General features: G+C 36.2%; 6 protein-coding genes and 2 pseudogenes across 6 annotated transcripts; 5 read left to right on the top strand and 3 right to left on the bottom strand.

The window, feature by feature from the left end:
* Positions 1-25,108: 25,108 nt before the first annotated feature.
* On the bottom strand, positions 25,109-25,504 carry LOC143541613 (uncharacterized). The gene has a single exon (XM_077034388.1). It carries the CDS (start codon positions 25,502-25,504, stop codon positions 25,109-25,111), a length of 396 nt encoding a protein of 131 aa, XP_076890503.1.
* A 2,141-nt stretch (positions 25,505-27,645) lies between these two features.
* LOC143541626 (mediator of RNA polymerase II transcription subunit 33A-like) lies at positions 27,646-35,717 on the top strand. Its single transcript, XM_077034399.1, has 12 exons — positions 27,646-27,967; positions 29,326-29,436; positions 29,520-29,864; positions 29,968-30,284; positions 30,363-30,454; positions 31,069-31,429; positions 31,853-32,063; positions 32,311-32,425; positions 32,612-32,773; positions 32,901-33,540; positions 34,161-34,367; positions 34,442-35,717. Exons 1-12 carry the CDS (start codon positions 27,687-27,689, stop codon positions 35,560-35,562), a joined length of 3,963 nt encoding a protein of 1,320 aa, XP_076890514.1. The 5' UTR covers positions 27,646-27,686; the 3' UTR covers positions 35,563-35,717.
* A 6,187-nt stretch (positions 35,718-41,904) lies between these two features.
* LOC143541593 (EID1-like F-box protein 3 pseudogene) lies at positions 41,905-42,707 on the top strand (annotated as a pseudogene).
* Positions 42,708-45,444: 2,737 nt separating this feature from the next.
* On the top strand, positions 45,445-46,206 carry LOC143541614 (uncharacterized). The gene has a single exon (XM_077034389.1). The coding sequence runs from the start codon at positions 45,445-45,447 to the stop codon at positions 46,204-46,206; it is 762 nt and encodes a 253-aa protein (XP_076890504.1).
* A 4,876-nt stretch (positions 46,207-51,082) lies between these two features.
* Positions 51,083-52,324, top strand: LOC143541594 (putative sarcosine oxidase). The gene has a single exon (XM_077034378.1). It carries the CDS (start codon positions 51,083-51,085, stop codon positions 52,322-52,324), a length of 1,242 nt encoding a protein of 413 aa, XP_076890493.1.
* A 3,742-nt stretch (positions 52,325-56,066) lies between these two features.
* LOC143541627 (protein HUA2-LIKE 3-like) lies at positions 56,067-69,659 on the bottom strand. Its single transcript, XM_077034400.1, has 11 exons — positions 69,537-69,659; positions 68,037-68,113; positions 62,501-64,155; positions 61,037-61,902; positions 60,802-60,910; positions 60,542-60,654; positions 60,207-60,394; positions 59,564-60,113; positions 58,501-58,840; positions 58,223-58,399; positions 56,067-56,318 (listed from the first exon to the last, which is right to left on the bottom strand). The coding sequence occupies exons 1-11, from the start codon at positions 69,657-69,659 to the stop codon at positions 56,293-56,295; spliced, it is 4,224 nt and encodes a 1,407-aa protein (XP_076890515.1). The 3' UTR covers positions 56,067-56,292.
* A 6,129-nt stretch (positions 69,660-75,788) lies between these two features.
* On the top strand, positions 75,789-78,619 carry LOC143541595 (putative glutathione peroxidase 4). The gene is made up of 6 exons (XM_077034379.1): positions 75,789-75,845; positions 75,933-76,009; positions 76,448-76,509; positions 77,155-77,273; positions 77,404-77,571; positions 78,569-78,619. Exons 1-6 carry the CDS (start codon positions 75,789-75,791, stop codon positions 78,617-78,619), a joined length of 534 nt encoding a protein of 177 aa, XP_076890494.1.
* A 40,510-nt stretch (positions 78,620-119,129) lies between these two features.
* LOC143541596 (adenylate isopentenyltransferase 3, chloroplastic pseudogene) lies at positions 119,130-120,132 on the bottom strand (annotated as a pseudogene).
* Positions 120,133-144,179: the final 24,047 nt, after the last annotated feature.

The raw sequence follows: 144,179 nt of genomic DNA on the forward strand, positions 1-144,179 counted from the left end.
TTTGTTACCAAAAAGCGTTTATTTGCTTAATCGGTAAATATGTGCTGAGGTGTACCTTGTTTTGGCTCAAATGTCACAGATAACTACACGGTTCTTCAGGTCGACTTGCCGTAGCAACGTCCGGGACCGACAACTTTCAGGTTTTACCGACCTTTTTGTTTAGTTTCGGTACCGTCACAAATGTAATCGAAACCGACCGAATTAACATAGACTTACCGGGTTTTGTTTTAGTTCCAATACCGTAACGAAAACCGGCCGGATGCCAATTTTATTATAGTTATGGTATCGTAACAAACGTGACGGAAACCAACCGAACTTGCATAAACTCACCACCTCAACGCTCGAAATTGACAATGGTCAGTTTTATCAGCACTCGAGTTTTACCGACCGACGCCACCTTCATTGGTCCGTCTTAGTTTATATATATATATATATATATATATATATATATATATATATATATATATATATATTTGTTTTATACCGTACGTAACAGAAACCGACTGAATTCGCATCAACGTATCACTTCAGCGCTTGAGATCGACAACGCTTGAGTTTTACTACCGTCTGGGATTTACCGACCTGCGTCGGGTAAAGCACTAGCTGTTCTTAAAGCTAGTAAAAAATAGCCAAAAAGAAAAGGAAAAACATAGAAAGTAGCTTTCCTTCTTCGTTCTCTTCTCCCATATTTTTATGGGAAAATCATTCAAACCGTCAAATTTGCTTATCACTAATCATCCCCGTATCTAATTTTAATTATTTTTTTTATGAACGGATGTGAGTGAGTGAGAGAGAGAACGAATAATTAAAAAAATATATATTTATTAAAGGATTACTCAATAAAATAGTAATCAAGTTTTGAATTGTTTCAATTAGGTAATTCATAAAATATTTTGTTTCAATCAGGTCACTAAAGTTTAATTTTATTCCAATCCTAGATATTTTATATGGATAGTAGTTTGTCTAGGTTTTTATTAATTTTTAAATAGTTTGACATTGCATAATATTTTTATTAAAAATTTAAAAATTAATTTTTAAATTGTGAAAATGGCAAAATAAAATAAAATAAAATAAGTTATAATTTTTTTATAAGAAACCATCATTTTTTTAGAAAAAAATTCAAAAAGATAGTTAGTTGATATTAAAATATTTAATAATAAAATTATTAATTGATTCGATACAAAAAAAATATAGGAACATATTAATTATATTTAATTTTTCATAATATTTTAGATTTTTCGCAATTTTTCAGGGTTTTTTTTATTATTTTTCACATATTAAAAATTATCTTTCTCGATTTTTTTTAAAAAAATATTATGCAATGTCAAACTATATATAAAAGAAAAATTAGAAATAAATAATCTCACCTTTTGTGTATTTGCTGATAATAATCACACATTTAAAAATCACTACCAACAGTCCGGCCTTTCAACTATTTTTGTCTTAATGGTCATCCGTTAAAAAATACTTAACGCCGTTACATTTTTTCCGAGTTTCAAACCGATGTTTTGGGGCTTTTGATCAAAGATACGAGTCAATTGATATAAAACTTATCTTAAAACGGTGATCCAAACGGTGAAGCAGTGTTTCAATTCGGGTGTTTGAATTTCCTATTAACAAAAATCAATCCATTTGATACATTATTTCGAGACAAGTTTTACATCAGTTAACTCATATCATTCTTCCGATTAAAAGCTCTAAAACATCAGTTTGAAACTCGGAAAATAGCATAACGGCGTTAAGTATTTTTTAACGGGGGACCATTGAGACAAAAATAGTTGAAATGTTGGACCATTGGTAGTGATTTTTAAAAGTGGGATTATTATCGCTAATACACAAAAGGTGAGATTCTTTATTTCCAATTTGCGTTTATAGAAAACCTAGATAACCTGCTATACAGGTAAAATATTTAGGATTTGAATAAAAATAAAACTTTAGTGAATTGATTGGAACAAAATATTTTATAAGTGACTTGAATAAAACAATTTCAAAACTTGGTTACTATTTTATCGAGTAATCATTTAATTAAATAAAGATAAACATAAGGAATGGAATGTAGGATTTTTTTCAAAGGAAAATCTCATAGAATAGTAATCAACTTTTAAAGGTGTTCCAGTTAGGTCACTGATGCATATTTTTCCTAAATCGGGTCACTAAATCTTCAAATCAAGTCTCACCGATTTTTATGTGCGTCAAGAAAGAAATGAAGGATAAGATGCAGGGGTCGGAATTTGCAATATATGTAGTTAAATTTTAAAAAAACGTTAATTCTATTAAAATTTAAAAATAAAAAATAAAATTCGCGTCGCCATTTAGCGTCAACTTAAAAAAAAGATAAAAGAATTTCCTATGTGAAACAAAAAAGAAAAAGACTAATAAACATTTTAAAACCTTTAATTTAATCAAACATGAAAGTTAAGTGAATTAATTGGAACACTTTTTAAAGTTTAGTGGCCTAATTAGAACACTTCTAAAAGTTGATTACTATTCTATAAAGTTGCCCTTTCAAATATCTCCTTGATGTTCTGAATTTCCTTTAGCAATTGAAATATTAGCAATTACATAGACATGAAATGTAATTTTCGGCCTCACGCACCATTAATATTATCCGTTTTGCGCATGAAGAGCTCACGGATTTGTTTTTGGTTGTCTGGGTGGAGACTTTCCTGAAGGTAACTTATCATGATACTACTTCCACCCGAGCATGCTTAACTATGGAGCTCTCCTCTCGTTAATTAGCATCAAACCCAAAACGCGTTGGTGATTTAATATGCGGGATATTTACTTATGAATCAAGAATCTCTCATGTCCACGACCGATGTGGGATTCACATGGGGTGTTAAAGAAAACAACTACGAAACATATGAAGCATATCCACGAACCCCACCTTGGAACCCCCGTTCGTAACATCGTAGTAAATTAAAGCAAGTGAACACTCCGCACCTTCTTACTAGTTTAATATAAATTACGATTTACACTGGTCAACAAGTTAATCCAGTTACACTAAAATATCTAACGGTACAAACATGACGTCACATCTAACGTGTAACCTACGTCGACACACACTTAAGCGACATCAGACACGCAACTTGTTTCAATACGCATGTTAAAGCACCATCGGAAGTGAAACCGCCGCCGATACGCGCATCATCGAAAACAATTTTTTTTAAAAAGTGTTATCTTGTTTTGAAATATGTGCAATTGTTTTAATCCAGCCCGTTTAGGACCGGACCCGACCCAACCCGAACCAAAAAAACCCTTTTTTGAATCAACACGTTTTGACTCCGTTTTGACCCATGACACGAACCTGCCCGAATCGACCTGTTTGCACGTCCTAGTTACAACATATAAATCACATAAGTTAATGATATATATGTTTTATCATGTATAGAATGAAAGCCTATTTGAGTTGAAAAACTCATGAAAACTATATGTAACATCAATTTTTTTTTACATATGTAATATATGTTGTTACATTTAATACAAAACATCGAAAAATAAAAAAAAATTGTTTCGTGTTTTTTTTACAATTTTTTTAACTTTTAAACATATTTTTCAGGAGAGAGAATGTATCTTTACTTTTACATTTTTATTAACTTTAATTGTAGACCATATGATTTGAACTTTAATTAAAAACATGTGGTTAAGAATGAGCTTATAAAGTTTTCTTAACTCAAATAAACTTTTATTTTATCCTAACCCTGTTAATGCATAGTTAAGTTTACCATCATTCAAAATATAAAGTCAAGTTAGCACATTCTAAGTTTTTAACCGAGCCCATCCATCTTGCCACCACTACATATCAAGCATTGTCTATAGTTGTTGATCTTTGGGCTGGAGCATCAGCATCAAGAACTCTGCATAACAAAAATAATAGTGGTTTGAGGTTTCAATTCAATGAATCAAATGAACAAAATATGCACATCATATTTATATTGCATACATAGTTGTCACAATGCCACGTGTGATGACGGTAGCCAAACACTAGGATGCCAATAAGCACAAATGTAACAATAATTTTTTATTATTATTATAAAAAGAATTAATTAATATAAAAAAATAGTGTTTATATCAAGAAAGAAGGCAAACAGACAACAAACTGCGCCGATAATTACACAAATAATTAACTTTAACTACCATACATATATGTTATATTATTAAGGTTCAAGTGTAACACTATAAATATATTTAAAACCCATAAACAGCACATAACTACAAAAGTTTCTAACTAAAATCTAGAGCTTATTGCCATAAAAGTTTATGGATAAATTTCTAAATTCAAATTGATGCCGCGCTAAACGACTTGCATATCATGTAACTGGAATGCGCACGTTTGTACACACTAAGTTGTAAAGCATTAGGCCTCTCATTTAAGACTGCTTAAGTTTTAAAATTTAGATTACATTAAATGTTAACCACTTCTATGATTGGTTATCAAATCACAATTATTACATTCCCCTGTTCAACATAAAGCTTTTTAGGCTCTTCACTATGGTGGGGCTTTAAAGCCTCTCCACGTCATCGTCACATAAGAAACAAGGCAACAAGGCATCGAAGCCACTCTCTATAACGCCCTGCTGTGGTTTAAAGCCCCTTTAATGTACATATATATGTATGTGTGTGTATTAGAGGAGGGCCCACTCCCCCCCCCCCCACATGGCGCCGTCTTCGTGAGCCCCCCCCCCTCCCCTGAGTGGCCCATTCAAAGCCGCCCCTCGGCGGTGTTCAAGCCCAAAGGCGCCCCTTAAGTGCCCCCAAGCCGCCCATAGTGAATGGTCTTACAACCATGTAAATTTATTTGAACTACGGCTGTTTAAAAAGTTCATGGCTCGCGACACACTCGAAAATAGGTTGAATCTAAACAAGTCGACCTGGCTCGATTTCTAAACGAATTGAGCTCGAGCCAAGGCTGGCTCGGCTTGTTTAGATTAAACCCTAAATTTTAATATAATAATAATAGCATACCAAAATAAGAAACAATATAAACAATACATATATTATGCCACACGAATACACGATCTTTAAAACATTACAAAAAAAGTTATAAATTCTGTAGTTTATAAATTTTATATAAAATGATGTTAAAAATTATATTCCTGTCTTTTATATATCAATATATGTAAAAAAATAATTAAAAAAAATTAACGAGCTCAAACTCAAATCGAGCTTTAAGGGAGCTGAGTTTGAGCTTGATTTTTCAGCTCGATAAAGTAAACGAGCTGAGATCGAGCCAGCTCATTTAAGTTCGGGCCCAAGCCCGAACTCGTCTCAGTTACAGCCCAAACTTTGAACTATTCACATTATAGATCGTATATGGATGTTTGTTTCAATAAAAGGTGACAACTAAAGCTGAAAAAAGGTGTAATAAAGAACATATTAGAATCAAATAAAAACTACCTTATATTAAAATCCCAGTGAGGATTTATGATTTGAAAAGCAATCAAACAAAAACCAAATGCAGCAAGACCCATTGAAGCATACTTTAACCACCTGAAAAGAGCAACAAGTCAGTAAAAAGGCGGGATTAAAAAGATATATGAACACAACTTCTTCACATGGTTAGGGTTCAAGCATATTATTTATAAAGCAATATGCAAACTAGTATGGTGAACAAATTAAATGCAGTTTAAAGAATTACATAGTCTGTTCCCCTTGATTTGCAATGAGTTTATCGATGGTTTCATGAGCGACATAAAACGGGCCTTCGTCTGGTGGCTGGATCCAAACATCTCCAGATTCATCTCTAAAAGCCTGCATTTTGAGAACAAAACCAAAATAATAATAATAATAATAATAATAATAATAAAATATGAAGTTTTAGACAAAGAACAGAACCAAAATTATTGACATGAAATCTCATAAAAAAGAATTTAAAAACAGTTAGAATCATTATTAACAATAAAGGAGCGGTGGAGTGTTGCCATTAATTCATGACCAATTTTGTTGAATTTTTTTATTTTTTACTTTTGGTTTATTACATAATCCAGCAATGCACTTATGCAAAGATGGTATTGTGTCCTGTTTAGGTTACTAAATATTTTTAAATTGATTTCTTATAGAACTTTTATCACTATACATAAAATTAGGGGCGACAATGGTTGACAGGACTTGAACCCGACACGAAAAAAAGGTTTTGGGCCGACTAACACGACCCGTTTATATTTTTATTTATGTTTTTTCCGTTTCTCATTTTTCTGAAGACACTTGTAATTTCCAATTCATGTTCAAAATTTTTAATAATTTTAAGAAAAATATTCATTTTACTCATATACTCTACTGACTCTAAATTATATCAATTTTATTTATTTTTATTTTTGATAAACGAGTCGTGTTTGGGTCGACCGGAACTTATATATGTACGGGTTAGGGTTGAAATCTTTGACACGAATAATAATATGGGTCGCGTTCGGGTTGCACATTTCAGCCAACCAACCCGACATGATTGACACCCTTACATAAAATTTCAAACAAACAATAACAAAAAGGCTTTCTTTTTAATTAGTTTTTATGGCTAGCGTATATGATAATAACAATAATAGTAGTTGTAGTATACCATGTTATTATTTTGTTAAAAGAAAAAGTGCCTAAAAGTGGGCATAGCATCAGAGAGAAAATGGAATGTTTGAAGAATTAGTAGAAATCTAATGTGACAACTGACATGACGCGTTTATGGGCGTTCAAACTGGATGCATTCGAGATTCTCTTCAAGAATATAATGTACAAACAAACCAAAAAGAAGAGTTTAAACAAGAAGAGTTTCTCACAATTATAAAAACAACATACCTCGCCAACAACAGTTAATCGAGTGCCTATCGGTAGAACAAATTCAACTCGCTTAACTCCAAGAATCTTCATAACAATAAACAAAATTTACATAAGCCATAACTAAAACCATGAATTAATTATTAAGCATATACAATAAGTATATAATGTAATAAATCAACAATACTTACTTGGAGACCTGAATCATGTGATCTTCCTGAATCCTCATACACTGAACTTCCAACATCTAATAGCAACCCTGCGACGCCACTAGCTCCGATGACTTTTACACGAGCAGTTCCATCCTCCTAATGCAAAATTAAGACGCTTTAGTTTTAAATAATTTATAAAATATCTAACACATGGTGCAACCTACAATGCATGTCGAAGAAAGGCAGTATGGTCTTGGAAGCATAAAATCCCATGTGAATTTTCAATTAATTTATCTTTAACTATATATTATTTTTTATTTTAATTTAAAACAAACTCCCCTTCACGATTTTTAAACAACCATAACTTTTTCATATGTTAATATATATTTTTTTTAAAGTTGCACCATAAAACCAAGCATTTTATTCTCTTTAATTTGAGTATGGTATAACTATAGTTTTACTCAATTAAAAAAATAGCATGTTACATATGGTGTTCACAGCCCGGTTTTGACGGTCCATTAGTAACGATTTTTCGTCATCGAATTGAACCGTTGGAAATTGAAACCAAAAGTTAAGAGAAAAATCAACCATGAAACCTAAGACCAGCTTGAATGGTTTTAAGGTCTCAACCTGAACCATGAACACCCATAATAGTTACATGATTACCACAGTCTGTGTTCAAACCCCGCAGCATCGCGTGGGCTACTGTCTGGTATGGCTAAAAAGGAAACAAGTAAAATTTGTCAAACTATTTGAAGGCCCTGACCAAACTAAAATAAAATGTTTAAATCCTCCTAAACTTGCTCTATTCAAATAAAACCAGATCATATTTTGAGCAAGAGCTTGTGTTATCATATTCAAAATATGGTGAAAGAAAAACAATTTTGGCTGATGAAGAATTGCTCACCAAGTACCAGGGGACCGTTTTACGCGTTGATAGCACACCGGTATAGTTTTTATCCCGCAAACGTTGTTCTGTTTTTTCCAACACAAGTTGTTTTACCTGCAAATGGTAACAGATATCAATGATAATAATAATAATAATAATAATAATAACAAATAATAATAATAATAAGACACTCCTTACCTCTTCCTGCACAATTACTCCTTGCAAATCACGATATTTACAGTTAATCGGAGTGTCTGAACCGACTTTACCAGATATCGCCACGACAGAAGGCAACACTTTGTTTGCTGAAATGAACAGAACACATTTTTCATCAATCAAATGCCACAGTTTTTTTTTCACTCTCTTATGATGTTTACAAGCATGCACTTTTGTGTACCTAGTTTATCATTTTGAAATATTAAAAAATAAATAAAAATAAATAAAACTTGTGTACATTGGCTTATTGGCCTACAATGCATGGGAAGCTTTATCATGTAATACTTAAAAGAAAATTAATCAACACAAAAGTGAAAGAAAATGTAAACTTGCCTTAACATATTTCTAACTTTAATCTAGGGTTGTTCAAAACGCTCGCTTAGATTTAGCTCGGAAAAAGCTTAGCTTGATATTTGAAACTGAGCCGAGCCGGCTCGGCTCAGTTAGAAAGAGAGCTTAGCTCAGCTCTGTTCATAACGAGCCACACTGGCTCGGTTTGGCTCGAATTATGTTGCTTTTGATATATTTTAGCTCTGTTTTAAAACTAAGCAAAAACTTTCAGCTTGGTTTTAAAACCGAGCCGAAACTTTCAACTTGCTTTTAAAGCCAAGTCAAGATCGAGCTCAAACTTTCAGCTCGGTTTTAAAACCGAGTCAAGCCTGTGCTCAAGCATTCAGCTCATGAACAGCCCTACTTTAATCTGATTAATATTTTGAACAAAACTAGAAGCAGAATCGAATGACTAACCCAAATCTTGCAGTTTTTCCACTCGGGTTACCGATTTGAGAGCCACTACAGCCCTAAAAACATAAATCAAACAATAACAATAACAAACTACACATACATTTTAACACTAACTTAAAAATGTAACAAGGATTAATAATATTTAATATTACTTTTCATTATTTCTGCCAAGTAAATATAAAGCAGCAGCACCTAAACAACAACTAATTCCACCCACAAGACCTGCCATTGCAAACTTATGTTAATAAGTTAATAAGTTTCATGTAACAACAAAATAAATATAGTGTGTACAGCTTCTCAACTAAGTATTAAAATTCCAACAATAAATTATTCCATGCCTTGGAGAGCAAGGAAAAGGATAATAAATTTGGTCGGTTAAATGTTATTCCATGCTTTAATTTGATGGAAGAAAAGGATGTTAAAACAGTGGTTCATATCAAAACAGTTGTGGTTCGGTTCGCTTATTTTTATGAAAAAAGTAGTTTGATTCGTTTATTTTTGTTAAAAAATACGGTTCGGTTCGTTTATTTTTTTGTTAAAAAAAGTGGTTCGGCTTGTTTATTTTTGTAACAAAAAGTGGTTCGGTTCATTTATTTTTGTTAGAAAAGTCGTTCGGCTCGTTTATTCTTGAAAAAAAAAAAGGAAAGTGGTTCGGCACTTCGGTTCATTTTATTTTTGTTAGAAAATTTTTAATTTTAATTTTAAAATAATTTTAAGCTTGAACCTAATTCCTACAATGATAAATATGAACGCAATTGAAATTTACCACTTAAGCAATCCACATCACTATTTTTGCCACGTCATCATAAAAATAACTGAATTTAACCCAGTTAGTGAAAAGCTTATCAACGGCCAATATGTCCAAACTCGGGACTGTTGCGGTATATTTTTAAAGTTTGGCTTAACGTCATCCAATGGAACAAAGTTTAGATTATTAAAATCCAATATTAAAAATAGGATTTTATAATTATTTTTTAACAAATAATTTAAAAAACTCGTGTCTACAGTATAGAACAGTAGAGCTTGTAATTTTTTTGTTGAAAAAATTTGGCTAAAAATAGCTAACATGGGGCTAGATCTTTTTGTTATTTAATAATCAATTGATTCTTATATCTTTGAGCTAGAAATATTTGAGTATCACTATTTGTTAAATTCTTATAATTTGGTTAAGTTCAAATTGAAAATGAAAAGTTCATAAATTCGGATTCGGTTTTGATATAGTTTTAATTATATGCAAAACTGAAACCAAACTGAAAGTTCGGTTTTTTTATGAAATCATAAAACCAAACCATTGGTGGTTGTTTTGATTCGGTTATTTCAATTTAGTTTCTCGGTTACAAGCCAGTTTTTTTTTTCTTTTTTTTACGGTTTCAACACACCGTGTTTACAAGCATGCATGGCTATTGAGGGCACGCCATCTCTTCCAAAATAGTTTAATTTGAACCTAGGAATTTTAAAATCAAGCATATGCAAAAGTTACTCTATGAAATATATATTAACACACTAGTGTAAATTAGAAAAGATGGGATATGCATCTTATAATATACTAGCAAAAACAAGATGTTGGTCTACTTAAAAGATGAAAAATAACCATGTTCACCGGTAACATCTACGCGATATAAAACGAGTTCAAAAAACAATCAAACAAAACTCAAATACAGCAAAAACCATTGAAGCACAATTGCACCGCCTGAAAACAACGAGAAGTCAGTTAAAAGATGTGAAGATAAAAGTCGATAAACAACTAAGGATGGGTTAGATGGCAGTGCAGACGAAAGCGTGTTAGGTCAGGTTGGGTTGACTTGCAAACATTTTTTTATCGACTATTTATTTGAATGAATCGTGTTGATAGTGATTATAATTTAACTTTTTAAAATAACTTAGGTGGTATATATGTATAAAAATATACATTACCCGGCATGTAACTCGAATCTTTCAATGAGTTGATCTATGGTGTTATGAGTGATATAAAAAGGGCCTTTGCGTGGTCGCTTGATCCGAACATTTCCATTCTTATCTTTAAAAGCCTGCATTTTGAGAAGAAAACACAAAATGCAGTTTTGGACTTTTAGACCAAAATTAGTGACGTCAATTTTAATTATCAATAAAAGAACTACACAGTTAACTTTTTTATGTCTACTTTTCGTTTGGTGACAACACCATCCTTTGATGAGTAGATTAGACCAAAAAAGTAAATGTGCATTCGGAACATATGAAAAGTGTCTACTTATATTTATAAAAGATTGAATAGACAATAGTAGTTAAGTTTAAGGGTGCAAACGGCCGAGTCGAGCTTGAGCTCGACTAGTTTAACTTACACGGAGTTCGAGCTTTATTTTCAAAGCTCAAGCTTAGCTCGTTAACTATTTATTAATTAATTTTTATATATTTATAATTATTTTTATGAATTTTTTTTCTACTATAAGTTTATGTATAAAACAATATATATTATTTAGTTATTTTTTATAACATTATTTTTTATATTATTTAGTTATTTATCAATTTTATATATTATTTTTTTATAACATTATATGTATTAATTAATACTTATTAAATATATATTACATAAATAACAGGCTTCTTTAGGCTCGCGAGCCGGCTCGAGCTCGGTAAGTGAAGCTCGGGCTCGTTTATTAAACGAACTTACTTTTGGGCTCTATCTCGGGCTCTGTTAAGCTCGGCTCGTTTGCACCCCTAGTTGTGCTCTCTTATTGGAGAAAAAAATATGTCTGTTTGAAGGATGAGTGAAAATTTGATGTGACATTTGACGTAGCGCATTTATAGGCATTTAAACATGATGTGTAATAACCAATGTATTAAAAAATAATATATATATATATATATATATATATATAGGGGAGGGATATTTTGATAACCATGTTGAGTTTTAAGAATTTAAAAACTTCATTCTAGGCCAAACATTTAATTAAATGGATTGGAATATATGGTTGAAATTAAATCTGACAAAAAAGTCAAAGTATGAGAGAGAATAAATATGTAAGTGGTTACACTAACTTTTACGTCCGTTACACATGTGTAAAAGTCGACTCGGTGCGTAAAAAATTATGTAATTTTTTTACGTGTATATAACTTACATATATTACGCATGTGTAAAAAAAATTCAAAAAAAAATCGTTACACTGAGTTCTTTCGAGTTCTTAAAACTCAAAAGGGTTCTTAATTGAAATCTCTCCTATACACATATATATATATATATATATAATTGATTTTTAGAGTTAAACGTAATAGCCATAATGCAACTAAAATAAATTTTATATATTTGGTATGTATAACCAGTAACCAAACTTATGAATTTAAATTAAGAATGATTTGTGTATAAAGAGTTTTGTTGGTTTTAATAAGAAGTTGAGTGAAGTTAGTTTTGTTCCTATATAATGAGCTAGTAAAGGTTTAGTGATTCATGATATATTTAAAGGTTAAGGTAGTGTTTGTTATGAAGGAATGGAAGGTGGAATATAATAAGTCATTTCAAAGGAATGAAAAAAAACATTTTTGGTTACCATGCATGAATGGAATGGATCATTCCAAATGAAATGAAACTCCTTCCACTTTTAGGATTTTCATTCCTTTGGGTATGGGTGTTTTTTTTTTCATTCCTCCAATAAATGAAAAAGTCAAAAAGTCAACAATCATTATTACTATTATAAAATTATAATTATATTATTATTATTTTCTAATTATAGTTATTATATTATCATTATATAATTATCATTATCGTTTTGTATATTATAATATAACTATTATTATATTATAACTATTACTACGTTATCAATATATTTTATTTTTAAATTGGATGAGTTAACATTTCACAACGCATATACAGTTTAACGATCTCGTTGCAGCACGAGGTCCAAAAAATACTTATTATGAATATTCATTTATTATTAATAGTATTTTTTTTTATTATTATTACTCATAATAATAATAAAGCGATTAATCATTTCATTATTGCATGGTAACCAAACATGACAATGGAATGGTAATGATCCATTTCATTTCTTTCTCCACTCCATTACCACGTCCATTCCATTCCCTCATCTATTCCATTACCCCGTATCAAACATACCCTAAACGTTTTTGGATAATTACTAAAATGATCTTATGACAATGAGTTTTCAACAATAAATTGTGAATTTTAGAAGGCATATGTCGTGGGCGGAAATCAACGAATCAACCCATGTAAATTAAATTCGTGTATCTAAATAATAAAATTGTAAATAAACCGTAGGTTCTCATAATTGTTGAAGACAAGCCAATTTGTTTACTTTTGCTTAATCATTAAGGTACGGTTTCTGGTTTCTTTCACTCATAGTATTAATTATATACCGTTACTTCGTAGTACGGTTTCTGTTTTCATTCATTTTAGTATTAACTCTATTCCGTTACTTTGTAGTACGGATTTTTGTTATGCGTCAGTTACATCTTGAGTTTAGTTATTATATATAATATATTTGTGTAGCATGCAATAGATTATATATTTTGTACTCTTTGTTGCATGTTCCCGTTTGAATATATTTAATTATATGCTTTTAGTTTTAGTACTCTGTTACTCGAGCATTTCTGACTTGCCGTTGGGGTGTCAACGACATGGCACTTGTCGTGACAGTGCGTAATTAAAGTTCACGGCGTCTCTAACTAGTACTCGTGTAGTATTAGGGCCACTTAGGGGCGTATGGATCGATCATAGTTCTGTTCTGATTTCTGACTTCTGACTTCTAGGGGATGGAACAATGCGTGTACACCACACGTACCATCTTATAGGTGCATGGACTAGCTAGCTGTGTACCCCTCTGTTTTTGGCTCTGGGTGCTTCTGTGTGACACGACTTATTTATTATTATTACATCGCGGTCGTGTAGTTTAGTATCTGTATATGCTTCTGCTTCTGATATGTTTTTATATATATATATATATATATATATATATATATATATGCATCTGATTATGTTATGACCGAGCGTCGAATTATGGTTTTGATTATGTAAAGTATTTGTTTCTGTTTCGGTGTGGATTTCGAGTTTGTGTTCGTATTAGTTTTGGTGTCAATTCAGTCCTTTCTTCAGTTCAGTATATATGGTGTTTTCTGTATGTCCGTCTTTACATTTGCTATTGTTCTTTCCGTTACTGGGCAATTTTTGGCTTAGCCGTATTTTCTTTGTTGTATTTTTCTTATTTGTTGACAGGTGATCTGGGAAATCAAGGGAATTAGTGGTGAGAGAGAGAGTAATAAAGTTCAAGATTTTAGAAGACTATAAATGTTTTCGGTTATGTGATGGAATTAAATTTGACTTAGGCTTTTATGAGTTATGTTTTGATATCTGTAAAGGTTACACATCAGCCCGTTCTGGATTGGGGTGTTACATGATGCATTGGAGATTCTCTTAGTATAAGAACACCATACCTCACCAATAACTGTTAATCGAGTTCCTGTTGGTAGAATACGTTCAGTTCGTTTGAGTCCAAGCATCTTCAAAACAATACAAAAATTTACATAAGCCATATAACTAAAACCATGAATTATTAGCATCATAGCATGCTATAACCTATATGTGTATATGAATGTAATAAATCAACAAGTTCCATACTTAGACCTTGCAGACATTCACATTCTTGTGAATCTCCTGATTCAACAAACACTTCACTTCCAATAGTAAAATTTAATTTGTCATAATCACCACGAGTTCCGGCAACATATACATGAGCACTTCCATCATCCTGATACAAAATGATCAAGAGTTGAGGGAAACGCTCGAGAAAAAAACCAGTTTTGTCGAGACAAGCATGGCTCACCAGGTACCAGGGGACCTCTTTACGCGTTGATGGCATTTGGGCAGAGGCTTTACCCCATGAACCAAATTGTTGTTTCAAAAAATGTTGTTCTGCCTGCAAATGGTAATAAAGTATGTATCATGCCATCAAATTTTGATCTTTAAATGTTAAATGTATAGACTTGTCCCGAGGCGGCTGTGCATAAGAGGGGCACAGAATTTGTCAAAGTATTTGAAGTCATCGTATGTACTGCTAGGTAGTCGTCTTAAACCCGTAAAACAGTCTGGTTTCTCAAGGATCTTATTAAAGAGTTACCTCAATAAAAAAATTTCAATTTTTAAAAAACAAAACAAAACAAAACCAGGCGGCATCTAGAAAAATCTAGTAGGTGTCTAGAAAAAGACACCCACCGCCTGGAACGTTCTTGCGGGCGGGTCAGATAACGAGGTGCCGACGGGAAACTTTCTTGACATGTGTCACTCGATCATTGGGTTAGAAAAAATGGGATGTTTGGTTGGTTTAGAGCTGGACATGATGAAACCGGTGGGATGTGTATGGATATTTTGGAGATTGTCATGGTCAAAATGGACATTTTTGTGATTTTGTATCTTGTCATCAAATTTCACATAAAATGTTAAATAATATAGTGAAAAAAAAAGCAATAATAATAATAATAAAAGTGTATGCAGTCCTAACTTTTCCACCACAATTACTCCTTGTGAATCACTATACTTGCAATTAATGGGAGTATCTGAACCAACTCTACCAAATATTGCTACAACAAAAGGCGAGTTAGGCAACACTTTCTTCGCAGCTTCAAGTAGTTCATTTCCTGAAATGAAAACAACACATTTTTCATCAATTAAATACCACAGCATTTATCACTCCCTCATAGGGGCGCAACTTCCCTGTTTTTTCGCTCAATAGTGTAAATTTACTTGCTTTCGACTAAGATTTTAAGCACCCCAAAATGAGAATGCAAAGCTAGTATAGTGGTAAGACTTTGCTTTTGCTAATTTGGGGAGGGGTGCAGGTTAGAATCTCACCGTTTCCAACTTTATTTTTTCATTTTTTTTCACATCTTATTGGAATGAATGGGAAGTATTTTACTATTTTACCATTGATGATTTTTTTAAAGAAATTAAATCTAATTATTACAAAGTTTTAGTTATTACTTTTTAAACTGAAAAGTAGTGGTTACATAAAAATATAAGGGGAATTGCAAAACTTAATCTTTTAAAAACTAAATTGGCTGAACTTTGAGTCATAACATTTACTATGCATAGCCCGTTGAACTCAGAAAACTAGAAGGGGAATCCGGGAATCGAATAACTAACCCAAATCTTTCAAGTGATTCACTCGAGTTACCGATTTGAGAGCCTCAGCATCCCTAAAAACATCATCAATGAAACAATAACAATGATAAAGAATATACCAACAAATATCAAATATCATTATGCATGCATGCATGCAATAAAAGATTAATAAGATTACCCTCCGCTACTGCGGCCAAGCAGATAAAGAGCAGCAGCAGTTAAACAACAAGTAACTCCAGTTACTCTGAAGAATAATCTTGAATTATCAATAAGTTAAGGGTTTGTTTTGTTAAGTTTTATATTAATATTTGTTTAGTATGGTAAGAATATTATGGATTATTCTAGAATAAGATTGTCTTGTTTAACAAGTTATGTTTGGCTTGGATAGCAAGTTTAGTAGGTCTATAAATAGGGTCTAGATTGTTAGTTTTATGTGAGAGACTTAAGAGAAGTCTCTTCTCCTTGTATGTTCGTGAGGTTATGTTCGTTTGATTATATGAAAAAAGTCGAGGGTTGTCACCCCAAATATCCTGTGTTTGTTTGCTTGTTTGTTCGTTTGATTTGATTGTTTGATCCATCTAGCCCAACAACTCCACCCCAAGGTACCATCAGTGCAGTATCAATCAAAATATATGCAAGAACAAAATATATATATGACAAGAGTGACGTGAACTTCAAGTTACAAATATGAATGATATTTATTGGTATCATAATATATGGTAAGTAATATCTTCATAAACAAACTTAACGTTTACCTTATTGAAAAAGTTAACTTATAACTTATTGAAAAAGTTAAAAAGGTGTTAGGAATTGTTTTATAGGGGACAAAAATGAGAAGGATGAGAAGATTTGTAGGTACACATAAAAACCCTCAAAAAATAAAAAAAATCGTAAATCAAAATTTAATAAAAAAACAAAAAGAGTACAAACATAAAAATGTTTTCACCGTCTTCCTCGTTCTACAAAAAAACATAATGTTGAGGGAAAAAGATCATTGTGTTCTTTTGTTTATCATTGTATTTTGTGTTTATTTTCGTCATTGATTGTGTCTTTTTCCTTGACATTGTGTTTTTTTTCTTGATATTGTGTTATATTACTCAACATTGTGCTATATTTTGCGATCTATTGTGTCTTTTGTTCATTTCGTCATTGTGTCTTTTTTTTTCGGCATTGTGTCTTTTCGGCTTTTTTTAACGGGAATGATGTGAAAACATTTTAGTTTTTAACATTTTTCGGTTTCTATTTATATTTTGAGTTATGATTTTTTTATTATTATTTTTTGAGGGGTTTTTTGCGTGTTCACAAATATTCTCACACTTCTCATTTTTTATCCCTTTGTATTTTAACTTTTCCCTTGTTTTATATGTGAGGATAAAAGTTTATAAGTTACAATATTGTAACTTATAACTTATCCCAAAAATAAGTTAATTTAAGAATGTAAAAATAAGGAGTCCCAAACACTCTCCTAAACGAATGTTGATCTTGCCTCCATCTCAAAACTCTAGATGAAAAATAAGTCTGCAATGGAGGTTTTTGTCCATGAGAATGGTTAAAACGAAAAAAAAAAAATTGGGTCTATAATAAAAGGTGTTATTTTTTTATTGTGTTTAACAATTAAATCTTTAAATAGGCTTATTAGTTATGATTTTGGTTGTGCAAAAAAAATTATAAAAACGTGTTTAAATGAATTGAGTGATTAGGTTAAATTCTTATAAATTACAAAAAAATTTAATTAAAGATGAAAATTCATAATTAGATCTGAATCGGTTTAAAGTATATGCAAAACCGAAACCGAACCAAAAGTTTGGTTCTTTACTAAAGCATAAAATCAAACCGTTGATGTTTGTTTGGGTTCGGTTATTTCAATTTAGTTTTTTCGATTACGATTTACGAGACATATCTTTTTTTTTTTCATTTGTTTCAGAAACACCCCTAGAATTAGGAGTATGTTGGATAAATGTGTGGGCTATTCTGAAAAGGTCATTGATTCCTATTTCCTTGCAAGCTCCAAACTTGAAGTTGACTTATATTAATATTGCTTAAACAATGTGCAGTGGATGGGTTTTCATAACCAAAAAGTACCGCATACGAAGGGGCATTCACTAACTTTTTCATAAAAAACGCATAATGATATAGCCAACAACAGAAGTATTTTATAATGTTTTTTTAATATAGAAAACGGATGGTTGAATGTGATTGGTTGGAAAAATATGTGGCCCCACGTCCGCCATTGTGCTGGCGTCAGTGACCTTGTCGCCCTCCTTGTTGAGGAGTGTAATGGTATTTAACGAATTAACACCTTGAAATTCTAAAATGGACCAGGGCTCACGCCACTATAGATGGTCTTACAAAGCGAAGGTTCACAAGTGTCTCTTTTAAAAAAGTTTGATTTGAATCTAGAAACTTTAAAATCAAGCATTTGCTAAAGTTACTGTGTGAGATATTTACACATTTGGGTAAAGAAAAGATGGGATATAAAACTGCAAATTTACTAGCATAAACTAAATGCTGGTTCTACTTATCATAAAAATGAGCAATAGACAAGTTCACCAGTAACATTTAATGAGAGAAATGAGTGTGATATTAAACATGTTAACCCATGGAACAAAAACCATATATAGCCAAAACCACTGAAGCAAAAATGCACAACCTGAAAAGAGCAAGAAGGTGGTGAAAAGATGTAGCGACAAAACTTGATGCTAAAAAGTAAATAAATGTACACACTCTTTTATTGGTGACCGAAGTTGTAGGTGGTTTGCCATGCAGAACAAATAAAAAATAAAATAGTACTTTTTCCAATAAACAATACAACTTTGTTCAACCGAAGTTCATGCCACGCGTTAAATTTAAACAATTCATTTAAGATATATTTTTATTTTGATTTAATAATTATGATATTTAACCTTTTATAAAAAATTTAGAAACACGGTCTTGTTTAGTTTTTTTTTAATAAACATTTCGATGTAATGTTTATAAAAAAAACGGAGTATTTTCAAGAACATGTATTTTTTAATATGAGTTAGTAAGTTTGTTTTTTTTGTTAAAACTTGTAAATGAATTATTAGGTTCGAAATGAAATTTAACTATTTAGTTTTTTAAATTGATATTGTTTAAAAAAATAAACATTTCTATTATTTATGATAAAATTATAGAATAAACTATATATGTAATATAAAAATTGGTTTGGGTAGGGTTGTGATGTGGGTATATGAAAAACAACTTCACGCGGTTGAAACATATATGGACGGCTCAGGTGACCTGTGTGACTCGCTTCCCTTTTAAGCTAAATAAATAAATTCAGCCCATTTACAAAATACCACACCAAAATCGCCAAACGAGTTGAAATTGCCACACATGTGCATGAAACTGTGATAAACGAATTAAATACACTTTAACTGATCTGGCATCTGCCTTGAGAGTTTCAATGAGTTGATCCATGGTTTGAGAAGTGACATAAAACCTGCCATTACGGGGTGGCTGGATCGAAACAGTTCCAGTGTTATTGTTAATAACAACCTACATTTTGAGAAGAGAACACAAAATGAAGTTGCAGACATGAAACAGAACCAAAAATCTTGACATCAATCCCATTAAAAAGATTTTAATTGTTATTATTATTATTACTACTACTCATATTTTAGATTATCCAACTTTGGAGCCTCTATAATTTATTTTTTTTAATAGCAAAAGCCCATACATCCAGGAATAATTATCAATTATTTTGTGCCACTGTGGGTCACTAAAAGACTGTGTTGCGTCCCGTTTAGGTTAGTTTTCTTTTTAAGTTGTTTAATATAACTTTAATCACTATACATAAAATTAACATTTGTATGTACAAAATTTGACATTTTTTTACACATGATACATAAGGATATAAACAAAAAAAAAGGAAGAGTCTCTCACTAATATAAAAACGTCATACCTAGCCAACAATAGTTAATCGAGTGCCTCTTTTTAAAATACGTTCGGTTTGCTTTAGTCCAAGCATCTTCATAAAAAAATTTAGACAAGCCTTAACTAAAACCATTAATTTATAAGCATCTTTAAGTGTATATGAATGTAATAAATCAATAAATTCCATACCTGGAAACATTTCTTACATGTTAAACAAGCATGTGGCATTTCTGGTTCCTTAAACACTTCACTTCCAACAGTTAATTCCAAATCCTCACCGACGGTTAATCGAGTGCCTTTTGGTAGAATACGTTTAGTTCGCTTTAGTCCATGAATCTTTGTAAAAATAAAATAAAATTAGATAAGCCATAACTAAAACCATTAATTTATGAGCATGCTTAGGTGCATATAAATGAATGTAATAAATCAACAAATTCCATACTTGAAAACCTTCCTGACATGCTACACAAATATGCGGCAATTCCGGTCCCTCGAACACTTCACATCCAACGGTTAATACCAAATGCGCAGCACCACGAGCTCCAAACATATACTCAAGCACTTCCGTCATCCTAATACAAAATGATCAAGAATTGAGGAAAATCCTCCTAAACTTGCTCTGTTTAATAATTTAAACAAACAAGATCATATTTTAAACAAAGAGCTTGTGTTATCTTATTAAGTATATTGATTACTTATAAATATTCAAAAATACTCACCAAGTACCAGTCAACCTCTTTATACTCTGATGGCATCAGTTTACAACTTTTAATCCATTTACCAAAATCATTTTGTTTCAAAAAATGTTTTTCTACCTGCAAATGATAAGTAGAGTAAGTATCATGTCATTAGCTTTCACATAAAACGTCGAAAAATATAATAACAAGTAACAATTGCTGTAAGCCAGTGTATGTACTCCTTACCATTTCCTCCACGATTACCCCTTGCGAATCACTATACTTGCAATCAATTATAGTATCTGAATCAACTCTACCGGATATCGCCACAACAAAGGGCGAGTTAGGCAACACTTTCTTTGCAGCTTTTAGTATGTCATATTCTGAAAAACACACACATTTTTCATCAATCAAGACCACAACTTTTATTAGTCTCTTATGATGTTTACAAGCATCCAGTTTTGGGTAACAAAAACACATAATGTATTTTACATTGATGACTTTTTCTAAAGAAGTTATTATGAAATAATCAACACAAAATTAAGTGAAAGAAAATGTAGCATCTAAAGTAATTATTGTGACTTACCGTTCTGAGCATGGTTTTTGAGTTATAATTCTCTAGTATAATATAGTGTGTTCTGATTATCATTTATTCATTTGTGACCTTGAGACTCGGCCTAGTCGGGGACTCGTCTGCCTAGACTGATTTTTATAACGCTGAGTCTAAAGTAAGAAGACTAGAAGTAGAGTTGTTCAAAACATATAATGCTATTAATTCTCTAGTTTATAAATTTTATATAAAATATATTTTAATTATTATATTTTTGTCTTTTATCAAGATCGAATTGATATAACTCACCAAAACGAAAACGTATTTGGCTAACTCCCAAACACTTTTTTGATCAAGAAAATCATCTCTATTTACTTTCGAGTTGGGCGTCTCACCGGAAGCAACCTTTCTATCCTTAGGGATAGAGGTAAGGTGTGCTTACATCCCACCATCCCCAAACCCTACTTATGATACCTTAGGCTATGTGTGGGAAATACTGGGTATGATTGATTGATTGATTGATTGATTGATATATACACGTTTGATTATAACTAGAACTCAATTAATTAATTCCATGATAATGAGCTAACACATATCCTATCATAAGTTAATTAGAATTTTAAGATAATTATCCTGAAACTAATTAATTATTAATGTTTATTGATTTACTTGCAGACCAAGCAATCAAGTCTCCTAGCCAGTCCATGCTTCTAGCCACAACTGACTAAGGAATTCCCAACATTTTATATATCAATATATGTAAAAATAGTGAATACAAAATTAACGGTCTTGGCCAAGCTCAAGCTTGATTTTTCAGCTCGATAAAGTAAATGAGCCAACTACAACCCTAACTAGAAGGGAAATAGAATGACTAACTCAAATCCTTCAATTGCTTCACCCGGGTTACTGTTTCGAGAAAAATTGCTTCCCTAAAAAACCGATCAAACAATAACAATGACAAACTAAAGAAATGTATACCCGTTAAACTTTATAATTAAATTACAACTTAAGTTATGACTTATGAGATCACCTTGCCAAACCTATGCTACCTAGAAAACAAAGCACGGCAGCACCGAAACAACAATAAGCTTTTCCGTTCGAATGATTAGCCATCATTGTAGCAAACCAATCAGCGAAATTAACAGATTGAGATCCTGCTATCGAGCACATGTACAACTTATGATAAAATACATAATGGCACGTATAGAATACTTATCAATATTAATTTTGACTCGGATCTTTATAAGCAAATTTAATGTTTACCTAAAAGATGTTGAACTTGACTCTAAATGAAAAATATAATTAAGTTTGCAATGGACGTTAGTTGTTATAGAGTTTTTGTCCTATAACTTTTGTCCCAAGTTTAAGTTGTCCTAATAACTTTCTTTCCAAGTTTTTAAGTAACTAAATTATTACGCTCAATATTAATGCATTTTACATCCACATACTTTACAAATTGAGTCCATAGTTTTAATATTTGTGGTTTTATTGTATCTTTTAAGTAAACTGGATTTTAATAATCTCAAACTTTGATGTATTGGCCGAGATTAATACTAACGCAAAAAGTGTTTATAGACGGTGTTAACTTTAAACGAATTTTTCTTTGGTAATTTCATACTAACTAAAAAATAACCCTGTTAGTGTTTTTATGGCCTGACCTGCTTATGTGGGCTCACTTAAATAGGCTTTTTTGCCCGTGTTTAAAGGATAAAAAATTTAATCTACTCTAGGTATTGGAAGTTGATTCTAAGTGACATCATATTGAAAGTAATAATTGGAAAGGATGCATGTGTTGTTGACACTAATGAACAAAATTATTTTTGTAGATCATGTTAGTTGTCAGGCATACCTTGTGTTCGTACTGAAATGATATTAGCCTACATTAATAGGACTTAGAAACTCATGTTAGTAAACACCTTAAAAGGGACATGTTCAATTCAAAGAAGCATATAAACACTCTATCAATCCATGTGAGAAAGTATTCGTTGGTCTAAACCAAATGATATCAAACGTCTAGATCTGAAAGAAAGAAGAAGGCCTGGTAAATTGGGTGTAAAGAAAAAAAACAGAGAGAGATCCTTTCGAGAAAGGGTAAAAGAACCCGAAGGTTAGACTTGGAAACACCTGTAAAAATTTTCAAAGAAGTGAGCATAATGAGACACTGAAAGGTTAACATAAAATATTTGATGCAGCAAGTATGTCGGTGATAAGAATGTTGGTCAAGGCCATTTTTTTATGTTCGGGAGAGTGTTGGTTGTTATTATTAGTTTAAATGAGTCGGATATTGTTTTAGAATGTTGATAAGACTATATGGTATGGATACCTCTTTGCTTCTCATTTTAAATTGTCATGTCAGCGCCACATCATACCCCACTCCACTCCACTCCACTCACTTTCACAATATCAAGGAAATGGTCACCTATTTAACAATTCATTACTTCTCTCATTTTAAATAAAATATTAATATTTACATACATATACCTAAAATTAAATTAAAATTTAACATAACTAAACTAATATCACATAAAATATTACCACTTAAGTCAAATAAAAGCATTGATTTATACTAATAAGTATAAACATTAAATTAAAAAAATAATAATAAGATGAGAAACAGACAAATTTCAACACTGACTATTTAAGTGTTCTTCTCCCTTAAATTAAAAAGGAAAAAAAAATAAAAAACTCTACACTTCGTCTTCTTCTGCACCATATTCCAGACCTAAAAACATCCAACAAAATTGAAAACATTTAACAAATAACTTCCAAACTTGTTCCTCTCCATATAGAATTATCTCTCAGATTTGAGCGGCATTTTAGTTGTGGAAAATTCACCAACGAAATCGCCACTGGGCGGCCCCGATGTGCCTGGGGCGGTGTTCACCGCTGGCACCGCCCGCCAGGTCACCATTTCTGCGGCAAAGCGTGATCCACACCTGATAGTCTAAAAACATTAGTTTACATTTTTTGGTTTTTGTGATGATTGATATGTCGTTTTTTTCTTTTTTGAACAACAAGTTTTTTCCAACCTAAAATCCTTTAATTTTTAAACTTGCAAAGATTTAAACTGACAACCTCATCTTTGTGAGTAGAGACATCATACCACCAAAACAATAAGTTATGGATATTAATATGTGGGTTTACTTTTTATTTCATTAATATATTAATCTTACTTTTTAAATTTTAAGCATAAAACATGCTTAATTATTCAAATATAAAGACTAATTTTTTTTTTCCATATAAATGAAAAAAAAAACTATTTTATACTACAGAATTAAATAACGACTATTTTTAAATTTAAAAAGATAAAAGAAATGAATGATTTTTTTTTTAAATTAAAAGGCCATGTCACTATTTATTTAATCTAAATACACACCATAAAAAAATGTTATATTCTGTCATATCATCATAGATTCATGGTTACCTGGTAGTGAAAAGGTCAATTTTTTTTACCATGGTGTCATATTTTTCGATACTCGGAGTTCCAGAAACCTGACGTCAGAATTTCCAAGTCAGGTCGCATAATGAAAAACGATAGTGATCATGTAATAAAATTAAAAAGGTACATTGTCATTGGAAAAACAAAATAATAATAATAATAATACAGTGCGTCAGTGCCATTTACACTATACAAATACATTTTATAGTTGTTTCCAATGGGTTTTTATATTAGGCTAAGGGTAGTGGGGCTTGATCCAAGCCCAAGTGATCCAATATATTTACGATACGTAGGCGGTGATATGGCACAGGATCAAGCCCCAGAGGGTGTAGTGGTCCAGGTGATCCGGGGCTTGATTGAATTTTTTTTAAATAATTTAAAACATTACATTAATAATAATTTAAAATATTACTAGTCTAATACAAGATTATCGGGTCTTCTATCCCACAAATGCTCAACCAACTCATGCCGAAGGTTGTCGTGTATCTCACGGCTCTTGATGATATTTAAGTTGTCAAGTCGTTGTTTATTGATGATCGTCAATTCTTGTCTTGGAATAACACCTTGGTAGTTTTGACAAATAACGTGACCCTCGTCTTCTAGTATCATGTTATGTAGGATTACACACGTGTAGACGACTTCCGTTATCTTCTCCCTTGTCCAAAATTTTATTGGATTCGTCAATATTGCCCATTTTTCTTTAACACTCCAAACGCCCTTTCAATATCTTTTCTGGCCGATTCTTGTCTCTTCGTGAAGTACTTTCGTTTGTCAGAAAGTGGAGACGCATAAGCTTGAACTAGTGTCCCCCATTCGCTGTAAATACCATCAACGAGGTAGTACCCGTACTTGAAGTGTTCTCCATTTACAGAAAAAGCCTGAGGGGGTTCAACCCCGTCGATAAGGTCATCGAATATCGGTGATTGATCGATAACATTGAGGTCATTATTTGACCCGGCAACCCAAAAGAACGCATGCCAAAACCAAAGATCCTGTGACGCCACTGCCTCAAGCACAATAGTAGGGCCGGGGTTATCACCTCGGCGGAATTGACCTCGCCAAGCAGTAGGACACATAGCCAAACAACATGCATACAATCGAGGCTACCGAGCATCCCGGGGAAACCATGCCTTTCACCGTGCACCTCGTATATGCGTTGGATATCATACATTGTTGGTTTACGTAAGTATCTCCGCTTGTATAGCGATATGACCCCTAAATATAATTATTTAAAATTATATAAATAAATGTAAATAATAAAATTTTAAATAAAACTATATACCTTTACAAAAGTGGTTAAGCAAATCGCGTCCGGTCTTTTTAGCCATTTGTAGATACTCGTCCAACATGTCCGAGCCAACACCATACGCTAGTTGCCGAAGAGCGGCGGTAATTTTTTGAGTAGGCGTGAACCCGGGATAACCTCTAGCGTCATCCCTTTGTTGAAAATACTCAAAGTACTCCGGTGTTCGCGAGCCAGGTGGCCGCGCCGGCCAGCCGCGCCCCCCATCCGCGCCCCACTACCCTTAGCGTTATGACAACTATCCGTTATATCTTCAATTGCAACTTTCGTACATAACTTTTTTTTCATTGTAACAAATGTAATAATCATCCAACAACCAAGCAATAAGCTTTATTCGTTTTTTTTTCACTGCTGCTGATTAACCCGCTCCATTGATTGCTGGTCCGCCTAGTCGCGTGGTTGCACTTTGCAAAAATCCAAAAGACAAAAACGAAGATCATTGGTAGTGTTCAATAATTTCTTTTTCTTTTTTTCTTTTTTGGGGTAGAACTTAAGTCAAAAACAAATGGGGGAATTTGGTTATGGAAAATAACAAAATGGACTTTTTCTTAATTGACAAAAGTTTTTGGATATTTTTATTATAAAACTAGTATTTGATCCCCACGTTGCTGGGTTTTGTAAAATTTTTTATTCGCACATCCAGTTTACTTGAGAAGATGAAGGCTTCCCTATCACTATCGTCCTTGATCACCATCCCTCCCGCACGACAAGTAATTTTCATTAACCATTAAAAAAACCGAATGAAAAGTAGATGTAAAATGTTATACCGTGCATGATGTGTCATATTGACCAATAACATAAAAAAATAATAAATAAGTGCAACACGACATTCTTTATAGACAACAAAGCAAAATAAAAAATAACCCGAAAGAATATAAAAAAACTAAATTTATTATAAACTTACCACCACACCAATTGAATTCTTTGTTAAAAACTCATTTGTGTTTCTCTCTCTCTCTCTCTATATATATATATTAAAATCACTTGTGTTGAAGAAACAATAATAATTAGTTTTAGTAGAGATAATGATGTACAAAAGATGAAGCAAAAATTACAAACACTATGGTACACAACTCTCCTAAAATTATATGTATATAAATAATTGGACTTTTGATAAGAATGTTTTTTTCTAAATAATACTATTCGTCCGAAATCCTCGTGTTAATGTGCATGTCACCCGCGAAAAAGAAGGTACCGATTAAACTTGGCCATCCAAGCAGGTCGGTCAATCTCCCTGCCTCCCCATCCAAGTTGGGCCTCGTTTTTTTGGGACGACGACTTTCTTGTGTGTTAGGCCATGCATTCCGCAATTTTGAAGAGCCCCGTTGCCCCCACTCTGGTTAGACAATGTTGTCTTAACTGTTAACCGGGCTCATGCAGACTTTTAGAGTCTGGCTTTGGCGTTCCCCCAGAAAATCATACAGAAGGCTACCACTTGACAGTCGTTGTGCCACCACAAGAAAAACTCTCTGACATAAGACACGGTGAGACCAAAACCCGAATGACAACCTTTGCACACAAGCTTAGCTCAAATCCTTCATTGCTAGTTTCTAGTATCCACCCAAAATGATACAAGTGAGAATCAAACTTGAGTCTCCACTTAAGAACCCAAGACTCCTATTGCAAGACCACAAGTTAAGAATGAATCAGGCCTTGCTTAAACAAGCCGAGCTCGAGCTCAACATTTCATAAGACAAAAAGAAAAAGAAAAACAAGAAAAAAAAGAGTACACGTTACAACGATCGTACCCATCTTTTCTTATAATTACCCGGCCCGCCTCCATACCGGTGGCCACATCGTGTATTTAATTTTATTATTATTATTATCATTATTATTATTATTACACTCCAACGACCTCATTCATATTCGTCTCTCTGCGATTGTTCATCATTTAAAACTCCTTTAGCCAACAACCTCAAAACCCTACAAACCCTAGCTCCGGTACCGAGCAAACCATGGCGGTTACGGTACCGGCGACCACCAGTCTGTACGACGGAGTGATGGAAATGACCAAATCTGCTCAAAGCAAGGGCGCCGACCCGTTGATGTGGGCCGTTGAGCTCTCTTCGAGCTTGTTATCGGCCGGAGTGTCCATGCCGTCAACGGAGGTGGCTGAATTGCTGGTGGCTCATATCTGTTGGGCGAATAATGTGCCGATTGCGTGGAAGTTTTTGGAGAAGGCGTTGTCGATTAGAGTTGTGCCGCCAATGCTCGTTCTCGCGCTGCTGTCGAACAGGTTTCGTTTGTGGTTATACTGATTTAATTGATTTTGTAACCGTTGATTGGTTTTGGTGTTATTGTTATACTATTGGAGATGTGTAATAGTTGAGATTGTGATATTAGTACTTTGAGAGAATTCTCAATCCGTTCCCTAAAATTATATGAGGGAGACTTACAAATTATATGGTATGGTTATAAATTATATAGTATGGTTGTGAGAGGTTGCAGAGGAGAGAGAAAATTTATATGAGAAAGTTAAATTTGAGGTGTAGATAATTTTTTAATATTTTCATAAAGTAGTTGTGAGTGAAAGAGAAAAAATATAATGATAAATGTATAAAATATATTATTTAATTAAACAGGAGAGAGAAAATATAGTGTTTTTTAGTGTAATTATATGATATATATGGATATAGGATAGGGAACGGGCTGGGAATGCTCTGAGTATATTAATACTACAAGGACAAGTAGGCAATTTAGTAATTTGAATTTTGTAAATTTGTATTGAGATTTAAAAGTGATTTTTTAGGTATTTGGCTAGGTAATGTTTTGGAATAAAACTAGGTGTATGAATAGTTATGAAAGGCGCAAGGCGCTTGAAAAGCAAGGGCCCTAGATATTTTAGTGGGTTGTAGACATATTTTAGGCTCATTTTGGGTTTTAGACATGTTTTAGGCTGATTCAAGGCCATTTTCGGATGTTCCATACCAGTTTGCCTTGAATTTTTAGGATTTTGCCAGAATTTTTAAGATTTGGTTGGAATCTCAGCGGAGACCAAAATCTCGCCTGTAGGTTGCCTGATTGCCTGGAATAATAAATGGCAGCGAGGTGCCTTCTCTACACCTCACATCTCGCAGGGTCTAGGCGTACGCGGAAGGGCTTTTGACAACATAGGGTTTTTTGAAATTGTTTTTGGATGTGCTATTGATGCTTGATGTTGTAATAATCACTTTCGGTGATGATGAGCATACTGCGAATTCTAAAAGGGTGTGCATGCTGCACTAGGCTCCTGTGTTTGTGCAGGGTCCGTGGAGGGGTCGGATCGCTTTGCGATCTGATATACAACATGTGTATATAAATGTTTCTGCTATGCTCATTAATGATCATTTTTATTCTAGCTGATATAAAATTGGGTATTTATGCATAAACAGAAGGCAAAAGTAGGTTATTCAATAGATAACCAGATAGTTAAGTTGAAACGTACATCTTTCTTTCTAGAAGTATAGCTTACTGTCAGTTAAGAGGTAGAGTTTCATAATTGATGGTATTTGTAATGGTCTGTTTACACTATGCATAAGTTGTAGTAAAAGTTTTTGTACAGTTTATTTATTGTTAGTTATTATTGCTTTATTCAAATGTTTTTGGTGATCATAGAGTAATCCCAAGTCGAAGACGCCATCCTGCTGCCTACAGGCTTTATTTGGAGCTCCTTAAAAGACACATTTTTCCATTGGCTTCTGAAATTAACGGTCCAAACTATCACAAGTAAATTCTTGTCTCCATTTGGTTTAGGAGCTTGAAAATATACTTGAACATAGTAAGAAGGACATTCTTTTATGCAATTGCAGGATCATGGAATCTATAGATGACACTCTTCACCTCAACAAGATATTTGGTTTCGAATCCAGTGAACCTGGGCTTGTTTTGGTTGAATTTATATTTTCAGTGGTGTGGGAGCTACTTTACGCCTCACTCGATGATGAAAACTTGCTAGAACTAGTGTCTGAAAAGAAATCCCCATGGCCAATCAAATCAGTGGACATGGATATCGATGATCATAATTATGGAGAGCATAAAATTGATTATCACCAGGGGCTGTACAAGATGAATACCATAACAGCCATTGAGATAATTGGAGAAATTTTTCGTGATAAAGTAACCTCCAGAATTCTGCAATTGGCACGCCGGAATATGTAAGGAACAAGCGCCAAAATTTGTTACTATATTCCATTAGTGTGTGGCTCTTTTCTTGATTACTATATGTTAACGTGAATCACCTCTAATTTATACTTCTAGGCCTGCACACTGGGGATCTTTTATGCATCATTTCAGGCTGCTTGTAGGAAACTCAACAGCTTTAAGAAATTCAAAAGATATTACTCCTGAGGCTCTTTTGCAGTTAACATCAGATAACCGTGTACTAATGTCTAAGGAATGTAAAGCATCATCTCTGCAACAGTTTCATGCGGTAATGGCTTCTGGGTCACTTATATCATCTGCAGGGCCAGGGCAAAGTTATGGTGCTAGCCGTTTGCTTCCACTTGATTTATTTCTTGAAGACACTATGGATGGATATGTAGTGGCTACTACCAGTGCAGCTGAAACTCTTACCGGTACAATTATATTTAAGTTTCACATACATATATTTTATCATTTATAATGTGATTTAAACAAATGGATTTGTATTTCAGATCTCCTGAAAGCTCACCAGGCTATTACCCAGGCCTCTTGGCAGGACACTTTTCTTGGCTTATGGATTGCAGCTTTGCGGCTTGTACAAAGGGTAAAAATGCATAACAGTACATAAGATATCTATCAAGAAGATATATGTATATAATATATGTGGACGTGCGTGTGTTCTGGATCAAATGAGAAACAAAATATTCGTGAGGAGCAAACTGATTTACTATTTTTAACATTGAGTCAAAAGTTTTTATGAATTTCAAATATACACATTTGCAAATTAAAGTTAAATAATTAGCGAATCGGTTTTTTTTCTTCACGTTTTCCATAAATATTTGTTTTTTTTCCTCACTGGATTCTAAGTCTATATACATGTCTTTGTATCTATATGCGTGCACATTTACGTACTGTATACACACATATATAACTCATATTGTGAACTTTATATCTGAGATTTGAGAAAAGGGATGCTCTTGTGTACTGAAATAGCACATGTGTAAAAGGCATTTTACATATTAAGCTACTTTATTTGTTATGCGCTTTTCATTTTTCAACATGACCAATTAACTTGTTCAAGTCATTCTAATAATTTTGCTAGACATCAAAATGTGTAGCTTTTCATTGCCAACCCAACTTACGTAGATGCGCCACACATGTTTTTTCTTTTCCTTTTCCTTTTCCTTTTTTTTAAATTTTTTTATTTTGGTTCTTTAGGAAGGGGAAGCTGCTGAGGGTCCAGTACCTCGCCTTGATACATGTTTATGCCTGCTATTATGCACGACTACTCTTGCAGTTGGTAATATTATTGATGAAGAGGAGAACACTTTGCTCGAGGAAAACGATCATAAACATATGCATCATGGGAATGAAACACAGGTTCCTGGAAACTGTCGCAAAAGCCTAGTTTCTAGTTTACAACAGTTGGGTGATTTTGAAGGTTTATTGACTCCACCGCCATCAGTTATTTCTATAGCAAACCAAGCAGCTGCAAAAGCTATTTTGGTTGCCTCTGGTATATCTGTTGGAAGTGGCTTCCTTGATGGTGTTACCTTAAATGATATGCCAAACACTTGTGGTGAGTAATCTTTCATCAGTATTATTGGTAGCAATTTCCATGCAGTTACTTATGAATGGGTCAATACCAGTTTTGTTTTTTTCCTACCAAATCAAATAGGTAAATATAAAATTAGTCTAAAAGGAAACATGCCGAAATTTATAACTCATAAAATCTTGTAAGTCATTTCAATTAAAAATTACACGCATCGAGGTCTTCTAACTAGTCAAAGGGTTAAAAAGATAGTTTAAAAGGAAATAGATCTAAAGGCCGCATAGATTTTTTTATGTAGTTTTGCTAGACCTTAAATAATTACTTTATTATTATTATTATTATTATTATTATTATTATTATTATTATTATTATATAGTTATGGATTAATATTAGTCGTTTAAGGATTCATTTTAGTAACATTAGTGAGTCAAATGCTTCTTTTATTTGCAGCTGGAAACATGAGACATCTTATCGTAGAAGCTTGTATCGCAAGGAATCTGTTAGACACATCAACATATTTATGGCCCGGGTATGTCAAGGGCCACAGTAACCAAATACCTCGTACCATTTCTGGGCAAACACCTGGCTGGTCAACATTGATGAAGGGGTCTCCTTTGACTTCTCAAATAATGCATGTTTTGGTTTCTACACCAGCTTCAAGGTATGCTCACCCTTTGTTTTGAAAGTATTGATTATATGTTTTAACCCTATGTAATTTTAACTTATGAACGAGATCAATAGTTCTGTTACTTTGTATTCTACTATTTTGTAGCATTGTCATTTGTCAGCAGACAGTATGCATGAGTGTTGACTACCATGTAAATAACTGAACATATAGGCTTGTGTAATATTATCATTTTTAAGTTGTGGTTTAGCTACTGAATTTTAGCTTTTGGATTGAATGGAAGCTTAGCAGAAATTGAGAAAATATACGGAATTGCAATCAATGGTTCAGAAGAAGAGAAGATTTTTGCTGCAACTGTTCTATGTGGAGCATCGCTAACTCGTGGATGGAATATACAGGTGATTATTTCTCACTCATGATTTTTGTTTACTTATAGAGCTGGAAATTCTGTAGTCGTAACACACTTTTGCCACTTGTACATCTTTGTATTTTACACAATCTGCTCGACTTGCCTCTTTTGCTACCTATATTTCTTGAGCCCTGACTTTTTGAAATTCAAACCCTTCTGTTGAAAATGTTTCCAGGAACATACTGGATTTTTCATTATTAAGCTGTTGTCACCTCCAACTCCCGTGGATTATTCAGGAAACGAGAGCCATTTGATCGTTTATGCTCCTCTATTAAACGTTCTTCTAATGGGAATATCATCTATCGACTGTGTTCAGATCTTTTCCTTACATGGTTTGGTAAGTAAACTTTTGTTTTCGCTCTCTTTTATATTCATGTGCTCATTATTCTTGCACTTATATTTGGGTCGGATTTCTCAACGGTATATTGAAAGTAAGCTATCTAATGCATACGTTATTTTTACAGGCTCCACATCTTGCTGGTGTATTAATGCCCATATGTGAGGTGTTTGGCTCATGTTCACCCACCACTGTTTCTTGGACTCTCCCAAACGGGGAACGTTTATCTCCTCTTTCCGTATTCTCAAACGCGTTTATTCTCCTTTTAAAATTATGGAGATTTCACCAGCCACCTCTTGAAAATCTGATTGGTGATGTCACCCCCGTAGGATCTCAACTAAACCCCGAGTTCCTCTTGCTGGCACGCAACAATCCACTTAACAACCAAAAAACCCGAAGAGGACATTTCAGTAGTTTGTCATCCTTGGAACCAGTGTTCTTGGATTCTTTCCCAAAACTAACATTTTGGTACCGACAACACCAAGTGTGTTTGGCTTCAACTTTATCTGATCTTAAACCTGGAACTTCCGTGTACCAGATTTTTGATGCGCTTTTGAGTATGATGTTTAGAAATGTTAATAAAGTCGGTCAGTCGTTGAGTCATTCTGCTTCTGGAAGTAGCGGTTCGTGTGGGTCCATACCTGAGGATTGTTCTAATCGACTTAATCTTCCCGCTTGGGAGATTCTAGAAGCTGTTCCTTTTGTTGTTGATGCTGCTTTGACCGCTTGCGCACATGGAAAATTGTCTCCCCCTGAACTTATTACAGGTTTGTCTTTTTTTAAAGCACCGTATCTTCATTAACACTAGAGAAATTTGCACAAATGGTCCCTGTGGTTTGACCATTTTGCAAGTTTGGTCCCCAGATTTTTAAAAATTGCAAGCTTAGTACAAACTTTTGTGAGAGGGTTGCATTTAGTCCCCACCGTTAATCAGTTTCTAATGGGAAAGTGATGTCATGTACAAAACTCCTAACGCGGACTTCATCACTTTCGGAGTTTCGGTTTTTAAACTGAACATTCGATTTTGCGTTGACCTAAGGTGATGGAGTCAACGTTAGGAGTTTTGTAGTTTGAAAGAGTATTTTATTAGGGTTTTGAATTTTAAAAGATACATTGCCCTCACTTGAATGGTCCATGACAATATGACATCACATTTTTAATAAAAACTAACTAGGATTAACGGATGGACCAAACGTGCAACCCTCTCACAAATGTTTCACTAAATTTGCAATTTTTAAAATTTGCAAAATGGTCAAACCACAGGGACCATTTATGCAATAAATGTAAATATAAATTGTCTAGTTTGAGTTGAAAGTGCATCTATAAGTATATTCTACACCGTAATAGTGTAAACATCTAATCACATTGTTGTGAATAATAATAACAGGACTCAGAGAACTTGCTATTTTCCTACCTGCTTCAATGGCAACTATTGTAAGTTACCTTTCAGCAGAAACAACACGTGGTCTCTGGAAACCAGCATCTATGAACGGGACCGATTGGCCAAGTCCCGCAGCCAATTTAGCCATGGTTGAGAATAACATAAATAAAATATTATCTGCCACTGGAGTCGATGTTCCAAGTCTTTCTGTAGGTATGGCTTTTTACAAAAGTACCCTTTTTTTTGGCTTTTCGAAGTTTATAGTTTTTGATATCTTTTTTTTGCAGTGGGGACCACTCCAACTCTTCCTTTGCCCCTAGCTGCCCTAGTAAGCCTCACAATCACCTACAAAGTTGACCGAGTCTCCGAATCTGTTCTAAACTTAGCTGCCCCGGCTCTAAACACCCTCGGTGCGAGCTGCCCGTGGCCCAGCATGGCCATCATCTCTTCACTGTGGGCCCAAAAAGCCAAACGTTGGACCGATTACCTTGTTTTCTCCGCATCACGAACCGTCTTCCACCACAACAGTAACGCAGTGGTCCAGCTTCTCAGGATGTGTTTCAAATCAGCCATCACTCAACCACCCTCTTTTTTGGGAGGTTGTGTTGGTGGTCTTCTCGGTCATGGGTTCGGGTCCCACAGCTCAGGTGGGATGTCTCCCGCAGCCCCTGGTATTCTCTACTTACGGGTCCACCGTAGTGTTGGAGATGTCATGTTCATGACTGAAGAAATCGTCTCACTGTTAATGCATACGGTTAAAGATATCGTGTCAACCGATGTACCATTTGAAAGACTTAAAAAGTCAAATGGGCTCGTGATGAGATACGGTGAGGTTTCTTTATCTGCAACCATGGCTCGTATCAAACTAGCAGCTTCACTAGGGGCGTCGTTAGTTTGGATAACGGGCCGGTTAAATTTAATACAATCTTTAATTAAAGAAACACTACCCTCGTGGTTCATATCGAGCCATAAATCGGATCAAAGTAAAGGTGATTCTGGCGGGATGATCGGGATGCTAATGGGTTACGCGTTGGCGTATTTCGCGGTTCTCTCCGGGGCGTTTGGTTGGGGTGTGGAGCCCGTTTCTTTGTGTTGTAAAAAACGGCCCGTTATTCTTGGGGCCCACTTGGAGTTCATGGCGAGTGCACTCGACGGGAAGATTTCACTCGGGTGTAATAGAGCCACGTGGAGGGCTTACGTGTCAGGTTTTGTGAGCTTGATGGTGACATGTGCGCCAAAGTGGGCCACGGAGGTTGACGTGACGGTTTTGAAGAGATTAAGCAAGGGTTTAAGGAAGTGGGACGAGGAGGAATTGGCTTTGACACTTCTTGAGATTTCTGGTGCGAATGCGATGGGTTCGGCTGCTGAAATGATTATTGAATCTTCGGGTTATAGTGTCCTTATATAAGTTAATTGGTGATTCGTGCGGTAGGTTTAATATGTGTACATATAAGCGGGCTTCGGCTTTCTGTCACCGGATGCTTGCGGTCAATATGACAACACACCGAACAAATAGTTAGTTAAATTTATTACAAACAGTAAGATCTACATGTTTTTAACTAGTTTCTGAACCGAGCTAGAAACTAAAGCTCGTATGTTGCTTGTATTCTACTTGAGCTTGTAGCTTGTTATTACAAGATAATAAGCTACCTGTAGTGCAAATAATAATACACAAGAAAATTAGTTGGTTTATGAGTCAATGAGCGAGCTACTCAAGTTAACTCAATTCGAGCTTTTATGCAAACAAGCTACCTTCGGCTTGAACTCAACTTGGACATTTATACAAATTGCCGAACGTGAGTCAAATTGGCTTCAATTCTGAACGAGCCAACTTAGATCGTTCCCATTCACAACTCAGCCCTTCTTTATTATAAAATTAATTTTTCACTCTTTCATCTACTCAACTAAATAAAACTTTTCACACTCATTAGCAACCCAAAATACTACCTTTTATTAAATAAATATAATTTATATTTATAATTGTTGTCTTTTTATTAAAAGTGTGTAGAAATATAAAAAAAAATCTTTATTAAAAATAAAGAATATATATTTAATTTTAAACTTTTTTAAAAAAATATTTATATTCATCAAACATACTTAATAATATAGATGAGCAAAATTATAATCGTAGCATGAAATATAAAATTACACTTACAAATGATACAAGTTACATAAGTTTCTACCCAAAAAAACATACGAACCCATATTAAAAATATTATTTTGAAGCAATTCCGTTTTTATAAAACTTATATCGGATTGTTCACAATAAAAAGTTAAGTGTAACTACATATTTATATTTTTTTTAAAGTTAACTTTTACAAGTTATTAACGAAAAATTAAATTATTAGTGAAATTAAATCTTAGAAAGAAATAAAGAATAAAAAAGTAATAAGAACAAATAAGATATGGATACGTGGCTTGTTTAATAATAAACCAATAGGTGAACTATGGGTAAATTGGGCTGATGTAGCAAACAGTCTTTGACTTGGGATTGCAAAAAAATGATTTTCTTATTTCTTTTAAATTCATATGGCAAACCAATCCCAATGTAGTTTACTGATGAGGCTGATCTTATCTAGGCCGATGAATGAGGCAAAAATGACACGAGCAACTTTTAAGGATACTGTGTGGATAAGCACATCTTTTGTCTTTAACAGATGTAATGTTTGAATCTTGCTTCTGTAATCCTTTTTATAGTTTTTTAAACACTACTTACGCAACACAAATTTCGATTTACTAGCATCATCATAAAATTGTGTCGCAAGCTGAAGAAACACAATATGCCAATCGATTATTATCATTATTTTGGTACCCAAGGCTAAGATTTTGATTGTGAAAAGTTAGGTGTATCTTACTATTCTATTTTCTGTGGTCGACTCTTAAAAGCATCCTAGTTTTGGGATTTTAAATACATGTCTTTCATAATATAATCAATATTTTAAAATGCCAAAGTGAAGAAGTTATCGTCATTATGATGGTTACGACTCTTTTTTTTTAGTGAAACTATTATACTATGTATTAAAGAAGAAACAATTAAAGAAGAAACACTGTGTAGACTGTAACAATGTTTTCTATAAAATATAGTGTAATATTGTATATTAGTCCTTAAATTTTAGATTGTTTTAATTTAGTCCCTTTAAGTTTTAAATTGTTTCGGTTTTGATCTATGGTTTTCTTTTTGCTAAACTCTGTTTATCTTTTACTTTAGCATCCCAAAGTTTTCATGATTTTAGTATGTAACTTAACATGTGTTTTCCTTCCCATATAGTTTTTTGTTATTAGTTATACATTTAAGTTATTGATTCTTTGGTAATCTTTAGCATACGATATTTTCAAAACTTTAGTATGCCGTTACGACATGCTCATATTTTTATATGTCATGCCGTTAAAACGAAGTTGTATTCACAACAAGTTATGTAAGTTCCAATGAAAACGGAGTTGTTTTCGCAATAGAATATTTTTTTTATATTGTAACCACATACCGAGTGTCGGTACCACATCAATGCCGTAATAAGTCGAACCAATACCAACCAAATCCTTTTGATAGTTAAATAAACTTTTATTTGCCGAAGTGATATTCGTTACGATGTGTTTGCGGTATTCGCGTTTTAATATGCGGGTCCGTTGTCGAGTTCCCGCGCAAAGCGCGTCGGGAACACTCTAGTTATATCTATAGAAACAATGTTCATAGTATATTAATAAAAAATATATCTATATTATTATATATGATATAGGAGTCATGGGCAAACTAAGTCGATGGATTTTAAGATATTTACTGAAGAGGTATGTACCCGCCTCAACACCGAGCGAGGCGGGTCAACCCACAAGATATAGACAAGAGGCTTGAAATCAAGACATTAAGAAGTCACAAAGCCAAAACCTATGCGCATGGCGCATACCACACATGCTCAGGCATCATATGCCCAGGCACCACACATGCTCAGGCATCATATGCCCAGGCACCACACATGCTCAGGCATCATATGCCCAGGCACACATATGCTCGCGCATCACATATGCTCACGCATATCACATATGCGCGTGGCGCATCAGCGCGCGGCGCATATCACATGCTCGTGCATATCACATCTGCGCATGAAACATCTGCGCGTGAGAATAAAGAGAAGACCTCGCGCATCCTCAGGATTGGCGCATATCACACATGCACATAATCAACCTCGTCCTTATCCAAATCAGGATTAGGGCAACCCTGATTGTGCACGTCAGACAACCTTCCAGAAGGTATCTTTTTAAGGAATAAGAATATGCTGATGTTGACAGCTGCCAAATGAAAGGTGGACAACTCAGCATGACACATGTGCTACCACGTGATTACAACCAATGAGAAAGCACCAGGTGTCCCAGAGGACACGTGGCGCAGAGCAATTGGAGGAGGCCAACAAGGCTGAGCCCAATCAGTGGAAACCCTAGCACTATAAATACAGCATCAACTCCACAAGGAGAGACACTCAATCATTCACAGTTACAGCCAGTAACATCATCATTCATTCACATTCAATCATATTCAATTACATTCAATCACAGACAGTTACATCCAGTAACACAATCACACAGAGTATTCAGCTATTAAGCAATACTCTCCAGATTTCCTTATTGGGTCATTATTATCTTCTCCCACAAAATACTTATTCTCACACCGGAGGGTTACCCCAAAGAGGACCCCTCTGTCCCTTTCTGAGGGGTAAGTTGACGGTGCTGTTCATTTTGTAGGTAGAAGAACCCAGATCCAAGAGAAACCATCGGTGAGATAGCATAATCATACCCGAGTGAAGAAACGTGGATCGACTCACTGGTAGACGATCTACTTTCCTCGGGTATGATTATGCTATCTCACCGATGGTTTCTCTTGGATCTGGGTTCTTCCACCTACAAAATGAACAGCACCGTCAACTTACCCCTCAGAAAGGGACAGAGGGGTCCTCTTTGGGGTAACCCTCCGGTGTGAGAATAAGTATTTTGTGGGAGAAGATAATAATGACCCAATAAGGAAATCTGGAGAGTATTGCTTAATAGCTGAATACTCTGTGTGATTGTGTTACTGGATGTAACTGTCTGTGATTGAATGTAATTGAATATGATTGAATGTGAATGAATGATGATGTTACTGGCTGTAACTGTGAATGATTGAGTGTCTCTCCTTGTAGAGTTGATGCTGTATTTATAGTGCTAGGGTTTCCACTGATTGGGCTCAGCCTTGTTGGCCTCCTCCAATTGCTCTGCGCCACGTGTCCTCTGGGACACCTGGTGCTTTCTCATTGGTTGTAATCACGTGGTAGCACATGTGTCATGCTGAGTTGTCCACCTTTCATTTGGCAGCTGTCAACATCAGCATATTCTTATTCCTTAAAAAGATACCTTCTGGAAGGTTGTCTGACGTGCACAATCAGGGTTGCCTTAATCCTGATTTGGATAAGGACGAGGTTGATTATGTGCATGTGTGATATGCGCCAATCCTGAGGATGCGCGAGGTCTTCTCTTTATTCTCACGCGCAGATGTTTCATGCGCAGATGTGATATGCACGAGCATGTGATATGCGCCGCGCGCTGATGCGCCACGCGCATATGTGATATGCTCTGCATATGTGATGCGCGAGCATATGTGTGCCTGGGCATATGATGCCTGAGCATGTGTGGTGCCTGGGCATATGATGCCTGAGCATGTGTGGTATGCGCCATGCGCATAGGTTTTGGCTTTGTGACTTCTTAATGTCTTGATTTCAAGCCTCTTGTCTATATCTTGTGGGTTGACCCGCCTCGCTCGGTGTTGAGGCGCGTACATACCTCTTCATTTACAATTGTTTAAACACATGGTACAACCTAAAATGAGGGTAAAATGGTCATTCTAGGATTAAATCTCATGTGTTTTTCATTTTTCTCCAAAATAGTTACAACCTTGCTCTCTCAACTGTAATCAACTTTTATAAATTTAAAGAATATTTATAACTTTGGTCCTTTATATTTTAACCATCTATTCTTTATAATTTTATTTTTAACCCAAATACACCCACAATTTTTAAACGATCATAACTTTTTCGTACGTTAATATTTTTTTTTTAAAAATTGAACCATAAAAACGAGCATTTAATTATCTTTATTCAGAGTATGATATTAAAAATATAAAAGTTTACGTATGGGCGTTTGCCGTCCGGTTTTGATGGTTTTAAATTAAACCATGTGCCAAGCTATTATTAACGGTTTTTGGTCACCGAAAACTATAACTAAACCTTTGAAAATTGAAACCTAACAAAACCTAAGCATTAACAATGGTTGGGTTATGTTTTTGTTTGTACTTCGATATTAAATTGAGTTTAAAATAAGAACTATGAATCTACTTATCCCAATAAATGGTTTCACTGTTACAAACGAAACAAAAAAGCACCCATTCTCTGTCGATAATCTCTATATGCAGTATAGGATGGTAATTAAAGGCAACTGGTATAAACAAATATCAACATTTGAATTAAGCCTTATAAGTTGAAGACATAATATGGATGAGCCGTAGGATCTTGAACAATAGTTTATATGAGTCGGACTTAATATACAGAAACCTTTTTTTTTTAAAAAGCTACACCAATGAGTTAAAACATTGGGTGGGCAAAGATCCGCCATGATACCAACTTTAACTCTGTAATTGTATCACCCTAGTCAAATCATACATCAACATATTCGTACCGAACATGCTTTGAACTTTCACTTCAAAAAATAAAAAATAAAAAATCTTATAATATCATATGTAGTGGATGGAGCCTTTACGCCATGTGGTGCCACGTCACCATAGAGGCGCTTTACAAGAAAGTGGTGTAGTGAATGGAGCCCCTTTAAATCATTACCTTATTACTATTTTTTATTTAAAAAAACAAATAAAGAAACTACCAATCATCTTCTACCCCACCCCACCCCCTCCAAAGCATCCCAAGGACGGTGTTTTCGGTTGTTTTGGAGCTTTTTGAATGGGCAAAACGCCCAAGGTCTAATCTATACTATAACAAGTAAATAATAAAAACAATACAACCACCTAGAATTAGAAACAATGAAACATGTCAAACTTAACAAGGTACAACAAATATCTCAACATCCAAACACAAAACAAAACAAAACAAAACACCACCAACCTAATCTCACAAATATCCAACAATCATAATAAAAAAATATTCCTCTCACTTACCTTTTCCATCCCAAGTCACTCCCCATACGTGTCCCAGATATTTATCTCCATCAACCCTCAAAGCCTCCACGTTACCCCTACAAATCTTTTCGAGCAACCAACTTTTACACATCCTATGGGACTCACCACCATTTTTAACTCCACGTGTACCTTCACGTCCAATCGTGTCCATCCACGTTATTAAATATCTGTAACGGAATCGGTTTAACAAATCGGTTGTCTAATTACCACCTGACACGTATGCAACCCCACTATAAGGCGCCTGCACCTATATATACCGTAGTGTAGCCCTTACTCGCCGGAAAAATAACAGAATCAGTTCAAAACCCTAATTCGCAGGAAAAATAACTGAATCCGTTCAAATCAAGCCTCAATTTCGCCGGATATCTGAGAAATCAACGATTCAGCTCAGATTGAACCTCAATTTCGCCGGAGATCAGAAAAATAGCAGAATCGGTTCACACTGATACTCAATTTCGCCGGGGACTTGAGAAATCTACAAAATCCGTTCAAATTGATCGCCAATTTCGCCGGAGATCGGAGAAAACAACAGAACCGGTTCAAATGAGTGCGAATCAGAGAGTAAGACTAAACTCGTCGACCGGCGGTGGCTCCGGTTCAGTTTTCGGTTCACAGGAACCGGATTTCTTCAACGAACGAGTGCTTCTGTTAGTTATGGAGTCAATGAAATGGGACGTGAAAGTGCTCTGCCGTACAGCATCAGTCTGCCGGAGACTTCGCGCCATGGCGAAGCGGTTATTATGGCGGGAACTCTGTTTTATTGTGGCGGTTGTGAATCCAGCCGGAATTTTGTCATGAGCCGGTCTAAACCGGGTCACTTTGTGACCGAGTCCCGGTTCTTGAAAACCTCCGGTCGAAGCTTTTTAATGAAACGGTGTCGTAGCGACTTATTATTCGTTAGCGATCCATGTGAGCATCGGTTAGGTGATCGAGAGGACGATTTGGGGGTGTTCCGAGGGGTATTTCGGGGATTTCGGGGATTTCAGGAGTCGATGACACGTGCGTGTTTGATAGCGAGACAAGTGGCGTTGGAAGAGAATGAGAGGTGTCCTTATTGTGGTGCACGTGTTTGGAGCATGACGTCAGCGGGGTCGTTCCCGAGGAACGCCGCTAAGCGGCTTGGGTCTCATGACGGCGCGTTGGAGTATTTTGTGTGTGTGAATGGGCACCTCCATGGCACGTGTTGGCTTGCGCCGTTGTCGTCGGATGAAGGGGATGGGCGGGGTGAGGAGGTGGGAGTGAACGGTGATGATGATGGGACGGGAAATAGTTCTGACGAGTTTTTTGATGGTCCGACGGGTAGAAATGGTTTCGGAAATGATGGATCAAATGGTCATAACACTTAGATCCGCGAGCAAGGATGGGTATTTGGTACCGAACACTATTACCAGTACCTGTTTTCATACGGGTATTCCGTACCAGCATTTCCAATTTTGGTATTGGTATTTTCGATATTAGTATATTGTGAAAAAGTGGATGCTAAAATGCTATACCATATTATCCGTCAATACCAGTATCCATTACAAAATATTCATCTCTATGTGGCATCGGTGTATTCGATACCATATAGACAAGATGGTCCAGAAAATACTGATACAACATAGAGAAAAAAAATTGTAACTAATTATTGGTGTTGATCGATAGATTCGGTACTATATTTGGTATCCACTTTTTTCGGAAATTCACTACTAGTATTTTCGGTGCTGGCTGGTTAGTACCGATCTCATCCCTATCGACGAGCCAAGCATGAGTTGCGTGCATTATTTTGTTGTACCTTACAAGATAAATTTAGTTGCCTGCGATATTTGGTACCCACTTTTTTTTAGAGATTAACTATAAGTATTTCCGGTACTCGATCTCATCCCTATCGGTGAGCTTGGGTTGCGTGCATTATTTTCTTGTACCCTACAAGATAAATTTAGTTACGTAGTGTTGCATTTGATTTCATTTTGAGTGTGGGTTGTGTTACTATGAGGTATTGACTATTGAGGTTGAGACCAAGGATTGTAATACATCAAACACTTATACTCTTATTCCATTTGTACCATTTGACTTTTATTATGTGTTGTTGACTCTTGTTTTTTCACTTTCTTTTTTATATATGTATGTTTGTATCGTAGCTTCCAGTATGACATGTGGTGTGGCATGGTATATCCGTATATAATTTATTTGAAGTTTATATAGGTAATTAAAATAATACATGAGTTGGCACAAACATTGGAGTTTTTTGAAAAAACTATTTACCATTTTGGTGTTTATTAAAAAGTATTTACCAAACTAGTGTTTTTCATATATTTTTCACTTTATACTTTTAATCAACATATTTATATATTTTTATTTCTTCTATTAGTTAATTAATTATTTATTTTTATTTCATATTTTTTATATATTTTCTTCTGATTAGACCGATGGCTTCTTTTTTATATTTTTAATCAACTTTTTCTTATTTTTTCTAAATCTTTTTTATTATTTTATTTCTTTTCTTATTTGATTTTTTTGTGAATATATTTTCTTGTCCTTTTCTTTTTCTAAAAAAATATATTTTACGGAATTTGTTTTTTGGTTTAGTTCAGGTACTGTAACGTGACTGTAACGTGACGAACCTAATTAATAAAGCTTGAATTCGCATCGAATACTCGCCACAACAAATTTTGTTTTGCCGATTTTTAGTGTTATTTTTATATATGTTAATTTTATGAATTTATTTTTTGCGTTTAGTTCCGGTATCGTGGAATGGAACCTAACCGATACTAACGCGAATTCCATCAGTAACGGTTAAGTTTGCTATAGTATCGGAACTAAACCAAAAAATAATTCGTAAATACCATATTTAAAGAAAAAAGAAAGAAAAAGGCGTTGGTAAAACCCATAAATTGCGGTGACTATTCGACGCGAATTCGTCCAGTATTGGTTAAACATGAAAACTAAATTCGTAAAACGAGCATATTTAATACAAAAATAACAACATAAATTGGTAAAACTCATACATCATGGCTGCTAAATTCGATCGGAATTGGTTATGTTTATTAGAATACCAAAAACAAAAGGACAAAAAGAAGTAGGGGAAGTAATAAAAATAAGTAAAGAAAAATAAAAAAAAAGTTGAATGGGAAATAAAATATACATAAAAAAGAAAAGGATATTGTATTGATCAAATCTACTATTATATAAATTTTTAAGATCCATACATTAACCCTCTCTTTTATTCTTACTTTGACACCTGTCTTCACCAGGATTGAGAACCTAGATTTAGGAGCGGTTGAGTCGAGGTTTTTGTAAAAAGTATAGCTTTCATGAGTTCCAAACTTCCAATTCGTGGAAATTGACGCTGGCCGGTTTGATTTTATTACTGATTTGAGTTCAACATATTTTATTGCAATTCGTATATGCACACGGGGGGAATCGGGAAGCAATACAAACAGTTTTGATTTTGGATTTCAAAATTACATATAGTTGTTGTCGGTTAATGTGATAGATGAAAGAGTAAGCTAAGTCAAGGGACTATTAGAGTAACATTGAAGGCAGTTGGAGTTTGGTATAATAAAGCTAGAATTGGTCATGCACGTGCAGTGGAATTTCCTATTCTTTAGCTAGTTTCTTAGTTTATTATTGCTTTTGTTATTTCCTATTTTCTAGCAAGTAGTTGGTAGTTAACGTTTCTTTGCTTTTGTATTTATAGCCTATGGCTTTATCATTTTGAATCAAGATTTTCGTTCAGTAAATTGCTTCTTTGATATCCAATACAATAATTGGTATTAGAGTGAAAGTCATTCTATTCGTGAGATTGAGAGTTCCACAAATATGAGTGATGAAAAAATGAAAATACCGGTGTTCGACGGTCACTACGAACACTGGAGTGAGATGATGGAGAACTTGCTGCGTGCAAAACAAGTGTGGAACTTAATCGAGCCTGGAATTTTCGAGCCAGCAGTCGGAATTGCTCAAAGTGAGGCCCAGAGAAAGAGATTAGAAGATCTCAGAATAAAAGACGGGCAGGTGAAACACTAGTTGTTTGAAGCCATCGACAGGGTGACTTTCGAACAGATCCTTGATCGTAGCACCTCCAAAGCCATCTGGGAATAGATGAAAAAAAGGTATGCTGGGAATGAACGTGTGAAAAGGTCTATGTTACAAAAGTTGAGACGAGACTTTGAAGTGTTGGAGATGAAGAATAACGAAACCATACTGGAATATTTCGGTAAGGTTTTGTCCATTGCAAACCAGATGAGGAGTAATGGGGAAGTAACGGAAGACGTAAAGGTTGTCGAGAAGATCATGAGAACGTTAAGTGAGAAGTATACTTATGTAGTAGTTTCGATTGAAGAATCGAAAAATGTGGAAGAGATGACCATAGACGAGTTGCAGAGTAGTCTAGTGGTTCACGAACAAAAGTTCAAGAGAGGTGAAAAAGATGAAGAACAAGCCTTGAAAATGGAAGATGGTGAAAGTTTGACCGGTCATGGTCGTAGAAGAGGCAGATCTAGTCCACGAGGTAGGGGGCGTGGACGTGGAAGGGGCTCTTTCAATAAAGAAACGATAGAATGCTACAGGTGTCATAAGTTGGGACATTTCTCTTATGAATGTCCCGGCTCCAAAGAAGCTAATTTCGCAGGTTTCGATGAGGGTGAAGAAGTGATGTTGATGGTTAAGACCGAAAGGAGAGAAGAAACCAGAAACTGCATTTGGTTTTTAGATTCGGGCTGCTCGAATCATATGTGCGGAATAAGGGAAAGGTTCATGAATATGGATAACTCATACTCCACCACTGTTAAGTTGGGAAACAACACAAGGATGGCTGTGTCTGGAAGAGGAAGTATTCGAATGGTGGAGGGGTGTTCGTTGTAAACGATGTTTACTATGTCCCCGATTTGAAAAATTGTTTGTTAAGTATTGGGCAACTTCAACAAAAGGGGTTATCCTTTTTGATTTAGTCGGATGCATGTAAGGTGTATCACCCAGAAAAGGGGTATTTATTTCAAAGCCGAATGAGCTCCAACCGAATGTTCCCTTTGTATGAAGAAACGAGAGGGTCGGGTTCGAATCAAAGGGGTGACGGGTGCAACTATGTAGCCGATGAAGATATTGCAAGGTTATGGCACGAATGAATGGGTCATTTAAGCAAAACGGGGATGGGAAATCTGCAACGAACGGCAATGGTGAGGGATCTTCCACAATTTCGGGTGGATGACTCAGTTTGTGGAAAGTGTTTGATTGGAAAACAAACAAGAGAGGCGATCCCAAATAAAAGTAAATGGCGTGCAACCGAACCTTTGGAGTTGATTCACTCGGATGTATGTGGACCGATCACACCTCAATCCAACATGGGAAAAAGGTACTTGTTAAGTTTTATCGATGATTATAGCCGAAAAGGTTGGGTGTATTTATTGTCTGAAAAGTCGCAAGTGTTAGAGAAGTTTAATGAGTTTAAGAGTAAAGTTGAAGTTGAAAGTGGTAGAGTTATTAAATGTTTAAGGAGTGATAGAGGTGGAGAATACTTGTCAAAAAAATTTGATAACTTTGCTAAAGAATGTGGTATTAAAAGGCAGTTGACTACACGGTTCACGCCACAACAAAATGGTGTGGCGGAACGTAAAAACCGAACCGTGATAGGTATGCTAATCACTCTCTTAGCAGCCAAAAACATGCCTAAAATTTTCTGGGCTGTGGCAGCCGTGTGGTGTTTTTATGTGCTTAATAGAAGCCCAAGTAGAGCCTTATTAAATAAAACACCAGAAGAAGATTGGAGTGGAAATAGGCCATCGGTTGATCATCTTAGAATTTGGGGTTGTTTGGGCCATGTTCACATACCAAAGGAGAAACGCATAAAGCTCGATGACAGAAGCTTTGTATGTATTCTCACGGGTGTGAGTGAGGAATCCAAGGCTTATAGGCTTGTGGATCCTAAGACAATGAAGATCGTGGTTAGTAGAGATGTAGTTTTCGAAGAAAATAAAGAATGGGACTGGAGAAATACAAAGGAGAGAAAGGAGGATGTTGAGAATATATTGGGGAAATTATATTATTGGTGGTGAAGAGTATGATGATGGGGAATCGGATGTAGGAGAAGCCGAAGATTTAGATATGAGTAATGTTCCAAGTACAAGTAATGTTGTTGCTAGGGAGGGTAGAGAAAGAAGAACCCCGAGATGCTTGGAAGATTATGTGACGGGTGATGATTTGTCAGGTGATGATCTAACGGATGAAAAAGAAGTGAATGTGATTGAAGATGTTGTTGATCAAGATCCGATTAAGTATGACGAAGCGGTGAAAGATGAAAAATGGAGAAAGGCCATGGATATTGAGATAGAAGCGATAGAACAAAATGAAACTTGGTCCTTGGTTGAGTTACCTGATGATGCCAAATGTATTGGTGTAAAATGGGTGTTCAAAACTAAGTTGAATGAGAAAGGAGAGATCGACAAACATAAGGCAAGATTGGTAGCACAGGTTTACAGGCAAGAGTATGGTGTTGATTATTTAGAAATCTATGCTCTGGTGGCAAGGATGGATACCATACGAATGATGATAGCAATCGCGGCTCAAAGAGGTTGGAACATATATCAAATGGACGTAAAATCGGCCTTTTTGCATGGAAAGCTTGATGAAGAAGTTTACGTTCAACAACCGATGGGATATGTGGTTAAAGGGGAAGAGATGAAAGTGTATAAATTAAAGAAAGCGTTGTATGGGTTAAAGCAAGCTCTGAGAGCTTGGTTTAACCGAATTGAGAAGTACTTTGTTGATGAAGGTTTTAAAAGAAGCAAATCGGAGCACACATTATTTTTTAAAGAATCCGAAGGGAAGGTGATATATGTGAACGTGTATGTAGATGATTTAATCTATATGGGTAATGATGAGAAGATGTTAATTGAGTTTAAGAACTCAATGAAGAATGAGTTTGAGATGAGTGACTTGGGGAAGATGAGGTATTTTCTTGGAATAGAAGTGGTGCAAACTGTTGCTGGCATTCATATTTCTCAACGGAAGTATGCATTGGAGGTCTTATCTCGGTTCAATATGGGAGAATGTAATGCTATCATTAATCCGATGGTACCGGGAAGAAAGTTGAGTCAAGAAGAAGGTGAGCCCGTAGATGAGACTTTGTTCAAACAAGTGGTTGGAAGCTTAATGTATATTACAACTGCGAGGCCCGATTTGCAGTTCATGGTAAGTTTTATTAGTCGTTTTATGTCCAAACCTACTGACAAACATATGGCAGCGGCTAAAAGAATAATGAGGTATATAAGGGGCACGGTTGATTACGGTATTTGGTATAAAAGAGAAGGAAAGGGTGAGCTGAAAGTGTACACCGATAGTGATTTTGCGGGTGACCAAGATGATAGAAAAAGTACTTCGGGTTACTTAGTTATGTGGGATGGAGCTGCCGTGGCATGGTCTTCAAAGAAACAAAGTGTAGTTGCGTTGTCGTCAACCGAAGCGGAGTATGTAGCAGCAGCAACGTGTGCATGCCAAGTGATGTGGATAAGAGGTTTAATGGAAGAACTTGGAGTTGAACTGCAAGGAAAAACGAGTATCAAATGTGATAATACTTCGGCCATTAAGTTATCTAAAAATCCGGTGTTTCATGGTCAATGTAAGCATATAGGGGTACGGTGTCATTTTCTCAGGGATTTGGTTAAGGAAGGAAAGATTGAGATGGAGTTTTGTGGTACTAATTATCAAGTGGCGGATATTTTTACCAAAGCTCTTAAAAGAGATGTGTTTCTGAAGCTAAGGGAAGAGTTGGGAATGTGCTCTCTCAAAGGCAAACAAACATGAAAACCCTGTCTTGTTTGAGGGAGGGATTGAAAGAGTAAGCTAAGTCAAGGGACTATTAGAGTAACATTGGAGGCAGTTGGAGTTTGGTATAATAAAGCTAGAATTGGTCATGCACGTGCAGTGGAATTTCCTATTTTTTAGCTAGTTTCTTAGTTTGTTATTGCCTATTTTCTAGCAAGTAGTTGATAGTTAACGTTTCTTTGCTTTTGTATTTATAGCCTATGGCTTTATCATTTTGAATCAAGATTTTCGTTCAGTAAATTGCTTCTTTGATATCCAATACAATAATAGAAAGAAATCCATAGTATGTAAATTGGTTTTTCAACTAGATTTAAGACCATCCAACAACTATTTTTTATGACAAAAAAAGTTTCATTTTGATTAGTATCATTCTGGTTAGAGATAATTACACTAAAAAATGGTGCTCTTATCATTACTGGTTATGCTTGGCGTTACTTAATAATAGCCATATTATGCTACCAAAATAATTGTGATCCAACAAGGACAAATAAAAGTTGTTCATACTACAACTCAATTATGCAAAACTTTTATTGAGCTTATGCATTATATTGGGCTATGTCTTATCCTATACATGGAAAATGATCGCTTTAACGGGCCACAACGAGCTTGTTATACGTGGTTTGCGTCAAGGGTCATGACAGGCTCTGCTCAAAACTGGTTGCTTTTATAAAAAGGTCATCTTGATTTGGGCAAATCGAATCGTTTTAAAAATGGTAATTTAAATGATTTAATGCTTACTTGGTTTTGATTGTTAGGTGAATTGAACCCCCAAGCAAACGTACTTTTTCTTCTTTGGTTTATGACTGACAGACATGCAGTCTGCAAAAACAAAGTTTGGAGCATCTTTATGGATACTTGTAGTGGTTTTCTCCTTCCTCTTCCAAATCATGTAAGGGTACATCGATCAGATGGTTGTTCCATACTCTTTGTTTTCGCAGATTGCACGTATAAATTATATGTGAATCAATATAAATTTTTACAATTATGTTGACTTTATAGTTTTGTTTGTTCAGCCCGTGGAGTAAAATTTTTAGTATGTTAGTTATTCGTATCCATCACTTGCATGTAAATATTTCTAAGCAATTAAGAATTTAATTAGTTGTTAGTATGTTGCATCTTTTGGTTAAATAGAGTAGTAGTCTGCTCACGGCTGGAGCAAAAACGGATCAGATTATAACTTCTCGGTTGATAGTCTCACGTCTCGACTTAGAAGTACCCAATGGTATTAAATGGCTTGGTACATATATATATATATATATATATGTCATTTTTATGTTTATTAGATTGCTATTTGTTATGTATGATGGTTTTGAAATTCTTGACTAATTAACAAGAGTTAGAGATTCACCTATGACAACTTTAGCCATATTTTGTGTATTTTTTTACTGCAGGCCCAACATTATTGGTTGATGCTCCAAAGGACAAGAATATAGCAGGGTACAAATTCAACTATGGTTCTTTAATTTAGAGAGAATTAAAAAAAAATATATTTAATAGCCATCAACGTATTGAAGATTTAGAAGGAAATAATATAACGAAGTTATTAAGAAATTAATGTGATTAATATAAAAAAAATATGTGATTAATATAAAATCATAGTTTCAATAAGAATATTAATCTAATTAATATTTATTATATGTGTCTTTATGACGAAAATTCAGTTTTTGTGACAAAAAAATTCCAATAGGAGATATGTAACGGATAAAAAGAAAATCTGTTTTTTAATGTATATAGTTTGATTTCATCAGATCCTAGTCATCAAGACATTAGTAACGACAAAGATCTATCTGTTATTTGTCACCTTATAAAATGCCAAATCTACCCCACTTTATCTCCAGTTTACCTCCATTTTCTATTCAACTTCAACTAAGCAAACAACTCTTCCATTTTGCTTCTTTAACCTTTAAATCAAGTACACAACATGGAGGACTCAATCCAGTTCGATGTAATAATAATTGGAGCCGGCGTGATGGGCAGCTCGGCCGCCTACCAATCCGCTAAGCGCGGCCTAAAAACGTTACTCCTCGAGCAATTCGACTTCCTACACCACCGCGGATCATCCCACGGCGAATCCAGAACAATTCGAGCCACGTACCCCGAATCATACTACCCGCCCATGGTTCTAGAGTCCGAAAAGCTATGGAAACAAGCCGAGTCAGAAATCGGGTATAATGTGTTCTTCAAGTCACAACAACTTGATTTAGGTCCTTCGGATAATCGTTCGCTTGCTTCCGTTATAAGCGCTTGCAAAGTTAATAATATTGGTCACCGGGTTTTGGATTGCCACGAGGCGAAAAGTAGTTTTGGGGTTAATGTTCCAGAGGATTGGGTTGCGGTTGTGACAGAGTTGGGAGGTGTTTTGAAGCCTACGAAGGCGGTTGCGATGTTTCAATCGCTTGCGGTTAAGTATGGAGCTGTGCTTAAGGATAAAATGGAAGTGGTAGATATTAGTATTGATGGGATTAGAGGTGGGGTGTTGGTTAGTAGTAAGTTAGGGGTTAAGTTTTGGGGTAAAAAGTGTGTTGTTACCGCGGGTGCGTGGGTTAGTAAGTTAGTTAAAGCGGTTACGAATGGGGGTGTGATTATGCCTATACAAGCAGTTGAGACAAATGTGTTTTATTGGAGGGTTAATGAAGGAAAAGAGGTTGGTTTTGGGTTAGAGTCCGGTTTTCCATCGTTTGCGAGTTATGGTGAGCCGTATGTATATGGGACGCCAGTGTTGGAGTATCCGGATTTGATCAAAATAGGGGTTCATGGTGGGCGGGAATGTGATCCGGATAAGAGGAGGTGGGGGGTTTCGGTTATGACGGTTATTGAGCAATTGAAGAAATGGATCGGGTTAACGTTTGGGGACCGAATTGATTGGGAAGGCGGGCCGGTGACGAGTCAGTCGTGTTTGTATTCGATGACACCGGATGAGGATTACATAATTGATTTCTTGGGTGGTGAGTTTGGGGAAGATGTGGTGGTTGCGGGTGGGTTTTCGGGTCATGGGTTCAAGATGGCTCCGTTGGTGGGGCGGATGGTGGTGGATTTGGCTATCGAAGGGAAGGCGGCTGTGGTTTATGGAGATGAAGGGTTTAAGTATTTTAGGATTGGGAGATTTGAAGGGAATCCTAGAGGGAATGTTAAAGGTTTTGAAGACCAAGTTCGTCTTCGGTAGGTTAGTGCGGACGGTGTCGATTTTTGGCATCTCACACAAAGGGTCCCCATATCCCGAGCGGGGGCCTCCAAAGAGGAGCTCGCTTGCTCCCTCATTAATCGACACCGTCCACACTAAGAAATAAGAAGTTATCTAGTTATTCTATATTTGAATTGGAATTTATTAATTTAAAGAAAATATTTACAAAGTTCTTTGATTTGATGGATTTATCATTATTTTATTGTAATAATATTCTACTTCTATGATTGTTCTCTATAAATTTTTGTTTCTTTGTAAAAGCTATAGCTTTAATGTAGTTAAAGCATGTAACATGTTTAATACAACCTCGCGGTACCATGGGAGCGCCGCCCTGCTCCTCCGTAGCGTTAAACTAACCAATCTCGTCGAGTGTATGCTTCGGCTATTGGCCAATAGGCCAACAAGTCATCATTTATGACTAGCCCGATCAGTCCATACCCAAACAATTTGATAAAAGGGTCAAAACTCAGGTCCAAAACGATACCGGTAGTTAGAGGTGTACAAAAATCTCGAACCTGAAACCAGAAAAAAAAAAAAAAACCAGAATCGGTTTTTTTATATATGAGTTTTTACTACCCGAACTCAAACCCAAACCACACCCTAGTCCCTACCTGAACCAAGCCCAAGCCAATAAAAACCCGGTTTTTCAATACCCAGAAATAGGGTATTCAAATAAAACCAAAACATATGGTTTTCTCAATACCCGTAAATAGGGTGTCAAATACCCGATTATACCCGGCCCGAACCCGGTGTATAGTATAGGGCTTTTAGAGACAATACCCGACCCAGGCTTTACCAATTCTCGATTTTCCAATACCAGTCAATCCTGAACCCGGTTCCATACCCGGAACCAGACATTAGAAAGCCTGATTTGTGCACTACTACTAGCGGCAGTTTTTCAACATGTAGTGTAACATCCGGCCCCTCGCACCACCAATATTGTCCGCTTTGCCCATGAAGAGCTCACGGATTTGTTTTTGGTTGTCCAGGTGGAGACTTCCCAGGAGGTCACCCATCCTGCTATTACTCCCACCTGAGCACGCTTAACTGTGGAGCTCTCCTCTCGTCCAGTACCATTGTGGTCATTTATTGAAACTCAATTTGAATCTTACTTCAATCACGTTTCCATCCCGGCCATAACGGAGATTTCGAGCATGTAAATCCAATCCATTCTAAACTACTAAACCAATATTGAGGGATATAATTAGTTCAAATACATACAAATTCGTTCATTCCTCTCTGCCGTATTCACGAAACCCACCACCGGTTCTGATTGTGCTTTTGTTTAACCACCGCATCAAACCACCGCCGCCCTGGGAACCGTCACCGGAAAACGGAGACACTCGCCAACCGTTCTATTAGTCTGACTCGGTCACGAAACATCGATCGTCTCCGCTGCTTAGATCGTTTCGACTACTTGTGACCAGCAGCTTCTTTGCCTTCGTTACTGCCACCGTTATGCCATCCAGTTGATTTCGACTTCTATTCAGGTTAGTAGACGAAACCATTATTCCGTTTTAGTAAAATAAATCTTGAATTCGGATTCGTTTTGATTTCCGGTAACGTTGACAGCCACCACCACGCGTCCGTTGTCTCATTCTCGATTTTGTTCCACCTATATATTAATTAAGGTACCAGTTTAGAGTTTGAATATAATTTTGGGTTGTGACTAAAGCTCCATAGAATCTGAATAGTATATATGTATTTGGGAATGATGAACATAATAGTAGTTCATGCAAATAAAAGAAAATAATAATAATAATAATAATAAATTATTCCGTTCGTTTTTCACTTGGTGCTTGCTATAAAGTTCAAGTATGGTTTGCTTTTCGGTTGTTTTCTTTTATGCCACTCAATAAATCATTTAAATCACCGATCTCATGTAACCTACTAAATGCCATAAAGTAAATTAGTTTTGTATAGTTGGAGTAATGGGTGCAATGGACCTATAGCTTGTGTTCCATGACCTTGCATTATAAATTTTCACAATGCAAAATGCTATAGTATACTAAATTGCATGGTATCTTAGAGAATATGTATGGAGATTTAAATAAATAGTAACGTATAAATAAGGTTAATAAATGAATGGTTTATTAAATAAAAGGTTATGGAGATTTCAACACCTATAACTTAAATGTTATTTTGTTTTCAACGAAAGAGATAATAATAGTAGGTTACACCACTAAAAGATAATTCTCCGAGTCGCCGGAGAACCAACAATTTACAAATCCGAATATATGATTTAGGCTGCATGAGGTTGACCGAAATAAAACAAAATGTAGGTGTTAGTACGACTTAAGGCGACTCGACTATTACTTGCTTGCTCAGTGACTATTAAGGTACGGATTCTGTTTTTGTTTCTTCTTAGTATTATTTATATTCCGTTACTTTGTGGTACGGTTTCTGTGTTCGTTTACTCTTAGTATTTATTATATTCCGTTATTTTGTAGTACGGTTTCTGGTTTCTCACTCATAATATTAATTATATTCCGTTAATTTGTAGTACGGTTTCTGTTTTCGTTCACTTTTAGTATTAACTCTTATCCGTTACTTTGTAGTACGGATTTTTGTTAGCGTCAGTTATATTTGAGTTTAGTTATTTATATATAATATATTTTTATAGCATGCAATTGATCATATATTTTGTACTCTTTGTTGCATGTTCCCGTTGAATATATTTAATTATATGCTTTTAGCTTTAGTACTCTGTTATCCGAGCAATTTCTGACTTGTCGTTGGGGCGTCAACGACATGGCACTTGTCGTGACAGTGCGTAATTAAAGTTCACGGCGTCTCTAACTAGTACTTGTGTATTAGGGCCACTTAGGGGCGTATGGATCGATCCTAGTTCTGTTCTGATTTCTGACTTCTGGGGGATGGAACAATGCGTGTACGCCACACGTACCATCTCATAGGTGCATGGACTAGCTAGCTGTGTATCCCTCTGTTTCTGGCTCTGGGTGCTTCTGTGTATACAACTTATTTTTGTTAATATATGATTGTCGTGTAGTTTGATATATGTTTCTGTATCTGTTTCTGCATATGTTTATTATTATAGTTAAGTATCTGATATGGTTTCTGTAGTAATTTGGTTATGTTCTGTATTAGCGTCTGCATCAGTTTTTCTTCAATATCCAAATTATTTTCAATTAGCCTTAGTTATGGTTTTAATGTCAGTTCTATTTCCTTTTGCTTCTCGTAAGTTCGTCTTTACATGTACTATTGTTCTATCCGTTACTGGGCAATTTTTGGCTCAGCCGTGTTTTCTTGTTTATGTTTGTCTTATTTTGTTGGCAGGTAATCCGAGAAATCAGGGAAATCAATGATGAGAGTAAAATGAAGCTCAAAAGTAAAGACTTTTATTTTTTTTCGCATTTAATAAATTGGACTTAGGAATTTCTTTCGTTTTGGTTTAACTCCTTGGTTGCACTTGGATTATTTTTATTCCTCTTAAATGGATTGTGTCTGGTTTATGATATCTGTAATAGTGACACGTCAGCCTGTTCCGGGTTGGGGTGTTACAAAGTAACTATGAAAAAGATATAATAAATACACTTTCACTTATAAACCAACCAACATGTACAGTCAATATCAAGTTTCAAGTAAACACAATTCCCAACAATTGACTAATAAACATCCAACAATTTGGCTAACACATGAATGACAGAGACAACATATTACAAATGACAAAAGAACCACTTGATGATGATGTTACAGTAGCTTTGACTGGCTGCATCCTGAACCGTATGCATTTACAAAGGAATTATGCATCTTGATTTCATGAAAACTTTGGACTGTTTGATGCATGCAATAGGTTTGTTTCTTCTACAAGATTGTACAAGGGTATTTTGTTGTAATAAGCCTGTTGTTGATTTCAAGCGAATATTTGGTCTGTTTATAAAACTGGAAAATATTTCCAAATGAGTATTATATGGCTTGTCCCTTATGTGTCACCTTGGTCTCCAATAGTTGGGACCTGCAACAAAAAAATAAAGTTAAAAAATATACAAATACAGATGCACAGGTTATATTATCTTTATTGCTTAACAATCGGTTGCATTTACGGTTTGTTACGGATTTTGTCCTTTCTGCTAACTGATGTTAATATTTTAGTTGACCTTTTTTGTGAAAATGACTATTTTACCCTTGCGATTCGCAACAGAATGCGCAAATTTCACAGTTTACTTTTTTCGTTCCTTTTCTTCTCTTCACAAAAGAAAGTAACGAAAAGAAAGTATAAAAAGGAATGGTAAAAATTGCACATTTGGTCCTCTATTAATAAGGGCAGAATAGTTATTTCAGAAAAAGTTAACTTATATGCTAACAACAAATAGTTGAAAGAACAAAATCCGTAACAAACCGTAAGCATAAAGGATGATTAGTGTAAGAAATGAACATAAAGGACAAAAGGTGCAACTTTCAATACACCTCAAGTAGGGCTGTAAACGAACCGAACGAACACGAACAAGGCCTCGTTCATGTTCGTTCGTTAAGAAAATAATGTGTTCACAAACGGTTCACGAACACTTACAGAACAAGATTTTATGTTCGTGTTCGTTCAATAAGGAAATTAATGTGTTCACGAATGATTCACGAACATAAATAAAATCGGCAAGAGCCTAGAGATTGAGACCAATGTATTCATCAATGTGAATAATGAAAGCCTGTAAACGAATTGAATGAACACGAACAACGGCATGTTTGTGTTCGTTCATTTAACTTTAAAAGAACATGGACACTTAATCGAACAAATATTTATGTTCATGTTCATTTAGTTAAAAAGGGACATTTGTGTTCATTTGTTTAAAATCTAAACAAACATAACCGAACAAAGATAAACGAACATACATGAACAAATGTAAATGAACACAAACAACATAAACAAACTTAAATAAAAACACTTAAATGAACACAAATTAACCAATATGAAACCTTTAAGCAGATAACCTATCTAGATAATATTTAATTATTTTCTATTAATACATAAACGAACATAAATAAAAAGACATAAACGAACATAAACGAACGCTCATGAACATAAATTAACGAACGGAACATGTGTTCATGTTCATTCGTTTAATTAAACGAACACAAATTTTTTGTTCATGTTCGTTCGTTTATTAAATAAACGAACTTCCCACCGAACGGTTCACGAATAGTTCACCGAGCGTTCGGTTCGTTTACAAGCCTAACCTCAAGGCACAAATATTGTAATTTAGTTTTTGAAAAAACACCAAAAAGATATAAGGTACAACAAATGTTAAACGAAAATTGGAAAAAAAAAAAACAAAACAAAAAACTCGAGTACGCAAAATAAAAAACTTTGTAAAGTCTGGTTCCTTTGTTTGCATTTTGACTATATAATTGTGAAAATTATATCATTAAATAACTAATCTACTTTTTCTAAAGCGGTTAAAGGAGTTTGTAAGCATTTATAATACGCTTGGGATTCACTTCCACCAAACATGTTGTTGGATTATATCATTTTGATGTTTTTGGTTCAACATTTGTTATCAAATTAAGTTGAATTTAATTGTTGGATTATATAATGTCATTCTTTTTTGAATATTTGGTATTAATATTATGGATTATATACCTTGTTAGATTATGTCATTTCGTTTTTTTGTAATAATTGTTACCAAACTTTTAGGCTCAATTACATTGTTTTGGTTACGGTTAACCGACCCATAACCGACTCACTATAACCTACAAAACCGATTAACCAAAACCGCCATAACGTGTCGGTTATGGTTATGGCTATCCATTAACCGACATATCGGTTATGGTTATGGGTTTGACTCAAAACCGCCCCAAACCAACCCATGCACACCCCTACTTTAAACATTACAACAATTTAAAAATAAAGAAAACGAGCAAAACCTCTATTAGCCATATGAACAGATGCTTCGGGGTATGGTCTATGGGGTGCCATATCTCTATGATTTGGAGGTCTTACTGGATAACGCCAGGTATTATTGGGCATTGGAGGCTCACAATGTGGGCCCGCATACATATTCGGAGGATACATGCCTCTCGGGCCATCTGGATGACAAGGTCCTATTATTACACACAAGAAAATTTAATCACAAAAAAAGATTTAAATTATTCTTGAAACAGTAATTGAAAATCTGAACTATGCAAAATCAAGATATATTTACCAGAGAATGGAGGGGGTGGGTACCGCCAGCTGTCATCCTGTGGATGCGCATGCATTCTGTCATGATCACTGTGAAAATTACCACTATCTGTATTATTGACAAAATGGAATCTACCAGGATATGAAGGTGGTGGGATTTCCCGACACGATTGGTCAGATTGAAAATATGAGAACTGAGATGAAGGAGCGGGGTGTGGCGGCCTTAGGTGGACGTTACTGGTGGCTTGAACAGGTGGACGAGGGGCACCGAAAGAGCATGAATTTGATGATTCCGGTACATCAGAAGGATGGTAATGAACTGACATGGCAGCAGTTGATTGATGTGAATCATCATTACCGTTCTGCAGTGCCAGGTGTCAAAATAGATGTCAAATACACAACCATCTAGCCTAAATTTAAAGTGAAGTGAAAGATATGATGACACATTTAAAGTGAGTGTAATGGTTTATAAGCTTCTATATCTTGAAGACACTTTCGAGTTGACCCGAAAATCACCTGCTCTTTTTAGCTTTTATGTAAATACTTGATACTTGATGTCAAATATGCTTGCAAGAACTTAATATTTCACAAATGTTGCTTTTTGAATAAAAAGTTTTAGATGTTACGACTTAAAGGTTAAAAAAAAACATATCCCAAATCAGCCCATCCGTAAGTAATGGTGAGCAATTGTATACAACCCGCGCCAACCTGCAGCCAGCAAATAATAAAATAACATACCCGAGATGAACCAAAATATGAGTATTGAGCCTCTGTCCTTTTGGTTTCAGGGTCCTTGATCTTAGACATTAAACAAAAACTGGCCAATTATTATCCATTCCATAGATAGGTCGGCTTTCATCATTCTAGTCACGCAATATATGAAACTCAAACTGATATAGGTCAGTCTTTGCCTTAAATCTAAGCCCGAGAAACCCAAATCCAACAAGACCAAGATACAATACTCATAACTTGGTCGGGTTTCGGATATCCGAATTGTACTCGACTACTCACCCTATCACAAGTAAAATGATCAAAATCGCAACATACACTTTCAAAGCAACATCGAAAGTAAATATAGAACTTACTTGGGTACCTACATAAACATTGGAATCAGGCAATAGAAGAGGTGGAGGAAGTGCGGCTGAAGGAGGCAGAGGAAGGGTGGCTGGGGGTGGAGTAACTGAAACTGGCAGCGGTGGTGGCGGAAGTAGGGTAACCGGAGGCGGCGGTGGTGGAGGAAGGGTGGCAGGAGGAGGTGGCGGTGGTGGTGGTGGTGGTGGTGGTGGTGGAAGCGCGGCATGAGGTGGAGGAGAATTCGGCAAAGGTGGTGATGAAGGTGGCAAATCACTTGGTAATGGCGGCAAAGGAGCAACTTTTGCCACATCAGCGGTAACTGTAAATTCACCTTCACAAGTAGGAGCTACATCTTCCATTTCAAGCTCACCATCAACATCCTCCAATACATGTGTATGCTTCTCGGCTGAAGGCGTAGGAATCTTATCACCTTCGTCACAAATCTCGGGATCTCGTTCAGGAGTTACCGCCTCAAAACCCTCCTCATCAGAATCACTTTCTTCTTTTTCATCTTTCAACATTGTTGGCATGCAGAAACCAGATAACTGGATGCTCGAGTTGCTAAATTCCATTTAAACGAAACAAAATCAATACTTATTCGATTTATGTAACTACTTAGCAAAGAAGATGTAATAAAAAAAATTAAATTAATACCTTCCGTACTCATCAACTAGCATACCCTCAACTTCCCTAACGGGATCATCAAAGGCCCGTTCATTCCTGAAGGGCCGACGGGAATTACTGATTCTAGAAGATAAGTTGTTGAGGGAATCAAGCTCACGAATATGGTGACGGATCATTGGTTCTGGAAGAATCTTTCTTTCTTGCCACAGCTTTAAAACCTGTCCAACAATACAGATATAAAATTAGAATGTTCTGCAGTACCTGTTGAGGGTCATTTTTAGGTGGTGATCATTTCAGTAAAAATATAGATAACAATAATATGAATATGACTAGTAGACTACAATATTTAAGAAAAAATGACTTGCCTTTAAGCACTGCCTGCGGTTTTCAAGACCACTATTTCCTGGAGGAGCAGCAGCCAACAATAACCGTGGTAGCACCGCCTGGATAGCTGAAGGATACAAACCGCCCACATCACCTGAAACACAAATTATTGAATTACTTTTATAATACAGTGTGCCAAAAAAACAACATTAATATTAAAAGAAAACAACAAAAGGTTTGTTTTTGATTTGTGCAATTTGCCTATAATGAAAGACTATAAATGCAAGTGTAACTAAGTTACCTTTAAGCCCTCGAGAACATTGCGCAATAGAATCCACCAAAAAGAATAAGTCTACCCGTTTATGTAAACTTGATTCAGATTCCAAACTGCGAGCAATAGCCTCCACAACCTACATTCAAAGCAATTGCTTGTAAATTACCAAATACATTATTACTACAGAGTAAGCCAATAACAATCAAAATCTTAACAAAAATCAAATTTTGGCTTAAAACACAAAAATACTGAAGTAAATTACCTTCACAGCAATGCCGAATTTAGCACAGTCGATGGCAATACGGGTAGCCCGGTCAATGCTTTTTTTGGTCCGTGTTAGAGTCCCTAGACTCGCCTCAAATGAAGTCAAAGCAGCATTTGCTTCTGAGATAGTGTTCCATGTGTTGCCAGTTTGTTTCATTTTTTCATGCACATTGGGACTAGAGATGCCACTGTTTTCAAGTAAATTACCATTACATGACATGGATACAGGGTGGGGAATTGAAATATTATTGAGTGGCGAGGCCCGTGACACAACAGTTGAGTCTAACGAGTCAGTTACAAGAGAGGGTGTCCCGGTACCTGACACACTTTTGTGGCTCGTGTCATCTTCAGAAATATGAGTAGAAAGAGGCCGTTCAGGACCCCGGTCACTGTTTTCAAGTGATGTGGATACAGGGTGGCAAATTGAAGCATTATTAGGCAGTGAGGCTCGTGACACGTCTGTTGAGTCTAACGGGTCAGTCGAAAGAGAGGGTGCCACTATACCTGATGCGCTTTTATGGTCAGTACCATCTTCAGAGATATGAGTTGAAAGAGAAGGTTCGGGATCCGGGTCAATGTTTTCAGGTAAATTGCCATTATATGATGTAGATACATGGTGGCAAATTGAGGTATTGAGTGGTGAGGCCTGTGACACATCAGCTGAGTCTAACGGGTCCGTCAGAAGAGGGGGTGTCCCGGTGCGTGATGCACTTTTATGGCCCGTGTCACCTTCAGAAATATGAGTTGAAAGAAGAGCTTCGGGACCCAGGTCAACAGTCAACTCTTTCATAACAGTAAGAGATGGAGGTTCATCTGCTTCCATTATTGACTTATTGATTTCTTCAGCTCTAAAACAAAAGATTGTTCCAGTAACAAAGAGTCAAATATGTATAATTAAAATAAATATACTAAAAATAAAAGGTCAAATTGGCCAAAATGGTTCAAATAGGTGTCCTAAAATCATTTTTAAAACAAAAGATAGTTCCAGTAACAAAGGGTAAAATAGGTATAATTAAAATAAATATACTAAAAATTAAAGGTCAAATTGGCCAAAAAGGTTCAAGCAAAACTATAATATTTTCAGTGCTGTAATTTTCGTAGCCATAATTATCACATTATTTATTTACCACAAAAAAAGAACAATTGTAAATAAGCCCAAACCATCAAGACCCGAAACCGTTATGACATTGTTTCATATAAATGTGTTGACATTAATGAGCAGGTCAAAATTGCCTAAACAATATACAAATGCTTATGGTGCCCTAAGTCATTTATTTCACATAGATGATAAATAGTTTTAAAATAACATTTAATAAATTAAATTTTTATAAAACTCAGAAATATGTTGGTCCGTCGGACCTGTTTTGACCCGTTATTCAACCTGCCAAATTTTAACTCTTTTGACACCTCTTAGCAAATAATTTGATATTAGATGTGTACTATTAACTATTAACTTACATTGCATTATCATTGGCATCATCTTGAATCAAGTGGTCTACAACATTGCACCTTTTTTGAGGAGAAGACTGCACCAAAGTGACATCATCATGCAAAACAACTCCATTATCACTTGATACAAACACATCAGATGTGTCTTTTTTTAGTTCAGGAGTAGACTCCATCTCAACAACATCTGTTGTAGGTTTCGGGCTTTCTGGGCCGGTTACTGTTTCAACCGCTTCAGGTAAAGAATCCAGCATAGCATCATCTTTACAGTCTGCAATTTCAACTGGCTTTTGCCCAGGGCTACTAGTTCTAGAAGGTTGATTGCACGTCTCCATCTCATCAGCCATTTCATTCTGCTCAACTGGTGAAGATACATTACTATTATTCTCCAAAGTACCATTAATAATCGTCTTCATCGCAGATGGCCCGCTACGAGACATTTCAACCGGCTTTTGCTCCGGGCTACTAGTTCTAGAAGGTTGATTGCATGTGTCAATCTCATCAACCATTTCATTCTGCTGAACTGGTGAAGATACATTGCTATTGTTCTCCAAACTGCCATTAATAATCGTCTTCATGGCAGAGGGCCCGCTTTGAGAATCTTGCTTATCTTCCGCCACATTAGCAGACATAGCTTCAAGAGCCCGATGCAGTCGTTTCGACGGTGGTAAAGCAGCTTCATCATCAACAAAATGTTTATTACTATTATTATTAGCTTCCCAAACGGGCGGTTTATTAACACTGCATTTGTGCAATGTAAAACAGTGGTCTAATCCTTCCCGACCCGTATCTTCTGCTCCACTCACAGGCTCTGTGGTTTGACCCATTCGAACCCGAGCCCGTTTCACTAAAGGCAGGTGCTCATCACCATCTTCTTTAGAATACTTTTCAATAGTTTTTTCAATATCAGAGTTCTGAGCGGGTTCGATATTATCATGGAATTCACGTTTTCTGCTTGGCTTTCTTTTCTTCTTATTAATCACGGATTTGTTTTGAAATTCAAGAGTCTGACTCAGCTGCATATCACACTCAACTTCAATAACCTTGTGATAACCAGATTGTACACAATTTCCCTCGTTTAAATTCTTGGTATCAGAATCAACGGTCACAATTTCAGACCCATTTTCTTCTGGACTCACATTTGAACCTGATCCATCAGACGAAGCCGGTGATGTCCTGACCCGTTTTGTCCTCTTTTGTGGCCCGTCTCGTGACACATCTTCTCTTACCGAACTTCTTGACCTTCGAGCAGAAACAACATGAGTACCAGAATGTTTCTTTCTGGAATATGTTGTCGGTAAAGGTGCTTTCTTGGCCGCCAAATTACCATTTTGCCACTCAGATGCTATTTTGTCATCTTGCGCCAGCAAAGCAGCATTTTCACCATTAGGATCTAAAAAATCTGAAGTTTTTGAACACAGGTCAACAGTAGGTGTGACAGCCTCACCCTTTGATGCTGAGCTGGCGACACATTCCTCGTTTGTTGAAGCAGTTTGATCAATTATATTATTAATGTTATTAGCTTGATCTTGTTTTTTTAATTCCTCATAACTATCAACAATTTCCCTCACAGCACGAAGAAAATCAGCACCTTTACCGTGACGTTTATTCAAAAGAGATTCCTTTTTCTCTTCAGTAAAAGCCTCCACATCAGCTGGATTGCAAAAAGCTCTGCAAAGAGAGATAATAGTTATATAATGACAAGCACATCAACAAACCGGGGGGACCCATAAAATGCAAGCAATACCAATCCAGGGGTAAACAAGATAAATGTGACATATTGAGCGGTTTGAGAAACGGTTCACAATGAAATCGGATCGAAAGCACACAAACCTGGCTGACCCAAACAAAACTTTTTTTAAACCTACAAGAGTAAAAGAGAGTGATTACTCGGGGGTTCCACCTTATAACATCTACACAGATAGGGTTATCACCTTTGGTATAGGCGACTTCTGCCCCACCTTTTAAGATTCCATTTTTCTATTTCTTTTTTCCGCTCCACTCACACTTAAATACTTAATTTAGTTTTCTCTAATAACATGTAATATTAAATACTTTTTAAAAATCTAAATATTCAATTTTGTCTTTTTTTGTTGTTTCGATATAAATTTTATTGAAAATCGAGTTGCATCCAAAAAATGTGACCTTACAGTCTCGCAGTATCAAATAATATGTTTATTTCAAATGCAATTCGTGGTTTTCAATAAAACTTATATCCAAGCGTTGAAATAATCAAAACTGTGTGTTTAGATTTTTTAAAATTTTGTTGCATACTAACAGAGAAACAACTAAGTTTAATATGAAATGAATATAAAAGAAAAGAAAAAATAAAAATTAGAAAGGTGAAGGAGATGTCGTCACCCCATCTGATTAAATGTTTCAAGAAGGCACCCCCATGTAAGCACTATCTTTCAACCTTACCCATTTCTATAAGGAATAAGAAAAAGAAAAAAAGAGTTCCCAAAAACATTTTCTCCGAAACTATAAAAATATTTGATGAATAGTTGGTGTCAAGCATGATTGCAAAAAAAATACTATTTTAATAATAATTTAGCTTTTTGAATAAAGTGATGTCAGAAGTTTTAAGCATTATAAATCCGTTCGGAGACCAAATAAAAAAAGGCCGAATTGCCACTTCTCAACAAGATGAAAATGACAAATCAACAGTGCTTACATGAAGCTATAAAAACCCTACACCGGACTCATAGAACAGCTTCACATTCGTAATACACAATAGGCCAAAAACCTGCACATGTTAATAACTGTAGTATGTGACTATATGATACAAAGCTTAGCCATATGTACAGCTTCTGCTAACTATGACTTGTAGCAACAATAATTCGTCTTCAGTGTTTGGATGAACGGATTCTCCTACTCAGTGTATGATGACTTAGTCAATATAGCAACTTTGAATAACCAGTTTCATTCTATACTTGATGTTCGCACAATATTGCATCATGCTTTACGAGGCACGCTTTTCAAAACAAGAATGATATTACCTAATGACCCATCCCTTTAACTTAAAAGACTTCTAACCTTCATCACAAGAACGTCTTTTTTGGTCATTTTATCTATTCACTTCTAATTTTCAAACCCGAAATTGATTGTCATGTTATTAAAACTTCTATTTTCTGGTCATTTTATCCATCCTTTTATCACAAGGCACAAATGGCTCGCCTGTCATGTAGGTGTAGAAAAAGCATACGCATGATACAGAAAAGGCGTACTAATAAAGTAAAAATATATGTATCGAGTAAAAAAAATATCAGTCTCTAAATATAAACAGAAACCTAATATCATTCACAAAAAAAATGTCCAAAGATCAAAGTTTAAAAACCATATTAAGTGTTTAATTCAATACGTTTGAAAAATGATATTGTGAGTGAACCCCACAAAACCAACAAACTATGTTGCATACTATATCTTAGGTTAGTATCCTACCAGAGTACCAGTTTTGTCCACGTGTGATTCCCACAAGCTTCAATAAAATTACTGTGGGTTGGAACTGTTATTATTAGATCTTCGACAATTTTATAAAATTATTAAATTAAATACCCCAAGTTTAACGCATCTTGCCCGCGCGCCATTGCAGCCCCAATTCTATGTTCTTCAGCTTCTAAACTTGAAAGAAAAAGATTTCGACTTACATTGATAGAATCCCCTCTCAAGGTCTCTATCGACTCCTCAAGCTCCAATTGTTTTGAAGCCGTGGCAAATATTATGTTCTTTAAAACTCAACATATTAAAAACCAACGAGGACCCAATTGGAATAATGGGTATGTTGTATTAGTGATGAATTTATTTATGATAAAGTTTAGATTTTGGTTAGTAATTTTGATTGTGTTACCAGACATGTACATGAAAGATCACATTCCATAACCCTAACTCATCACCCATTATAGCGATAAACCGGGAACTCACTATCAAGACCGACAGACCGTTCACAATAGGATCAAACAAAACATAATTTGTCTTTGTTTCTGACGTTTTGTTTTGGAGTTGAGCTCAGAATCTTGCTCAGCTCTGTTGACTTTGTACTATTCCCCAAAATAGTACAAAGTCAACAGCCCAGCAAGAAACCGAGCTCAACCCCAAAAAAAAATGCCAAAAACAAAGACAAGTTATCTTTTGTTGGATTCTATTGTGAAGGGTGTCTTGATAGTGATTTCGCAAAGTGACCCTATGCTCGGGACCCTACGTTTGACAACCTTGAAGTCATGTTCATTAACTATGTTCTGCTCCTTAAATGTTGCACGTGGCATCATATAAACTAAAGATTTGTTATCCTTCTCTTTAAGGACTCATTCATCATTGGCAGGGGCAGCTGGCCCTAAGACCAGCCCATTAAGTGATTTCTTGATGAAGTTATTAACCCTAGATTAGTCTATATATAAGCTATGTACTTGTAATCAAAACTTTCACTCAATAAAGAATAACCCTGGTTTTCCACCCGTGGAGGTAGGTCGGTTACACCGAGCCATGCTAATTCGCGTGTTCTTTACGTTGCTGCAGTTTCCGGTTGCGTGCGCGGGCCTCTGAATTCCTAACAAGAACCATAGGCCTAATTGGTTGCTTCTTATTTACTACAGTTAAAATTACAACTAGTAAGCTAAACATTATATTGATTATCAAATATAAGGAATACAATGAAATAAACATCATGCTCTGATGTTCATAAGACTAGATAGATAATAGATTGTAAATAAAGCAAAACTAAGATGAACAAATAACAAGAAAATATTAAGTGAAGTTTGAGAGGTTGACCAGCTCTGCACTTTACTTTCAAGGGGTAACATTCTAATGATATCAAAATCGCTGATCAAATAATACATAGGTTGAAGAGTATCTCTATCCTAGTGCAGCTCTAGTCCCTAATCTTTAGCTAAAATAAAACAACTTTCTTATATAATGAAAGTTACATAATAGTATATGATATTTAAGACAAACCAAATGAAATATCACTAAATATTATACTTGTCTCCGAATGACCTAAGTTGTATCACATGCTTTATGCAACTATCTCAATGGCATGCTAGTAATCAAAAAACAAAGAAATGTATATATAAAATTTAACATAAAGTATCATATAATACAATAACTCGAGCTCACTTAATAAATTCCTTTATAAAGATAGGATCTTTGTCAAATTATAAATCTTCACTGCTGCACTTGTAAGCATTAAAGTTTATAATAACTTTGAATCTCAAAGCTTATGACTGCCAAAAAGAAATGACAGCATATCAATGATAAGCTAACTGGCCCACTCAAGTCCCTAAACATACCCCTTACCTAAAAAGGAAGTTAGCAAGGATAGCATTCAACAACTTTTAGTGAGCATAGCAATATATCTCTCCACCCAGCCTATTAACTTTATGGTCTACTCTAAGCATCATAAAAATGTTAATTTCACTTTATTTATAAAGCACTCTGTCCGACACTGCTTGGGCTAAAAACAAATTAGATGATCTGAAGTTCTGAACCCAAAAAAGCAGTATCTGACTGATGACTTGTAGTGACAACAATAAAAACTTGTGTTGCAAAGGTATACTCACATTTGTTGTGTTCCAAAGAAGAAGACTAGAACTTTCTTCCAGTCATTAGAGTACCCCCACTTTTCTGGCTCGCTTACCTGCAACCAAACATGCAGAATTACAATAACGGCATGTTTCATATTCTTAAAAGTCCAAAAAGAATTTGTTTTTTAAAGACAAGAAAATACAAGACACCAAGCATATCGAATTACAGATAAATCTACAAACCATGATAATATAAATACCGCCTTCTAGGCCAAAACAACAGAAAGGGTTGATTGCTTATGTCAGCTAACACTACTGCAATTTTTTTGTTGAATCTAAAACAGTTCTTTGACATCCAAATTAACAATTAAAGGCATTATCAGCAACTCATTTGATTAACAGTAACAAAAAAAATCAAAAGCATTAAAAAGTCTTAAACTTTAGTGCTGAGTTTAGTCAACAGCTTATGGATCAGACAGTAAAAACCATATGTAAATGCAAATCAACAAACACCAGCTCTACAAGAGTCCCAAAATAAAGAAACCGGCAAACGCTTATAGTAAACACTTACAATAACCACAAGTTTCATATTCTTTTAGTCCATAAGGATTAAAAACAAGAGATTACAAGACACCGAGCATATGGATTTACAAATAAATCTACAAACCATGCAAATATAACACTCCCTTTGACACCAATACAACCACAGTATTCCTTTGACACCAATACAACCACAGTATGTTTTGTTGAATCTAAAAACAGTTCCTTGATATCCAAAATTAAAATGAATTCAAGAAAGAAGTACAGAAATGTACCAACTACCAATTCCAAATTGCCAATCAAATACATCATCAACCACTCAAATCAATTGGCAGCAACACAGAAACCAAAGACATTAAGAAGCCTTAAACTTTCTTGCAAAATCTATTCAACAACTTATGTATCAGTCAGTCAAAATCCTAACACTAGTACATTACAACAACATAAAGGATTGATGGCTGATGCCAGCTAACGGTACAGCAATTTTCTTTAGATCCAAAACAATTCATTGACATCCAAAGTTAGAATGATTTCAAGAAAAAGTACAAAAAAAATACTAAATTAAAATAAAAAACAACAAAAAATAAAAGAGATTATCAACAATCAACAACTCATTGGATTAACTAACAGCAACAAATAAAACAAAACCATTAAAAAGCCTTAACCTTTAGTACTAAATCTATTCAACAACTTATGTATCAGTCAGTCAAAACCCTAACACCAATACACTACAACAACAGAAAGGATTAACTGCTGATGTCAGCTAATTACACTACTGCAATTATAGCTAGATCCAAAACAGTTCTTTGACATCCAAAATGATTTCAAGAAAGAATTACAAACAAATACTAAATAAATTAAAAAAAAATCAAATTAACAGCAACAAATAAATCAAAAGCATTCAACACCTTACAGATCAATCAATCAATCAGTCAGTCAAAACCTCAAAACCCTAACTAAACAGTATCTATAAAACAAACACCTCAACAAACATACCGTAGCAGGCCACGCCGGAAAGCCTTTGACCTTCGCCAGCACCAGATCGCCGACCTTCCACTTCCGGCACACCGCCGCCGTCGCCGCCGCTTTACCGGCGCCTCTTCTCCGGCTCGGCGCCATACCTATCACTGCTACCTAGGGTTTGCTAACAGCCAAATAACGAAACAGTAGAAACGCATTGAATGACAAATTAAGACTCAATTTGTATCCAATTAGCTGATTTAATAAGATGCCGAGTGTTTAATTGAACAAAAAAGCCCTAATAATTGTGAATTGTGTGACGATATGAATTTGGTGTGGAGAAGGGGTTGACTCTAGCGTGCGCGGGGTGCGTAGGTTTAGGTGTGTATGGATATGGGTGTAAGGAGCACGTGGCCTACCGACTCGTCGTCATTGGTATTTGGTAATGGTAATGATTATGGGCTGCTGATGATAAAGTAAGTGGGCCTGAAGAAGAAGTGTGCTGATTGTGTATATAGGCTTTTTGTTTTTTTTCTTTTCAAACGGAACCGGGTTGTTAGGTTTTGCATGGTCAAAATCAGGTTGGCCTGAACATGTTTGGTTCGGTTTAAATCTGGTTTGAGAAAAAAAAAACGTTTTGATTGTGAAATGAGCGAACCGCTATATATCCGGCGGTTCGGTTTGGTTTGAGAACTGGTTTGGCTGAAACCGGTTTTAGATATGAGCTGGTCGGGTTCGGTTTCTGGTTAACTGATTGCATAACGGTTTTCTTGTACATGTCTACTTGAGGGCACATTTTGAACTAGAACAAAGTAGATAGCCGGATATAGACGTGTGCAAACTAGGTATTTCAATAACTAGAGTTTTCATCGGGTTTCGGGTAGGGTCGATTGGTGGAACCAGTTACAGCAGGTCCGGGTTGGTTCCAGACTTCTAGTTAATTGTTGGATCGTCGGATTGGGTCCGAACCCAGTTTTTGCCCACTTCTAACCAGATATGTAAACGAAGTGGATTTTTGATCGAATTAGATTGGTTTTAAATCAGTTCGGATTGAGTCAAAGAAAGTTAAAATGGAATCGGATTATAAACTAGTTTCTAGATAATTAGAAAGTTAAAATCGGATGATAATAGAAGTCGGTTTAAGGACTTTGGAGGATTGAGTCAAAGAAAGTATGTTTTGATTTAAGTTAATCATCATCAATGATCCTATATTACTTCATAATATTTCTAGGGTGAAGTCTTGACACGAATGCATGTCAAGTCAACCAATGTGACTTATTCAGTTATCTGATATACCATATTTAAAATGGCAAGGAGTTGCAAATAAGGAATCTCAAACATGGCCTTAATACGATTTTATGTCAACACCGACTAAGCGAGTCATAAATGCTTCATTTGAAACTTTAATTAATAAGAATCGACAACCCTTACCCCACACCCAAACACACAAAGATAATTGACATGATTATCTTGAGGGTAGAACCAGTTTTGGAACTTGTCAAACTGATCAAAACCGGCTGTGTGTAGAACTTGTTAAACTGATCAAAACAGGTTTAACGCCGGTGTGAGGAAAAAAACGGTTTGATTATGAAATGAACGAACCACTATACGATCTGGCGGTTCGGTTTGGCTTAAACTATTTTTAGAAATGAATGAGTCCAGTTCGGTTTCTGGTTTAACCGATTGCATGCCGGTTTTTTTGTACATGTCTCTACTTGAGGGCACATTTGGAATTAGAACAAAGTGGATGGTCAGACATAGACGTGCACAAACTAGGTATTTTCAATAAGCAGAACCATTTAGAAACTGGTTTCGGGTATGGTCGATAAAAGTCAAGAATCGGGTCGGGTAGGAACCGATTCCGGATTTTTATCGGGTTTTGATTGGGTATTGGTGGAACCGGTTACAGCGATTCCGTGTCGGTTCCAGTTCCAGGGAACAAACCCAAAACTCAATCTGTATGAGCGAGTCAGGTGGGATCGGGTCAAGTACGAAACCAGTTTCTTTGCCCACCTCTAACCAGATATGTGCATGAAGTGGATTTTGGATCGAATTAGATTGGTTTTAAATCAGTTCGGATCAAGTCAAAGAAAGTCAGAATGGATTGGATTAGAAACTAGTTTCTAGATGATTAGAAAGTTAAAATCGGATGGGAATAGGAATAGAAGTCGGTTTAAGGACTTTGGAGGATTGAGTCAAAGAAAGTACAGTTTGATTTAAGTTCATCAATGATCTTGCATTACTTCATAATATTTCTAGATTAAATTTGTTTTGTAGGTTTAAAATGATCAAAATAATGTATAGCTACTCTGTTAAATGATCAATGTTCACGATTAAAACATTGTAGTTGGCCAACGTTACTCATCGTCCCATAAATAATTTTGGGCAAAAAGTCTCGACATGATTGCATGTCAAATCAACCAACGTGACTTATTCAGTTATTTGATATACCATGGCCTTAATATGATTTTTATGTCAACACCAACTAAGCGAGTCATAAATGCTTCATTTGAAACTTTGATTAATAAGAATCGACAGCCCTTATCCCACGCCTAAACACACAAAGATAATTAACATTTTTTATTTTAAATACATAGATGATTAAGTGAAATCAAATGAATTTTAACAAATATAATGGACATATGACAACATCTGGTTGGCTTAAAATATCGTTGTCGAAACACGAAATGAAATCTGACCTGATCCATGACGATGTTTCCACGGATTTTGAGATGAACGAACCACGTCTTGATCTTCTTCTTCAGCTGCTGGTGACCTGCGATGGCTTTTTGGGAGTGTGGAGGTGACTGCTAAGATATCCTGAGGATTTCTTGTTCACATACACAAAAAGTGGTGGTGGCTCTTATTGAGCATGACCCCTAATAAGGAGGTGGAGACCTCCTTATATAGAGAGTCTCATGGCCACCATCAAGGTACCCTAATGGGCCTAGCCCAATTAGGGTTACCTCCACAAAACCCCCTCAGCCCAATAACATTGTATTAGTCCATATAATAAAATAAGCCAAACATAATAAATTTAGGATCGTAAAACCGGGTTTAGTACCATACCCCTACAAGCCCCCCCAAGTCCAGTGTTGCTCCTGGACGCGCAAGCGTCTAGGTGGAGCGCTGGACTTTATGAGGTGTGTTAGGCTATGAGGCGGTTTTTTCCCTGTTCTTTGGCCTTGCCTTTATTGTCTTTGAGTTTTGGGAGATTTTCTTCATGATGGTGACGAGCTGTAAAAATAATGAAGCCTGCGCGTGAGGCGGCTTACGAGCTATAATAATAGAGCCTGCGCGAGAGAGGCGACTTACGAGCTAAGAATAATAAAGCCCGCGCGCGAGAGGCGTCTTACGAGCTGAGAATGATATAGCCTGCGCGTGAGGCGCCTTACGAGCTATGAGAATAGTAAAGCCTGCGTGTGAGAGGCGTCTTATGAGCTTTGAGAATAATAATTAAGCTGGCGCGCGGGGCGACTTACGAGCTGAGAATAATAAAGCCTGCGCGCGAGGGGCGTCTTACGAGCTGTAGCATAATAAAGCCTGCGCGTGAGGCGTCTTACGAGCTAAGAATAATAAAGCCTGCGCGCGAGAGGCGACTTACGAGCTAAGAATAATAAAGCTTGCGCGCGAGAGGCGTCTTATGAGCTTTGAGAAAAATAATTGAGCTGGCGCGTGAGGCGGCTTACGAGCTGTGAGAGTACTAAAGCTTGCGCGCGAGAGGCGTCTTATGAGCTTTGAGAATAATAATTGAGCTGGCGCGTGAGGCGGCTTACGAGCTGTGAGTAATAAAGCTTGCGCGCGAGAGGCGTCTTATGAGCTTTGAGAATAATAATTGAGCTGGCGCGTGAGGCGGCTTACGAGCTGTGAGTAATAAAGCTTGCGCGCGAGAGGCGTCTTATGAGCTTTGAGAATAATAATTAAGCTGGCGCGCGGGGCGACTTACGAGCTGAGAATAATAAAGCCTGCGCGCGAGGGGCGTCTTACGAGCTGTAGCATAATAAAGCCTGCGCGTGAGGCGTCTTACGAGCTAAGAATAATAAAGCCTGCGCGCGAGAGGCGACTTACGAGCAAAGAATAATAAAGCTTGCGCGCGAGAGGCGTCTTATGAGCTTTGAGAAAAATAATTGAGCTGGCGCGTGAGGCGGCTTACGAGCTGTGAGAGTACTAAAGCTTGCGCGCGAGAGGCGTCTTATGAGCTTTGAGAATAATAATTGAGCTGGCGCGTGAGGCGGCTTACGAGCTGTGAGTAATAAAGCTTGCGCGCGAGAGGCGTCTTATGAGCTTTGAGAATAATAATTGAGCTGGCGCGTGAGGCGGCTTACGAGCTGTGAGAGTACTAAAGCTTGCGCGCGAGAGGCGTCTTATGAGCTTTGAGAATAATAATTGAGCTACTTTGTCCTGTGCCACGTGCAGATGTTGCGTGCGCGTGCGCCTAGACTTTGTTTTTGTGTTATGCGCCACGCGCAGATGTTGCATGCGCGTGCGCGTAGACAGTGATATGTGTGAGCATGTGATGCGTAAGCATGTGTAATATGCGTGAGCATATGTGATGCGTGAGCATATATGGTGCATGAGCATGTGGTATGAGGATTCTCAACCTTTGCGTGTGTCCATATGGGATATTATGAGGATTCCCAACCTTGAAGTTTGGCGCGTAGCCATATGGGATATTATGAGGATTCCCATCCTTGGCGCGTAGCCATATGGGATATTATGAGGATTCTCAACCTTGGCGCGTAGCCATATGGGATATTATGAGGATTCCCAACCTTGAAGTTTGGCGCGTAGCCATATGGGATATTATGAGGATTCCCATCCTTGGCGCGTAGCCATATGGGATATTATGAGGATTCCCATCCTTGAAGTTTGGCGCGTAGCCATATGGGATATTATGAGGATTCCCATCCTTTAAGTTTGGCGCGTAGCCATATGGGATATTATGAGGATTCCCAACCTTGAAGTTTGGCGCGTAGCCATATGGGATATTATGAGGATTCCCATCCTTGAAGTTTGGCGCGTAGCCATATGGGATATTATGAGGATTCCCATCCTTTAAGTTTGGCGCGTAGCCATATGGGATATTATGAGGATTCCCAACCTTGAAGTTTGGCGCGTTTGGGGCGCGCTTGGCGCGAGGCCTGATGCGCACATGCACGGCGATGGAGTGGTGACTCGTGTGTGCGTGCATGGCGGAGGTCTCTTGCGCAAGGCCCAGATGGTGGTTTCCGCGGCGGCACATGCACGGCTGTGGAGTGAGAATCCGCGGGCGCGCGTACATGGCGGCGGAAGTCTGGTACTTTCTGGATCTGCAATTTTAGAGTCAGATCTGCAACTTTAGACCTAAAATCCAGGTCTGTAAATCGGATCTGGACAGATTTGAAGCCCGGAGCAGATTTAAAACCATCACAGATCCGGAGACCTGATCATTCGAATCAGGCCGTTTCTTTTTGCACAGATCTGGAAGCCTCTTTTAGATCTATGGATCTTTTTGAGCTTTAATAGAACAAGCCTTGAAGCTTTTTTCTGTAAACTTCCAGATCTGGGTTTTTCCTGGGAGAGATCCGACAGCCGAGATGAAGATCGAAGGGCAGTTCGTTGCCGTCCCACGGATGGCGCCAATGTCGAAACACGAAATGAAATCTGACCTGATCCATGACGATGTTTCCACGGATTTTGAGATGAACGAATCACGTCTTGATCTTCTTCTTCAGCTGCTGGTGACCTGCGATGGCTTTTTGGGAGTGTGGAGGTGACTGCTAAGATATCCTGAGGATTTCTTGTTCACAGACACAAAAAGTGGTGGTGGCTCTTATTGAGCATGACCCCTAATAAGGAGGTGGAGACCTCCTTATATAGAGAGTCTCATGGCCACCATCATGGTACCCTAATGGGCCTAGCCCAATTAGGGTTACCTCCACAAAACTCCCTCAGCCCAATAACATTGTATTAGTCCATATAATAAAATAAGCCAAACATAATAAATTTAGGATCGTAAAACCGGGTTTTGTACCATACCCCTACAATCGTCATTTAATGACTAAAAAGTAGATGTTCGACAAGATTTTGCGTAGTCAAATGAATATTTTTCTTAAATTTAACATGTCAAATGAACATTTTGATAGTTTTCAAAAAATAAAAATGATTAAGTGAATATGTAAATTGCTATTGATCTTCATTCCAAATATAGAAATCGTTGTATTCTGTTTTCCAAAATGATCAATCATCATCCATTTCTATTTCTTCTTCTTGTTGTTCATCAATAATTCTAAATTATCCAATGCAAGCATGGGTGCTTCTGCATCTGTCCCTGAACAATCATCAGTTCATGATTTCACAGTCCAGGTATTATTATTATTATTATTATTTCAATTCATCATCCAATGTTTTGATCTACAATTCAATCCGAAAGCTTTTATTTGCGAGGCGCAGGATAGCATGGGAAAGGATGTTAATCTTAGCATTTATAAAGGGAAAGTTTTGCTCATTGTCAATGTTGCTTCCAAATGGTTCGTCGTTTTATCGTTATCTTCGATCGCGTTAAATTGTAAAAAACAGACATCATAACGATGAACCACGTTAATGGCGGAACATTAAAATGTGAGATGACAAAGTTTAGACCAAAACGTAAAACGCCATTGTAGAAAAGAATAATGATGTCGCAACTAGGGACTAGACCGGTACCGAAAGTACCGATCCTGAAAATCGCAAAAATGGGTACCGGTAACTTGAGAAGGTAATTCAATCTAAAAACAGAAAAGGTGGGTGCTAAAAATGGCTTGGTATGGGTACCCTGTACCATTTACTCATCGGTAAAAGAAATCCATGTAAAAAGGAAATTAAAAAACTTTAGTGGCTTGTTTGTCTGTGCTTAGATTACTTTTTGTTTGATTGTTGAAATTGGATTTGATTGGGATTAATGATTGTTGGTTATGACGATGCAACAGTGGATTAACGAATTCAAATTACACGCAACTTACAGAGAGTTACAGGAAATACAAGGATAAAGGTATGAAACTATCAATTCTTAGCATAATTTTCCAACATATTAATTTTTGTGAAATCTTCACAAATGTGATGAACTTTAGTATCAAATTTTTGAACATTTTATTATTTTAGATTTTCTTATATATTGGATTCATGGTAATCCCCTTGAGGTAGTAAATTGGACCTAAATGTGGAAACAAATATTTCGAGCAAATGTCTGTTTCTGGCACGGATTAGGTTTAGCCTAAACGGATTCGAGAGTTTTGACGCTTAACTAAACATGCCAGTGTTAGGTGAATCCGGTAGGCTTGCGGGTTCACGTGTTTATTTTATAATTTGTTATGTTTTATGTTATTCTAAAATCTAAAACTTGTGTCGTCTTTGGGTTCCTATGCTTAACCGTTTATCGGTTTAATTTGTGAACACGATCCGCCTGCTAACCAAGTTAAGGAAATGTAACTTCCGTTTACATTACACTAGGAAAACACTATAGTTGTGAAGATATTGAAATTTTGAATAATATCACTTTTTCTAGTATTTTTTTTAATTCCTTATCATATTTTTTTATGATACCCTATGATTATTTTATGTATTTTACTCTATGTTTAACAGTTTTTACATTAATCAGAAACGACACGCGGATTATTGATTTTGATTCTTGATCCAGGTTTTGAGATACTGGCATTCCCATGCAATCAATTCTTGCAACAAGAACCCGGGCCAATAGAAGAGACTGTTCAGTTCATGTGTGAGAGGTTCAAAGCCGAATACCCAATCTTCGCAAAAGTAAAATATCACTAATTTATCCCTTTTCATCTTAACGAAACAGGACCAACCGAGAACTAAACTGATATAAACCGGTTCGGGCCTATTTTTACACACCACTATATGTAATATGTATGTTTAATGGAATCAGGTCAAAGTCAACGGCAGTAACAGTGCACCGTTATACAAATACTTGAAAGCAAATGGAGGTGGACTTATGGGCACTGCAATCAAATGGAACTTCACAAAGTTTTTAATTAGCAAGGAAGGATTAGTAATACGTCGATTCGGGGCAAGGACTGAACCATCTGCTATTGAGGTGGTATTTTGACTTCAATCGATTTGCTTAGCATTTAAGTTATATATAAATGAATAATGTGTTAATTATTATTACAACAATAGTTTCAATCTTTGATTATTATTCGAGAGCAGGCCCGGCTACAAAGTGGTCGACGGTCACAGGCCTGACTATCCGGTGGGCCTGAAATTTTTTTTAAAAAAATTATTGTGTGTGTGTATAGGGTCAAGTTAATCTACAAAGGGGAACAAAAATAAGAAGGATTTGTAGCCACAAAAAAACCGCTTAAAATATAATGAAAAATTAACAAAAAAAAATATCATAACTTAAATTTTAATACAAAAACAAAAAATGTAAAAACACAAAAATGTTTCCACAGTCTTTGTCGTTCTAAAAAAAAGACACAATGTTGAGTAAAAAAATCATTGTGTCTTTTTGTTTATCATTGTGTTTTGTGTTTATTTTCGTCATTGATTGTGTCTTTTTTTTCTTGATATTGTGTTATAGTACTCAACATTGTGTCATATTTTGTTCGCCATTGTGTTATATTTTGTGATCTATTGTGTCTTTTTTGATTTATCATTGTGTTGCTTGTTCGTTTTTAGCATTGTGTCTTTTCGTCGTTTTTTAAACGGGAATAACGGGGGAAACATTTTGGGTTTTCATTTTTTTTTGTTTTTTATTTATATATTGAGTTATGATTTTTTATTATTTTTTTTGAATTTTTTTAAGGGTTGTTTGCATGGCCACAAATCCTTCTCACACTTCTTATTTTTGTCTCTCTTTGCATTTTAACTTTATCTATATATATAATTGTATTTAAACTTATAGCACCTTCAAACTTATAACCAAAGTCTATAATTTACAGCCCAATTGCCCGAATTTTAATCGGCCCGTTTAAAGCCTATAATCTACTTAAGGCCAGAATTTATACTCGCCTTCGAGCAAAAATTTTTTAGCGACTCTCAGAGACGGTCCTGCTCAAGAGGGGTTAATTTGCTACGGTTTTGTAATGCAGGATGATATAGAGAAGGCTCTAGAAGAGCCTTATGAAAACCAAGGGGAATGATAAGATTCAAATTGTTATATTGAGAAACAAGGCACAAAAATTCAATATGTATTCTTATTTTACACGAAAAATTCATTTGATTGTATATTAAAGTCCATGTACTTGTTTAAAATACAACAAATAGTTCAGAAACCATTCTTTTCTACCAAACCCGGTAACATGGACAGGTAGATGTTAGTATTATTGGTTGCTCTTTAACCGTAATAGTAAAAATGAAACGGAAAAAAATTGTTCGTAAGTTTTTGCAGTTTTACCTATATTTCACTTTTGTTCATCCTTGTCTTCTTTGACCCCCTGGTAATTGGTAAATTTCAATAGTAAATAAATATGATCAGTTACTTTACAGTATAGAAACTTAGATCACTCTTATCAGTTTCCTCAAACCAAAAAAAAAAAATATCATCATCATCATCATCATTGTACTCAGCAAATCCCATCAATAGCAAAGCTATAGTAGGGTCTGAGAAGGGTATGATGTAGACAGCCTTACTGTTGGGTTCTACGGGTGTAGCCCCGGCCCGTCTTGGGTTGGGCAGTTAAAGACTTGAAGGGTTGAATGGGCTGGCCACCCACTTAACTTTAGTGGCCCGTTTTGTTTTATTTCTTGTAACTTTTGGAGAAAGAAATTAACCCTGGTTGTCTCCCTATATAAACCATACTGTATCTTGTAATTTCTTGAGCACATCAATAAAAGAAGAGACCCTGTTCGTTACTCGTAGACGTAGGTTACACATCGTGACTGAACCACGTAAATCCCGTCTTCATATCTTTACTGCTTTACGATTATTATTCTTATTATTTGTTTGAATTTGCATGTTCGTAACCCACTGCCGCCATAGAATTATTACTTATAGAATTATTACTTATTGCAAGTTGGGATTTGTGTTTGCAAAAAGGATCTACCACCACCGTTTTTGTCTTGTTTGTAAAGTATATCACAACCACCAAATTAATACATATTGTCACACCCCAACTTAAGACGGAAATGACGGGACGCGATCCGATTGCTCACAGCTCGAAAATACTATCATGAATATAAGTGACAATATCTAATTAATTATTTTATTTAAAGAATACACACAATATCCAAATACAACAAAGCTATTCAAGTAAATAAATATAACAAGTTTAAATCCATGTTTGTCTTCATTATAACCCTAAGGTCTTTCTAAGTGTACATACTTCAACTTTAAGCAACCTGCATATGCGTAGAAAACAGAGTTTGTCAACAACACATGTTAAGTGAGATTATCACCAGATTTCGACACAAAAATAATATATATATATATAATAGATAAATGATAAGTGTTAAATGCGCAAACCAATCTATGTGCTAATAATCAATCAAATAACAAACCATGTATATAACCAAATCGTGCTAGTGTGCCAATGAATCGTTGCCAAGCGAATCGGGCATTGATTACAATGACTAAAATTGTTGGTTTACCTTTGCCAAGCGAATCGGGCTCTGGTTACTAAGACGGTCGTATGGTCATACTAATGAGAACCCTATACAAAGGGGATATGTTGGACCTCTCCAAATGTTATCAAGTAAACAATTAAACATGTAGCAATTGGCAAATAGCATTCAACTGATATTCATACAATAATTATGTTTGTGAGTTTGTGTATATATATAGGATAGAAAATATGAATAAGTACGCATATGTCTCCAAAACGTTTGAAAATAGTGTATAAAAAGAGGAATGATCAAACTCACCTTAGATTAATGACAAGCGATTAATAAATGCGATTAACGAGCTAGGAATAAGCGAGTCATCCACTACACGTAAAATGTTATGAACAATTCAGAATCTGAGATTTTAGGATATGATAATATAAGTAAAAACGAACTTGTTGCCGTTGGAATTAATCCAAACGGATGTTTAGAATTCAAGTTATGTTTGTTTTAAGATTTAAGCGAGCTAGTACTGACCAGAATCTGAGCAACGAGTCGGAAGTCAAGTTTTGGTCAGTACTGGACCGAACGTTGAATCCGACCAGAAGTATGAGAAAACGTTAAGTCAAACTAGTTGACTATTTTGCCCTTTAACGAGTTTTAAACGATTTGACCAGTCAACACCCTTCAACCACCGAAGTTTATTGAAGGTTATCGACTAGGGAATATATATGAAGAATTCCTACATTTACAACTTACCCGGAAAGTGAAAGAATCAAGAGAAACGAAGAGTCAGCGATCCTAAAGCAAGCAAAGTCAACCGTCTTAACTTGTATCTTCAACAATAACACGAAAACCGAAGAAGATGGTGAAGGTTGGAGGTAGGTGATGGCTGGAGGGTCTCTCTAGGGTTAGGATACAGGTTTGTGATAGAGAATTATGATGTGTTTATATAGAGATTACAAATACGAACTATATTTAGTAAATTCACTCGTTTAGGAAACCGAATATGTATTTAATGATTAAATCAATTAAATAAGTTGTAGATTTCGTTCATGATCAGTATTTTAGAGTATGGACTTGTATTTTGGTTAATATCCCTTTCTTGGACCTTAATTTACTCGATTTATGCCTAAAATAATCGATTTACATGCTAAAAACGAACTAGGAAACGAAATAACTTAAACGATCTGATCAGAGCCTCCATAGCGCCACGTGGTGGGGGAGAGGCCTCCCACCACATGGTGCTCTGGCCTCCTAAGATAGAGTTTCATAATTTGACAGTTTTGGTCCTTGTGGTTTGAGAATTTGATAATTAATGAATCTTTTATGCATAAATTAAGAATTGTACATCTTTATAAAGTATGAAGGGGCTAAAGTGAACATATGGAAACTTAATTACTCATAAACATTTTATTTTTATTAATAACAAAGATCTAAAATGTTTCCGGTCGGGTTAAACGTAAACGAATACGGGTTTGGAAAATCTGAAATGTTACACATATAGCCGCCAAACAATATTGAAGCAAAACGATCAGAAGGAAGCAAGCCGTGGGTGTTCAGGTGAAGAATAATTCGCTTTCAGGTTTGATTTGTATTAGTTTGGTTTCTTGGGTTTTATTAATTTGAATTCCGTATTACTTCTCATTTGTTTCCGCTGCACATTATATTCGTTTTAGAAATCAATTAGAAGTACCGTTAGGTTCTTAAGGCCCGAGCCATTGTATTGAATTGATTTCAATAGCCCTATTCTTACTCTTTTCGAGTCAGCCGCGTACACGTAATACCTAACACTTACCTCTAGCCGTAGGGATAGAGAGGCTGCTTCCGGTGAGACCTCTGGCTCGATAGTAATTTTGCATCAAGCCTTAACCATAAAGCACATAGCATTCAACCACTTAGACACCGGCTGATTGGTGCATGCACCCTTGTATTTCAACTATCAACGACACCACATGATGCATGATTAACCTCCACCACTTTTAACGTCATTTTCATGAAACTTTAAAATTAGTGCCATTTCACTTTTGCCCCCCGAGAGCCCACACACATATATACATTATTATATGCGAACACCAAAAAAGGAAGTATCTTAAATGAAATTAAGCATAAATTGATGAACTTGGTGCCAGTATAATAAAACATACTACGGGTGGCAATCTTGACCCAAACCATTTTAAATGGGTTAATTTGGGTTGTTTTAAAAATTAAATGGGTTGGTTTTGGTCAGAGATTTAAATAAATGGGTTAAAATGGGCCATTTGAAATTTCATCTTGTTATTTGTAAGGCCCCGAACCCGGTAGCCCTACTTTAGCGTCGGATTTACTCATAAACACAGTCCTTCAAATCAGAGTTTATTAAAACTTTTCGCGGAATATAAAACATCAATCATTTGTTACAAAACATTAAATCTTTTCTTTGATACCATAACACAAAACTTTATATTCAAAACATCTTTACTTCTTTCTTCAGATGCCAGCCGTTCAATCCATGCCATGCGTCATCCTCTTGCTAGCTCTGTAATCGGCTCACCTGCGTGCATACTAAAAGTCAGCTACGCTGAGTGAGTTCTAGTTAATCAGGTATCATACAATTTATTCCCATATATTACTTCCCGTATCCGAAGACACATATTACTACCTTAACCTTGTATAAATATCCATAGGAGGATCGTCACGTAATATTTATTAAAAGAACCATTACCATTACCCTACCATATATAATTTCAATAGGAGGAACACAATATACTATCCATAGAAGGAACACTTTACTATCCATAAAAGGAACACTATACCTTCCATAAAAGGAACACTATACTTTATTATTTAATATCCATGTAAGGAGCTAGTCACTTCCCTTGACGATACGTGCAATATCCGAAGATCGTTCACGTACCGTAAAGCAATCATTCATATATTTCACATTATCCATATAAGGCATACACTTATCTCTTAGGATAAGTGTATTAACAAACATATTGAGTATGCACACAGCCCCGAAAACGTAACACATAAATGGGGCTAGAAACTCACCTGAATTCTGCTTCTTTTTCTGATAGCTGTAAATCCCTTCTCTAACTGAGCTCGGCTGACTGTACAAGTTACACGTATCAATACTCGTCTGATCTAATCTGGTGGCCTAGTATTAGCTTACTTTAACTTATCGCTTTATAATTTATTTTCTAATCAAACTTGGCTTTAGGCGAAGTTAACCCTCGGGCGAACTTAGCTCTAGGCGAAGTTAACCTTAGGCGAACTTAGCTTTACAGCGAAGTTGCCATCAGGCGAACTTGGCTTCAGGCGAAGTTGAACCTTAGGCGAACTTAACTTTACAGCGAAGTTGCCATCAGGCGAACTTAGCTTGCAGGCGAAGTTCATCAGGCGAACTTAGCTTGCAGGCGAAGTTCATCGAGTTGAAGGCGAAGTTGCCCAGACGGCCGCTGTTCGGTTTCTTTCAGCATTTTGAGCGATTTTAACACCCTTGCTATGGTTCAATATCACCCACTACGCTTCCCGATGTAAGGCCCCGATACCGGTAACCCTACTTTCGTGTTGGATTTACTCATAAACACAGTTCTAAATATCAGAGTTAATTAAAACATTTATGCGGAATATAAAACTTTCATTAAACATTACATAATTCATAACTTGTCTCAAAACATTCATTGTCTTTCACATTAAAGCATTAAAGTTAACACATCACAATCTTCAGATGCCAGATTCTTGTTCAGTGCCATGTGTCTCCTCAAGCGAGCTGCCTCATCCTACTCACCTGCGTGCATACTAAAAGTCAGCTACGCTGAGTGAGTTCTAGATAATCACGTAATCATACCATTTACATAACGTTATATTCATACTTTCATATTTTCATACTTCCTTACTTTCTTACTTTCATTCATACTTTCATACTTTCTTACTTTCTTACTTTCATATCTTACGTTATAAAGAGCACTACGCCCTACATTCCTCGAGTATTGTTAGGGCTCGGTACCCTCCTTCCTCGAGTATTATTAGGGCTCGGTACCCTCCTTCCTCGAGTATTATTAGGGCTCGGTACCCTCCTTCCTCGAGTATTATTAGGGCTCGGTACCCTCCTTCCTCGAGTATTATTAGGGCTCGGTACCCTTTTCATAACCATACAACCATACATTATCATTTCTTTCTTTTATTATCCTTATCACATTCATACACATAAGCATACATATCATACTTACCTTAACTTAGCATTACAACCTGACAGTACGTGCAATATCCGAAGATCGTTCACGTACCATCAAGCAATCATTCACACATATCACATCATTCACATAAGGCATACACTTATCTCTTAGGATAAGCGTATTAACAAACATATTGAGTATGCACACAGCCCCGAAAACATGACACATAAATGGGGCTAGAAACTCACCTGGATCCTGTTACGCTCGCCGCTGATCGTAATTCCTTTCTTTAACTGGGCTCGGCTAACTGTATAATATTTACACATATCAATTAACTACTGCTACTCGTTTGTATTTCTATCTATATATGACCCACAACGAACGGGGGTCCGGGGGCAGCGCCCCTGGCAGCGGGGTTCTAGGGGCGGCAGCCCCTAGCGGGGTCCAAGGGGCAGAGCCCCTGGCTGGGGTTAAGCTGCCAGGTCAGCTTGGAAAAATTTTATTTTCGATAACTGCCTTAACACATTTTCCATCAGGTTTTTAATTTATTTTATAAACGAACTTCGCTTCAGGCGAAGTTAAACCTTAGGCGAACTTGGAAACAGCTTGGTTCTGGCTTGATTCGATCGAATAGGAACACGTTCGATCGAATAGGCACACGTTCGATCGAATAGACACACGTTCGATCGAATAGACACACGTTCGATCGAATAGACACACGTTCGATCGAATAGGCACACGTTCGATCGAATACAAAACTCATTCGATCGAATGAGTTGGAGACCATTCGGTTGCTTCCCTATTCGATCGACTGGACTTGTTCGATCTACACATTCGATCGAATGGACTGATTCGATCGACTGGTTCGATCGAATGAGTCTGATTCGACTCCTTCAAGCTGGCGACGGAGAAACTCACGGGTTTTCCAGATTTTCCAGATTTTTGACCCAAAAACGAAGTTTTTGACATGGAAATGTTCGGGATTGAAAGGGCTATCGATTCCTAGTACTTTTAAACACAAAAGCTTGCATTTTGACACCAAAACAAGGCGGTTTTTGACCCGAAAACTCAAGTTACGTTTTTGCTCGATTTGAGGCCGAAATGGTTATGAAAACGGATGATTTTCGAGAGGGACTTACCAAAAACGACTAGGAACAAGATTGTGAACTCGGATCGGCGATTTGAGAACTTTCTCTCTCTAGTTTCTCTCTCTAGAATTGAGAGTGTTTGGGTGGGTGTAAGTGAAGGAAGATGGTGAAAATGGTGGATGTGTCAAGAAATTTCGTTTATATACTACGGGTTTGGTTAGGCTCGGGTTGGCTTCCTACGGGTCGAGACAGGCCGAGTTCATAAAATAACTAAGCCCAAGACCCGTTCCTTACTCGACATTAAATAACTAAAACGTGAAATTACTAAACATAACTTTCTTTTATTTATCAATATAAAAATTTTAGGATGTTACAAGTCTTCCTCCCTTAAAGAGGTTTCGTCCCCGAAACCTAACTATTACATAAACAAACTAGGGTAAAACTTGCGCATCTCATCCTCGACTTCCCAAGTAGCATCCGATCCCTTGCGGTGTTTCCATAGCACTTTGACCAAGGGTATAATCTTGTGACGAAGCTGCTTCTCCTTGCGATCAACGATCTTTATCGGTTGCTCGATGTAGTTCAATTGCTCATCAACCTCGATGTCCATTAAGGGCACGTGAGACGTGTCATCAGCTAGACACTTCCTCAGATGAGAAACATGGAAGGTTGAATGAATTCCTTCTAACTCATCGGGTAAATCCAGTTTGTAAGCTACTTCACCCACACGCTTTACAATCTTGAACGGTCCGATGTACCTCGGACTCAACTTTCCTCTTTTCCTAAAACGGATAATCCCCTTCCAAGGCGAGACCTTAAGCATCACATAGTCGCCAACGTTAAACTCAATTGGTCGTCGCCGCTTATCTGCATAAGACTTTTGTCTGTCTTGAGCGGCTTTCATTCTTGCTTTGATCTGATCGAACTTTGAAGACGTTTCCTGAACCACTTCTATACTTCCCATTTCCTTCTGACCAATCTCACCCCAACACACCGGGGTTCTACATCGTCTACCGTACAGCATCTCAAACGGTGGCATACCAATACTCGAATGGTAACTGTTGTTATAGGAGAACTCTGCCAGATGCAGATGATCATCCCAACTTCCACCAAAGTCTAAAACGCAAGCACGTAGCATATCCTCAAGGGTTTGGATCGTCCTTTCAGACTGTCCATCGGTTTGAGGATGATACGCCGTACTGATGTTCAACCTCGTCCCCATAGCTTCATGAAATTTCTTCCAGAACCTCGAAGTAAACCGTGTATCCCTATCAGACACGATCGATAACGGTACTCCATGCTTGGTTACAATTTCTTTAATGAACAAGCTTGCTAACGTTTCTGACGAGATGGCCTCTCGTATGGGCAGAAAGTGAGCACTCTTGGTCAAACGGTCCACAATCACCCAGATGGTATCATGTTGCTTAGCTGTACGAGGTAGCTTAGTTACGAAATCCATGGTGATGTGTTCCCATTTCCACTCAGGTATCTCTAGCGGTTGCATCTTCCCATAAGGCTTTTGGTGTTCGGCTTTGACTTGTAAGCAAGTTAAGCACTTACCAACATAATCCACTACATCGTTCTTCATTCCTGGCCACCAGTAATCTCTTTTCAGGTCTTGGTACATCTTTGTAGTTCCTGGATGGATTGAGTACCTTGACTTATGAGCTTCATCTAAGATTCGACTTCTAAGATCACCATGGCGTGGGATCCACATACGGTCGAACCTTGTCTTAACTCCATGAGTGTTTTCCATCAACTCATCTTGCTGACCATAAATCCTTTCTTTCTTTACTAACCCTTCGTCTACTAACACTTCTGACTGCACTTTGATGATTTCTTCAAAAAGACTTGAGTTCATGATCAACTTGTATGACTTCACTGTTGCAAGGACTTCCTCATTCTTACGGCTTAACGCATCAGCGACCACGTTAGCTTTACCGGGGTAATACTTAATCTCACAGTCGTAATCCTTTATCAATTCTAACCATCTTCTCTGCCTCATGTTCAATTCTTTCTGCTCGAAGAAGTACTTTAAACTCTTATGATCGGTATAGATAGTACACTTAGTACCGTACAGATAATGCCTCCATATCTTAAGAGCATGCACTACAGCTGCTAACTCCAGATCATGCGTCGGATAAGTACTTTCATGGACCTTCAACTGTCTAGACGCGTAAGCTATCACCTTCCCTCGTTGCATCAACACGCAACCTAACCCTTGATGCGAGGCATCAGCGCAAACAACAAAATCCTCATCACCATCGGGTAAAGTAAGGATTGGAGCTTGCGTGAGTCTCTTCTTCAATTCTTCAAAGGCTTCTTCTTGAAATTTCCCCCAGCTGAATACTATTGACTTTCGGGTCATACCGGTCAGCGGTGCGGCTATCTTGGAGAAACCTTCGATGAATCTCCTATAGTAGCCAGCTAACCCTAGGAAGCTTCGTATATCGGTCGGATTTTGCGGAGTCTTCCAATTCGTTATTGCTTCAATCTTAGCTGGGTCCACGGTAATCCCCTCCGGATTAACCACATGACCTAAAAATTGCACTTCTCTTAACCAGAACGCGCACTTCGAAAACTTGGCGTACAACCTCTCTTTCTTCAGTGTCTCCAATACCTCTCTCAGATGCTCAGCATGGTCAGACTCATTCTTTGAATAAATCAGTATATCGTCAATGAATACGATAACCGACTTATCCAACATCGGCCGACACACCCTATTCATCATGTCCATAAATGCTGCAGGAGCATTGGTTAGACCGAATGACATTACGAGGAACTCGTAGTGTCCATACCGCGTTCGGAACGCTGTCTTAGGGATGTCTGCCTCCTTCACCTTTAGCTGATGGTAGCCTGATCTGAGATCTATTCGTGAGAACCAACTTGAACCTTGCAGTTGGTCAAACAGATCATCAATCCTTGGCAAAGGATATCTATTCTTTACCGTAAGCTTATTCAACTCACGATAGTCTATGCACATTCTCATACTTCCATCCTTCTTTTTCACGAACAATACTGGCGCGCCCCACGGGGAAACACTCGGTCTGATAAAACCCTTGTCGAGGAGTTCTTGCAGTTGGGACATCAATTCCTTCATCTCGGACGGTGCTAGACGGTAAGGCGCTTTCGCGACGGGCTGGGCTCCTGGTACTAGATCTATCTGAAATTCTATCTCTCGCTCAGGTGGCAACCCCGGAAGATCCTCAGGGAATACTTCTGGGTAGTCGCGCACAATAGGAACATTCTTCATTTCTTTCGTCTCGGCCGTAGCGTTGACAACATACGCCAGGTAAGCACCACACCCTCGCCTTAGCAAACCCTCAGCTTTTATCATCGAAATGACATTAAGCCCAGAACTTTCCTTATCACCATAAACCGTTACCGCGCTACCATCCGATGACTTTAACCTTATAGTCCTACTCCTACATACTATCTGAGCCTCAAACTCAGACAACCAATCCATACCCAAAACCACATCGAACCCTCCCAAGGTCATAACGTACAAGGTGATCGGGAACTCATGTCCTTCCAATTCTATCTTACAGTTCTTAATCATCTTCGTTATTTTAACCGAAGTGTCACTAGCGGTCTCTACTACAAAAGTTTCGGACACTCGGCAGTCTTTCATTTTAGCGAGTTTACTAAATGTCGTAGCTACAAAACTTCTATTCGCACCAGAATCAAATAATACTAAAGCAGAAATGCCGTTTACTAGGAACGTACCCGTCACAACATCAGGAATCTGCTTGGCTTGTTCTTGGGTCAGCATGTAGGCTCTAGTTCTTGGCTTAGCTTGATCGGCATCCTTCTTTCTACTACCTCCCGCTTCGCTTTCGGTACACTCCCTAGCAAAATGACCCGTCTTACCACACTTGTAGCATGCAGGCTTAGAACTGCACTCATGAGCATAATGACCTGCCTTCCCACACTTGCAGCAAACATTCGACCCAAATTTACATTCTCCGGCATGTATCTTTCCACACTTATGACATGTATCCGAACCCTTTCCCCACCTACACTCACCACTGTGCGCCTTGCCACAAGTCTTGCACGACCTGTTCTCCCAAACTCTCGGCTGTTTGTTCTTAGGGTTCCACATCTGGGTACCGGGTCGTTTAGCAGGAGCGACCCATTTCTTCTCTTTCTTCTCATCTCCCACCACCACATCATCCGCAACCAAGTCTGCATAAACCATTTCTGCGAGTTCGACCGCAGAATCGAAAGTAGTAGGTTTACTTGTTCTGACTAACATGCGAACTCTCTGCGGTAATCCCCTCACATAACACTTGATCCTTTTTGCCTCAGTGTTGACCATATCGGGCACCAACCTAGACATTCGATTGAACTCGGTGGTGTACTCACGATGTGTCATTGCCCCAGCTTTCAAGTTTAAGAATTTCATTTCCGCCCTTTCAACCTCGGCGTCTGCACAGAACTTCATCATCACTAACTCCTTCAGATCATCCCACCTCATCTCTTTGATCTCTTCGCGGGTCTTCCTCTGCTCCACACTCTCCCACCAATACATAGCCTCGTCTACGAATGACTGAGTAGCATACCCCACAGCTTGGTCGGGGCGGCATTCGCTAATGCGGATAACCTTGTCCATAGCGGTTATCCATTGGAGAGTAGCGATTGCGTCACCCAACCCGGTCAGCTTTGGCGGGTCGCATCCTTTGAAGGACTTATAGCTGCACCCACCTTGTCCTCTTCTCCTATCATCGACTTTCACAGACTTATCCCCACTCGAGGCCCCTCTTTCACCTTCCCCATCCTTCCTACCATCACCACCCGCCCCTTCAGCGGTTCGTTCACGGCTTCCAGCAGATCCTTCGGGATTCAGGTTCTTCACAGCAGCAACCACAGCCTGAACAATGGCTGCTTGAACTGCAGGGCTAAGTTGAACTTCTTCGTTGTTGTTTTGGTCTCCTCCAGCTGCGCTTCCTTCATCTTCGGTGTGGGAAGCTTCTTCTACCGAGGGTTGCCGGACAAGACGAGGCCTGCCACGACGTCCAGCGCGACCCCCAGTTCCAACAAATTCTCCAGCTCCCGCCATTAGTATTCTACAAGGGAAAACACAAACATCATCACTCAAAGAACTATTTAGTACAAGGATAGTAAGGCTAACAGGTAATAACAGTGGCCAGTTGTGATTAGCTGATCACGTTACTTTCCGTGTCCTATACACTTCCCTTTATGAGTCCATTTGTGCTGGTTCTACTTAAGCAGTTTGTCAAATTAAACCATCAATTATTCCTGTCCCTACCGTTCACATATCTTTCCTTTCTCATTAACAAATATCTTTTAATCCTACACCATACCTTTACTGATCTTGCTTGGGCAACACATGGCATTCTTGAACTGGCATCTTCTTTCTTTTCTTACTTAAATCCCATTCTCTGTTCGAGTCTAAGCATGTAGGATGCTTAAATCTCTCGAACTTTGCTCTGATACCAACTTGTAAGGCCCCGATACCGGTAACCCTACTTTCGTGTTGGATTTACTCATAAACACAGTTCTAAATATCAGAGTTAATTAAAACATTTATGCGGAATATAAAACTTTCATTAAACATTACATAATTCATAACTTGTCTCAAAACATTCATTGTCTTTCACATTAAAGCATTAAAGTTAACACATCACAATCTTCAGATGCCAGATTCTTGTTCAGTGCCATGTGTCTCCTCAAGCGAGCTGCCTCATCCTACTCACCTGCGTGCATACTAAAAGTCAGCTACGCTGAGTGAGTTCTAGATAATCACGTAATCATACCATTTACATAACGTTATATTCATACTTTCATATTTTCATACTTCCTTACTTTCTTACTTTCATTCATACTTTCATACTTTCTTACTTTCTTACTTTCATATCTTACGTTATAAAGAGCACTACGCCCTACATTCCTCGAGTATTGTTAGGGCTCGGTACCCTCCTTCCTCGAGTATTATTAGGGCTCGGTACCCTCCTTCCTCGAGTATTATTAGGGCTCGGTACCCTCCTTCCTCGAGTATTATTAGGGCTCGGTACCCTCCTTCCTCGAGTATTATTAGGGCTCGGTACCCTTTTCATAACCATACAACCATACATTATCATTTCTTTCTTTTATTATCCTTATCACATTCATACACATAAGCATACATATCATACTTACCTTAACTTAGCATTACAACCTGACAGTACGTGCAATATCCGAAGATCGTTCACGTACCATCAAGCAATCATTCACACATATCACATCATTCACATAAGGCATACACTTATCTCTTAGGATAAGCGTATTAACAAACATATTGAGTATGCACACAGCCCCGAAAACATGACACATAAATGGGGCTAGAAACTCACCTGGATCCTGTTACGCTCGCCGCTGATCGTAATTCCTTTCTTTAACTGGGCTCGGCTAACTGTATAATATTTACACATATCAATTAACTACTGCTACTCGTTTGTATTTCTATCTATATATGACCCACAACGAACGGGGGTCCGGGGGCAGCGCCCCTGGCAGCGGGGTTCTAGGGGCGGCAGCCCCTAGCGGGGTCCAAGGGGCAGAGCCCCTGGCTGGGGTTAAGCTGCCAGGTCAGCTTGGAAAAATTTTATTTTCGATAACTGCCTTAACACATTTTCCATCAGGTTTTTAATTTATTTTATAAACGAACTTCGCTTCAGGCGAAGTTAAACCTTAGGCGAACTTGGAAACAGCTTGGTTCTGGCTTGATTCGATCGAATAGGAACACGTTCGATCGAATAGGCACACGTTCGATCGAATAGACACACGTTCGATCGAATAGACACACGTTCGATCGAATAGACACACGTTCGATCGAATAGGCACACGTTCGATCGAATACAAAACTCATTCGATCGAATGAGTTGGAGACCATTCGGTTGCTTCCCTATTCGATCGACTGGACTTGTTCGATCTACACATTCGATCGAATGGACTGATTCGATCGACTGGTTCGATCGAATGAGTCTGATTCGACTCCTTCAAGCTGGCGACGGAGAAACTCACGGGTTTTCCAGATTTTCCAGATTTTTGACCCAAAAACGAAGTTTTTGACATGGAAATGTTCGGGATTGAAAGGGCTATCGATTCCTAGTACTTTTAAACACAAAAGCTTGCATTTTGACACCAAAACAAGGCGGTTTTTGACCCGAAAACTCAAGTTACGTTTTTGCTCGATTTGAGGCCGAAATGGTTATGAAAACGGATGATTTTCGAGAGGGACTTACCAAAAACGACTAGGAACAAGATTGTGAACTCGGATCGGCGATTTGAGAACTTTCTCTCTCTAGTTTCTCTCTCTAGAATTGAGAGTGTTTGGGTGGGTGTAAGTGAAGGAAGATGGTGAAAATGGTGGATGTGTCAAGAAATTTCGTTTATATACTACGGGTTTGGTTAGGCTCGGGTTGGCTTCCTACGGGTCGAGACAGGCCGAGTTCATAAAATAACTAAGCCCAAGACCCGTTCCTTACTCGACATTAAATAACTAAAACGTGAAATTACTAAACATAACTTTCTTTTATTTATCAATATAAAAATTTTAGGATGTTACACCCGACCATTTTTGGTTGCTTATACACTAAAAAGCTTGGATCTTTAAACCTCAAAGATCAAGAATCATACCTTTTTGAGCTTGTTTGGATCTCGTTTAACTTGTTAACACAACTAATCGCTCTCTCTCGGACCTGCCCGATTCTTCCCTTGGCTCAGCCGGTTCCGGCGAAGTTAGTGGGTATGTGTGTGTTAGGGAGTTTGGTGAAATATGAAAGATATTTTGGGGTTTATGGGATATTTATATCCCTGAAATCCCATGGACCTAAGGCCCATTTTTATTTAACCCATCTCTATTAATCCAAATCCATAACCAACGTCCATTACCCGACACTAGCCCGACCCATACCAACTCCTATTCTTTTATTTATTTCCTGATAACCCGAGTAAACTTTCCCTCTATTATTAAGTAATATAATTAATATTATCTTGAAATTTCGGGATGTTACAAGTCTTCCCTCCTTAAAGAGGTTTCGTCCCCGAAACCTAACTTATTCCCTATAAAAGGAAAACTTCTTATATTTACACGCTTTATTGAATCGCCTTCGTTTTCTGAGTTACCCTTCTTACTTCCGACTTTGTAGTTATCAAATGGTGGTCACGTGTATTAGCTATTTAAGGTAGCTTGTCCATGAGGCCTTCAATGTACCAAGTCTCGTTTCGATCTTTAAGAGGCTTTGTCTTATATCATATTAATGCTAAAGCCTAAGTCGACACTCTATCACAACATGTCAATTTATCATGACTAACATGCATTCAGACAATTCGTACCATAATTAATAAACACCAGTCTAAATTTCAACATAAAACAACACGCATCGAGTCATCAATAAGTTACACATAGATTTAATACTTATGGCTAGCATCTAGCATTCTTGAATGTCTTCTCTAAGCATACGGAGGAATCTGTTAAACCTCAAGCACTCTTCTCTCCTTCATGTCCTCCCTTTGGCTTCTTGCAATCCCTTGCTAGGTGCCCACGTCCTCCACAGTTATGACACCTATGGTAATCATTACATTCCCAAAAGGAATGTCATGCTCTTCCACACCTGTAGCAAACACCTAATCCCTTTCTGCACTCTCCGGGGTGTCTCTTCCCACATTTTTCACAAGCAGTGAACCCCTCTTGCCTTGCCTTCTTTTTGCGTGGATCCACCTCATTGGCTTCCTCTGGTTCTGGTGTTGGGTTCTTTTTCTTCGGTTCCATCTTCTCCCCTTCACAGTTGGCAAGGTCCTCATAAATCATCTCGGCCAATTCCACGACCGAGTCAAATGTTTGCGGGCTTACTAGACTTAACCAAAGTGCGAACATTCCGCGGAAGTCCCCTTACGTAACACTTGATCCTTTTAGCTTCGGTGTTCACCATGTCAGGTACCAACCTAGACATGCGGTTGAATTCAGTAGTATACTCCCGTTGTGTCATCTCTCCCGCTTTCAAATTCAGAAACTTCATCTCCACTCTTTCAACTTCTGTATCAGCGCAGAACCTCTTCATCACCATGTCCTTTAGGTCATTCCAACTCATCGCCTTGATCTCTTCACGGGTCTTCCTCTGATCCACACTCTCCCACCAATACATAGCCTCATCTTCAAAAGATTGAGTGGCATAACCGACAGCTTGGTCAGGACGGCACTCGCTAATGCGGATAACCTTATCCATGGCGGTTATCCACTGAAGAGTAGCGATTGCGTCTCCTAAACCAGTCAGCTTAGGCGGGTCACAACCTTTGAAGGACTTATAGTTGCAACCGCCTCGGCCCCTCTTCCTATCATCATCTTTCACAGACTTTACCTCACTCGAGTCACCCCTTTCCCTCTCGTCATCCTTTCTATTATTACCACCTGCCCCTTCAACGGTTCGTTCACGGCTTCCAGCAGATCCTTCGGGATTCAGGTTCTTCACAGCAGCAACTACAGCTTGAACAATGGCTGCTTGAACCGCAGGGCTAAGTTGAACTTCTTCGTTGTTGTTCTGGTCTCCTCCAGCGGCGCTCCCTTCATCTTCGGTGTGGGAAACTTCTTCTACCGAGGGTTGCCGGACAAGACGAGGCCTGCCACGACGTCCAGTGCGACCCCCAGTTCCCACAACTTCTCCAGCTCCAGCCATCAGTATTCTTAAAGGGACAACACAAACATCATCACTCAAGGAACTATTTAGTACAAGGATAGCAAGGCTAACAGGTAATAACAGTGGCCAGCTGTGACTAGCTGATCACATTGCTTTCCGTGTCCTATTCGCTTCCCTTTATGAGTCTATTTGTGTTGGTTCTACTTAAGCAGTTAGTCAAATCAAACAATCAATTACTTCTATCCTTATCGTTCACGTATCTTTTCTTTCCCATTAACATATATCATTTAATCGTACACCTTACCTTTACTGATTTTTGCTTGAGCGACACATGGCATTCTTGAACTGGCATCTTCTTTCTTTTCTTACTTAAATCCCATTCTCTGTTCGAGTCTAAGCATGTAGGATGCTTAAATCTCTCGAACTTATGCTCTGATACCAACTTGTAAGGCCCCGAACCCGGTAGCCCTACTTTAGCGTCGGATTTACTCATAAACACAGTCCTTCAAATCAGAGTTTATTAAAACTTTTCGCGGAATATAAAACATCAATCATTTGTTACAAAACATTAAATCTTTTCTTTGATACCATAACACAAAACTTTATATTCAAAACATCTTTACTTCTTTCTTCAGATGCCAGCCGTTCAATCCATGCCATGCGTCATCCTCTTGCTAGCTCTGTAATCGGCTCACCTGCGTGCATACTAAAAGTCAGCTACGCTGAGTGAGTTCTAGTTAATCAGGTATCATACAATTTATTCCCATATATTACTTCCCGTATCCGAAGACACATATTACTACCTTAACCTTGTATAAATATCCATAGGAGGATCGTCACGTAATATTTATTAAAAGAACCATTACCATTACCCTACCATATATAATTTCCATAGGAGGAACACTATACTATCCATAGAAGGAACACTTTACTATCCATAAAAGGAACACTATACCTTCCATAAAAGGAACACTATACCTTCCATAAAAGGAACACTATACTTTATTATTTAATATCCATGTAAGGAGCTAGTCACTTCCCTTGACGATACGTGCAATATCCGAAGATCGTTCACGTACCGTAAAGCAATCATTCATATATTTCACATTATCCATATAAGGCATACACTTATCTCTTAGGATAAGTGTATTAACAAACATATTGAGTATGCACACAGCCCCGAAAACGTAACACATAAATGGGGCTAGAAACTCACCTGAATTCTGCTTCTTTTTCTGATAGCTGTAAATCCCTTCTCTAACTGAGCTCGGCTGACTGTACAAGTTACACGTATCAATACTCGTCTGATCTAATCTGGTGGCCTAGTATTAGCTTACTTTAACTTATCGCTTTATAATTTATTTTCTAATCAAACTTGGCTTTAGGCAAAGTTAACCCTCGGGCGAACTTAGCTCTAGGCGAAGTTAACCTTAGGCGAACTTAGCTTTACAGCGAAGTTGCCATCAGGCGAACTTGGCTTCAGGCGAAGTTGAACCTTAGGCGAACTTAACTTTACAGCGAAGTTGCCATCAGGCGAACTTAGCTTGCAGGCGAAGTTCATCAGGCGAACTTAGCTTGTAGGCGAAGTTCATCGCGTTGAAGGCGAAGTTGCCCAGATGAAGGCGAAGTTGCCCAGACGGCCGCTGTTCGGTTTCTTTCAGCATTTTGAGCGATTTTAACACCCTTGCTATGGTTCAATATCACCCACTACGCTTCCCGACCATTTTTGGTCGCTTATACACTAAAAAGCTTGGATCTTTAAACCTCAAAGATCAAGAATCATACCTTTTTGAGCTTGTTTGGATCTCGTTTAACTTGTTAACACAACTAATCGCTCTCTCTCGGACCTGCCCGATTCTTCCCTTGGCTCAGCCGGTTCCGGCGAAGTTAGTGGGTATGTGTGTGTTAGGGAGTTTGGTGAAATATGAAAGATATTTTGGGGTTTATGGGATATTTATATCCCTGAAATCCCATGGACCTAAGGCCCATTCTTATTTAACCCATCTCTATTAATCCAAATTCATAACCAACGTCCATTACCCGACACTAGCCCGACCCATACCAACTCCTATTCTTTTATTTATTTCCTGATAACCCGAGTAAACTTTCCCTCTATTATTAAGTAATATAATTAATATTATCTTGAAATTTCGGGATGTTACATTATTTTCGGGTCAAAATGGGTCGACATATTCAAATAAATGGGTCGATGTGGGTTAGTGTCCTAAGGAAATGTGACAGGTTTCATATCAGAACGGGTTTTCGCATGATACACGTTTCGGCACGAAACGGGTTTGAGATTAGAACGGGTTCGGTTCAGGTTTCAAGCTAACACAGTTTTCGGTTTTGGTTTCTCGGTGGGTTTTGGCTTTTGGTTTCATTTCCGTCGATTTTTCAGTTTCGGTTTGATTTCTCGATTTTTTTTCTTTTTTTTTGTGAAACGAGGACAACGGAGGAAACATTTTAGTTTTTTTTTTTTTTACTTTTTTTGATTTTGATTTATATTTTGAGTTATGATTTTTTTATTATTATTTTTGAATATTTTTTTAGGGGTTTTTTATCTTAATAGAAAACCCCTTAGAAAAAAATTCAAAAAAATAATAACTCAAAATATAAATAAAAAACAAGAAATTTAAAAATACTAAAATGTTTCGCCGCTATTCTTGTTAAAAAAAAACTTGAAACCCGTTCTGGCTCGTTCCAGCCGTAAGCTATTCTGACCCAAACCAAAACAATCCTTTTTTTAGTTGACCCATTATGACCCTAACCCATTCTGACCAAAACTTGTTTCGACCCATGACCCGTTCGACCCAACCCAACCTATTTGCAACCTCTAAAACATACTCAGATCTTTGAGCGGATAGCCTTCGGGTTGAAGGAGCTCGGGCTACACATGAAGTAGCAGCAGCAGCTGCAGCCACCCGTATTCTGTGACAATATGTAAGAAATATTCAAGTAAAGTGAGTCTGGATTTAGGTGGACTAAGGTAAGTCAAGAAATCAACTGAGCTAAAATGCACAATACACATACACGCACACACCTTTTATGTACGTCTATATATACATCAGTTTCGTCAACAATTTCCTCCTGCATCACTCCATGGTAAATTAAGATAAAATTAGTTACTTTTGAGATGAATCATAGCAGTGGCGGATTTAGAAGAAGATTTTAGGGGTAACCCAATGATGTGGTCCAAATTATATATAAATTATATATATATCTCCTACATTGTTGATAGTTTTTTGGGTAAGCTTTTGATTATTATTACTCCTAATTCGCTTATATATGGATTGTTAATATTTCATGACTAAACGAGTTAAGATGGAGTAATATTTGTGATATGCTTCATTAATATATATAAAAGATTCATAACGCAATCTATTAATTTGAGTTTATATGTTACTGTGATATAGGCCACGTGAATTTATAAGTCAAGTTTACATGGAAATATTATTATACACATAAAATCTGGATCTCATGCTACGAATCAGTTATGTTATATTTGACATTGTATTGGGCTATGGGTATAATTATAGGGTGCAGCCCACTTAAATGTTATGGTGGGGAATGAACAAGCCCACGAGGGGTATTTGGTTTTGTCGGCTACAAATTAAGAAAGAAGGAGGCAGGCGCAAGGGGACCCGAGGGAGAGTCAGAGGCAGACGCCAAAGAGAGGAGTTAGATTTGGAAAACTGCTGCCGCAAAAGAAGATAAAAGAAGAAAATTAAAGCCATTGGTTCAAGCAGAGAGGGTTTGGGTTTAACACCTACCAAGCCAAACATCATTATTATTTGGTTTGAATTTATCGTTTTCGTTATGAACTCATTATTTGAACTTATTTATTTTGGTTTGTTCTTGAGTATGGTTGTTGGCTAAACCCTTAGACCGCCTAGGTTTATGATGAACTTTTGTTGACGTTTGATCTTGGCTTGGGTTTTATTTATCATTATGGTTTTATAAACTAGTAAAAGGTTTAAGTATATTAAGTTGATGCGTATGTGTACTTGAGGTTGTTTAATTAAGTTTTATTATTCCATAGTTGCCTTGATTATTGTTTGTCATTAAGATAAGTTACTATTAGGTCATTTACTTTGTGTCTTTGACTATTTTATGATTGACTTCGAATAAGATCATAGGAATAATATTATTTAATTAAATAAACATAAGTGTGCTGCTAACCTAAATAGCTGTAAGGTGCTAGGTTATTGATAGGTTTTTGTTGATCGGGATTGCTAGATTTAGTTCTTCGTAAGGAGTCCGTCTAATTTTGATTGGTTAACTTTGTCTATCGAGTCAATTGAATATATTAGGCTGCCTTTGATTTCCGCGCTGTAAGGTAGGATTTCGTATAAAGGAACTAGTTTGTAATTAATTAGGTGACCGTAAGGAAACTTGATTTTTAATACTGGTGTGTGTTAAAACTTATTAGAAACCCATAGGTGTCTTTTGAGAAGGGTCAGGGTCCTGTTCGGGTTTTCGCTTAGGTGTCTATTTTACGATCCCAGTTCCATAACTAAGTATTATCCCGAGTTAATTGATAACTGAAACTTAGGGGATTCTAGCCTATGTGGTTGTTCATCATCATCTGAATTAAGTCTAAGTTCTAAGTTTAGTCGTCTTTAGTTTCCTTAATTAGTTTAAATTAGTTAAAATTAGTTTATTAGTAAAATCCCTCTTAAACAAATAATAAATAAATAGTCGTGTCTGTAATTGAGTCTAATTAGCTAGTAAACGTAATTTAAAGAGTCTCGTGGGTTCGATATCCGGACTTACTTAGCTGTACTAGAGTCGACCGGTTCACTTGCCGGTTAGTAGTTTAGTCGAGTTTTAGAAAGTCTAGAATATTACTTAGTGTCTAGATTAGTGTAATTTAGTTAATAATTATTAAACTACTAATAATTACGCATATAAAAAATAAGCACGTCGTAACTACATAAATCAGAGTATAGAAAACACTATAATTTGAAGTTATAAGAGAATAACAAAAAATAAATATGTTAAATTGTGGCTAAAACAAAATATTTTAACAACAGTACATTAAAATATATACTTTTTATCTGTTGCTGAATTAAGAATGCATAAATCTATATAATATATATAAACGAAACCTTTAAAAGCTCTTTGGTTGCTCCTTTATTTTTCAAGCCACCAGATTGCTTTATTTGTAGATGTAGTTTCTCATGCATTTGATCCAAATTTACGGGTATGGGTCTCACCAAACCCAGATAACCCTTAAACGAGTTATAACGTCTTATTAAATTAAAAATTAATCTCACCAAATATTTAATGTGAAAATCCTATAAAATATGGATAAACTAAAAATTAATATATGATTTAAAAAAAGATATTATTTATAATTAAGAAACAATTTTATAATAAAAAAATAAGCGGGTCTTGTGTCTCACCAAACCCAGATAATTTTTAAACCGGGTTCTAACATCTCGTTTATTTGTGAAACCCTTTTATCATCAAACCATAAGTATATTATTAACTTTCTTACAATAAATAAATTTAAAATTTAAAAAAATATATAAATATTAGAAACGAATAATATAAAACAATCCCCGTAATACGGGAGATAAAAACTAGTTAAACAATAAAGTAAAATATTTAATAAAATAAGTTCAACTAAATAGACTACCAACAAATTTATAAATAAATAATATTTAGAATTTCAAATTGTAGATTCATTAACTTTCAATTTTTCTTTCTTATCAATAGTAAATGTGTGCCGTCCTAATAATAATGAATATTAAATATTGTACATATTTAATTTAATTGAAACTCTAATGAAAGGCATTAAAGAACAAAGGAAATAGTTTACTGTTTTTTTACTTTTTACCACTAGAATTGTAAAGACCCTAGACCTTAGATAAGTACAACACAAAACCCCTTTCTATCTTATCATCTTCTTCCTTGTGCAACTAAACATGCCGGAAAAAAAATCCGGATGAAACCTTCCTCACTTTCTCTCTTTATACAAAGTTTATTCAGGGTAACCTAATATTTGCTCAGGAGTAACCTAATACATACAAAACAAAAGTAAAAAAAAATTACACTAATATTGCACCTCGCCGTGAAAGTTGAGGGGCAACCCGGACAACCCTGGATAAGCCGTAGATCTGCCCCCGAATCACAGTTTTTCCTATTTGTATATCAAGTAATAAACCAAACTGATTTATTTATTTACTAAAAAATAAGTAAATATGATATTTAAGAGTTGGAAATGACAAATATTATGGGAACCGAGCTGAGCCTGAGCTTGTCTAAGTTCGAACCGGGCCCATTTATTATTTATCAAACATTTTTACAATTATAAAAAATAAATATAATATTTAGGTATTTTATCTTATATATAAATAACTAATATTTATTATGAGATATATATTTACTATATTAAATAAACATTCTTAGATTAAGTAAATAAAAGGCCCATGTTGTCACACCCCAACCTAAGGCGGAAATACCGGGGCGTGATCCGATTGCTCACAGCTCGAAGATACTATCATGAATATAAATATGACAATATCTATTTAATTATTTTATTCAAAGAATACACACAATATCCAACTATAACGAAATATTCCAAATAGATAAATATGATTCCAAACAAAATTAAGCAATGACTTTCTTGGTTAAATCCTAAGGTCTTGTCTATGTGTCGGTGTCCAACTTCAATCTTCAATACAAAGTAACCTGCATATGCGTAGAAAATAAAAGGGTTTGTCAACAACACATGTTGAGTGAGATGATCACCAGATTTATCATTTTCTTGGATCCCATAGATAAATGATAAATGTTAAATACGCAAACAAACATATGTGGTAATAATCAATCAAACCTTAACAAACCATATACACAACCAAGACTTGCTAGTGTGCCAATGAATCGTTGCCAAGCGAATCGGGCATTGATTACGATGACTAAAATTGTCAGTTTACTTTCCCAAGCGAATCGGGTTTTAGTTACTAAGACGGTCGTATGATCATGCTAATGAGCACCCTATACAAGGGAATACGGTGGACCTCTCCGACAATGATAGAATATATACGTAAGCAAATAACAATTAGCAAATAACATTTAATTGATATACACACAATGATTATGTTTGCGAGTTTGTGTATATATATATGATAGAAAAATATGATAAGTACGCATATGTCCCCAAAACGTTAGAAAACAATAGATAAAAAGGGGAATGATCAAACTCACCTTAGATTAATGACAAACGAATATAAATATGAATAAGCGAGCTAACGAATAAGCGAGTTGTCCACTACATGTCAAATGATATAAACAATTAAGAATCTGAGACTTTTGGATATGATAATATAAGTAAAAACGAAATTGTTTTCGTTGGAATCAATCCAAGCGGACGTTTAGAATTTAAGTTATGTTTGTTTTAAGATTTAAGCGAGCTGGTACTGACCAGAATCCAAACAGCGGGTCAGAATTCAAGTTTTGATCAGTAGCCTTAAAATTTTGTTATGAGAATAAAAGTCTTCTGGACCGAACGTTGAATCCGAACAGAAGCATGAGAAAACGTTAAGTCAAACTTGTTGACTGATTTGCCCTTTAACGAGTTTTAAACAATTTGACCAGTCAAAACCCTTCAACCACCGAAACTGATTGAAGGTTATTGACTAGAGTATATATATGAACGATTCCTATGTTTACAACTTACCAGGAAAGTGAAAGAATCAACAGATACAATGAGTCAAAGGTCAACACTTAAGCAAAGTCAAACGAACAAGCATTGTATCTTCAACGAATAAGTAAAAACCGAAGGATTTGATGATGATCAGAGGTAGGTGACGGCTGGGATTAGTGATTTAGGGTATGAGGAAGTTTGTGGCAGGAGAATTATGATGTGTTTATATAGAGATTACAAAAACGAACCATATTTAGTATATTTACTCGTTTAGGAAAGCGAATCGAGTTTTAATGATCAAATCAATAGAATAACCAGAGGACTTCATTCTTGATCAAGGGGTTAAGTATATGAACATGTATTTTAGCTATATTAGTTTTCTTGGACCTTAATTCATTCAATTTATGCCTAAAATAAATGATTCGGATGCTAAAAATGAACTAGAAAAGAAAATAAGTTAAACGATCTGTGCAGACATTCCAAGGCATGTGCGGTGGGCTAGCTGCCTCCCATCATGTGGTGCTCCGACCACCATGAGTGGAAGTTTGATTTTTGATGATTTAGGCCCTTGAAGTTTGTGTATTGATCAATTTTTGAACTTGTTATGATATAAATAATGATTTAAACATTCTCTAAAGTGTAAGGGCCTAAAGTGAACATGAAGGAACTTAAATAGTTATAATTATTTGTTTTTTGATTAATAATAAAGATCCAAATTATTTCCGAGTCGGGTTAATCATAAACGAATACAGGTTTGGAAAATTCGAGATGTTACACATGTAGGCTCGCCAAGTTAAGCTCGAAGCTCCAATTTAGGCTCGAGCTCATTTAAGCCAATGTTGAGCGACTCAGATCGCCTACATCCATAACATATATGATACTATGAAATTTTGAACAATTAGATGGATGTGTATTAAACTAAGAGCCGGTAAGTTATACTTGTAGAAGCTCTTCAAAAACATCTTCCAGAGTAATAATTCCAATGACCTCACCATCTTCAACATCATCAGTAAGATATCTTGACCCATTTGTTGTGGAGTCCATGGTTAACTAATGCTAGACTGTCGCTATTTAGTCAAAAACAAGTAAATTAGTGTCCTGATCACCTTAAACTAGTCAGGGTAAGTAGGGTGTCGAACCATGGGGAGTATGTGGTCAGTGTAACGTGAAACTAATTCATAACATTATGAAGTAACTAATAACAGTGCTAATCACACTAGAAATTGGATTGATTTGATAGTAGACAAATAACTTAATCAAATATTCAGTCAAACAAAGCAAATCACACCCGTGAATTCAAGTAAGCAATTAACAGTATTCTCATGCAACCAAACAGATTAATTATCCCGTGTCATCTAACGATTGATTAACGAGCTAAACCTTAGACATACACAATCGCTAACACATGGCACTGGTTATCAAACGGTCCCTGCTAGTGTGACTTAACTAACGGCAATTGTATGCTTTCTTGCAATTAACTAGTCAAAACAACCCTATGAGCAATTATTATAGCAACCGACAAACTAATCGTTCTGATCGACAAAAACCTAAACCGACTGAATGCTCGGACATACTAAACATCAATACTCATAGATTAACACAAAGACGATTACAATTAGTTATACTAGTACATGAGAAAATAACTGAAAGATTACAAACTATACATCCCGAGTATGACTCTGAGGAACTAGCCGCGTCTCGGCATCTCTCGGTCTTCGGTTATGATGATTTGGAACATGTAGATGGCCTTGAGATGAATGGAAGTGATGGTAGGCTGCTAGTCATCTCTAAAACTGCTCTAGAAACTCAATAATCTCGATTAGGGTCGTCAAAACATGTTTTAAACAAAACCCCTAACTTTCCCGTCGGTGGGACCCATCGCGTAGCGCGATGGTCCTCCTCCCTGGACCATTGCGCTATGCAATGGTCCAAGATGACTTCATATTTGGATTCCTCTCGTCGAGAAACCCAAAATTCATATATTATGGGTCCCGTAACTCATTTTCTAGCCCATGATATGCTCGTGCTACTTCTTGGTCGCATTTTGTGAACCCATCTTGTTCAATTTCAGCATCGGCTTTAGGTTTCTCATCCAAACTCTTCCTGAATCCTTATAACACTTCCTAAGATTTCAATTTATGCTTCGGTCTTCCCTAGATATCATTCCATGCTCGTACAAGTCTCCAATTTAGCATCTTTAATTATCAATGACCTGAAATACAAATGCACGTATGAAGTACCAAAGTTCTAACAATATACTAAACAAAACTACATAATTAATATACTAATATATATACAAAATACCCAAACATCATTGACTTAGACTTATCAATGTTGACCACAAAATCATATTCTTCTTCAAGCTTGGGCAGTAATAGTTTAGTTAGTTGTGAATATCTACTTGAATTTTTCCTAATTAATATTTTATTACCAATATCCGCATGCGCGTAATTCTTGTTTTTCACTTTAACTACTGCTGCCATTTGACTATCACCCTTTTGAAACTCATTAAGAATGATGGCATATTTGCTGGAACTCTGAACATTATAAAAATATAATATTAGTCAAATTTCATGATTAACAAAGTGCTCTATTTCTATTTAACCAACTTGCCTGGGAATTTTTCTAATAGAAACATCCCTAACGGCAGTCTCGGTTTCTGGCCTAACTGGTCAAATCATTAATATAAAATATTTGACCGATCTTTCTTCACCTTTTCTTTCGACTCGATGACCCTTGTTCGGTACTAGGGGTTCGGTCTTGGCCATTAAATCGGCCTCGACTGCGGCCTTGACCTCCTCTTCCTCATCCCCTATTAGGTTCAAAACTTCTATGACTTGATGAATCATAATATTTACTGAATAAAAAGTTCACCTTGGTCAACCCCTTGAATTTTTCTTCTCGGATTCGCTCTTCATAGGCTCGGAGTCGCCTACAACATCTTCAAAACCTATTTTATTGAGATCCAACACTTGCTCAAGCGAAGCAACCATCTGAATATATTTCGATCTCGGGAGACTTTTGATAAACTTCTTTACCAACCTTGCTTCATCTATAACTTTGTTGAGAGCCACGAATTTCGAGGCAATGCTCGATAACTTGCCCACAAAGTAATCTATGGAATATGACTGGTTCATCTTCATATTGTCAAATTCCATTGACAAGGTTTGAAGACATGCATCCCTAACCCGTTCAGCATCTAAGTGTTGGGTTTTAGTTGAATCCCAGATGACTTTAGCAATTTCTTGATCTCCAATATGCATTTTCGGGTAAAGGTTGAAACAACAAGGTCGTAACCATGCCATTTTTGTCTTCATCGGAGACACCCGGGTTGATTTGTCCCAAACTTTATGAACTCTTAGGACTACTTTCATCCTCATAGCCCACGTCGTATAGTTCGTTGTCATTAACATTGGACATTGAACAGAAGACGACCAGTTCTCTTCCCCGGCGGTGGAGTTGAGTCACCCATGGCTACTCAAAAGTCAAACCCAACTTGTTTGAACAAATAAACAATTGAACGGACTGAAATAAAACAAAAGTCAACCCCACTCAAAGAGCTTTAATAATTGTTTTAGCAAACTGATTCGGGAGATCGAACCAACTTGTTCTCGATAACAACAACTTCTTCGGGATTTCAAATCAAATTGTTCTATTGAAATACCTTCTTTGTTGGCTAAATCGTTAATTATCGTGTTCTTGAACCAGGATCTGATACCAATTAAAGAATGATAAATGATAATTAACGAACAAATTATAAATAACCGACTTATATTATAACCAAAACAATATAGCTCAAAAACTTATTACAATAGCTTTGGTTGTGATGATGGTAATTGTTGTGTTGATTGTATCTAACACTAACTTTGTATATGCATTTATACTAGTCACCTAACTTGGTCACCAAGCATAATTATGTGTCAACCACTTAACTTGGCTACCAAGGAAATGGAAGAAAGTTTCGTAATACCCATTAGACTTTAACCGGCTTGTTAAAACCTTTTGGGCCCGGTTCACCGACTTGTGACTCGGAATAGAAATTAATCTAACAACCCTCACACCAGTGAGGGGTCCGACGTGGAAGCTGATGTGGCTGGCCTGCCCCTCGCGTTAGACCCCGGAACAACGCCCCGCCCTTCTTCCCCTCACGCATGACCCACCCCACTGACCATCGTCAGTCTCGTCATTTACTCATCTTTTTCTCTTTTTACAGTTGGCAACGATCAAATTAAAAAAAAATCAATTTTTTATATTATGAATACGTACATATTATTTCAACCATTCTCAAACCATTTTATACAAACCCATTTCACGTAATGGAGTTTACAGCCGAACATGTTTTATTTGGTGTCGAGAAAGCATTGCCTCCGCTCATAAGAAAAGCTCGGCTGAATCGATTGGCTTTGGAAAATGAAGACATGCATGACGCGCTACGTTCGAACTTGGTCCAACACATATGGTCTTTACCGCCTCCTTCCGACAGTGAAGACTAGATATTCTTTTAGTTATAGTTTACTTCATAATTTTATTTCCAATGTTTAAGTTTTAATTTAATTATTAATGTTTGAATGAATTATATATATAAGTTGTATTAAAATAAAAAATAGAAAATGGAAAATGACAAATGGTGTATACCCCTATGCTAAAAGGTGCTGAGAGATGATCTCGAGTGATGGAGAAAGCTTATGTGAGCAAACTTGACGAGAAATGATGTTGAGGGGTGTATACCTCTTAGCCTAAGTGAGTAAATATTGGTCAAACTCTTCCACAAGGTAAGTCATAGCTCTTTCCAAGGAGAATAAAATAGGAAAAATGGTCTAAAAAGTGATTATTATTGTCGCAACATCGCTTATCGGGGTTGGGCCTTGGACTCGCATGGACCGCGTCTAGCCTTTCCCGAGTTCAAAACGAATCTGCAACATAAAGAAAAACCGTTAGATAAGGTCATAAACACACACATAGATTTATGTTAGTATGGATATATATAGAGTCCAGACTCTTGAGAGAGGAGTTGTTGAAGTAGGAGATATGCATAAAAAACACGAATATGGAATCGAACCTGAAAAAAACTCGGAACTGGCTTTTTTATACGTGGGTTTTTAATACCGGAATCCGTGCCTGTAGGGTACGGATAGCATATGCATTTCAGTACCAAAACCCATACCCGGAATCGGACCCGATTTGTACTTGGTAATACCCGAAAACCGGAACTGGTTTCATACTCGGAATCGGGATTTCCAATAACCAAAACTAAGTTTTAAAATACTCGAAATTACCTGAAAAGTAATTGAAAAATACCTGAAAAATACCCCAAAAAAGTGTAACCCTTTAAAAAAAACCCAATCTACATCCAAAAAATACCCTAAAAAAACTCAAAAATAGGGTTTTTCAATACCTGAAAATATGGTATTCAAATAAAAACTTGAAAAATATGGTTTTTTTTCAATACCCGGTTTTATAATACTCGGTCCTATACCCAACTCGAACCCGATGCATAGGGTATGGTTTTAGAGGCAATACCCGGACCCGAACCGAACCCGACCAGAGTATTGCCAATACCCGTTTTTCCAATACTCGGTCATTCCCGAGTTCGGTTCCATACCCAAACCAGGTATTAGAAAAACATGATTGTGCACCTCTATAGGCCGCCTATATATATATATATAGGGGATGGATCTTGCAAGAAGTGATATTATAGCGAGAAGCGCGAGAAATGAATCTGAACCATTGATTGTTTTTAATCAATGGTCTACAATGAAAATGGCAAATTTGTAATTAAAAATATATATTTCTGACATATATTTAATTAATAAAGGTAGATATGTCCATTGTGGTGTATGCATCATTAAACCAGACTTTAATGTGTTCAGCGGTTACTTTAACTGAGTAATAAATGCTCATTAGATAGTTAACATGATTTTATTTTTTTTCATTAGAATTATGTATATTATGGATTTAATCATTTTTCATATAGTTCTATACAATATATTTAGTTAAGTCTACATTTCATTTGTTTTGCCTACACTATATTGTATAAGCAAACTGATTCCTACACAACATTAGTTTTAGTTATGACTACACAATATTTGAAAGTATGCCTACACCACATTAGTTTTGTCTACACCACATTAGATATGTCTAAACTACATTATTTATGACTACACGATATTTGAAAGTGTGTCTACACTCCATTAATTTTGCCTACACTATATTAGATTTGTCTACACTACATTAGTTATGATTACACAACATTTAAAAATGTTCCTACACTAAATTAGATATGTATGCCCTACATTAGTTATGACAACGCAACATTTGAAAGTATCCCTACACAACACTACGTAGCTACGTTACTAAGATAATCCTTGTGACATTTGTCAATTTCGAGTTATTTTATACTTGTATTCTTAATGTAAACCCGACCCGTTTTGTATCCCGAACCTTTCGATATTATCAAAATGATGAATTGTATGTTAAATATTTGTTTTATAGTTGTTGGATAAAAAAAACACCCTTTTCGGTTCTTAAAATTCCCCGAAAACGCTCAAAACGAACCCCAGGGACTAAAACTACCAAAATGGAGACTTGAAGGACCCATTTGTAGTTTGTGATTTCTTGGGTCTATAACCAACCCATTTTCATAAAACACCCTTTATGAAAGACCCATTCAACTTACCCTATATATACACACCCATCTTCTTCATTTGTGCTTGTCATTTCTTCATTTCTCTCTTGAATTCTAAGGTTGTTCTTCATAAGCTAATCTTTCATTTTAACTAACTTCTAAATACTTAAAGCTTGATGTTACAACATATATATAATATAAACTCCTTGTTTACCTTCGGTCTTTCATTTCTCCGGTCTCGGCCGGTTGAAATGTCGGGCTAGTAAGGCAAGGTTACATGGAGGACTTTTTAGTCCTTGTTTATATATTTAACAAATCTAACCATATAACTTGTTATACTTGCTTAACTTCTACATATTTTAGTTTATTGTTCATATTTGTCAAGTTCCATGGTATTGGGTATGTGGTGACTAGCCTCGGTTTCATCCCGAGTTGAGAACCGAACCAAAAACCGAACTTTTGTTTAAAAGCATTATTGTTAACTTTTTGAATGTAAAACTTGAGTATTATTATTTATAAGTTATTTTACAAGTTCCATGGTAATTGGGTATGTGGTAACCATCCTCGGTCTTATTCCGAGTCAAGGACCGAACCAAAAACCGAACTTTTGTTTAAAAGCTTTATTGTTAACTTTTTGAATGTAAAACTTGAGTATTATTATTTATAAGTTATTTTACAAGTTCCATGGTAATTGGGTATGTGGTAACCATCCTCGGTCTTATTCTGAGTCAAGGACTGAACCAAAAACCGAACTAAACCGAGTTCACTCGCTTAAGACACACAAGTGTGTTTTTAGCCACCAAAACTCATATTTTTCTTCAAGATTATATTTTAAATCAATTTTAGTTAATTTCTAAACATACTTGGCATGTCGGTAACCAACTTGATCTTATAACAAGTTCGAACAGATAAGGTCGTATACTCGCTTAACGAACGTCAAGGTTCTTCACAATAGAACTACATACTTGGTTAAGTCTATTTTGATTTTATTGAGTTATCTCATAACATTTATTATTTTGGGAAGTTAACTGTGAGCTTGATCAATTATCAAGTCTCGAACCGACAACCTGAACACTCGTTTAAACCTCGTTTTGGTATTCTTATAACCAAGGGTTTTGCAATATCGCATTTTAACCCATATTATTACTTAACATAGGTTGAGTAAAAAAAGAAAAAAAACTAATGAATAGAATACCGAGACCCGGTTTCGAGTAAACTTATTTTACAAAACTCGTTTATTTAATTTCTCAAATATTTACATTTTAAATCCTAAACTTTATTTATTTACTTTATTTGTCATGTATTTTATTTTAAACCCTTCCAAGACTACCTACTAACACAAGACCCGTTTAATATAGGTCTTGCTCGTTAAACCGATCTCTCGATTATTCACGACACTATCTTTCAAGTTACTTGTTAATGTGAGTTCTTTTTCATCCCCCGTTTTCCATCTTTCGTTTTGGGGGTGGCATTGCATACTTATTCAAATTCAAATGATTTATACTTGAGTCTTAAACCACAACACGTATTGTATATGTTTACTTAAATAAATGCTCGATTTGGTGTTATATGCTTTACATGATTATGTGCAAATTCTTGAATGCTAAGGCGGGTAGCCTCATCAAAGTATGATCATACGTTAATTCTGAGTATATATGGTATCCCCATATAGAAAGGTGTCGTCAATGTATTCTTATTGACGGTTCGTCAATGTATTCTTATTGACGGTTTTATTATCTAAATTGTTGCTATTATTTATTGTTTTCATATACTAGTTGTGGATTTCATACTATATACTTATTGTCCAAAACTATGAAAATTGCTCACCAACCTTCGTGTTGACAAACTCTATTTTATGCAATGTTACAGGTTTGATGTTAGCTTGATTGGATTACTTGAAGAAACTTATTATCTAGGCTTTAGGATATTAGAAAATAAAAGAACAAGTTATTTGTTTATCTATCTATTTGGCATTTTATATGAACAATTGTTGTGTTATTTATGATGATATGGATTTAAATGAGTTGTTTAAATATTGTAACTTTATAGTGTCATTGTGCAATGAGCAATCATGTCGCGCCTCGACGTTTCCGCCTTCATTGGTCGGGGTGTGACAATCCTACACTACATTAATTGATTAAAAGAAAAAAAAACATTGTGTAGGCCGTTAAAAAGTTATATAGATATATGTTGGTTGTGTAGTGATATTTCATTTAATCGTTTTCCAAGCATGTTGGTTGTGTAAGGATTTGCTGGATGTGTAGGGACGTGCAATTTAATAATCATGTACATTATATTTGTAATTACTACACAACATTTGAAGTGTGCTTACACTATATTTGTTATGTCTACAAAATATTTGAAAATGTACATAAACTATATTAGTTTCGCCTACATTATATTAGATATGTCTACACAACATTAGTTATGTCTACACAACATTTGAAAATGTACCTAAACTACATTAGTTATGACTACATGTACAGATACACAACATTCGAAAATATGCTTACACTACATTACGTAGCTATATCTACATTACATAACACCCACACTACATTAGTTGATTAATATCGAGGGAAAAAAAACTTTACATTGAGATCAAATAGAAAAATATAATAATTAACCATGTTTTAGAATAAAATGATTTTAGATCAAATTCATAATAATAGCAAGGTTTTTTCTTTTTTTTTCCTTTCCTTTTTACATTTTTTTTACAAAATAAAGTGTATGTGAATACAATATTCACATAAAATTAAAAATTGTATGTGCTACGGATTATTACACCTAAAATGTAAGGTATGAATTATGTACAAATATTAATCTAGTCGTTGCCTTATTATTATTATTGTTGTTGTTGTTGTTATTGTTATTATATTATTACTATTCTCATATAAATCAGGCTTTTGTTTGATCAAATACACACGCACACATGTGTTGATTTCTATGTAATAATAATAATAATAATAATAATTTGTAACTACCATTAGTTAGTAATTTATCATTAACTAAACCATTAATGAGTATGAGTTACAAAACAAAACACTTTATATTTTACTTGTGTACCCTTGTATTTAAATAATCAAAAATTAAAAAGAAATGATGTGATTGGTTAGAATCACTTCTCGCAATAAGAAACACTTCTGAAATGAACCTAATCATATATATATATATATGGTTATGTTCAAATAAGAAGTTTGATTTTCTTAAGAAGGCTAGGAAGGAGGGTATTTTAATCTAACACTTTAATATCAAAACTTACCTATCTTAATCTCAAAACCCACTTAAATTAATTTCAAAAACCCACTTACATAAAACCCAATTTCATTTTCACTCATCTCCTACAACCACCACCACCTCGCCGGAAAAGTCCGAAAAAATACAATGGATAACACTATGAAAAATACAATGGAAAAATACACCATGAAAAAAAAAACACAATGATAAAAACAAAATAAAAAACACAATTGTATGACACAATATAAAAAAAACACAATAAAAAATATTATTGTATAACACAATTTTGTAAAACACAATTCGGTAAAACACAATTTGTAAAAAACCCACTAATTTTTTTTTAATTTTTATATTACAATATGATACTCATATAAAAGATAAAAAGACACTCGTTATTATGGTGAATTTTTTTCAATAGAAACGTCGTAAAAAAAGTTATGGACGTTTAAAAATGAAGGGGGAATTTGGCATGTGCCTTGCATGTGGAGAGAGAAAGTCAATGAGTGTGTTATTCCTTTTATGCCCTTTACCTTGTGTTCATACTTGATTTCCCCTTAAACTAATCTCAACCATCCATGTTCAAAATCAATGGACAAGATTACTTCTTATTTTTCCTACAAAAAATATACTTTCTATTATATATATATATATATATATATATATATATATATAGATCATAGGAGAACATGTGGGCCGGGTTAGGCTCAATGGGCCGGATCTCACCTGGGCGTAAGCCCAAATATAAATCCCGTGTCCAGACATACATCATCAGTTTATACTAAACTTGTTATGCACATGCGGTTTTTGATGAAACAAGCAGTAATTTGACAGATGGGTGTAACCTTCACAGGGATATTTTCTTTGTTCACAGTAGTTATTATTATTATTTAAATTTAAAAAAGAAAAAAAAAACTGCCAATTTATTTTAACAGTTTGAGGCCTCTTTTTTCCTACTACCTAACTTATGGGTGCAAATTCTTGGCAACTTTTAAATGTGGTAGGAATAAGTTGGGCATGTAGGAAGTAAACAATGCTTCAATAAACAATATCTAACCGAACATCATGCAAAGAAAATGAAGACTCATAACAAAAAACAATGACAAATTTAACCTTGCTCTTAACACCCTATACCCACAAGAAAACTATCAAGAACACACAAAGTTTATGCCTTTACATGTATATAAACGTATGCATTCGCATATATATCGGTGGACACATATCATAAGAAATAAAAGCTTAATAACTATACACAAAGTAAGAAACTATGGTTAGATTCACCATTCTTAAAATCCTTCTCTTCGTGTTCGTTCTCTTTCTTCATCCCCACACTGAGGGTCAGGTAGTCCCGATAGTACCAATTACCCCTTTTGCCCCTCGCCCACTTTGTAATTACCAAATGGCCCTTGCTAATCAAGCATGTGCGTATCTTCCATTCGTACAAGTCCCTCCACCAGCACCTCGGGCCCCATTTGGCCCACCGGGACCACCTTCTGACGATGAGGACACACCCGAGCCTGAACACAGACACAAGCATGCTCAGAGACACTTACACAATGAAGATGATGAAAATGGCGATGACAATGACAACGACAATGACAATGACAATGGCGATGATAATGAGAATGGTGATGACAATGATCATGACCGTGACCATGACCATGAGCGTGATCATGGTCATGACCATAAGCGTGGTGGTCGTGGGCATAAAAAACCAAAACATCATCACCATCATCATCATAGGCATAGACACACACCCATGGAGGAACAATGTTGTAAATGGTTATCTCAAGTTGATGATCAATGTGTTTGCGAGCTTCTAGTTCGTATGCCCCCTTTTCTTGCTAGACCTGTTCATAAATACTCAGTAATAGTCGGCAAAGCTTGCAACATAACATATTCGTGTGGAAGTCGAATAAGGAACTAATTTCTATATAAATGTTACAAATTTTATGCTTCTTCAGTTTACATCTCATTAAAATTATACTCTTTTATCTTTATTTTTGCTTCAATTATTTCATTTAATTAAAACTGATCATAACTTTGTCTTTGTATACATGTGGGATTTTAACCTTTGGTTTTTGTTCTAATTTATGGTGTAACATGCTATTGTAGCATTGTATAAGTAGATTTAACACATGAATGACTAGAATAGAATTGATTCAAAGTGTGTAGCTTTTTGTATCTTGGACTTGTTCTTTACAACAATGACAAAAGTGGATGCCTGAGATACTGATTGATTGATCAAGACGATTATTCTATGCTTATCTTCGCGTTTTTCTTTTTAGTTTTTAATATGTGATACGAGCCAACCGAGAGTGAACATGTTGCTTTTTATAGTTTTATTCAAGTCAGATTGTTCGCCTGTTCGGTCTTTTCTACATTTGTCTTACTTGTATTGTAGGGTTGTCAACAACATAGTTTAGTATCAAGTTATACATTAAAAACCAACCATGTTGGTCTTTCACCCTTTCTAAAGAGGAAAAGGTTTTTTGGAATCTAATTTCTATATTTATGTTTACAGCTAGTGTCCTTTTGTTACATCCTCATGAGTTTCCAAAAATGACCTTCAAAGTGTGTCTACCCTTGATCTATTTGTCTGCATTGTTGCTAGAATCGCTTCTCGGTATATAAGTTGGGACGATACTCGTTAAATATGCTACAAACTGAAAAAAAAATCTTTGCTGTGCCTACTTATCATTCCACAAGAAAGGTTGGGTTCCTTTTGTGTTACTTTGTAATATGAAAAAAAAAGAAATGATTTTAGAGTATTTAGATATGTCAGTCTCAACTCAGTGCTGATTTGGGGTGTCCTTTATTTTTAACGAGACAAACTTTTGTGTTACTTTGTAATATTATAAAAAATGTGATTTCTTAGTCTTTAGGTGTGTCAATCTCTATCTCATTGTTGATTTGGGGCGTGTTTTATCTTTAACGAGTTAAATGACTTAACATGATTTAATTAAGTCATTGGTGAAAGCTACACTAACATCCTTGTATTATTCTATTTATAACGTATCAATATGAGGTCAATATGATCAAACATGATAACAATGTGAAGTTGTGAACGATGTTCCTTATGGGAGGATTATTATACGAAACCTAAATCGAGCCGGGGGTCTCACCGAAAGCAGCCTCTCTATCCCTATGGGATAGAGGTAAGGCTGTCTACATCTTACCCTCCTCAGACCCTACCATAGCATTGCTATTGGTGGGATATACTGAGTACGATGATGATGATGATTATACGAAACCTAAAGAGTGGAGGTCAGGGTCAGAGCTCGAAGGATAAATGCTCTCGTTCACTCAAACATAGGTGGTGTTGGAATTTATGCAATCAAACAATCGTACCGTATGAATTTCGCAAGCGTACCTTTTGTTTGCTTGTTTTCGATCTCTTGTCGAGGCATTTTTGACATGATTTGTTTAGTGTTATGACACGGCATAATTCATTTATGTTATTCTAGGATGTGACAAATGAAATAAAGCAACAAATGAAACATGGAATGAATATGATACCACGCATGAGGCTATGAGCATCAAAATGAATGAATGACACCTGTTAAATTTTTATGCAACAAAGTTCTATGCCTGGTATTATAAATTAATTCTTGACCTATATATTCCTAGGTTAAAATGAGAATCACTAAAAGTTTAAAATTCATATAAAAAAAAACCTAAATTTTAGTCGATGAGAAGAAAAATAGATATTTATATTAAACGCAAAACAGGTTGTATTCACCGATGAATATACAAGCAAACATCAATGTATTTACTCGTGAATGCAAGAAACCCAAGGGCATTCACGATAGACGGTGGATCATCTAATGAATACACAATGTGTAAACAAATAACGTATTGATCAATATATATGCATACTCATTAGCAAATATATCACAACATGAACGCAATTATGAAAATTTCTCAAAGGTAAAAATACTAAATATAAAAGATATGCAGCTTACGAGCTACATATGTGTAACTCGCTAATTAACTATATTTTTCTACGAAGATTTAATAAAATGTCAAATAATAAAAAAAAAAAAGAAAATCTTGTTTAAAATAATTTTCTTGTATTTTTTAATTTCTTCATAATCCAGTTCGTGTTTTCAAAAGTCTTCTCATATGCATGCTAATTATATATATATGTTTTGTTAACAACAAAGCTTTATTAAATTAATATTCTCACGTAAAGTGACTTGTTTATACATTTGTAAAATAATATCATGTTCCTTTTTAGTATTGTGATACAAGTTGGTCCGTGGGCTATTTCTAATGAATTTTAAACACTAGTCACATATCTATAGAATTTTAAATGCCAAATAAATTCCAAATGTCCTTTAAAATATCTTATTAATAATAAAGTATATAAAGATTACACAACTTTTATAGTGGCTCTTAACTTTATTTCTAAACTAATTTATAGTTTTATACACTTCTCAAATTGGTTTATAACGCCCCTTTTAGTTTAACGTTAAAAAGTATAATCTTTTTGCTTCTTTTTATAAACAAAAAATTACATTAACCTTTAAGGTAAGAATTAGAGACTCTCTAGTAATATCTTGTGGTTAAATCAACATGCACTAGTTTTGTTTTAATCTTTTTAAGGTCACATGTACATTGCACCGGTGTGTTTTATGTAATCTTATTTATTAACAACGTATTTGTGGGTCTTATGAGTTTTGTAGTAACAAATTCTTTTTAATAATAAAAAAAAAACTATCATACTTTCATATAACAATATAAACAATATGTTATTTTTTTTAGTATATAAATGATGGTTTTTGAGATATTTCAAGCTATAGGAAAAGATAACATGTGTTAAGGTGTGTACATAATAATAGTCTTTCTTAAATGGTTAATAGTTTATAGTTTTTTTTATGAACAAATATGTAGATATATGGGCAAATTAGAGGGTGTTAATAATGATTCTAAAAAGAATGTAGATATATTATCTATATAGAGTAAAAGTGGTAGTTGTTGTCACAAAATCTTGTTGTTTTAGGTTTTAGACAAATTATTTGAGAAGTTAAACAATATGATGTGTTGGTCTGCTGATTGATGTTGTGTTTGTTAAAACATTGATGATGCGATGGGTTGCATGCTTGAATCTGGTTTCGAGCAGTGGGTTTTTTTTTTATTTTTTTTATTTTATTTACTTCAATTAGTATGCACGTGTATTTGCTTTATTTTTTTACTTCATAAGGTATACCCCATTTTTGTATTTCCTTTATTTATTTATTTTAAAGGAAGGCATATACCTGTATGAATATTTTATATTATAATAATAATAATTATAATAATTTAATTATAATTTGTTAATGTTTTATGTCTTGCTCGAATTTTATCGACCGAATAAATGTTTTTTTAAATACTTTAATTTTCTGTATGCTAATTAACTGAACCCATATTAATGAACCAGTGCAAAGCGACAGATACATAAATAAATTCAACATACCTGACGTACTATCCGACCTGACCAGCGCAAAGCGCCAAATAAAACACTAGTTAGTTTTCTAAATTGTACAAATGAGAGCATTCCCAATGGATTCTCCAAGTTATGTGAGGGGGCTCTCCATTTTTTAGAGATAGTTAAAAGTGGTTGTGAGAGAATGAGAGAGAAAATGTTACTGTTCATGGTTAAATTTGAAGAAACACACTGTTCATCTCTATAATTTTTTAATATTTTTGAAAGTGGTTGTAAATGAATGAGAGAGAGAAGCTAATGATAAAAGTATAAGAAAAATATTATTTAATTAAAATTAAGAGAGAAAAAATTGTGTTTTTAATGTAATTATAAAGATGGAGATGAAGAATAAATTCGGAATTATTTTCCCTTTAAAAAGTTATAGAACAAGTGATGTTAAATAAAAAAAGCCTAAAGAATGACTACGTAGGTTAATGATATCCAATGATTAGTAGCACCCTTCTTTAAAATACTAAAGTGTAAGCAAAATCTAGCCATCCAAAAAAAATGTACATATTTATTATATTTTAATATCTAAAACAGAAAAATAAAATTATTTATATAAATAAACACCTCAAACAATTAATTTAAAAGAAGCAAGTTCGGGAAGGAATTATGTTTATTACTTGGTAAATCATTTATAAGACTAGAAAAAAAAAACTATATTTAAAGTCAACAATATGAAAGCAAAGTCAATACTCGTACTTAATACCATATTGCATTTCTTGTTTTTTTGATTGTAATCAAAAATAAAAAAATTAATGTAGCTTGGACAAAGTGATTTCAAAACCCACTGTTATTCATAAAACCGGATAGTTTTTCTAACCAACATATATCTTATATATTTACTAACTTTTTTGCTATTAATTCTTTTTAATTGAAACTATGTTTCTAGTGACAACTTTAAATGGATGACACAAGTTGAGTTCGATTCTAAAAAAAAAAAAAAAAGAAAACAAAAAAACAATATTTATTATTTTAATAGGAGCAAATACAAAAATACAAAAGGGTATTCACGAGATTTTACCCAAAAATCATGTGAACACTTATTATTTATTGTATGGCAAATATAACAATAAATCTCAAATGTCCTCTATACATGACACTATTTTGGCATAGTTCATGACTAATATGTGTGAAATTGTTCCCATAGAACCACCACAACATACTCCGCACAATTGTTACTTTCGTAGCATTTTTCGCTATTCACGAAAAACTGTTTGTCATGTTTTGTCAACTTTGATCACGAAATATTATTTCTTATATACTAGAGTGCGGCGACGACCATCTCCGCAGCTCTTTTAGTCACTCTCCGACTATCATCAGATGCGGATACAAAGCTCCGCGACTGACTAATATTAAACAAGAATTGGTTTACAATCATTGACCCCGGTCCCACCACAGTCTCCGCCCATGACTCCTCGGCCTCCCGACCCATCTTTTGGAAAACTGAGGTGGCATCGAGCCGGTGAAGTTTCCACCCTTTCACGTGGCTTAACCGATTAATTTTCTCGAGCTGGCGGCAAGCGAGTTTATCCGTGTTTACCTTCGTTTCCTTAATCGCGTCTTCTAATAATTTAGCGCGCGTCTTATTATCAACCGAGGATGATAATTCGGCACGAAAATATGCATCAAACTCCGGCACGCCAATCGCTCGTCGGATACCTCTCGAGTAATCTGCGTTAGGGTTAAACATTGTTCTAACTTCGTCCACCATACCCGCGGCCACCATCCGGTCAACGCGATCCGAACAAAACCCATGCAACACATGCATTGCTACGTCAACCCACAAAAAGCACACGTCATAGCGCGATCGAAACTCGCAGTTTTGATCATCAATTAATGCCTCAATGAATGAGTTCGACCCCCCAGCGATTATCGGAAGCTTACCTCTTCCGACAATCGACTTCATCGTTAACGAGGCAGTGGAAATAAAGTTTCTAGCAGTGAAATCAGCCTCGGGATCCACGATCCCGAGGAGGTGGTGTGGGACACCCCAACACTCCTCTTCGGATATTTTATTTGTAGTAATTTCTAATCCTTCATACATTTGTATCTTATCTGAATTAATAATCTCGGCCGAGTAGCGCCTAGCGAGGTCCACAGAGAGTCTCGATTTTCCAGCACCCGTTGCGCCAAGTACGACGACCACCTTATCTTTCTCTCGACAGTCGAGTACCGGTATATTTGCTCGACCGGTGGGTACGTGAAGTAAAGATGGTTGAGCTTGTTGGCATAACATCGTCATCTTCATCATAGTGAAACTTACCGGTTCACAAGTGAATCAAGTTTTATTTCACAAGTGAATAATAATAATAATAGCAAAATGAATAAGTTCTTTTGGTATTGTTTGCGGCAACTTGTGAGTTGAGATATGGAGCACACAAACTCATGTGTGGTATTTATAGTGATTGGAAAGTTGAACTTGAATTGACCATTCATTGTTATTAAACAATTTAAAATGCTAAAGAATTTTAAAATACTTTAAGCTTTAATGAAGTGTAAAATCAGCTTGAGAAGACCTTGATTAGAACATTATTGAGTATTTAAGTTAGGGTTATTCAGTTCTCTCTCAGTTTTTTTTTTAATATTTTTTTAACAACTAAATATTATTGTAAACTATGAGAATTGAACCTTTGACCATCAAATTCACACACACACAGCCTTACCATTCCACCAAAGATGGTTAATCAGTAATCTATAATAGAATTCAGGATCATTTGTTTTGTAGAATATATATAAAAACTAAGATTTTTGTAACATAATTAGAATAAATTTTGTGTTGTGTTTGTTTATAAATTGTAAATGGAATTCGAATGTTAAAAATGTGAACTGCCGTCAATAAAAAAACCACATTTTCTTTCACTCTCCCATCCTACCCTAATTTGTTTTCTCATCCTACAAATCCGTCTCTGTCGGCCATCAAATCATCACCACCAAATCGGTTCATTAAGTTTATTCCTTGCAGCCATTGATTCTTCGCTTGTCTAGTCCTCCTCATTAGACACCATTACATGTGATCATAGAACCTTTGAACCTTGTTTTTCTTTTTGGAAACCCAAAGTATTTTTTAAGAGGGTCTTTGTTGGAGGTGATTCTCAAAGGGTTCTTTAACTACTCATGTTTCTCCAAAGTTGAAGGCGTTTGTTGTGCTTTTTTTTAAAGCCATAAAGAAAAGATTATAGAAACGATAAGGATAGTCAGGCTCCTTCAAATAATAACAATTTCCCTTAGAATGTCATGGAACTGGATCATCTTCATCGAATTTTGATAGCCTTCCTGAAATTAGTGCATTGCTTGTTTAAAACCTTCTGGAATTTGGTCGATAAAGGGTATAAGGGCGCGTATGTGGGCTCGTCAGTTGCTTAGCTGGCGGTGAGGTCACATCAAAGCTTCAAATTACAAGTTCCAAGATCAATGATGTCTATGTGACAATTATGGACAAAGAGACCAAATGCCACCAATTGTAGGGTGTGTTTTTAATATATTTTGAGCAAGGCTTTTTTTTTTTTAATACTTTTTGGCAAAAACCTCCTAGAAACGTTGAAGGTTAATCTATTTATTTCCTTATTTTTCTATTATGTTTTTTATCATAATATTTTAAGTTGTATTTATAAAACTTGCTCTCTCTCTCTCTCATATATATATATATATATATATATGCGTGTCTTTGTAAACTAATAAACTTAATAAAAACAATTAAGTGGGTTTTAATTTTTTTTATATAATTATGGACTCCATTTCAAACAAAAAAAACAAATAATTTTTTTTAATAAATTAAAACTATGTTTAGCATATTTACAACATCATTACAACTTGTCAACTCTATTGACTCATATAATTTGATAGTTTAAATGAGACTTTTCTTTTTTCTTTTTTAATTTGAGGCATCCCTACTTCCCATGCATTACTAGGGGCAAAAACTGACCATTGTAACATAAAGGGGTGATCAACAATTGGAACCACAACTAGCTTTGTCAGTCTGGTTGTCAAGAGGCTTGTACGAGGTTGTGAGAGGTCATCGTTCTAATTTATGACATCTATGTTTTCATTCTCGCTCAATCGGTGCCACATGCTTCTATGTTAAAAAATGGAGAGGTTGTCATTCCAATTGGTGACTACTCAGTGTGATCTCAAATCGTTGTTCTCATTGGTGATAACCCACTAATGCCCACAAATATATATATATAGGAAATCGATCTTGCGTGAAGTAATATTATAACGAGAAGTGCGAAAAGTAAATCTCAACCATTGATTACAAAGATCAATGGTTTATGTTACAACATGGAAATTTAGTAAATATCAATAACTTTTAATCAGATTTAATTGCTTGCAAGGGCTAAAAAGTCATTAGTTTGTAGCTATAAAAACGAAACGACTGGAGTATCTCTAGATTCATTCTTTAACTTCTCCACACAGCTCAAGGCTCGAAATCCTCTTTCGATATCCAACTGACACACATAATCGACCAAATTAAAGTCAATTGATTCCTATTCCATGAGTATAAGAAGCAATCGGTAATCTGTGCATTGAACGAAATTGCTTTTGAAGCTGAATTGGGGTTTTTTTTCTTATGCTAGAGCGATCGAACCCTACACAAGGTGTTGAAGGTATGCTGGGCGATTTTAAGCTTTTGTTTTCGTTTTTTTTCTTGAATAGATGTAGGCTATTAAGTTAATAATGGAAGCTCGTTTAACTACTTCTAATGTAGTTATTCATAGTTTAATGCACCAAATATTTTTGTTGTAATTATTTTGTTTAGTGGGTGGGGTTAGTTAATTTTGATAAAGCATTTAGTGAAAAACACTTTCGAAACTTGGTTGTTTTGATGTTTTACACAAAATTGATAAGTTTTTTTTATGTGTATCTGTGTAGGGTGTATCTGCAAATTGTGTAGGTGTTAATTTAAGCATACAATTTATTATGTGTAGGTTGTGTAAAGGTTTATCTGTAAATTATGTAAGCTGTATAGGTATTAATTTGAGTTCGATTTATGTTATTTGTAGGCTGTTTAGAGTTAATTTGCATATGTGTATATAATGGTTGTGTAGGGATATCCTAGTTCATATGTGTAGCATCTGTAATTGCCTTGTTAGTGTAACGCTATGTATGTTTATATATGCAGGAATAGCCCTACACAACCATTAAAAAAATTGATAGTTTATACACGGTACATTATAAATAATATGATGATCTGTGTAGGTGATATTATGAACAAGTGTAGAATATGTAAGTATATTCTGCGTCTTTCTTACAATGACGAGTCTCAACCTAGAGATGGCCAAATGAACGGATTGAGTAACATGTCAAAATTAACTTAATATAAGTACATGTCAATTTGGGTTTGGTTGCCATCAATTTTTATTTTTATTTTTTTAATTTTTTTACTATGTAGCCTGTTATGTATGAATGGATGAATAAATTGTGTAGGTAATTAACATCAGCTGATGTAAACTATACCAATTTTTATGGATGTTGGTTTAATGTAGTTGTAGTTTATGGTAGAGGTTATGTGTAGGAATCTATTTCTGGTTAGGAAATGTGTTTCTATGTAAGAAGTGCTTATAATATGACTATGAAAATTTTATATATGTTGCATACGTGATCTAAAATATGTAATTGGTTGTAGTTTTGATGTTCGGTCCATGTGTAGGGAAGTTAAAATTTGTGTAGGTATATGTTCGATTATGTGCATGTGTTTTGTTATGCAATATATGCATGAAAAGTATATAAATGTTATTATTGTACTGCAAAAGATGTAGTTAGCTTGTATAGTGTGTTTATCATGGATGTAGGCATGTTGTATTTGTAAAATGTTTTTGTTTGTAATTTGTATATAGGCTTTATTAATATGCTACTATCTTGTATAATATATTTTAAATTTATGTAGATATTGGTTATACCTTATGTATTGGTTTTGTTACCAAGTAAGGATGGTAGTATATAAGTGTTGGTAGGAAGTGTGATGAAATGGAATGGTTGTGTAGGTACAGATAGGTTTGTACATATAACATGTTTATTTGCATGTTATGGTTGACTCTTTGTTATGTTTGATATGCTTACTTGTTTCTATTATTTGTTTATTTTTTTTGTTTTGAAAAACATATGAAAGACATTTCGCGCATTTGAAAGTCTTCCTAACAAAAGAGGGGAGGCTTTGCTAAAAAAATCATATTAAACGGAAGCTGAAGGATGACAAAAATCTCATGTAAAACATATGATATGATTTAAGAGTGTATTTTGCGGCCAAGACTATGCTTTTTGACATAAACACGAAAAGATAACATATTATGGAGGTTTTAGCTTATGAAGTGACCGTTTGATTGAACCACAAGTAGCCAACTAATAAGACAGTAGTTTGATGGTTTTAATGTGTTTTTAAACATTTTATTTTGTTTATAAGGCAGACAAGGTGGTCAAGTGTTTGTGACCTTTTAATCAATTTGGGATGAGTATGCATAAATGATTTGGTTGAAAGTTTCCTGGTTAACGTAATGGATTTGAAATCTTTGCTTGTAGTTTGATACTTAGCATTTTATATATATATATGTTGGTGTTTACCATTGTTACGTATATATAATTTGTTTGGTGTTTACAATTTTTTAAAATTTTTGACTTCGTATACACAACATTAACATTTAGAGGGGAAGGGGCACATGCAAGGGTAGTCTTTATAGGTTCCAAGCTACAAGGCAAGCTCACCCCTACCTATGTGGGTAGATTGCCAAATTGCAATTCATGACAAACCTTTGCCATGAAGAATATATGACAATTGGAAAAAATAAATGAGTAATTAATTATTATTATAAAAAACAAAAACACAAAAAGTTTTAGGGTACTTGTGGGTAGGTGCCGCCGATGAATTTGTGGTTTGTGGGTATATAAGGATAGAAATGAGATGACAGTACGGGATTGACCGATGCATGGGTAATACCCATGAATGCCCCTTCCCCTATAATGTTTTAGCATAAACATATATGCCATTTGTGTTGTGTTTTCTAATGATCAACAATCCATAAACTGGTTTTTTGTAGGCTTAACTAGGTAAACTTATTTACCTTTTGAGAATGGCAAGCTCTATATGTTAAATTGGTGTTATAAAAGTTGTAATAGTCTGTGTAGTATGTTTATTATTTATGTAGGTTTCTATATTTTTAATTTAGTTTCTAAGCTTGATATTGACAAAATATAATATGTTGAATTAATGGATTTATGTTGAAGTCAAAATCCTTTGTTAATTGGTATAAAGAAACTGGGTTTATGAAGAATATTTGAGTTGAAGTAAATATAAAAACAATTTAAGTTAATGATTTGTAACTTGCATTAATTAATAATAATTGCCCCAAAAAAAATTCTTCAGCGTTTACTAACATATCCTTTTAATTAAAAAATAGAAAAAAATTCTTATTGGTTGAAATTTCTTCTCGTACTTCTCACTCAAAGAATTACTTTTCGAATGAATCTAATCATATATATACACACACATACATATGTTAGATTTGTTGTGTTGATGCTTGCATGATTTTAATTATGTGTGATTTACGACTGTTATCTTTGACACACTCTTCACACACAAACATATACATATATATCACACATAAGTGTGTGCTTGGTTGGACGAACCAATCTGTCGACAATTAGAAAGGTTTATTTTTTCTTTGAACAACAATTCCTAGTTTTTGTAGAATAAAAATAAACCACAACCTGCACCTTGGAGAAATTGAACTCCCAACTTTTTGATTGTGGGCAAACCAGTTGTAATGTTTAGCTTATTGTCTTTCTAATCTCAAACATTTTTTTTTACCTTTATCAGTATCTAATAAATAAGTAAATTATCGCGTCACATGTTACAATGCTATAAGCCCAATTTTATTTTATTTTTTGTTTGTAATTAGGTAATAACTAGATTTAAATAAAATCTTCTAAAGAAACCAAAAGTTTGAACATAATCAAATTGAACCAAATCTAGTTTCTTTTTAGCCGCATCAAACCATCAAAAATGGGTATTTAAATAAAATAGTAAGCGATGACATGGAAACGTGAGAAGGTTTCTGAGATCAATAAACTGTTAGAAAATTTTGTGAGAAGGTTTTTGGAGGTTTTTGCGTTTGTGTATCGCAGACATGTTTAGTTTTTGAAAATATTTCAAAAGAGTAGTTTCCCCATGATAAAATTGTATAACTTCATACTTATATTTCGTGTGCGTGTATTTGGGATTTATAAGGACCAATGCCATGGTGCTCTCACCTATTACGGGCATCGTGTATCCATCACTGCATCACACCTTATTTTCCCGCTATTGTTCAAGTGTCTAATCTCCTTTCACCTTAATTTATAAAAAAGACTTACATAATTTTCTCACATAGCAATGATTACCTTCTTATTATGTAGTGATGATTACTGGTGTTATATATAATCATACAAACATAATCACATTGGAAAGTATAGTCAACTCCCAAGTGGATGATTGGTCTTATTAGGAACCTCATAAAGCTTAGGCTGAGGGGTGTGGGGGGCTTTAATGGAGGCTTTAGTGGGGGCTCCAACCAATAATATTATGACGTGTGGCAGAGAGAGAAACTGGATAAGGGGGTTGTTGGAGCCCCCGTTGGAGCCCTGGCCCCTGGTGTGGAGGGGCTCCAGCAGGGGCTCCAGCGAAAATTTTTTTTTATTTTTTTATAAATATATTCAAACAACGTATTATTAAAAAAACTCATAAATTATTAAAAAAACACACATTAATAAAAAAAACACATTAATATCTAAAATTCAAATTACAAAAAAAAACATACTAAAAATTAAACAAACAATAATACTTAGTAATAACACTAATCTAATACAAGATCATCGGGTCGCCTCGCCCACAAATGCTCAACCAACTCATGTCGAAGATTCCCGTGTATCTCACGGCTCTTGATATTTGCTATGTTATGAAGTCTTTGTTGATCACTGATTGTGGACGGTTGTGGCGGAATGTCACATTGGTAGTTTTGGCAGATAGCTTTGCCCTCGTCTTCTAACGTCATGTTGTGTAGGATCAGACACGTGTAGACGACGTCCATTATCCTCTCCCCGAGTCCAATAACGTATCGGGTTCGCCAGCACATAATATTGTTTTTTCAGAACTCCAAAAGCTCTTTCAATATCTTTTCTAGCAGACTCTTGCTTCTTCGTAAAATACTTCCGTTTATCGGCGATTGGATCTGTAAAAGCTTGAACTAACAAAGCCATTCGTTGTAAATACCATCGACCAGATAGTACCCGTACTTGAAGAGTTCTCCATTTGCAACAAAAGATTGAGGTGGTTCAACCCCGTCGATAAGGTCGTTGATCAAATGTGACTGATCGATAACATTAAGGTCGTTATTTGACCCAGCAACACCAAAAAAAGCATGCCAAAACCAAAGATCTTGTGACACCGCCGCCTCAAGTATAAGAGTCGGCCCTTCATGATCACCACGGTGGAACTGACCTCGCCAGGCCGTTGGACACATAGCCCATCCAACATGCGAACAATCGATGCTACCTATCATCCCAGGAAAACCATGTTTTTCTGCGTGCAACTCATATATGCGTTGGATGTCATACATTGTAGGTTTACGCAGATATCTCCGAGAGTAAATCGATATGACTCCTACGTATATAAAATAATCTATAAACATATAATATATATTACAAAATGTAATAAATATTTAATAAAAACTAAAATTAATGTTTTTTACCTTGGCAGAAAAAATGAAGGGATTCACGTGCAACCCTTTTCGACATCAGTAAATACTCATCCAAAGCGTCCGACGAGATGCCGTACGCTAATTGACGAATAGCAGCCGTGCATTTTTGAAGAGAGGTAAAACCGGGGAGACCCCTAGCATCCTCCCTTTGTTGAAAAAAGGGATACCGCTAAATCACTTGCTATACGCATGAACAATTGTCTGCTCATTCGGAAACGAGTTCGAAAATCCGACTCCTCGTATACCGGTTGAGGGCTAAAATAATGCCTAATCAAAGTATCGTTAGCACCCGATCGATCATGATCACGAGGTGGTGCTCTAACTCTCGGGACTCGAGGTTGATGGGCTTGATTTTGCAAGAGATCCACCACGGTTGCGGTCAAAACTTCCCCTACATGAAGAAGCAAATCATCCTCTTCAGAGGAGTCGGAATCAGACGAGTACCACGACATTTTTTTTGTGTTAGTTTTGAGAGGATTTTAGGAGGAAAGGTGTATAATTGTGAAATGAAGTATATTTTATAAAGGTATATATTTATAGTTTAAGAAAATATTTTTTTTTAATTTAATATGAGCTCAACGGCTCTTTTCCGTAAACCTATATAGAAAATATATTTTTTTTTTGTTTTTTTCGGCTCCCAACGGTCCAAAATACCTCAAAAGGTGTGCTCCTCTCTCTCTTCTCCCGCTAACCAGCTCACGCCTGCATTGTTTTTCGCGTTAGCGCCCCGTTAGCGCCCCGGTGGTGTGGTGTTAGCGCCTGGGGGCGCGAGCGGAGGGGCTCTAGCGCCCCCGTTGAAGCCCCACACCCCTCAGCCTTAGTTTCTTTTAGTTTTGAGGGCGTGCTTGTGCTTTACAACTTTATGTAATGGAGGTTTCTCCATGTATTCTTTGAAAAAGTTATCCTAATTGCACTCTAATTATATATATATTAGATCCTAGTTTCATTTGTAACCCATTATAATATATCTTTATACAACTTTTGAAAACCTTAGTGCTTAGCTTGAAAATTATATTATTTTCATAAGCAAGCGGCATAAGAAGGTGGTCATATATAGAGAGAGAGACTAATGATATGCATTCATTTATGTATCTTGGTGTATGTATAATTATGGTCGGTCCAACCATTTTTAAATCCTAACACGAAATAAGATTTCTGACATTTTTCGAACTTTAATGTTACAAATTAAAACAAGTAACCATGATATGTTTGTCTTGTCAAACAAGTTAAGGGTCATTTTCATCATTTAGTATATTTTTAGCCTAACTTCAATTTAAATTGGATGCCCATCCAAGTGAATCTTAGTTTTTAGTTTACTCCCCCTAAAGCTTGCGATGTGTATAATGTTCGAGACTATTATTTTGCTTGCAAATTTAATTATAAAGCCATTCACGGATATGCTTATTGTATCTTGTTGATCAATGGGTTTACCGCACATTTAAAATTTATAACATGGCAGCTGCTATACGCGTGTACGTAGATGCACTGCTAAAAACTTGGTCGCATCGTTAAAAGAACACTATTGAAAAAAGTTGGAAGTCTCGTTAAAAAAATCTGGATGCATGTTATACTCACACCTAATTCAATATAATAATAGTATATTCAATTTAAAGAACGCTTAATGTTAGATTTTATGGTGTACTTTTTTTTTATATAAAAATGATTATGTATTAAAAAGTTATTGTTTAACAAATAGTGAAACAGTAAAAAAAAAAAAGTCAACAAATGGTTGGTTTTACACTTTTATCCATTTGCCTCTCGTGTAGGGCTGATAAATCGTGTCTTGGCATGTTTAATATATTAGAGACTACGTAATCAACACAAATATCAAACATATAAATGGCCTGTTTAGCATTTAGTTTTGGTGGATTTAGTGTGCCAGTCATATGCTTTATGTATCAAGAATGAGAAATAGTGAACCATACCGTCCTAGTTTTAACTATTTTTGAAAAGATATAAAATTGCATTGTGTATTTTTTTTTCTAAACTGATATTATCATGTCTAAACATGTATCCAATTTCCTAGCCCTACCCTCAAGCCCATTTAATTTGTTAAGTTTAGACGCGTCACATTGTGACATCACCATCACTATTGATTTCTCTTCATGCTCATGCTCCGCATTCCTTTCTTTTTAGCATTTATTTTTTTTTTTCACCTTATTTTATCTTCATATCTCAAATGAAAATAGAAACCACAACCAATTAATTAAAACTTAATCAATGCTTCATATTCCTTCTAATGCTTTTTATGTATTATAATGTTTTTATTTTGACTTGATTATACATACACACACATGGGCAAAGCCAGTGGTGGACCAGGATTTTTGGACAATGGCTTTTATTTTTTCGGTGTTAAAAATTTTCAGGCTAGTCGTTGTTCGGGTTGGGTTGTAGCATCTCGGATTTTTGGTATTTGTATTCATTTATGTTTAAACCAATTCAAAAATGTAATTCGGATCCTTAGAACTATTTAAAACTTGTATTTATTGGTATTTAACTTGTTTTTATTTAGTTTATAATTTCATAATTTTCAATCATGCTATATAGTCCTTAACAACTCTCAAAATCACTTAGAACAGCTAAAAATCGCGTTTATGAAAGTACAAGGACTAATTTTGCCAAATTTTTCATATTTTCGACTAAACTAACGAAACTTAAGCTCCAAATTATGTCAATTAATGTTTTAAAATAGCCCAATCCATTTTCTTGATGCTCAAGACATGATCTTTAAGATATTGGACATGATTTTGTCACCTATTGATTATTTTGTTTCCTAAACAAATTCGTTTACCAAATAAACGTGTGACGATCGTCAATTTCAGGTTAACTCCGTTAACTCAACTCCGTCAATTCAAACTAAAGATCATTGAATCTATAACGCACACTTCATTATATTTAAACTAGGGTTTAAATGACGCTTAACACTTACTACATGTGTAGTCTTTCGGGAATTGCACCGAAACGCAAACGATTGATGAATAAACGAAAAACGTCAAAACAGTAATTATGTGATAATTATGTGTTAGACTTATGTGTTATGTGATAACATGGTTATAAATGTTAACTCAAGATGTAAACAAGTTAGTTTAAGCTAGGAAAAGTAATACTTAGAAGTGGAGGGGCCAAAGTGTAACATAGATTATTATAAATACATCATTAACAATTAACCCTAACTTATTTTTCCTCCCCACTCAAAACCGATCAGCCCCCTCCCTTGGTCTCTCCTTGGCTGCCGTCACCAATACACACACATACAACCACCAATTTCAAGTTTTGATCGAAGATTAAGGTGCTAGGAAGGTATAATTGATTATCCTATGCATCCTTTATACTTGATTTTGATGTTTGTTGGGTTAATCACAAACCCTGGCTGCCGATTTCATGAGTGTATGTAGTTAATATGATTGTTGTTGATTAATTGATGATTTGATAACTAGATTGAATCTTGTTGCATGTTGATTGTTGTGTCTTTGATTTGAGTTCAAACACAAACCCTAATCAAGTATGTAATATGTAATTGATGTGCATGGATGGTGTTTATGGAGTCTAGAGGGTCATATGAATGCATGATAGTTCATAGGTTGTTAATATATTGAGTTTGGATGCAAACAGTTTCTGGACAGAATGTGTATTTGATGTTTAAGTGACTGTAACGAAGTGTAAACATGAAAATTGGTTGAGATTGTTGGTACTACAGTAAACTAGGCTGAGTCTAGTTTCTAAAGAATATAAACTTGTAATTTTTGGACAAGTAGAAGTTAACTTTTATGATTTTACAAAAACGTTGTGCAAAGCTGAGCTGTTAGACCTGCTGTTAGGTTATGTTGTAAATGTTATATCTCATGAACTACGAGACCAATTGGGTTGGTTCCACTTCTGGAAGTTGACTCATTGAGTTAGGAACCAAACCCAAGTGGTCTTGCATTTATTGGATTTTTCGTTTAACGGGAATTGCAAATAACATTCTGTTGCGCATGAATTTGACTGTTATGAGTTTGCTGTAATGATTTGATGATTGTGAGAAAACTATGAGGAATAAAAATGTAATAAAATATGTTCTGGAAACCTGAGACGTATGTGCTTCTGTGATGATTTTTTTTGGTAAATTAATTGAGATGCTATGATCGGTGAAATAGTACAATCTTTCTAGTAGGATTTCTGTCTCGGTGAAACTAGCTGCTGAGTTTTGTGAAAATGCATGAAATATGATACTTGCTAATTTATTATCGTGTTTTGACCAAATTTCCCTTGAGGGGAATGATTGCAAGATAATTGTCGTGTTTTGACTAAAATGCCCTTGCGGGGAATAACTGCTAATTGATTGTCATAATTTGACCAAAATGCCCTTATGGGGAATAATGGTTAGTTAATTGTTATTTGTTGACCAAAATGCCCTTATAGGGAATAATGGCTAGTTAATTGTTATTTGTTGACCAAAATGCCCTTACGGGGAATAATTGCTAGTAATGTTCGTTATGAATACATGACACGTATATGATTGCTTACACATGTGATGTGTCACAAAACACTTGTTAAAGTCACACACGATTCACAAACGAAACACGAAACATGTTATGTGCATAGGTATTATGTGCCGGGTCTAGAGACTCGATAATATTCCGACACTTAGAAAAATCTCTTTGTTGTTTTAGAACGTTAGAGAGAGTTTTTCGGTGACGCGCATCTTGGTGATTTATTTTGGGAAATTCTTCGCAAACAGTGAGTTTCACTTTCCCCTCTTTAAACTGTTTTCAAACGTTTTTCACTTGGGGGAGATAACATACTCCACAACGCATTTAAGATTTTGTTATAAATTATATATCACTTGTAAAGGCTAAGTGACAAACGAAACATTTGAAGTCCTACACATCGAACCGGTTAATATTTTGAATAGCGAGTCACTGTTGAGTAGTACTATTGGGTTTGACAAACCCCACCCAACGCTAAACTCGAATGGAGGTCGAGCGGGTTTAATTTTGGCTAACACGTACCATGGTCTGGAGGACCTGGTGACAAGGCACTTACTAAACGAGTCAGCTTCGGTGTCGAACACTTAGTAATACTTGTTGTATAGACTAGCTACCTATCGATATATAATTTGACATAACACTATCTGGTAACGCAAAACGCCGTAACGTTGTTACGCAAAACGCTTAACGCAAAACGCTGTAACGCTGAACGCAAACGCTAAACGATTTATTTTTATATAACTTGTGAACTCACCAACCTTGTGTTGACACTTTTAGTATGTTATTCTTAGGTAGCCGAGGCGGGCGCGCGGTTTAGGAACATGCATTGATTGAAAACGCTTTTGTCCTGCAAACTTATTTTTAACGGTTATCTTTGGTTTTAAGTCGTCCTGCGTGACGCAACTTTTGATTAAAGTTTTTTACGCTTCCGCATTTAATTACTCGTAAACGTTTTCATGGTTTTGAAACTTTATTTTATGGTTTGATTATAACTGATGATTCCGATCCTGCCAGTTCACACCCTCTGACGGTAAAACTCCGTTAGTGGATTTTGAGGGTGTGACAGATTGGTATCAGAGCCATTGGTTACAGCGAACTAGAAGCTGCATGCATACTAGACTATAACCGCGACGACCCATTAGTTATAATGATACGCACTGCATAGGTTTGTGTAGTCTTGTAATCTTATCTTTTTACCTCATTCACTCATACGCGCGCGCATACACGGCTTACCTGTTGGAATGTCGACGCCACCCTCATCATCATCCGATTCGATGACGCATGCTCACGGGAAGGAACCGCAGTTACCTACCGCCTCACCACCCCGAGTAGTCCCGGAACTCGAAGCTCCCGCACCGAAGAGGTACCGCCTATCCGGAGGCATTTACGAAAACGACGTTAGCTGGGATTGGTACCCTAACATGATCAGACGTATGGTCTATCGCGAACAAGTTCCCCCGTTGCCTCACCCGAACCACCCTGCTTATCCCAACACCCTACCACCCATAACCTAACCTGTAGAGAGAGTTCTCGCAGCTGTTGTTTCATGCTTGGAGCGTGACGTGGGTTACATGCGCTATACGAGAGCGAACGTTTCCGGACTGTTAAAAGACGGAACCGAGACTAAGGAGGAGATTGCCCGCATGGCAGCGGCCATGAAGGAAATGCAAGAGACTAGTGATTAACAGATGAAGATTATGATGAAGATGCAAGCCGAGATGATAGACTTGCAAGAGCAACTCCAGGTAGCAAGGACCCGAACCGAGATAGCTCGAGAGCGTTGCGATGTCTTACAAATGCAACTTGCTCAGAACGCAGCCGAACCTGAGGCAAAGCCTGAAGAGGAACCTGAAGAAGATACCGAAGAGGAGCCTGAGGAGGATCCCGAGGAAGATCCCGAGGAGGAACCCGAAGGAGAACCGGAGGAAGAACCGGCTGAGCCAGAGGCACACTCAGAGGTGTCCCCAGACGATGTGCAGATGTGCAAATTCTTGGATTGGAACTGGCTAACGTGATGAACTGGGAGGAGTTCAAGAACATGATGCGAGAGGAGTACTGTCCGAGAGAAGAGATTTCGAAGTTAGAGTCAGAATTTTGGTCGCTGAAGATGGTGGGCTCAGAAATTGAAGCCTACACTACTTGTTCTCACGAGTTGGCTGTGATGTATCCGCGGATGGTGGATCCGCCGAGTAAGAGGATTGAAATGTACATTGAAGGGTTAGCACCGCAGATTCAGGGCATGGTGACGTCTTCCAGACCAGCCACGATTCAACAAGCGATCCGTTTAGCTCACAAACTGACGGATCAGGCTGTGACCCAAGGTGCGTTACCACCTAGGGGTTCAACCACTAAAGCCCGTGACAACCCGAGTAATGACAATAACAGCAACAGCAACCTGAACAGCGGAAATAGGAAGTTTGACAACACCAGATCCTCATCCTCGAACCTCCCACCGCAACAACACTACCGTAAGCCCGAATTCACTCGGAGCTTTAACAATCAAAGTCACAACAACAATAACAATGGTAGCGGGCAGGGTTCGAGCGGATATGCTGGGAAATATCCGAAGTGCAATAGGTGCAACTATCATCATGTTGGCCCGTGTAACCGTGTCAAGTGTCAGAGATGCGGAAAGATGGGTCACCAGGCGAAGGAGTGTAGAGGAGACCTTGCGGCAACGGGTGCTCCTAAACCACCTATGACGACGAAGGGATGTTACGAATGTGGGCAGGAAGGTCATTTCAGGAAGGATTGTCCCAAGCTGAAACAGAACGACAACAATGGGGGTAATGGAAGTGGCAGTAATGGTGGAAGTAATGGCAAGGGAAGAGCTTTTGTGATTGGGTCGGGTCAAGCCCGCAATGATCCGCACGTGGTGACTGGTAAGTTCCCTGTAAACGATTATTTTGCTTCTGTATTGTTTGACACTGGAGCTGATAGGAGTTTTGTGTCGAAAGCCTTTAGTCAACTCTTAGACTTAACTCCAACTCCGTTAGATGCTAAGTTTCCTGTTGAATTAGCTGACGGTAAGACTATAGTAACGACTCATGTACTTGCGGGATGTAAGTTAAAACTGTCAGGTCATGTCTTTGATATCGACCTTATTCCTTTTACGCTTAGTAGTTTCGATGTCGTTGTCGGCATGGACTGGTTATCCGAGAACCGAGCGGAGATTATATGTCACGACAAGATAGTTCACTTTACTACCCCTTCCGGCGAGATCATTTCGGTCCGAGGCGAGAGAAGCGGCATGACCACCAGCGTCATTAACCTTATGAAGGCGCAGAAGTATCTACGAAAGGGTCATCCGGCAATTTTGGCGCAGATTGTTGAGAAACCCGCGGAGGAGAAACGAATTGAAGATATACCTGTTGTGCGAGACTTCCCGGAAGTTTTCCCGGAGGATTTGCCCGGACTCCCTCCTATTCGTCAAGTCGAATTCCAAATCGAGTTGACACCCGGTGCAGCACCCATAGCACGAGCCCCGTATCGGCTCGCACCGGCGGAACTTCAGGAACTGTCCACTCAGTTGCAAGATTTGTTGGATAAGGGTTTTATCCGACCTAGCTCATCTCCATGGGGAGCCCCTGTCTTGTTTGTCCGAAAGAAAGACAGGACTTTCCGAATGTGCATCGACTACCGGGAATTGAACAAGGTGACGGTCAAGAACCGTTATCCTTTACCCCGAATAGATGATTTGTTTGACCAGCTTCAAGGATCGAGTTACTACTCGAAGATCGATCTACGATCCGGTTACCATCAGCTTAGAGTGCGTGAAGAAGATATCTCAAAGACGGCTTTCAGAACACGGTATGGTCACTACGAGTTTTCGGTTATGCCTTTTGGCCTAACCAACGCACCAGCCGTATTTATGGATCTCATGAATCGAGTATGCAAGGCGTACCTCGACAAGTTTGTGATTGTTTTCATCGATGATATTCTCGTCTACTCCAAGAACGAGACTGACCACGAAGAGCACTTAAGGGTAATTCTGGAGTTAGTGAAGAAGGAACAACTGTATGCTAAACTCTCGAAATGTGAAATTTGGCTTCGCGAAGTTCACTTTTTAGGACATGTGATCAACGAGAATGGTATCCATGTCGATCCCGGTAAGGTAGAGGCCATCAAAAAAACTGGGAAGCACCTAAGACTCCGACTGAGGTGCGGCAATTCCTAGGACTGGCCGTCTACTATCGGCGTTTCATCGAGGGATTTTCAAAGATTGCTCAACCCCTCACCGCTTTGACTCACAAAGGCACTAAGTACAATTAGGGTGACGCGCAAGAATCCGCTTTTCAACTGTTGAAAACCAAGCTTTGTAGCGCCCCTATTCTAGCCCTCCCCGAGGGAACGGAAAATTTCGAGGTACACTGTGACGCATCGATACAAGGTCTTGGTTGTGTGCTGATGCAACTCGAGAAGGTTATAGCCTACGCCTCTCGACAACTACGGGTTCACGAGAAGAACTACACGACCCATGATTTGGAACTCGGAGCTGTGGTGTTTGCTCTTAAGATATGGAGGCATTACTTGTACGGTACCAAGTTTACCATTTACACCGACCACAAGAGTCTCCAACATATCTACGATCAGAAGGAGCTGAACATGCGACAGCGTCGTTGGGTCGAGCTGCTCAAAGATTATGATTGTTCCATCAAGTACCACCCTGGCAAGGCCAATGTGGTGGCTGACGCCCTCAGCAGAAAAGAAACAGATAAACCCAGACGAGTGCGAGCATTGCAACTCACGATTCATGCCAGCTTACCCGATCAGGTTCGCGATGCGCAACTTGAAGCTTTGAAAGATGACAATCTTCCATCGGAACTCATGCGGGGCATGAACAAGCAACTTGAAACCAGATCGGACGGGGTCCGATATTTTGAGAACCGGATTTGGGTTCCACGATACGGAGAGTTGAGAACTCTAGTGATGGACGAAGCTCACAAGTCCCGATATTCTATCCACCCTGGCTCAGATAAAATGTATCATGATTTAAAGGCACTTTATGGTGGCCGAACATGAAAGCCGACATTGCCACCTACGTGAGCAAATGCTTGACTTGTGCCAGAGTCAAGATAGAATACCATAAGCCATCTGGTCTACTACAACAACCGGAACTCCCAATGTGGAAATGGGAACACATCTCAATGGATTTTATCACGGGTTTACCTAAGACACCGACGGGATGCGATACCATCTGGGTGATCGTTGACCGGTTGACTAAGTCTGCCCACTTCTTAGCGATTAAGGAATCGGACAAAATGGAAAGACTAACTCGTGTTTACATGAAAGAAGTGGTGTCTAGACACGGAGTGCCTGTCTCGATCATTTCCGATCGAGATTCTCGTTTCATTCGCACTTTTGGAAGTCGCTGCAAAGCGCACTAGGCACCCGTCTTGATATGAGCACAGCATACCATCCTCAGACGGATGGGCAAAGTGAACGAACTATTCAGACCCTGGAGGATATGTTGCGTGCCTGCGTATTGGATTTCGGAAAAAGTTGGGAACCCCACTTACCTTTGGTAGAGTTTTCGTATAATAACAGCTACCACGCAAGTATTAAGGCAGCGCCGTTTGAAGCGCTGTACGGACGGAAGTGTCGATCACCACTCTGCTGGGCAGAGGTGGGTGACAGCCAAATCACTGGTCCAGAACTGGTACTCGAAACTTCGGAAAAGATTGTTCAAATCCGAAATCGCATGGCAGCAGCACGAGATCGCCAAAAGAGTTACGCCGACAAGCGCCGAAAACCTCTCGAATTTCAAGTGAACGATCGAGTGTTACTCAAAGTCTCACCTTGGAAAGGTGTGGTTCGCTTTGGGAAGCGAAACAAACTCAACCCACGGTATGTTGGTCCGTACCGGATAACTGAGCGCATTGGTCCGGTGGCGTATCGACTGGACCTACCAACAGAACTCAGTGGCGTACACGATGTATTCCACGTATCAAATTTGAAGAAATGCCTGTCTGATGAAACCCAAGTAGTCCCTTTGGAGGAACTGCAAGTTGATGAACAGTTGCGTTTCATTGAGGAACCAATCGAGGTTTTGGATTGGGAAACCAAAACGCTCAAACACAGCAAAATTCCAATCGTTAAAGTTCGTTGGAACTCGAGACGTGGACCGGAGTTCACGTGGGAACGCGAGGATCAAATGATGAAAAAGTATCCTCACCTTTTTTAAGAGTTAACCAAACACAGAAAACCGCGAAACTCGGCAAACCGTCAGACATCACCGGAGGTATGAATTAAATTTCGGGACGAAATTTCTTTCTACTAGGGGATGATATGACAAACTGAAATTGTTTTTCTTACTCTTTCAGACACTCATCACGACTTGACTCAAATTTTCGGGACGAAAATTCTTTAACATGGGAATGATGTGACAATTGTCAATTTCAGGTTAACTCCGTTAACTCAACTCCGTCAATTCAAACTAAAGATCATTGAATCTATAACGCACACTTCATTACATTTAAACTAGGGTTTAAATGACGCTTAACACTTACTACATGTGTAGTCTTTCGGGAATTGCACCGAAACGCAAACGATTGATGAATAAACGAAAAACGTCAAAACAGTAATTATGTGATAATTATGTGTTAGACTTATGTGTTATGTGATAACATGGTTATAAATGTTAACTCAAGATGTAAACAAGTTAGTTTAAGCTAGGAAAAGTAATACTTAGAAGTGGAGGGGCCAAAGTGTAACATAGATTATTATAAATACATCATTAACAATTAACCCTAACTTATTTTTCCTCCCCACTCAAAACCGATCAGCCCCCTCCCTTGGTCTCTCCTTGGCTGCCGTCACCAATACACACACATACAACCACCAATTTCAAGTTTTGATCGAAGATTAAGGTGCTAGGAAGGTATAATTGATTATCCTATGCATCCTTTATACTTGATTTTGATGTTTGTTGGGTTAATCACAAACCCTAGCTGCCGATTTCATGAGTGTATGTAGTTAATATGATTGTTGTTGATTAATTGATGATTTGATAACTAGATTGAATCTTGTTGCATGTTGATTGTTGTGTCTTTGATTTGAGTTCAAACACAAACCCTAATCAAGTATGTAATATGTAATTGATGTGCATGGATGGTGTTTATGGAGTCTAGAGGGTCATATGAATGCATGATAGTTCATAGGTTGTTAATATATTGAGTTTGGATGCAAACAGTTTCTGGACAGAATGTGTATTTGATGTTTAAGTGACTGTAACGAAGTGTAAACATGAAAATTGGTTGAGATTGTTGGTACTACAGTAAACTAGGCTGAGTCTAGTTTCTAAAGAATATAAACTTGTAATTTTTGGACAAGTAGAAGTTAACTTTTATGATTTTACAAAAACGTTGTGCAAAGCTGAGCTGTTAGACCTGCTGTTAGGTTATGTTGTAAATGTTATATCTCATGAACTACGAGACCAATTGGGTTGGTTCCACTTCTGGAAGTTGACTCATTGAGTTAGGAACCAAACCCAAGTAGTCTTGCATTTATTGGATTTTTCGTTTAACGGGAATTGCAAATAACATTCTGTTGCGCATGAATTTGACTGTTATGAGTTTGCTGTAATGATTTGATGATTGTGAGAAAACTATGAGGAATAAAAATGTAATAAAATATGTTCTGGAAACCTGAGACTTATGTGCTTCTGTGATGATTTTTTTTGGTAAATTAATTGAGATGCTATGATCGGTGAAATAGTACAATCTTTCTAGTAGGATTTCTGTCTCGGTGAAACTAGCTGCTGAGTTTTGTGAAAATGCATGAAATATGATACTTGCTAATTTATTATCGTGTTTTGACCAAATTGCCCTTGAGGGGAATGATTGCAAGATAATTGTCGTGTTTTGACTAAAATGCCCTTGCGGGGAATAACTGCTAATTGATTGTCATAATTTGACCAAAATGCCCTTATGGGGAATAATGGCTAGTTAATTGTTATTTGTTGACCAAAATGCCCTTATAGGGAATAATGGCTAGTTAATTGTTATTTGTTGACCAAAATGCCCTTACGGGGAATAATTGCTAGTAATGTACGTTATGAATACATGACACGTATATGATTGCTTACACATGTGATGTGTCACAAAACACTTGTTAAAGTCACACACGATTCACAAACGAAACACGAAACATGTTATGTGCATAGGTATTATGTGCCGGGTCTAGAGACTCGATAATATTCCGACACTTAGAAAAATCTCTTTGTTGTTTTAGAACGTTAGAGAGAGTTTTTCGGTGACGCGCATCTTGGTGATTTATTTTGGGAAATTCTTCGCAAACAGTGAGTTTCACTTTCCCCTCTTTAAACTGTTTTCAAACGTTTTTCACTTGGGGGAGATAACATACTCCACAACGCATTTAAGATTTTGTTATAAATTATATATCACTTGTAAAGGCTAAGTGGCAAACGAAACATTTGAAGTCCTACACATCGAACCGGTTAATATTTTGAATAGCGAGTCACTGTTGAGTAGTACTACTGGGTTTGACAAACCCCACCCAACGCTAAACTTGACTGGAGGTCGAGCGGGTGTAATTTTGGCTAACACGTACCATGGTCTGGAGGACCTGGTGACAAGGCACTTACTAAACGAGTCAGCTTCGGTGTCGAACACTTAGTAATACTTGTTGTATAGACTAGCTACCTATCGATATATAATTTGACATAACACTATCTGGTAACGCAAAACGCCGTAACGTTGTTACGCAAAACGCTTAACGCAAAACGCTGTAACGCTGTAACGCTGAACGCAAACGCTAAACGATTTATTTTTATATAACTTGTGAACTCACCAACCTTGTGTTGACACTTTTAGTATGTTATTCTCAGGTAGCCGAGGCGGGCGCGCGGTTTAGGAACATGCATTGATTGAAAACGCTTTTGTCCTGCAAACTTATTTTTAACGGTTATCTTTGGTTTTAAGTCGTCCTGCGTGACGCAACTTTTGATTAAAGGTTTTTACGCTTCCGCATTTAATTACTCGTAAACGTTTTCATGGTTTTGAAACTTTATTTTATGGTTTGATTATAACTGATGATTCCGATCCTGCCAGTTCACACCCTCTGACGGTAAAACTCCATTAGTGGATTTTGAGGGTGTGACAAAACGAATTTATGGACTTAATTATTTAAACTAACATAACATAAAACCAAAAATAATCTAGAAACTCAGCCCCAAATTCTAGAAAATTCGTTCATAATGTTTTATGGTGTTTTCTTCAAGAACTTTCATCTTCTGTTTGACTTACAAGCTTCAAGACCTTTTGACTCGTCTTTTCCGATATCTCCTTTAACTTTCCGGGTAAGCTGTCTTTTGTAAAGTTGTTCTCCATTGTCCAATAGTCAATAACCCTCAATAAATTTCTGAGATTGAGGGAAATTGACGCTTCTATTGGACCCCGACTCGTTTAAGGGCATATTGGTCAACAATATTGACTAATCATTTTCTAACACTTCTAGTTGGAACTGACTCTTGGTCCAGAAGACTTTTATTTTTTTCTCGAGATTTTAAGGCTACTGACCAAAACCTGACTTCTAACTCATTGTTCGGATTCTGGTTAGTATCATCTCGCTTATTTACTGAAAATCTCATAACCGGAGTTCTAGATATCAGTTTGGATTGATTCCAGCGGCTATGTTCTCAGTTTTGAGTCTATTTTATTTTTTATAAGTATTAGGTCTGGTTGGATCAGAAAACTTGTCACGTTAACTTTGCTCATTTATTTCATCTCTCGGTTTATTCGCTTAATCGTCAATGTGAGAAGCCATTCCCCTATTTTTACATCTTTTAAATGTTTTGGAGACACTTGCTTACTTATCAGTATTTACATATTATATATTTTTCACATTAGCAAACTGTGAGTGTTGTGTGTTATCAATTAAATGCTAATTGCTTAATTGTTTACTTTATCGCATTTGGAGAGGTCCATCATAATCACATTAAAGTATGATCATACTCTGTCCTAGTAGCCAAAGCCCGATTCGCAAGGCAATGGTCAACCGACACGCTTATTTGCAAATGTTTTGTCATAGTAGCCATAGCCCGTGTTCGAGAGGCGCATGGTCAACTAACACCTTTTATTTGCTAATGGTTTGATTGATTTATACTTACAATATCAGTTTTGCTCAATTTACTTACACATTATTATTAGTGTCAAAACTGGTGACTTTTCTTACTCAACCTCGTGTTGACAAATCTATATTATCTTGTACGCATTTGCAGGTTATCATATAGTTTAAAACTAAGATGAAGAAACACTTAGAGAGACCTTAATTAATGAAGTAAAAGATATTTTTGTACTATTCTTATTTTGGTAATTTGTTAATATTTGTGTACTTGATTGAAGTTAAAAAATAAATAAATAATATCATATTTAAATTGTATGATAGTACCTTGTGAGCTGTGAACCAACGGTTCGCACCCCGCCATTTCCGCCATTGGTTGGGGTGTGATATGGGTCAGGTCGAGGCAAATAACTTAATAAAAACAATATCATAATAAAACACACACACAAAAAAAAAGAGATCATTCGAAACAAGAAAGAATTGCAAATTCTTAAAGTTGTTCTATGTGACTTTTCATGTTTTGAAAGCGAATTTGCAAGTAGCTCTATTTCGATATAACAAATGCAAGCATCATTCATATAATTTCATCTCTTTTGTTAACATGATAAGATATAATTGGTTTTAATTTAGAGGGATCCAAATCAATTTTCTTACGAGTATTACTTGAAGAAGATGATGGCTCAAAAATTTCTTTTCAATAATCATTGCATAATTAGTTCTAAAATTCAAGTTTTTAACAAAAATTAAATCAAATCTAACAACATTTGATTATACAAGTATAAAACATGCAATTACAAATATAAAATCAGTCAATATTATATTAGCCCTACAATTACGTTTGTTTGAGACAAATTCAGCATGGAGCTGAGAGGAGTGAAGCTGTGGAGGATGGCCGAGAGGAACAAAGGATGGCTAGGGAGGAGCGGCGCCATGAAGGCTGGTTTGAGATTCAGAAAGAGGAGGTGTGAGTGCGTCACTTAGAGCTGAAGTGGTTGCATTTGAGTTTAAAACCCTAACTAAACTAACATTGAAAATGATTTAAAAACTAAAAAAACAAAAAAACTAGTTGCAACTAGTAAGGATTGAACTCAAAACCTTCAAATAGAAAAGCAGGGGGCTTTCCACTAAACTAGTTGAACATTATTAGTATGGATTCTAAATTTTAATTTTTATGGACCCTTCCAAAATTTAATATACCGCTTATAGTAAACTTTTATGAAACATTGGTGTACCAAGACCCCGATCTATGCTATATGGGTCCGCCCCTGGGCGAAGCATAAACATGGCCCGAGGTTGCTCTCCGCCCAAATCATATAAGTTATATACATAATGCTTTAATAAAAAAAAAGTAAAACCAAAATACAACGGATTGTTTCTATACATCTCTTTACTCTTTTCTATGATTTTATCTCATAAATTTTTTTAGTATAAAATTATGCACATGTATATATGGTGTATAAGCATGTGTATTTAGACAAAATAATATGGTATTACACTTTTTAAAAATAAAATTTAAATATGTTAAAATTTACATGTATAGGTCCTTAAATTATTATTTATATATATATAGGTAGGCAGGTATATATAGGTATGACTATTTATATTATTGGGAATATAACTATGCATGCATGCAACAAAGTGAAGAGTGGTATATTTCATGGTAATGGAACGAAAATGGAAATGGAATCTTGACCTATCATTGATCTATAGAGCCATAGAACGATTTCAACATTGAAAAACTTTTAAAGTTGACCGAACGTATTTTTTATTTCAATATGTTATTCTGTTATGGTACGCATGCATGTAAATAGAGATTGCATATAATATATTATATGGGTACGTTTAATACATGACAAATTTTAAACACATAAGATTGAGAAATGCACGCATAATACTTATTCATAACGTTTAAAATGACAGTGAAATAAATGGTCAGATAATAATCACTTTATGTATTACATTCTACGCAAAGAGAGAACCATGGTTTTCATCTTTATTGTTTGATAAATATGAAGTTT

The sequence above is a fragment of the Bidens hawaiensis genome, unplaced genomic scaffold (genome assembly GCF_021521415.1).
Source record: "Bidens hawaiensis isolate Kalapana, Puna unplaced genomic scaffold, B.hawaiensis_p1.1 tig00012615_1, whole genome shotgun sequence".
Lineage (NCBI taxonomy): Eukaryota > Viridiplantae > Streptophyta > Magnoliopsida > Asterales > Asteraceae > Bidens > Bidens hawaiensis.

Coding starts and splice junctions, on each gene's coding strand:
- LOC143541613 (XM_077034388.1), bottom strand. CDS start 25,504: ATGTGTCCTACTGCTTGGCGAGGTCAATTCCGCCGAGGTGATAACCCC.
- LOC143541626 (XM_077034399.1), top strand. CDS start 27,687: ATGGCGGTTACGGTACCGGCGACCACCAGTCTGTACGACGGAGTGATG. Junction 30,455..31,068: donor CTTTGCGGCTTGTACAAAGG/GTAAAAATGCAT, acceptor TTGGTTCTTTAG/GAAGGGGAAGCTGCTGAGGG. Junction 32,064..32,310: donor GTTTCTACACCAGCTTCAAG/GTATGCTCACCC, acceptor ATTGAATGGAAG/CTTAGCAGAAATTGAGAAAA.
- LOC143541614 (XM_077034389.1), top strand. CDS start 45,445: ATGAAAAAAAGGTATGCTGGGAATGAACGTGTGAAAAGGTCTATGTTA.
- LOC143541594 (XM_077034378.1), top strand. CDS start 51,083: ATGGAGGACTCAATCCAGTTCGATGTAATAATAATTGGAGCCGGCGTG.
- LOC143541627 (XM_077034400.1), bottom strand. CDS start 69,659: ATGGCGCCGAGCCGGAGAAGAGGCGCCGGTAAAGCGGCGGCGACGGCG. Junction 64,156..68,036: donor TTCTTTGGAACACAACAAAT/GTGAGTATACCT, acceptor CTCTCTTTGCAG/AGCTTTTTGCAATCCAGCTG. Junction 60,655..60,801: donor ATGTTCTCGAGGGCTTAAAG/GTAACTTAGTTA, acceptor TTTGTGTTTCAG/GTGATGTGGGCGGTTTGTAT.
- LOC143541595 (XM_077034379.1), top strand. CDS start 75,789: ATGGGTGCTTCTGCATCTGTCCCTGAACAATCATCAGTTCATGATTTC. Junction 75,846..75,932: donor TTCATGATTTCACAGTCCAG/GTATTATTATTA, acceptor TGCGAGGCGCAG/GATAGCATGGGAAAGGATGT. Junction 77,572..78,568: donor CTGAACCATCTGCTATTGAG/GTGGTATTTTGA, acceptor TTTGTAATGCAG/GATGATATAGAGAAGGCTCT.